General features: G+C 38.2%; 1 protein-coding gene and 1 long non-coding RNA gene across 17 annotated transcripts; both read right to left on the bottom strand.

The window, feature by feature from the left end:
- Positions 1 to 17,260: 17,260 nt before the first annotated feature.
- PUM2 (pumilio RNA binding family member 2) lies at positions 17,261 to 108,975 on the bottom strand. Of its 16 annotated transcripts, XM_089923407.1 has the most exons (23): positions 87,976 to 97,444; positions 86,932 to 87,056; positions 80,512 to 80,591; positions 79,982 to 80,090; positions 76,557 to 76,744; positions 75,824 to 75,993; positions 72,676 to 72,946; positions 72,337 to 72,430; positions 65,516 to 65,641; positions 62,645 to 62,787; positions 60,828 to 60,957; positions 50,636 to 50,779; positions 50,229 to 50,519; positions 45,855 to 46,091; positions 30,653 to 30,920; positions 29,331 to 29,460; positions 28,611 to 28,751; positions 27,600 to 27,734; positions 24,100 to 24,237; positions 23,015 to 23,140; positions 22,667 to 22,788; positions 21,910 to 22,102; positions 17,261 to 20,247 (listed from the first exon to the last, which is right to left on the bottom strand). In XM_089923407.1, exons 5-23 carry the CDS (start codon positions 76,734 to 76,736, stop codon positions 20,116 to 20,118), a joined length of 3,171 nt encoding a protein of 1,056 aa, XP_089779533.1. In that variant the 5' UTR covers positions 76,737 to 76,744; positions 79,982 to 80,090; positions 80,512 to 80,591; positions 86,932 to 87,056; positions 87,976 to 97,444; the 3' UTR covers positions 17,261 to 20,115. The 16 variants fall into 16 exon arrangements, with proteins under 16 accessions (XP_089779533.1, XP_089779529.1, XP_089779534.1 ...); XM_089923403.1 differs by lacking the exons at positions 80,512 to 80,591; positions 86,932 to 87,056 and adding an exon at positions 108,844 to 108,975 and having other exon boundaries at positions 87,976 to 88,044; XM_089923408.1 differs by lacking the exon at positions 86,932 to 87,056 and having other exon boundaries at positions 87,976 to 87,992.
- Positions 108,976 to 111,734: 2,759 nt separating this feature from the next.
- On the bottom strand, positions 111,735 to 136,812 carry LOC149747803 (uncharacterized). Its single transcript, XR_016395513.1, has 3 exons — positions 134,831 to 136,812; positions 124,824 to 124,934; positions 111,735 to 124,299 (listed from the first exon to the last, which is right to left on the bottom strand). It is a non-coding gene; the product is annotated as an uncharacterized LOC149747803 (long non-coding RNA).
- Positions 136,813 to 137,171: the final 359 nt, after the last annotated feature.

Raw genomic sequence — 137,171 nt, 5'->3', positions numbered from 1 at the left:
TGGCACCAGGCAGGGCTCCTCCAAGGAGCTCAGGGGGTCCGGGGTAAAATGCCCTTTTGGTAGAAGACCATGAAAAAAAAAAAGAAGACCATGTGTGTGTCCACCAGGGAGTGGCTCATGGTCTGAAGTCAGCTCTCTGGCCCTTTCAATCCAATATGGAGGAAAAGTAGGTACGTTTGAAATCTTGCCTCTCTCTAATGCACAAAATAAAGAAAATTGAGGTCAGGGAGCATTTGATGGAGCCTTTTTATATTATAAAAATGACCAGTTCACTGTTTCTTTCAAACTGAGTAAATTTGCCCCAGATCAATGTATATTTCTCTGGGCAGATTAGGAAGAGGAGGGGACTCAAGGAGGACACTTAAACAGAGAAAGGAAGTAGAGGGTCAGGGCTTGCCTTGACCCAGCTGATTCCTGGCCTGCTTGCTTCTCCTCCCAACCCAAATTCTGCAAGAAAATCTTCCTCCCAGAAGCTCTCTCAGAGTCCCATAGTAGCCAGGACATGCGCCTCCTCAGATCCCCTATGACCCCTTGGAATGCCACAGGGACGTCAGCCCATATGCACTGCTGTGGCCACCCTGTCTGCACTCTTATCAGCTCCTTCCTTGGGATTCCCCCAGACCTTCATAGATCTAACAACTAAAGGGTTAATGTCTGGCTGAGCAGAGGGCCTGTAGCCTCCCATCTGGAGGCACTAAGGCTAGGCCTCCTCCTGATTTGTGTTCCTAATAGGGGGTATTAAATATTTTTAATATCATCCCTGTTGAGTCACTAACTGCCTTCAGTGTTGCTTCCTTCTCCCATGAGAGAAAAGAAGTTCCTGGAAGGCAGGGCCAGTGTCCCCACCCCTCATTTCTGTCATTTTTCCCACGTACACACAGGGCTTCCTTCTGGGAGAAAGGCTTGCTGTTGCCACTGGGGTGGCAGCTGGAGGAGAGAGGGTAGGAAGAGGCCGGCAGCTGTGTGTGTGGGCGGGGGGAGGGTGAACCTTGGGCACGGGGGCTGCCCCTTTGTTGCATTAGGCACCTACATTGGCACAAGCATTCTCTGGGCAAGATGACATCTATCAAAACTTAAAATGCACTTATCCATTAACTCAGGAATTCTGCTTCAGTGAATTCACTCTTCGTAAGTATTTTCACCAGTGCCCAAAGAGGCATGTCTAAATGTTCACTGATAAAGGAACAGTGAAATAAATGTGGGTATTCCCACACCATGGAATACTATACAACACTTTTTTAAATTAAGAAAATGGTATGGAACATTTTTCAAAACCTATTTTTAGGTTAAAAAAGCAATGTAAAGAATGATCTATATGTAGTATAGCCAACATTTTCTTAAAACAAAAACGTGTGTAAACATAGACTGCATATGTATATAGTAAAAAAGGTCTAGGGAAGGAAAATGGGATGGGGAAAGTGAAGGAGAACTTTAAAATTTTCTCAGTATTATTAAGTGTTTATAATTAGAATATATATATATATTACTTATCTAATTTTTTAAATTAGAAGTTATTTACTCAATCAGTGAAGATGCTTTCAACCTCAACTAATAGCTTCCACTCAAGTCGCTTGAATAATAGGACATGTATTGCATGTACCTATACCTGTATTACCCACTCAACAGCCAAAAACTCCACAACACTGGAACTTAAGCCCCTCCTACCCTTCGGCTCTGCCTTCTCCTCTGTGGCTCCACCTTCAAGATGGTGACAGAATGGCAGCGTTACAGCCATGCCCAGGACCAAGGCCACCTTCTCCTAGTGTCTTTCTTAGGAGTAAGGAAATAGTTCCTGAAGTTCACTCCCCACCACACACACACTTCTTTTCCCATCTCACTGACCTGAAGTGTGTCCCGTGCCTTCATGAAGGCAGCACTAGCAAGGGGAGCTTGAATACCAGTGTGGGTGTAGCTTAACCTTCTAGGGGCTTTGATTTGGGGGAGCCAATGCCACATCCACTAAATATTTCGAGTTCTTAAAGAGTATTAGACGCATGTAAGGGCATTCTTCCAGACGATGCGTTTTCAGAGTAACTTCTTGCCATTATGAAGCATTTTAAATACCGTTAATCGTTTTACTGTGAACCATTTCAAACAGATAATAAAAAATAAGGTTCCCTTATATGTGGAATCTAAAAAAATGGTACAAATGAACTTATTTACAAAACAGAAATAGAGTCACAGATGCAGAAAACAAACTTATGGTTACCAAAGGGGGAGAGGGGTGAGGAGGGATAAACTGGGAGATTGCGATTGACATATACACACTACTATATATGGAATAGATAACTAATAAGGACCTACTGTATAACACAGGGAACTCTACTCAGTACTCTGTAATGACCTATATGGGAAAAGAATCTAAAAAAGAGTGGATACGTGTATATGTACAACTGATTCACTTTGCTGTACAGCAGAAACTAACACACCATTGTAAATCAACTCTACTGCAATAAAAATTTAAAAAAAAGAAAAATAGTAATGTTCCTCAGAAAATTAAAAATAGAATTACCATATGATCTAGAAATTCCACTTCCGGATATATACCCAAAAGAATTAAAAGCAGGGACTAGAACAGATATTTGTACACCCACGTTCATGGCAGCATTATTCCCAATAGCCAAAAGGTGGAAGCAACCCAAGTGCCCACTGGCAGATGTATGGATAAATAAAAGGTGGTATATAAGTACAATGGAATATTATTCAGCCCTAAAAGGGAAGGAAAATCTGGTACATGCCATCACTGATGAACCTGGAAGATTTTCTGCTCAGTTAAATAAACCAGTCACAAAAGGACAAATTCTGTATGATGCCACTTACATGAGGTTCCTAGGGTTAGTCAGACTCATAGAGACAGAGGAGAGAGCAGTGGCTGCCAGGGGTTGGAGAGAGGGGAGAATGAGGCATTATTGTTGTTGTGTTTGGGTTTTTTTTCTTGGCCGTACCGTGCGCCATGTAGGATGTTAGTTCCCTGAACAGGGATCAAACCCATGCCCCCTGCGGTGGAAGCACGGAGTCTTAACCACTGCACCGCCGGGGAAGTCCCCGTTTTACCCATTTTAAGTGTACAGTTCGGTGGCATTAAGCACACTCACATTGTTGTGCAACCATCGCCATCTATCTACAGCACAGACCTTCTTTCATCTTCCCAAAATGAAACTCCATATCTATTAAACAATAATGCCTTGGACTTCCCTGGCGGTCCAGTGGTTAAGACTCTGAGCTTCCCTGGGACGAAGTGAGAGAGTGGCGTGGACATATATACACTACCAAATGTAAAACAGATAGCTAGTGGGAAGCAGCCGCATAGCACAGGGAGATCAGCTCGGTGCTTTGTGACCGCCTGGAGGGGTGGGATAGGGAGGGTGGGAGGGAGATGCAAGAGGGAGGGGGTATGGGGATATACGTATATGTATAGCTGATTCAGTTTGTTATAAAGCAGAAACTAACACACCATTGTAAAGCAATTATACTAACACACCATTGTAAAGCAATTATACTCCATGGACATGCAGGCAGACAGACACTTATTCAGGACCTCGGCCCAATAGGAGCCAGGCAGTGAGGCCAGGTGAGTTCAGAGGAGGCCCGTGAGATGGTGGGAGCTTCTAATGGCAAGTAGGCCTTGTCTCTGCAGAGCAGAAAGGGAAGGGCCCTCCAGGCAGAGGACACAGAGTGAGCAAAGTGGGAGGGGCTGGAAAGTGCCTTGTTTTACCGGAAACCAGATCACCGGGCTTATGCTGGGAAGGTGCAGTGGGCTGGGGTCGTGGAGGGCTGTGAACGCCAACGCTGGGTGGTGGTCCTGCACCCGCAGATGGTGGAGAGCCCTCTGATGAGCAGGCAATTTTCCCACATTTCTCCTGGCCTGAGGGGGAGGGTCTGGGCCACCCTCCAGTCCTCTAGACGAGCCCTCTTTGGGGAGGAGACAGGCTAGGAGTGAGAGCTTCAACTTCCTGCCAAAGGGTCTCTTAATTTACCCATCTTGTTGATCCATTCAATCGTTCAGTTATTCATTCATCAAACCCTTCCTTAGAAAATGGGCTTTATTGTTATTTTAAAGTTTGCTGGTCATAATAAATTCAAACAGTGTCAAAGCAAACAACAAAACTTGAAAAGTTCCTTTAGCCCACTCCTCGAGGTAACCACTGTTAAAAGTTTGTTATGGATCCTTCCAGTTTTTTTCCTATGTATACACAGTTGCATGTGTGTGTTAATATTTAGGTTAACTATATATATTGGGCCTATTTCCAAGTCAACATATATAGATCCATCCCATTTTTTAAAAATACAAGTAACCCAAGTATATATTCAGGTTACCAAAAATTCAAACAAATTCAAACGCTACGAGAAGGGTGGGGTTTATTCAGACCTTTTCCTCTGCATTTACACACATAAATGGTACTTATACAGACATCTGCAACTCGCCTTTTTGACTTAACATGTCTTAGAAATGTCGGTATCTATAACCAGACTCAGTCTTGCGGCGATTCCCTGGTTTGGCTCTATGTTGGTCTTTAACCATCTCCCTTCTGACGGGTGTTGTTAAGACTTTGCTATCAAAAAATGCTGCCGAATATCCTCACATGGGCTTCTTCATGCAGGGAGTCAGCCTTCCTAGGATGGCAGTGGATGGCCTGCATGGAAGGAGATTCTGAGAACTCTGCTGAATTGGTCCCCCTGCAGGCTGGGCTTCCACATCCCTTCCCAGGGCTGTTAAAATGGCATCGAACACCTGTCCTGACCCAGGTCCTGGCACAGCTCTTGGCAGGGATACAGTCTTAGGGTCCTATGATGGGGTGATTCAGGGGCCATGGGGGCCCAGAACTGAACAGGGAAGGCTTCCCAAGAGTAGAGTTTTGCCAGGCAGAGCAGCAAGCGGGAAGGTCTGTTCCAGGTGGACGAGGGCTTGCCTGCCAGGCCTGGAAGGGCCAGGGCCATCCGTGCCCTGTTGAGTATCGCTGTCCCCTTAGTGTTCAGGACCACGGAGGAGGGGAGGGGCAGAGGTGGAGCCAATCTGGGGAGTGTGAAGGTCACCGAGGAAGGTCACAGAGGGGCAGAGACGCTTCATCCCCCTTTCTCCCCCACTCACGCCTTTCACGCCCAAGCACGTGGTCAAGCCCAACCCAGGAGAGTGGGAAGGGAAAGAGGCAGGAAACTCCTCTCTGCTAAGAGCCCACAGTGAAGCAGGCCCTGTGTGAAGAGGGGTTTTCTTTTGTCCCCCCTCCCTCCTTCCTTCTTTCCTGCCCTCCTTCTTCTCTTTTGTCTAATTAATAGACTTTTTAAGAGCAGTTTTAGGTTTACAGAAAAATTGAGGAGAGAGTACAGAGAGTTCCCATATACAAGCCCCCCATAGTTTCCCCATTACTAACACCCTGCATTACTGGGCGGGCGGGGGGGGTTACATCTGTTACAATTGATGAACCAATATTGATATATTATTATTAACTAAAGTTCACAGTTTACATTAGGATTCATTCTTGGTGGTGTACATTCTATGAGTTCTGACAAATATATACGGTCATGTACCCACCATTATCATATCACACAGGGTAGCTTCACTGCCCTAAAAGTCCCCTCTGCCCCACCTATTCATCCCTCCCCACCACACAACCCCTAGTAAACCCTGAGCTTCTTACTGTCTCCATAGATTGAGCTTTTCTAGAATGTCATATTGTTGGAATCACACAGCACGTAGCCTTTTTTTTTTTTTTCATAGCAGCATTATTTACAATAGCCAAGACATGGAAGCAACCTAAATGTCCATCGACAGATGAATGGACAAAGAAGATGTGGTACATCTATACAATGGAATATTACTCAAGCCACTGAAAAGCATGAAATAACGCCATTTGCAGCAACATGGATGGACCTAGAGATTATCATACTAAGTGAAGTCATGATAACGCTCATACGTGGAATCTTAAAAAATGATACAAATGAACTTATTTACAAAACAGAAACAGACTCACAGACATAGAAAACAAACTTATGGTTACCAAAGGGGAACAAGGGATAGAGGGATAAATTAGGAATTTGGGATTAACAGACATACATTACTGTATATAAAATGGATAAACAACAAAGGCCTAATGTATAGCACAGGGAGCTATATTTAATAACTTGTAATAATCTATAATGGAAAAGAATATGAAAAAGAATAACTGAGTCAGTCTTCGCTGTACACCTGAAACGTTCGTTGTAAAGCAACTGTACCTCAATTTTTTTAAAATTAAAAATAAAATAAAATAAAATTTAAAAAATTTGTGGTAGAACCACAAGGGATTTCTTTGTGAAATAAGGTGATCAGACACTTTATCTGATCTTCCCACTTATTCTATAATAAATGTCATAAATGAACAAAGGGATGGATGAATGAATGATGTCCATCGTGATGGATTTGGCCAATGCTTGGAGAAATGTGCACATCGAGATTGTTCTTTGGCGGGTAGCTCCAGGCCTAGCCCCTTTAGCCACTCACCCACACCCAGATGAAGGCAAATATTCTCTTCCTTGTTGGAAAAGACCAGAATCCACCCCCAAGCCCACCCTAGGACAACTTGTGCACTTACCAGCATCAAATATTCTCATCCTGGCTCCACACATGACCCTGGGTTTCCACATTTTCTACCAAAGGCAGGATTCTCCCCGCACCACCCTGCCCTGCTGCTCTGGCTTGAGAATCTTTGCAGAAGAGAACCAGAATTGCCCACGAACGGCTTTGTCTTTTCTTCCCAAATCCCAGAATTGTTAGAGATTTGCCCTGGGCTACACTTGTTCGTGAAAGATTAACGAATAAGAGAAATCTCCAAAATTAACACCAAGTCACCCCATTCCACTTTTCTCATTAGACAGCACACTTTTTTTAGAAAATAAAGTGAACATAAAGATGAGGGTGGAAAAATTCCTTCTCTGTTTTCTATCCCAACCCAACTGGGTCTCATCTGAAAACTCACGCGTCTCCTGGAGATACCATTGGCCTCCTTTGTAAGTGAACTGATGCTCATACACCTGCAGAGACCTGTGTCTTTGCATTTGCTAAGGGTCTCCTATAGGCCTTGCTCTGTTCTTGCAGTTTTACTGCCTTAATTTGTTTAACCCACAATCATCTTGCAAAAAAGGGACAGTTACCGTCTGTGTTTTACCAATGAGGGCACTGAGCTCACAGCACTTTGGGACTAACTTGCGCACAGTGCTGGGAGGGGCGAGGCCAGGGCTCATGACAGGTAACTGGGCCGAATGTCGCAAACAAGGGAATGCACGAGTGCACGCGTGAAGGCCTGGATGCACACACGGCAGCCACCGGCTGAGTGCCCGCGCACACCAGGTGCTGAGAATCCACGAAAGGCGCCACGGGCCTTGCATCCCACCTCAAGTCCTGGATGTCACAGCTGCTGCTTCTCCTGGAGCCGCTGGGATGTTGTGAGGTCTGCTGAACTGTGCCTCCACAAGAACCCAGCGCTCACAGGGACATCCTGATGCCATCCAGGTGTCTGAACGCCCTGATCCCCTGGAGCAGCCAGTGCCCGTCGAGCGCATCCACTCTCCAACGTTCCGGAAAGAGAAGCCAAATTCGGTTGTGAATGATGTGGGCTTTGTCGTGTGGACCTTCGTGGTTTTCTAGCTTACTTTCCACTCAATGAAGGAGCCGGGTCACCGGTGCGTTGCCCCTTGCTCACGGCCGTCTCCACAGACCCATGGTAGACGTTTAGTGCAAAGCTTTTTCTCCCCTTTCTGCTTCGTCCGGTGTCACTGGCTCACACAGTGCCGCACGCAGAGGATGTAGCCTTTTCATATTGGCTTCTTTCACCAAGTAATATGCATTTCAGGTTCCTCCCTGTCTTTTCATAACTTGATGGCTCATTTCTCTTTATCTCAATAATATTCCATTGTCTGGATGCCTTCATTTGTGTATCCATTCACCCACTGAAGGATATCTTTGTTGCTTCCAAGTTTTGGCAATTCTGAGTACAAGCTGCTATCAACATCTGTGTGCAGTTTTTTGCATGGACATAAATTTTCAGCTCATTTGGGTAAATACTTAGGAGCACCATTGCTGGGTCATGTGGTAAGACTTTATTTTCATAATAACAAATACAGTCACATAATAAAAAAATCATTAAAAAATCGAACAGTACTATATATAACATGAAGGTTGCACCTTGGCCCCGGCCCCAATCCTGTGCTTACCTTATTTTACAAATGAGGAAAGTGTGCCCCTGGGATGTAAGTGACTTGTTCTGGAGTCCACACCAGTAAGCTGGGGAACAAACACTTGCCCTGCAGGCCGTTGGAAGAGAGTCAAGGGTGCTGGCCTGACTGCAGTTGTGAGGCTGATGGAGGTGGGGGGCTTTGCTTACCCCCTTCCACTCCCCTTCAGAACCCAGTCATCACAAAGTGAGAAAATCAGGCTATGGGAAGAGGCCTCCGTGTGTGGCTGACAGCTGGCAGCTGGCGTCAAGTGCCAGACATGTGAGAGAATTCGCTGTCTTATGATTCTAGCCCCCAGCCTTCAGCCTGCCCCAGCTGACACCCGATGCAGCAGACATGCTGCCCTGCTGATTCTGGTCCACACTGCTAATCTATGAGTGTTTTGTTTTGTTTTGTTTTGTTTTGGCCGCACCACTCAGCTTGTGGGAACTTAGTTCCCTGACCAGGGATTGAACTGGGTCTTGGCTGTGAAAGCGTGGAGTCCTAACCACTGGACCACCAGGGAATTCCCCAACTAATCTATGAATTAAAAAAAAGAAGAAGAAGAAGAAGGAGAATTGCTGTCGTTTTAAGCTGCTGGATTTGGGGGTGGTTTATTTCACAGCAAAAATAGAGCAAAATGTATTAGAATATGACAGAATATTGCAGGCTCATCTTGGACATTTCCTACCCTAGACCTGTAATTAGCCAATGAGAAACGGCACTTGAAGAGCATAGTCTGAACTCTTTGGGTGAATTGAATTTATAGATTAATTTGAGGGAAAATAACAATTTGCAACATCAAATCTTCTTATCCAGGAATATGCTGTCGCTATTTTCATCCATTCTTCTTTACCATCTTTCAATGAAAATTATTTTCTTCACATTGAAAATTTCTTATTTGCTTTTTTCATGGTTACTTCAGAGCTTTAGGTACTATCATGAATTTTTAAAAAATTTAGCTCTTTTTGGTGGATAGAAAAGCTATAGCTGTTACTAGTTGTTGTATATTAATCTTGTATCTGGCCAACTGCTTGAACTCTTAATAGTTCTAAAACTTTTTCAGTTGACTCTCTTGGATTTTTTAGGTAAACCATTCTATCATTTTTTTCCTTTCTAAAACTTATACCTCTTACACTTTTCTTTCTTTCTTTTTTATTTTAAATATTTATTTATTTGGCTGTGCCGGGTCTTAGTTGCGGCATGCAGGATCTTTAGTTGCGGCATGTGGAATCTAGTTCCCTGACCAGGGATCAAACCCAGGCCCCCTGCATTGGGAGCACAGAGTCTTAACCACTGGACCACCAGGGAAGTCCCTCTAATGCTTTTCTTAATGCATTGTCTAGGGCCCCCTGCTTTATGTTGAATAGCAGTGGAGATTGTGGACATCCTTATTTGCTTCTGTCTTTAATGGGATTACTTCTAATGTTTCAGCTTGCTGTTTGCTTTATTTATAATACAAACACCAAGCCGTTTTATTTTATTTTTTTAATTAATTAATTAATTATTTTTTGGCTGCATTGGGTCTTCACTGCTGCATGCGGGCTTTCTCTAGTCGCAGCGAGCAGGGGCTACTCTTCATTGCAGTGCACAGGCTTCTCATTGCGGTGGCGTCTCTTGTTGCGGAGCACAGGCGCTAGGCACACGGGCTTCAGCAGTTGTGGCACACGGGCTCAGTAGTTGTGGCGCACAGGCTTAGCTCCTCTAGGTATTTGGGATCTTCCTGGACCAGGGCTCGAACCTGTATCCCCTGCATTGGCAGACGGATTCTTAACCACTGTGTCACCAGGGAAGTCCCGCTATTTGCTTTAAATTTTTGATAGATACTACTTTTTAGGTTAAGGAAGTTTCTCAACATTGTTAGCTTGTTACGAGTTTTTATCAGCAATGGGTATTGAGCTAGACACCTGAAACTAACACAACATTGTAAATCAACTATACTTCAATAAAAACTTAAAAAAAAGAAATCGGTATTGAAATTTATCAGTTGCTTTTCTTACTGTTTGATATGATTTGTTTTCCCTTATGTATTAATGTACTAAATTACATTAATACAATTTCTAATGTTCAACTATCCTGAATTCCTGTGATAAAATTCTGCGTGGTCATGAAATATGACTGCTGGATGCGATTGGTTTACATATTACCTAAGAGTTTTGTATCTATACACGTAAATGAAAATAGCCCACGGTTATTGTTTGTGTGCGTACTATCATTCTGTGTTGTTTTCCAGGTTATCATAGTTTTGTAGAATAAGCTGGGAAACTTTCATTATTCTCCATGGTCTGTAAAGTTTATATAAACTAGGAATTACATGCTCCTTGAAGATTTACAGTAGGCTCACCGCCCAGACAGTCTGGGCTTGTGCCTTTATTCTAAGGGTATATCTTTGATACCTTCTTTTTTCTTTCTTTCCTTCCTTCTTAAACATTTTTAAGTGTACAGCTCAGTAGTGTTAAGTATACTCACATTGTTGTGCAACAGATTTCTAGAACTTTTTCATCTTGCAAAACTAAAATTCTATATTCATTTAACAGCGACTTTCCATTTCCCCCTCACCCCCCCAGTTCCTGGCAACCACTATTCTGTTTCTATGAATTTAACTATTTAAAACTCCTCATTTAAGTGGAATCATACAGCATGTCTTTTTGTGACTAGCTATTTCACTTAGCATAATGTCCTCAAGGTTTATTCATGTTGTAGCTTGTGTCAAAATTTCCTTCTTTATTAAGGCTGAATAATATTCCATTGTATGTATATACCACATTTTTTTATCCATTCATCCATCAATGGACACTTGGATTGTTTCTGCCTTTTGGCTATTGTGAATAATGCTGCTATAAACATGGGTGTGCAAATATCTCTTTGAGATCCTACTTTCTTTTGGATATATACCCAGAAGTGGGATTGCTGGATCATATGATAATTCTATTTTTAATTTTTTGAGGAACCGCCATACTGTTTTCCATAGCAGCTGCACCATTTTACAGTCCCACCAGCAGTGCACAGGGCTCCAGTTTTTGTACATCCTCACTAACACTTGCTATTTTCTGTTTGATAATAGCCATTCTTATGGGCAAGGGGTAATATCTCATTGTGGTTTTGATTTGCAGTTACCTAATGGTTAGTGATGTTGAGCATTTTTTCATATGCTTGTTGGCCATTTGTATATCATCTTTGGAGAAATGTTTCTTCATGTCCTTTACCCATTTTTTAATAGCGTTGTGTTTTTTTCTTCTTGAGTTGTAGTTCTATATATATATATATATATATATATATATATATATATTTTAAGATTTTTTTTGATGTGCACCATTTTTAAAGTCTTAATTGAATTTGTTACAACATTGCTTCTGTTTTATGTTTTGGTTTTTTTGGCCAAGAGGCAGGTGGGATCTTAGCTCCCCGACCAGGGATGGAACCCGCAACCCCTGCATTGGAAGGCAAAGTCTTAACCACTGGACCGCCAGGGAAGTCCCATGTATCTTGGATATTAACCCCTTATCAGATACATGGCTTGCAAATATTTTCTCCCATCCTGTAGGTTGCTTTTTCACTCTGCTGATTGTTCCCTTTGATGCAGGCATTTTAAAGTTTGATACAGTCCCATTTAACTACTTTTGCTTTTGTTGCATGTACTTTTGGCATTACATGCAAGGAATCATTGCCAAATCCAATGTCATGAAGCTTTTCCCATGTTTTATTCTAGGAGTTTTATAGTTTTAGGTCTTGCATTTAGGTCTTTAATCCATGTTGAGTTAATTTTTGTACATGCTGTAAGTTAAGGTCCAACTTCATTATTTAGCATGAGGATATCCTGTTTTCCCAGCACCATTTGTTGAAAAGACTGTTCTTTCCTCTATTGAATGTTCTTGGCGCTCGTGTTGAAGATAATTTGACCATATACGTGAGGGTTTATTTCTGCACTCTCTCTTCTATTCTGTTGGTTTATATGTTTGTCTTTATGCTAGTCCCACACTGTTTGTTTTGTCTTGTTTTGATTTTTTAAGATATAATTGACATATTAGTTTCAGGTGTACAACATAATGATATGGTATTTGTATGTATTGCAAAATGATCACCACAATAATTCTAGTTAACATCCAAACTGTTTTTTGATTGCTGTAGCTTTATAAAAAGTTTTGAAATCAGGACATGTGAGACCTTCCTTCAGCTTTGTTCTTTTGACTACCTTCTTAATTTCTTTTATGATTATTGGTCTGTTCAAGTTTTCTACTCTTCTTGAATCAATTCTTTTTTTTATTGAAGTATAGTTGATTTACAATATTGTGTTAGCAAAGTGATTCAGATATATATATGTATATATATACACACACATATACACATATACATATATATATATTTCAGATTCTTTCCCATTATAGGTTATTACAAGATACTGTTTCCTGTGCTATACAGTAAATCCTTATTGCTTATCTATTTTATGCATAGTACTTTGTATCTGTTAATCCCATATTCCTAATTTATCCCTCCCCTGCTCCCTTTCCCCTTTGGTAACCATAAGTTTGTTTCCTATGTCTGTTTTTTATCTCAATTCATTTGCATTATTTTTTAGATTCTACATATAAGTGGTATCATATAATATTTGTCTTTCTCTTGAATCAATTCTTGAACTTTATATTGCCCTAGAGAATTATCCACTTCATTTGATTTTTAATTTACAGGTAGACTTTTAATATAAATGGTCTCCTATAATTAAAAAAAATTTTATATCTGATTACTGTTTGCATCTTCCATCTTTTTTCATAACTCAAATTTGCCAAAAGCATGTCTAATTCATTCTTGTTTTTAACCGACTCTGTTCTTTTATGTGGGGTTTATTATTAATTCCTTCTATTTATTTTTTTGGTAATTATTTTATTTTACTAAATTATTAAATTATCTTCAGATTTTTTTGCTAAGCATTTTCTCTGAATAGGCTTTGGCTCGAGTCCCCCAGGTTTTGTATAGCACTCTCACTGTAATTCATTTTGAAGTTAGCCCAAATAGTTTATTCCAGGTTAGATTAGGTCTTTTACCTAGGAGTTATTAAAAATGAACAGTGTTTCAAAGATTCCTAAGATATATTTCTAGCAATAGATATATTTCTAAGATATACTTTCAGCCTCCTTTTTAAATTCTATTCAGTGAATCCTACTGCATTCCATTCAATGAATGTGCCCTGTATGATTTCAGAACTGAGCTTCAAAGAAGTAGGGGCAGGGAGGGCTCCCAAACATCCCTCCTCTCCTCTGGGTGATCCACATGCTTTCCTCCTAACCTTTGGTGTAAGATGGGCCCACCAGATGTTGAGACCCCTTGACTTTTCAAGGCTCCTTCTCATGAAAGGCCTGGGTGAGACTGAGGCGAGAGATGGGAGTTGGCAGTTGTAATGGGAATTCTTTAGCTCTGTAACTCACAGAGCTAACTTCACCCTCCCTCCAGTTTCTCCCTACTTCTGATGCTTTGCCCATCATGTAGGTGGATCCTTTCCAGCACTGCACTTGTCACTCCCTGCTCAAGAATTTATGACGATTTCCTATTGCTAACCACAGCATTGCTTCAAGGACCTCATTCTTTGAGGTGCTCATCAAATACAACTGTAAGAAAACATGGTAGCTGATGCCACAGCCTCAACCCCAACCTCCCAGGTCCTCCTACTCATCCTAGTGTAAGTCTATTCACCTCTCCTTCCCCTTACCAGCCCAAGGCACTGCATCCAGTGCCGTGCTTTTCACCAGTATTTATCTTTGAAATCTTGATTTCCGTCTAGATTTAAAGCTACTGAGATAGAAACTAATTTTTTCTCAGGCTTACTCTCTTTCCAAACAATAAATGGGACATGTTTTCTCAGCATGATCTTACTTGATCACGGAATAGATCCATGGTGGCGTATTCTTCTCCACCGTTTACCATTCTTTCCATAAGCCCTGTCTGGCCGTGACCTAGGTTCTGGATACACAGTAAAGACCTGGTCCTGAACTTGAAGGGAATCTCCTACTCAACTGCACGGGCACCAGCACTGCTCCTAAAATGTCTGCTGAGGTGGGAAAATCACAGTCTTCTCAAGCAGCCCTTGTCTTGCCTAGGAAGTCAGACGGCCATGTCCATGGGGAGTTATCGGGCAGACTCAGGCTGAATTCTGTGAGTGGTATCAGGTGTTGGGTGAGACCCTCTGGGTTTCTGATTTCTAAATACCTACTTTGAGGAGACTTCAGCTTGTCCTAACATTGTTGTGCAGGCAGATGCCAGAGGGATTGATTTAGAAGGCCAGCAGGCATTATCTGTCTCAATTAACTGCTTCCCTTGCTATAATAAGCCAAGTTGGCAGAAATTACTGAGGAGTGTTACTGTGGCTTCAAGTCACATCAGTCGGGTGGACCCATACAGAACGCTTTTCCTCACTTGGCTATCACTAGAGCTCACCTCTCAAAGCAAGCAGATACCCATAAAATATCCAAGGCGACTCTTTTATCTTACACTCAGCAAAACATCAATATAGGGCTTCCCTGGTGGCGCAGTGGTTGTGAATCTGCCTGCCAATGCAGGGGACACGGGTTTGAGCCCTGGTCCAGGAAGATCCCACAAGCCGCGGAGCAACTAAGCCCGTGCACCACAACTACTGAGCCTGCGCTCTAGAGCCCGTGAGCCACAACTACTGAGCCTGCGCTCTAGAGCCTTCAAGCCACAGCTACTGAAGCCTGCGCACCTAGAGCCCGTGCTCCGCAACAAGAAAAGCCACCGCAGTGAGAGGCCTGCGCACGGCAATGAAGAGTAGTCCCCGCTCGCTGCAACTAGAGAAAGCCCGCATGCAGCAACGAAGACACAACACAGCCAAAAATTAATAAGTAAAATAAATAAATTTTAAAAAGAAATCAATATATTGGCAGACCACTCTTTTTACTGAAGCATAATCCCAGAACCAAGGGCTCCCAAACTACTCAGTGAAAATGATGCAAGGGATGGCTGTGAGGAATGGCAGAGACCAAAAACCTCAGTGGCTTCTGAGCCTCTAATATGCTTTCCTAGGTGTGTGTTTGTGAGAGATTTTCCCACCACATTGCCTTCAATTTCCTCGCGTTGCCTCCATCCTGGCAGCCATATACATCAGGGCAAAGCTACTGTTACCTATATTAGTACCAAGAAAAAAAGACTAACTGTACAAAGAAAAAGAATTAAAATGCTGTAAAGTTCCTTACTCATATCTTCAGTAGTTTTCCTACTTAGTGATTTACCTGCAGCTTGAATCGAGAGCTCATTTGCAGAAACATGAGCTCCAAGCCAAATGTTTTGAGGCTGTATGTAGGCAAATTAAAAACAAAAAACCCCTTTTCAAAAGTTAACTGTAACAGGAGGCACTGAGTACTCACTGCCCCTGCATGTCACACATATTTTCATTTAATCCTCACAATTTTAGGAGGTGGGTATTTCTTCCCTTGCCTACACATGAGGAAATTAAAGCTTAAAAGATGAAAGTGCTTGCCTAACAATGTAAAACTAAAGGAACCTGGGCAGTCTAGTTCCAGAATCCAAACTGAACCATTACATGCTAATGCCCAGGAAAATTTGAATCTTAAGGTAGCCAATTTCTTTCTTAAACTATCAAATAGAGTACAGAGCTATTTCATTTAAGTTCCTGGTAAATATTTAGAAAAGAAAGTTGTATGACTGGAACATAAACAAGAAATTATCTACAGGATGTGGAGGTAATAAAGTTCAACAAATATTCAACCTAATTTTGAGCTTCCCACAGGATCCATCCTGTAGTTGTAAGGTTCTTAGCATCAAAAGTACTCTCAGATCTGAGGTTCTGTGGGAAGTCAGGATATTATTCCTACTGTGCAGATAGATAACTTAAAGGCCTAAAGGGTTACCACACAGACCACACGCCTCAGGGCCCAACCTAGGCCTGACCCACTCCTTTTCCCTCAGCAGTGCCTTCCAGAGGCCCACTGCAGCCTCTTCCAAGTGGGCACTATATTCCTTCTCACCTCTGTCTAGAGATCAATTTACTAAATGTCTGTAGCATCCAAATCCCATCAGATATGTTAATCCAGTCCTTTCAAGTTAGATGGGTAAGGCAGACACCGAATGCTGCTCCTCAGGGCTTCCTCTGCCTTCCCCTACTCGCCCACCCCCTTCTGAGAAACCACTGTCATTAGGGCAAATATTATAGAACACTACCCAGGTCACTTTAGGAAACTACTTTTTTGAAGTTGATAAGCTAGGGTGGGAGGACATGACATTTATTTCCTAGGTCACTTTAGGAAACTACTTTTTTGAAGTTGATAAGCTAGGGTGGGAGGACATGACATTTATTTCCTTTTTAGGATCCTTAATTTCATCACTGCAAGTGGCACAAGTAAACAACTCCAGAGGGGCTTTCAGTTTGGAATAGAACGAAACCAGGATAAAATTAAAATGGAGGACAAACAATGTGTATGATGAAAACTCCTTTTCCCATTTAGTTTTATAAGATCACCATTTTGGATTCTACTGAATTATCTGTATAGATTAAAAAAAATTAGTTATAGAAGGGACAGGAAAATGGAAACAGTATTAGCAGCAGTTGAGAATTAGGTTCTAGGTATCTTTTTATATATATTCTCAATTCTTAAAACCATGGATTTAAAAATAGTTCCATCTCATAGTAAAGATGAAGGCTCTGAGGCTAAAACACCCAAGTTCACAAGGTTTGTAAACAGTGAGGTTAACTTTAAATCCGTGCCTGAACCCAAACTGTACTTAGTCTCCTGAAGTGCATGTGGAAAGGAAACAAACACGTGTGGGTAAAGATATGTGATTTAATTTGATCCTCAAAAACCATCATTTTATCAGTATCATTTTATCAGTAAGGAAACAGGCTTAAAGTTTCATCATATGAGGTGTGTAATCACGCTATGTAATTAGATTATGAATATTAAAAGACAGAATTAATACCATCAGTGTAATCACCAGTGGCCCTAGACTAGCATCCATGTGATAAAGGTATTTTTGTTTTCCTTCAATCAGAGTAAATCTGAATGGTCAATGGAACTGTAATTGAGGTACAGAGGGGTATTTTATCTAGAGAAAAACACAAGACCAGATTTATTTCATACAATGTTATTCACACATTTTTCATTTTCTAATTTATACATAATATACAAAGAAGTGAAGATAACATTATTTCATATGAACCAATAAGAGCCAGGACTTAAGACAAACTGGTCCAGAAACAATCCATATCAAGACACCCAAGAGCAAAGCCTAAGTGGTTCTGCCTAATTAAGTTTATTCTGAAATGTCATTTTCAGATTATACCAAAACTCCACGCCAATTTATTAAAAGATGGAATTAGAGAGGTGGGCACCAAAAATATCAGACCGCAAAATTTCTAGAAAATACAATAAACCCTAAAATACTGGGAAGATTGGTTGTCAACACTGGGATACATGGGAACATCAGGAACCCAAGACAACTGTTCAGTTTCCCAATGTGCCATTCTCTAGGACTTTCTAAATTTGCAGAAATAATTTGCCTGTGTGAACAGAAGATAAGGATAAAGGAAAACCGGGAATTCAACTGTGCAAATCCAGGAAAGTCACCATCAATCTGCAACAAGGACAACTCTGATCCTGAAACCATGAGCTGATACTGGGAACAAAAGTTCAACACAGGTCCAAGACATTCTGAGGCTGGCAAAACAAAGTGGGCAAGAGTGGCAGAGAGCAGTTCTGTATGGAGGGAAAAAAGCTCTGTTTCTGTGCCTGGGACATGCTGATGAACTAGTGTGACTATGAGAAGGGACCGTGACACTGACAAGTGGTTAAATTTTATGGCCTCAACACGAAATGTTGGGTTATTAGAAAACTAGAATAACTCAACATCAAACATGAAGAAGTATGCCTGGCACCCCAAACTTTATGCCGTTATTCTTAGGTTCATGATATGAACAGCTATGTGAAAAAACCTTTATATTCAATATTGTGCTCAGAAGATTGCTTTTCTTCTGCAGACTTCTAATAAAAAAATCCCTTACATGTTCAATTGAAAGAGACAGCATGGTTCATTAGTTTTTAGCATTAAACATAAGTGGGTCAACATAAAAGTTTTATACAAAATACTGACTTCAACAAAATACAAAGCACTTTCTTTATCTTTCAGAAACTGAATATACAAAGCAAGTTTTTTTTTTCCAAAATATTTTCATAGGCAAAGGATTAAAAACGATTTTAATTATACACATATGGTCACAATTTTGCCTTAAAAAGATTGTTGGGAAATGTACATAAGGCCGCTTGTAAATGTACATCATGTTACTGTTATGTCTTATGTCCAGAGAAAAAATGTTATCATACAGATTTGCTATTACTTGGGAGTAGGCTATTCAAAAATACAGTACTCTTCTGTACAAAGAAAAAAGTCACATCACATTTAATAAGATGGAAAAAGCATTGGCCTCCATGGTAACCAAATATCTCAGTCCAATACTTTCTATTATGCACAATACCCTGACTTCTTGAAAGTGATCCAAATCCTAGCACGTCCATATTAACAGAGTCAACAACTATGTTATAAAACAAAATGTTTTTCACAATAATAAAAAGAAAGCTGGTTCATACTTCTGAAACCATATAAAGATAAAAAATTTTAAAAAATCACTCTTGATTTGGAGAAATAAATTTACATTATACAACACTATATGCCAGGTCAGAGGGCAGGGACATAAATGTACACTAAAATGCAAATGTTTCCCAAAGAGATAAAACAAATTCCATTTACAGCATTAAGGTTTACAAATGTACACCTGTACAACCAAAGAAAACATCATTACTAAATTAGCAAGGCTTTTTATAACAAACATTGAAACAAGATTTGCTTTCAAAGTGTAAACTTACATCTATTACTACACACACACAATGCATATATTTATAGGAAGCAAAAAAAGCTATCTGAATATGTAATCATGCTTAAATGTTGAGCTATCAAATTCACTTTTCAGTGGCCCCTTTTCACCTCTATCTTGTTCCTACTTTCTGAATCTACTATGAAAAAGCAAAATAAATCTCAACACTTTTTCAACATGTCCTTGTAATTCTATAAGCAAAACAATATACAAATCTCCACTCTTTCTCATCGCAAACCAAACTGAAAAGTTAAAATGGAACTTAACTTTTCGTTTAGCGTACTTAACTGGATGGAAGTGTCACCATGATTTTGTTTTTTCTACCTCTTACAACAATTACATATGTAAGTATATACAATACTTCTGTACATTGCCAGAGACATTTTGGGGCAGTATTTGTATTAAAACCACATCTACTGTAAATAATATAAGTTCATTTCAAATCATTTAATTCTTGTCTTACTTGCCGAGTTTTTATTTGCATGATAGTTTGTGAATTACCAAAATACAACTTAACTTTCTTTTAAAAATATTAATAATATTTATGCAGTTGATTGTTAATCTGTTATAAAAGGCTTCACACAAAGGACAAAAAAAAAACCCATAAGGACTATATTTCTATATACATTTCTATAAACCTGTTGTGCTATGGGGTCCGTAGACCTACCAGACTGCAAGCCAGTTTATTAAAAGAATACTGTACTTTTTCCTTTAAAAACTATTTTTGTGACTTTACAAGGTAAAAATTTACAAAATATGTGACAGCATTTTTTGATACAGTTACATCATATACAGGCATTCTGTGCTTTGCCAGCAATCCAATCTGATAGGTCTCCACTCAGGGCTGAATATAATTTATAATTCACCACCCCCCACCCCCAAATATACACAAGAACCTTAAAAAATTTACAAATGGATGAATAAAGTCAATAAATAGTTTCACTTTAAAAAAAATTTGAAGATTCATAGTTGAGTTGTGTTTTGATAATTCACAAAAGAAACGTTCCTCTCACATGGTTACATCATCTTCTCTTTTTCCTTTACAGCATTCCATTTGGTGGTCCTCCAATAGGCCCTAGATCTGGGCTATTTTTCAAATAATATTTTTCCAACTTGGCCAGTATATGCTTCCCATACGTGTATTTGCGCAAAGTAGTAATGTGAGGTCGAATCTGAAAAATAAGTGATCTGCTTAGGAAATCTAAGTTATTTTAGTTTCTGATTCCTTAAAAAAGTGCCCCCAAATTTGGGTGATTTGGAAGAATAATTGAAATTTTAAAATTCAAATCCAAAGAAAGTTGTTTGCAAAAGCAGTTCTGTTCCACTCAATCTCTCCCAACTTCTACTCTCAAAATTGTTCAATGAATAAACAAACCACTATTCCTATAAACTACTACACATGCAAACAGTAGAGGGGCTCCAAACATAGCAGAGAAGTATCACTAATGAGCTATTATATTCTAAGGTTTACGAGGGCAAAATTCTATAACTCTAAGCAACTGGACAAAAATTCAATACAAAATGGAGCAAAAGACATGAACAAGCAATCAGACGTGTGATAGCTAATACATTTAACACGTTCAATATCTCCTTAATTGTTTTAAAAATGCAAATGAGAAGAATCATATCATTATCTTTCCATCCAGACTGGCAAAGATTTTATAAATAATAACTGGTATTGATGAGATAACAGTAAAACAGGCACTCTTCTCAAATACTAGATAGATCTGCAAACTTGTACAAGATTTCTGGAGAGCTACTTGGCAGAAATCTACTAAAATGTAACATGTTCACATACTCTGTGCCAGCAATTCCACATCTAGGGATTTACCTTACAAAAACACTTAATTATGCAAAGTTGTTTATATAAACACTGCTAAGAAGTTATTAAATAATCAAAATGCCCTAAATATGATACTGATTAAATAATGTAGTTGTTAAAAATAAGACTGAAAAAAATGTTATAGTTATATATTCTTAAGCAGAAATACTAAATTTTTAAAAACACAGAAAATCAAGAGGGCAAAAATACTACCAGTGTTCTTTTTAACAGTAAGTTTTCCTGTGGAAATTAATGATTTCTTAAAGAATCATTTGATTCTAGCAGGACAGAGAGAGAAAACAGCTTAATTGATTAAAAAAAAACCAAACTGATATAAATTTTCTCTTTAAGAAAATTTACTAGGTGAGAAAATCTAATCAGATTTTAAAATCAATGTTCAGCCAATGTATTATGGCAAATCAAATATACCTAAATAAGACGGTGAAGGGAAAAACAATGCTAACTAACGGTAGGTAAATAGATGAGAAATGAATGTGATTTTACTGAGTTGATTACCTTAAGAATTTAATAAAGGGGTATTCCATACCTACATCTGCCAACGGTTTCCCACTGATTTTAAATGTTTTTCTGGACTTGAGGATATGGGGAGGGGGAAGGGTGAGCTGTGACAAAGCGAGAGAGAGGCATGGACATATATACACTACCAACCGTAAAACAGATAGCTAGTGGGAAGCAGCCGCATAGCACAGGGAGATCAGCTAGGTGCTTTGTGACCACCTAGAGGGGTGGGATAGGGAGGGTGGGAGGGAGGGAGACGCAAGAGGGAAGAGATATGGGATCATATGTATATGTATAACTGATTCAGTTTGTTATAAAGCAGAAACTAACACACCATTGTAAAGCAATTATACCCCAATAAAGATGTAAAAAAAAAATTTTTTTTTCTGCAGTTGTAACAATTCTGAGGAAATTAAAGCCTAGGGAAGTTAAATGAGTAGCCTGAAGTCACACAAATTGAATCATCTATTTTAAGTGCTACAAACTGTATTACCTTGTGCATGATTATCTTTCTCTGAGCAGGTTCAGCCATATCAATCATCTTCTGAACTACATAGTTGGCATACTGGTCCTTCATCATGGTGTATAAGGCACTGTGAGGACCATCATTCTGGCAGCAAACTTCATCAATCAGTAATGCTCTCTCAGCACGGGAGGCATGAGTAACACACTTTTCTACTACATTGCTAAAAATTTAAAGTACATACACAAAAAGTTATTTTGTTATATTTAATAGAAAAATTTCCTTGGTTTTTGAAAGTACCTGCTCAACGCACTGGAAGACAGAAGAGTCAAAATAGGATTCTCTTGTAATTCTCTTACAGTTACTTTCAAAACAGAAATTAATATCATAGAAGAACCCATATTGGATATCTGTAAGTTTAATTACAGGCCTCAAAATTATAATTAAATAATAAATAAAACTGTAATTCAAGGGGGGGGGAAGTAGGTCATTAATAAGGTCTGAGGCTTTCATGAACATGCACTAAATAAATTAGATTTGCATTTATTTACACATCTTGGGGAGAAATAATTTTCCAAATACAGATTTCAAAAATGGAATATACGAGGGCAAACCAATTTGTCGTGTAAATTCTATAAGAACAAAAGCAACATTCTATTATGTACCTTTTGCCTCTACTAAAAAAGACTATATTCCAACGCTATATTCTATATGCATTTCTGTGCTTACTAATAAAAGCCAGAGAGTTGAAAGACTTGACCCCTGGAATTAGAAAATAACGCAATACCTGGCAAATTTGTGTTGACTCAGGGCTAAGACCTTTCCTCTGATTTCAGAAACAATTTTGCTCTTGTCTTCAGGTCGACCATGTTCCAGTACATGCTGAATAACATAATTGCCATACTGATCCTAAGTGCAGATATTAAAAAATTACTTCCCTTAAGAATAATGGTAATTCTTTAAAAAGATATTCATCAATTTTCTAAAAATCCAATAGTACAATCAGGAGAATACCACAGGTTTTGTCTCACTGAGTGTTTCTATAATGTGTTAACAATAAATTATATTTCCTTTTTAAAATATCAGAATATTTTCAAAAATATATAAACATTTCAAAATATTACGGAGTTTATACCTGTACCAACTGCTCTGTATGTTGGTGAAGTTCTTCTAAGATAGGTAAGGTCTGTTCTGCAGTGCAGTGCTCTAGGATGCGCTGGATTACTCTGCAGCCGTAAGGATGAGTTGAAAGTACAAACACCTTAAAACAATTAGAAGAAATAAATTTCCATTTTGTGACATATTTGGAAGGACAGGTTTTTGATAACATGCTGAACTAATTTAAAATAGAATGGGGAATTCACATTTATTGATAATATGCCAACTGTCATGTGACAAAGGCTGGGAAGCAGGGTACTGAATTTAGGAGCTAATGGACATCCTTTTTGTTTGTTTTTATACTGATTTTTAAAAAACTTTTTGTTTTATATCGGAGTATAGCTGATTAACAATGTTGTAATAGCTTCAGGTACACAGCAAAGCGATTCAGCCATACATATACATGTATCCATTCTCCCCCAAACTCCCCTCCTATCCACGCTGCCACATAACATTGAGCAGAGTTCCCTGTGTTATACAGTAGGTCATCGTTGGTTATCCATTTGATATACAGCAGTGTGTACTGACTGTCAATCCCACGCTCCCTAACTACCCCTTCACCCACCGCCGGTAACCATAAGTTCACTAACGGATATTTTGATCAAAAGGAACCTAATCAGAAGATGGAAGGCATGTAATAATGACAAGGAATGGATTGTGCAGTAGGGGTAGTGCATGTTGTAATTAGAAGCTATTAATTATTATGTTTTTAATTACTAACTGATATTTATTTTGCCTTTTATTATACAGTCCTAAGTCTTCTTCCCTCCTCTCCCTCTCCCAGAAAATTTGGAAAACACTTTTGGGTTTACAATTCTAACAGTAGTTGTCTTTCTTTACTTCTTAGAGTAATATAAATTAAACTCATATTTCTACATTTTTCAGCTGAAAAAAATGAAGCTATCTATTGACTCACTCTATAAAAGAGGCAGAAATTAATGCACATTCAGTATTTATCTCCTATTTTTGTATGAAAGTACTGGGTATTATCTTTTGATTTATAAAAAACATGTCAGTTAACACTCAAATTCTAACTAATTAGAAGCCAAAAATCAACCTTACTTGTCCTTTGAAAGCATCAATGATGAACTGTAGTGACTGTGGTTGAACACATTCAATACATTTTTGTACAACATGGTTTCCATTTTGATCTTTCACACATTTCAGTACATGACCATCTAGCTCCTTTACCATTTCACTCTGCAAAAGAGAAGACATTTAAATTACCTCACCAAACAGCATAGAAGGATTTTACATAAAAGTACTGAGATAGGAACAAAAGTATACTCAAAAATTTGTTTGCAATTTTTTATACCTCAAAGTTTAAAATTCCCACCCCATCCCCCAAAGTGTAATAAGCAGAAGCCACTGAAGGTGAGAATTACTAAAACATTTTACAGGATTATAATGTAAATGATACCTGCTGAAATATAACTTAGTGGTACTCAATTTGCTATATACTACTATCTTCACTGTGTACATCTTCCACTTATCTTTCTCAGCTGACAACTAAGATAATGATTTTAGAATTCTACGTTTTTTTATCCACTTAGCATACCCCTTCCCCCAAATAATAATTATTATTATCATTTTTTGGTTGTGCCGCACAGCATGCGGGATCTTTGTTCCCCGACCAGGGATTGAACCTGTGCCCCCTGCAGTGGAAGCGAGGAGTCCTAACCACTGGACTGCCAGGGAATTCCCCCAAGTAATTATTTTTGATGGCTCCTTGAGTTTATCAAGTGACCGGAAAAGGGTAAGGAGCTGAGTGAGCACTGACGGGCTATGTGATTTTCACGTAATATCTCAATTATGAGAAGAAATTATTGTTGAGCACTTTTACTCTTCTTTTTAATAATCTTACAACAAAGAACTTGATTCAGGGAATTCCTTGGCAGTCGAGGCGTTAGGACTCTGAGCTTCCATTGCTGGGGCCTGTGTTTGATCCCTGGTCGGGGAAATAAGATCCCACAAGCCGCTTGGTGCGGCCAAGAAACAAAATAAGAACCTGACTCAATATAACTTTCCTTTATCATTTGATACCTTCTTCAGGGACAGATTCTCAGGAGATTTTAGATTTTTGCTCATTTAATGGGCAAAAATGACACCTTTCAATTTTATATTTGATTACTAATAAGGTTAAACTTATTTACAGTAAGGTTTATTTACTAAGTGCATTTTCTTTTAACTAACAATCTTAATATTTTTCTCTTAAGTTTGTAAGACTTCATTAAATAAACATCTTAATCCTTAGGGGAAAATATAGGTAGCCACACAATAACCTGCGTGCCTTTTTAGTGCAATAGGAAATAGTATTGTGAAGAAATGGAGTACACCTAGTGTAAACATATTCACATTTTTTTTTTTGGCTGCGCCCTGCAGCATGCAGGGTTTTAGTTCCCTGACCAGGGATCGAACCCATGTCCTCCGCAGTGGAAGTGCAGAGCCCTAACCACTGGACCACCAGGGAATTCCCGGTATTCACATTTAAAATTTCTCTCACCCAGGGACTTCCCTGGTGGCGCAGAGGTTAAGAATCCACCTGCCGATGCAGGAGACACGGGTTTGATCCCTGGTCCGGGAAGATCCCACATGCCACGGAGCAACTAAGCCTGTGCGCCACAGCTACGGAGCCTGCGCTCTAGAGCCCACCAGACACAAATACGGAGCCCGCACGCCACGACTACTGAAGCCCACACGCTCCAGGACCCGCATGCTGCAACTACCGAAGCCCGCACGCCTAAAGCCCGTGCTCGGCAACAAAGGAAGCCACTGCAATGAGAAGCCGCGCACCACAACAAAGAGTAGCACCTGCTTGCTGCAACTAAAGAAAGCCCGCGCGCAGGAACGAAGACCCAACACAGCCAAAAAAATCCCCAAAACTCTCTCACCCCAAAAACTCTCAGCTGTATTCTGACATAACTAGAGGAATCCCTGAAGTCAAGATATCACACAAATGTTAGTTATAAACTAAAAATATGGACTAAATTACAAAATCAAATGTACTTAAGAATCCAAACAGGAGGGAATTCCCTGGTGGTCCAGAGGTTAGGACTCTGCACTCTCACTGCCGAGGGCCTGGGTTCGATCCCTCGTCAAGGAATCCAAAGAGGAAATGTAATACCATTAATCATCTGAAGCTTACTCCCAATGTTTTATATTTTCAAATATTAAAGACACGTAAAATATCGGGGTTTTTTTAAAAGAAAGAATTGGAAAATTTTACTCAAGCCAAACTTGAGGATTATAACCTGGGAAGGGCATCTCAGAAAGCTCTGAGAACTGTTCCCAAAATATCTTTAAAGTATCTATACCAGTCTGAGAGTTAAGAGCAGAGAAGTTCTAAGTACCAATATAGTCAAACTGTTAATCTAATCTCTCTCCATTATGACACATCTTCAATGACTCTAAAACTCAGGATTTCCTCAAGAGGAACAATGCTATTTTCTCACAGATGTTCACTGCTGTGATTAATGTATATACATAACACATACATATCCATCCATGTATATTATTGCCTTTAATTCTGGAATTTATCATATGAATGTAGGTTGAAAGTCAGAGCCAATCTCTTTCCAAACTTACTAATTACCAATACCTTTTAAGAAATATTTTCTTTACTCTTATTACATTTCATTGTAATACATAAACCACTTATATACAGTATCTATGGGAGGTTATGAATTTCACTTTAAAAGTCTGTTTACCTCATGCGCAAACCATTAATTAGTGATGCTACAGTTTCTTTAAAAAATCTAGTGGATAAGCAATTTTCCTCATCCCCTACTCTCCTTAATATCCTTGTCTATTTAAAATAATTTAAAATTTTATTTTGATCATTTACAAGAAAATTCCTAGAAGTACATAATTGGAATTGTACTAATCCCTTTTTTACTTAAAATACTTAGACCTTTCCACCCAAGAACATGGTATACTTCCCAATTAATTTATATGTGCTCTCTTTTCTCTTAAAGAACTGTAAATCTTGTTAAGAGGATGCTTGAGGCTACTTTTCCTGTTGAATGAAATTTTTAAAACTTTGTATATACTTTTTTTTTTTTTTGGCCATGTCGTGAGGCTTGTGGGACCTTAGTTCCCCGACCAGGAACTGAACCACTCCCTCAGCAGTGAAAGCGCGGAGTCCTAACCACTGGACCACCAGAGAATTCCCTGTATATACATTTTTAACTGGCATATAGGGATACAATTGGTTTTAAAATATTTATTCTTATGATACAAGTTTAATCCAAATAAACACTGGGAATAGTAAAATGTATTCCTGATACTACAGAAAATCAAGTGAGTAGTGGTAGCAGAAACACCTACCATCTAGCACTCTGCCTGACATAGAGTAGGTACTCACTTTCACTTAGAAATGAAAAGATGAAGAAAGGACAGAGCAAAGATGTGTTGTGTAACTTTCAATTAATTACATACTGTTTGAGATACATTTTAAAAAATATTTTAGTCTGTGGAAATATTTAACGTTTCACTCCAAGATTATTGTAAGATAAAAATTTAAAAATTGGATAAAATAATACAAAAATTTTGTCTTAACTTACAATTACCTGCTGGTCAGATGAAATAGACTCTAATGCTTTCTGAATAACACGGCAGCCATACATCTGCAATGCTAAGGGTAGAACATGACCACGAATACGAGTAGCCAGGGCTAATTTTTGATCCAAACTCCCAAACTGACAGAAAAAAAAAATTAATAAAAATGACTATAATATTACTTTGTTAAACTTGAATAACCCACTGTTTGCAGTCTATTTAATCTATTTATAAAATATCACATTTGGCAAGTATGTAGGGAGAAGGCATTTAGGTAAAAGCGAATTAAGATAGACCCAGAGATGCTTGAAATAATATCACTTTTTAGAGGGTAAGTCATTCTATCTACTATTTCCTTTTTACTAACATATTAACCACCTGTTATTCTTTTAAAGTAAACATCTTCACTCTTCATTTCAAATAAACACCCCCACTGTCTTCTAATAAAATGAATTTCTGAGGCATACATTCAGACCAGATAATTCTCAACTATATTCTGACTGTGGAGGAAATCTGTTAAGTCAAGCTACAACATAGATGTTTAGTTATAAACTAAAAAATTTTCTGAATTACAAAATAAATGACACCTAACAAATCCACATAAAGACTGTACTACTATTCATTAATTGCTTCACATAAGACTTACTCCTAATGCTTTATATTTTCAAATATATTTCAAATATTAATCAGGATTGGTATTAAACTTCTCATTTAATATAAGACCATACACTTAAAAAATATATACCATAAAATATGACATTTAAACCATTTTTAATTCAGTGGCATTGACTATATTCTCACCATGTGCAATCACCACCACAATCTGATTCCAAATCTCTTCCATTGCCCCAAACAGAAACACTGTACTCTTTAAGCAATAACCCCCTATTCCCCCTCTTACCCCAACCGGTCTGCTAGTAAGACTAGGAAACCCTAGTCGATTTTATGTCTCTATGAATTTGCTTATTCTAGGTATTTCACATAAATGGAGCCCTGTAATGTTTGTTCTTTTGTACCTGGCTTATTTCACTTAGTTCCATCCATGTGTAAGCATGTATCAAAGCTTCATTCCTTCTTATGGCTGAACAATATTCTACTGCATGTATATACCACATTCTGTTTATACATTCATCTGCTGGACTGTTTCCACCTTTGGGCTATTATAAACAATGCTGAAATGAACATTGGTGTTTAAGTCCTTGTTTTCAATCCTTTTGGGTATACACCTAGGATGGAATTGCTGGGTTATATGGTAATTTTATGTTTAGTTTTTTGAGGAACTGCCAAACTTTTCCACAGTGGCTGCACCATTTTACATTCCCATCAACAACGTACAAGGGTTCTCATTTCTCCACGTCTTCATCAACATTCGTTATTTTCTGTGTTTTAAATTACAGCCATCCCACTAGATGTAAAATAGACTCTCCTTGTGGTTTTGATTTGCATTTCCCTAATGACTAAGGGTGCTGAGCTTCTTTTCATGTGCTTACTGCACATTTGAATATCTCGTATGGAGAAATGTCTATTCAAGCCCTTTGTCCATTTTTTAACTGAGGTGTCTTTCCGTTGTTGAGTTTCAGGAATTCTTCATATATTCTGGATATAAAATCTTTATCAGACATATGATCTGTAAATATTTTCTCCCAAGCTCACATATTTTTATATGAAAATAAACTCACCCAACTCTCAGAGCTTTCCTAAGCATTAAGCATATACCAACATGTATGTGTGCTTACCTCAAAAAATTTCTGTATAACATAGTTGCCAAAAACATCTGTCATTAATTGATAGGCTGCTTGTAGAATTTCATTAAATACCATCTGTCGCTCAGCTGGAGTAGCTCTCTCTAGCTTTTGCTGTATGAATCTATGTGGGAAAAATTTTAATGCCATGACAGTATATTGATAATAAGCTCCGGCAATATCCAAATCTGACTCGAGTATTATACACCCTGATATATATTGGATATGTGTGTGTGTGTGTGTATATATACATATCCACATAAATAAAATCATTTCCAGAAATAGTACTAATACATTTTATTCAATTTAAAATAAAAAGAACAGAAGTTATGGAGCATTTCTTTGTTAACACCTTAATTTAAAATAACTTCTAGTTAGACTGGCAAAAAATCTGGACATGCAGGTGTTTAATGCCTCAAGTTAGTTCTGGCTCTATTATAATCAATGAAAAACTACAAAGATATTACTGGTATTCATTTATTTTTAATAATCATATTACTAAGTATTTTTAGAACATAATAAAAGAAACCTTTAGAAATAAAATTCATGAGACACAACTTAATTCCTAACTAAGCTAGCCACTGTGGACTTCCTTGGTGGTCCAGTGGTTAAGACTCCGTGCTCCCAATGTAGGGGGCATGGGTTCGATCCCTGGTTGGGGAAGATCCCGCATGCCACGGCCAAAAAAAAAAGCTAGCCATTGTGAGTGACACAAGGTCGATTTGCTACTCTTAAGGAACTTTAAGAACTTTCAACCATAGGAAGATAAAATTTGTATGCAACTATATAATCAAAAATTACTTTAAAAAATTTTAGATTTACTTTAAAAAGACTCCTCAAATTTAATAAATGTGTTAGAATTCTACTACTATTTTCCTTTCTGTGTATTATCTTGAGAACACTAATTTGCACGTACCTCAAGCATTACAGTACACGTGGTCTGTTTAATGTAAACTTTGTTTTAAACATTTTTTTAGACAAAGTATATATCAGGGACACAAGTCCATAAATAATTTGGAGCATTATTTTCAAAAGGAAATTTGAAGAAATCAAATGTATTCTGTCAGTGTAACAAAGATAATCCAATAAAAGGACATTGTTGTATTTTTATTATAGAAAACTGAAGAACCATAGAAAATAAATTAAAAACCTGTATTTTTATAGTTCATCCTAACAGGAAAGAAAAATCCATATTGGATATTTATTTTTTAAACAATTCTAACTTTTATAAAGGTTAAATCATTCTAGTCAAGAAAAACTTTGGCTCTTTCAAAGCAAAAATGCAATAGAAAGTATCATAAATAATAATCACCTACCTAGAACCATGCTGGTCTTGAGAAAACTCAACTATGTGTCCAATCAAGTCTCTAAGTTGAAGGTTTGGGAAGCGGTTGTTTCTGAAATCTTCCAACAATCTACTTCGGCCAGAAGGCATAATATCAGACCTATTATACCGAAGCCGAGAAGGAGGAAAGAGCTGGCTGCTGGAGCTAAACAGACTGGAAGTGCCTGAAGCACTTCGATATTTTGCTTCTGCTCCAGGTGCTGCAGAGATATATCGACCACTACCATTTGTCAGTCCTCCTACAACAAAGCAGCTGTGGTCAGCAAATATTTTTGACAAAGTCATTCCTCAAATAAAAGTCATTTAAACCAAGAAGTCAGTCAATATAGAAATATTCACCCCACTAATTCCTATATGGTATAACAGAAAATTAAAGTTGAAGGAGAAATCTCACACATTTACTTAATGTGTCTGGCTATAATATGGGGGGAAAAAAGAGACTAGAAAACATGAGAAAAATAAACCTGTATTTGTTCTTGGCAGTTTAGTTTAAAAACGTCTAACGTCATACACAAAACCTGTATTGGTTCTTGGAAGCTTAGTTTAAAACATAATTATAACAACTAATGTCATACATACTAGTATCAATACCAGAATAATACTGAAACCAACAAAATTTTCAGTTACATTAACAAGCAAGTTACAAACAGCTAGCAAACTCAGATTTTAAGCCACTAAAAGTTTAACTGAAATTTACTCACAGTGTTAACAGAACACCAACTAAATCTGTACTTTTTTGGAATATATAAAAATTCATTAAGTCATATATACTTGTATGTAAAGAAAAATGATTTCTTAGTTAACCCGATTAAGTTTCAAACTTAAAAAACCCACAATATCAGATAATAAAGCCAAATTACACACTATTTAAATTTTTTATTTAAAAATTACTCTCCATAAAATACTACTGTTTTACAGACAAGAAATAGTAGCAGTAAACATATTTATTATTCCTAGAGCTTTAATGTTGACCATTTAAAACAAATGAATAAAAAGCCTTTTTAACTTATATCCCATTCCAAAGAATACTACTAAAGGACAGTTGATAAAAACAAAAATAAATAGAAGCAGGTAATTGTTCTTATTACAAATAACCATTTAAAAGTACTTGACAGTGTCCTTTTAAAAAAGAAAAATGTATAGAAAATTATAAAATGCAGATTTAGTAGTTCAGATAAACAAAACCCACCGCCAGCTTTCACTATTGTATATCACTTCTATTTAGAATAGTGCTGTATGTACAATCCAGGCCACAAAGTACAGATGGTGCCAAGGACACACTGTCAGTGCAAAGTTACAGAGAGGCATTAAAGGCCAAAAAGAGTTACAGGGACAAGGAGCAGTAAAAGAGTTATAATCCTGGAGAGTGAAGCAGGTTAGAATATCCCTCTTTTACTTTCAGTCCCCACTGCCCTAGCTTTATTTTTCTTCATTAAATTTCCCATCATCCAGTATATTATACATATTTATTATTTATTTGAATCCTCAGCCCCATTTCCAATGTAAGTGCCATAGAATCACATTCGCCTACGTGCTAGATACGTGGTACCTAAAACGATGCCCCATACATAGTGAGTACACAAATACTTATACATATTTAATGTAATATCAACTGCCTAAGGTCTAGTTCTGTAGTATCTTTCTTAAAAGTGTGTAACTTTAACAAGCCGTTTTATACACCAAAGTCATTGACATCAAATTCTCATGTTCATTCCAGTTCTACATAAACTCGTGCTCATGTATGAAAAGTCTAAAAAGTAAAAGAATTCAGTTTTTTAATACTGTCTTGATCTCTTCACTATTAATCCTTCTAGTCCCCTATTTTTATTTCTGTTTATAGTACCATCAACCGTTCACAACAATAACTGATCATTAGCCCATTCCAGTCTCGATAACAATTCTTTAAACTTTTTGTAGGGTAGGGGTGCTCTGCTTATCATTCCAATCTGTTTTCATAAACAACAATTATATCTTCCCATTCAAAGGCCACTTTGATGATGTCATTTTATACTAAAAACCTACAGCATCCTGCTAGAGTACCTTCTCTATATTCTTCAGCTTACTTTTCAAGTCATTACTCCAAACCTACTTTTCACATGAATTTCCTAATAGTACCCTAATTGTTCACTTCTCTCCTTCTTATTCATTACTATCTCTGTACCACTGCTTATCACTACTTGAAACAAGGCCTAATCCTACCTCTTTATTCTTAATGCACTAAAGGTTTCAACACCAAATTCAAAATACATATTTACCCCAGAAAAGACAATTTTATTTGGTACCTTCCAAGTAGTCCTATCAATATCCAACAGGAATTCCTCCTGTGTCTAGATATTTCTTGATTATATTCTATCAGCTCCTAATATACCAAACTCCTGATGCACTTTGACAACTTAAAATGTCTAATGATGCCAAACTGCCTTGAGTTTTAAAAAATCTTGGAATTTCAGTTCTAGAAGACTAATTAGCACTTTCATTTATAAAGTTGAAAAATTAATTTCACAAAGGGCCAGGATACCTTCGTTTCTTTACAAATTAATTAAATAAGCATTTCAACTCAATTTAAAATATACATTAAACATTTAAAATTTGGTTTTTTAGGGAATTGCCTGGTGGTCCAGTGGTTAGGACTCCTCACTTTCACTGCTGAGGGCCTGGGTTCAATCCCGGGTCAGGAAATTAAGATCCCTACAAGCCACGTGGGGAAAAAAAAAACAAAACTGGTTGTTTTTAAACACTGAAAGCATGTCATCCAAAACTATTTTGGGATTGAGGAATATTTTACAAAATTGGCCTATACGTTTCAAAACTGTTGAGGTCATAAAAGACTGAGAAATAGTTCAAGATTAATAAGAGTCATGACAAATAAATGTCATGTGTGAGCCCTCAAATCCATCAATCGCCCTCTCCACCCCAATGCCCCCCCCCGCCTTTCTTATAAAGGATTTCAATGAGACAACTGGCAAAGTGAATAAAGTCGGCTGATTTGATAGTAGTATTGTTAAGTTCCTGACTTTGTCAAAAGAATGTCCTTACTTTCAGGACACACACACACACTGATATGTTCATGAGTAAGCGACACTGTGTCTGCAACTTCCTTTCAAAAGTTATCAGGGAAAAAAAATGGGTGTGAAGGGACAGGCAAATGCAGAGAGGGGAAGCGAGGAGAGGGAAACAATAAAGCAAATTCAGTTAAATAACATTTGGAGAAACTGGCTAGGTTTTTTTTTAAATTGTTAATGATTTCCTCTTAAGTCTGAGATTATTTCAAAATTAGTTAAAAACAAACATACAAATTGGTCATCTATATTCATACCATTGCTACTGGTCATCTAAAAGATGTTTTCTGCACCAAATGTGTTAAACGGTAACAGTCCCTTCAATTTATCACTGACCTCACCCCTATCATTTATCACTTCTTAATCACTAGCTTAATAAGAGTGTATGGGACATGGAGATCTGTACTATAATTTCACAGATGAAGTCACTATAATCCAAAAGTGATGTGACATGCAGCTAGGCAACCAGGAGTCTTAGGCCAGAGCTCATCACACAGTAGTGTGCTTCCCCTTATACACTATTTACATAGGCATCTATCAAGTTCATTCATGACAACTGAATGAAGGCAAACACCTCACAACTATCCTAGTAGAAATAATATGATTTTATAAGTTTTCATTAATTTCCTTGAGAAGTCCATTGTTTTAGAATCCTTCCCTATTTAATACCAGAAATCAAAAAGATCTTAATACTGTGAAAAACACAGGGGAGAAAAATATAAAACAACTGAAACCACCACAAAATAAATCTCAAAAGTTTTTTCTTTTCATTATTTTCCACCTCCCTGGGATCTGGAATAACAACTCCTGAGCCTATTCTTTTATTTATTTACCTTTTCTATTTTTTTTTTTTTGCGGTATGTGGGCCTCTCACCGCTGCGGCCTCTCCCGCTGCGGAGCACAGGCTCCAGACGCACAGGCCCAGCGGCCACAGCTCATGGGCCCAGCCACTCCGCAGCACATCGGATCCCCCCGGACCGGGGCACGAACCCGCATCCCCCGCATCAGCAGGCGGACCCCCAACCACCGCGCCACCAGGGAAGCCCCTACTTTTTCTATTTTTTAAAAAATAAAGATTCTCAAATCTTTCCCAGTGGATAGTTTTTATTTAAAAACAAATCTACCTGAAGATTATTCTGATAGAGGTTTGGAGGCTAATAAATTAGAATCAAGATAAATTAAGGTTTCATTTTAGAGCAAGTTTTCAACTACTAATTTCAAATAAAAATGGTAATCCAAGTAGATTCAGGGTCCCGAAAAGGGTACAACTACATATAGGCTACTAGGCAGAGTCCCTTTCAGAAGGCGAGGCTCTGGAAAGCTCAAGAATGATAAGATGATAATGAAAGATGACTAGTTAGTTGGAGTGGGCAAAGAATAAATGATAAAGAATGCATAGTTGGAAAAAGTCTAAAATGAGGATGACCTATTCCACTTTAAGCTATTACCTTCAGTTAGTTCTAACCCAGAGCCCATACACTTAGTACTTTCAGTTCGCTATTTTTTTCCTCTGATTACTTTTCAAAAGAAATATATGGAACATTCAGAGTAGACTGTAACAGCCATGTAACTCCTTTCCTCCTTCCAATTTCTGCCTTTTGCAAATGGGACTGTCTAACCTATGCCTGTCCCATGACTGTATTTTGGAGGCAGATAACTTGTTTCCTAGGTTTCATAGACCCAAAGATGGAGAGGAATTTTGCCGCAGGGTAGACCACATTCAGAATCTCACCTGATTTAGAAAATAAGATTTGGGATTTTTGGAATGGTTCAAGACTCTTGGGGATGCTGGAATGGGGTGAATGTATTTTGCATGTGGGCGGAACGTGAATTTGGGGGGACCAGAGTTTACATGGTACTGGGCTGAACTGGGCTTCCCCAAAAGATATGTTCAAGTCTTAACTCCTGGTACTTGTGGATTTGACTTTATTTGGAAATAGGATCTTTGCAAATGTAATCAAGTTAAAATGAGGTGTCATGCTGGAGTAGGTTGGGCTCTTATCCAATGACTGGTGTCCTTATAAGAGAAGGAAAATTAGGACAGACACACAAGGAGAATGCCAGGTAATGATGGAGGCGGAGACTGGCATGCTGTGTCTACAAGCCAAAGAACGTTAAGTGTTATCAGCAACCATCAGAAGCCAGAAAGAGGCAAGGAAGGATTGTGCTTACAGCCTTCAAGGGGAGTATGGCCCTGTTGACACCTTAATTTGACTTCTAACCTTCAGAACTGTGAGACAATAAATCTGTTTTAAGCCACTTAGTTGTAATTTGTAACAGCAGCCTTAGAACACTAATATATAATGCTATCTTAACAACACTCTGAGACAAGGATATTATCTCCAGTTTACTTGTGACACAATAGGCTTAGAGAAGCTAAATCCTTAATAAATCCTTATTCAAGGATGCATAGCTAATAACTAGACTAAGTTTTTTTTTTTAACTATTATATCTGAATAATTCCCTTTCGGTTATACTCTGCTACACCTCATGAAGAACATTTAATGCCATATACCATACTTAAATCTGGGATATTCTTGAGGTTACATGGGAGAGTAAACCACGTAAATTTTTTAACTATAAAATTTTTACTATATACTTGCCATATAAAGACACAAAATTTTTACTCGGGAAAAACCAAGGCTTCAATGAATTAAAAAACCTACATAATTCTAGTTAAAAGTATAATCTTCCACATCATCTTAAAAGACTAATATAAAAAGCAAAAAGCATAAATATGTCAAGTGTGCTATCTTAAATTTGTACATTTTATGACCATATGTAAGCAAACAATATCAGGTGCAAACTACAAACCAAAATAAAAATCTGTTGTTTCCATTTCTATTGCTTGTAATTCTTTTCTAAAAGCAACTAAGTAATTAATCTACCTTTTAGCATCTAGTGCTTCAACTTTTTAAAAATATAAAGGTAAGAGAGAGGCCATCTTCACAGAAGATACTTAATATTAATAATCTTCCCTCATTCATCAAAGAGCATTTAAACAGACTGAGTTTTTAGCATATGAACTATGTAGTTCAGACTAGTATTATATCTCACTTCTACCTCTACTCACCTTGCCAATTTCCATCAAAAAAGGCTTGTATGATTTCAAGAACTGTCTGAATCTTACATCTTTATTGAAAACTAAACTACTTCTGTGATTACTGAACATGAGGACACTCTAAAAACCTACCCCTACCCCAAACCAAAGAACAACACACACAGGCAAAAATAAAAACTCACAACCGTCATAAAACTTCTCAAAGTGCAGTACTCTACAGAGTATGATCTTAACACACTGATCAGAGAACACACTACCAGTTAAACAATGCTTTAATGTAGAAATCTATATAGGATGTGAAATAATTTTTTTAAACAAGTAGCCAGTGTCCAAAAATAAATTCATCGATAAAACAGAAAGAAACAAAGCCACTCAAATTACTCCAACCATTTTGTTGAGATCTGAATACAGTTGACCCTTGAACAACACGGAGGTTAGGAGCATCGACTCCCACCCCACCAAAGTATATGTATAAGTTGTGACTCCCCCAAACTTAACTAGTAGTAGTCAGCCTACTGTTGACCAGAAGCCTTACCAGTAACATACAGTCTATTAACACGTTATATGCTATATATATAATTATAATTTTATGCATTCATGAAATACCTAACTTTTAATTTTTTTTTGATATTTCTATGCAGTCTGCGATTTTTTTCAAGTTGTTGCAAATCTCCAAAAAAATTTCCCAGTTTTCCCCCTTTTTTGGGGGGAAAACAATCCATGTATAAGTGGACCTGGGCCATTCAAACCTGTGTTGTTCAAGGGTCAACTGTACTGTTAAAGCTGTGGAGAATGGTTTCAGCTTTCTTGTTTCTAATCTAGTAGGGAGAAAAAACCCAGAAACAACTCTAATATAATCTAGCCTGTGGTTAATTTGGTACAAAAAGACCAGAAAGGAAAGATAATAATTCTAATGGAGAGAATCACTGTGTTAAATAAAGTGCAATAAGGCAATGCATTACAATCATTATACTGTAATTACTGGTTTACTCATCTGTATTCACCACAAAAAAATCAAACTTGATGATGGTGGGTAGAATGTTTTCTTCAAGTGTCTCTCAAGTCAAGCACAGTCTGGCATATAGGGATCTGACATTGGTTGAATAAATTAAGTGAATTAATTAAGCAAAATAAATTAATTAAATAAAAATTTTCATGAGACCCCAGAATTCTTAAACGGGGGCCAATAAAACTACACATAAAAGATAAACATAAAATAGGGATTAGTTTCAGTATAAATTAAGCTTATTACTATCCTGTTTAGAATATCATGTAAAGATGCTTATCTGATCAGTTTTAATTTAAAAATTAGCAACAAAATATTATGAGATCCTTGAAGTAAAAAGTATTTAATTTAGATTAAAAGTCAATTGCAGGGGGACTTCCCTGGTGGTGCAGTGATTAAGAATCAATGCAGGGGACACCGGTTCAAGCCCTGGGTCAGGAAGATCCCACATGCCACGGAGCAGCTAAGCCCGTGTGCCACAACTACTGGGCCTGCACTCTAGAGCGTGCGAGCCACAACTGCTGAGCCTGTGTGCTACAACTACTGAAGCCCGTGCGCCTAGAGCCCGTGCTCCACAAGTGAAGCCACCACAGTGAGAAGCCCGCGCACCACAAGGAAGAGAAGCCCCCGCTCGCCACAACCAGAGAAAGCCCACGCGAAACAATGAAGACCCAAAGGAGCCAAAAAAACAAACAAAAAAAAAGTCAATTGCAGGCAAGTGAAAAATGCCAATATACTGACATTCAAACTCACTTTCCCCACCAACTCACAATAGGTTAAATTATATTTTACCACAATTTTATAAAAAGTTCACAAAAATTCTAAACTTAGGGAATAGGAAAAGATCCTTTATTTATTTAGAGCGATAGTAGACAGAAATAAAAGCATTCTTTGAGAAGCAGTGTGACACCTTGGAATGAACCAGGTAGACCTGGACTCAAAATTTTTGTTCCTTACTATAACTTCATGACTACAAGCAAGTTCCTTGATTGCTTTGAGAATGAAGTTGTGTGTGTGTGTGTGGTGTGAAAGAGGAGTCAAAGTTAATTTCTCCCCATTTGGATATTCAATTGCTCCAGTTCAACTTACTGAAAAGACCATCCTTCCTAAATACACCAGAGTGGCACCAGTGGCCACAAATCAGGTAACTAAACGAGCAGGTCTATTTCTGGATCCTCTATTCCACCAATCTATTTCTCTAACCCTTGTGCCAATACCACAAGTTTAGTAAAACTACCACTGCAGTTTTAATAAGTTCGATATCTGGCCAAGTTATTAAATTCTAAATTTGTTCTTCAAGACTGTCTTGACTACTCTTGGCTCTGTTTTTCCATTCATATTAAATAAATCAGCTTATCAATTTCTTTAAAAAAGCCTGAAAAATTCTTATTGAGATTGTGCTAAATCTATACATCAATTAGAAGACAGTTGGTATCTTTATAATACTGAGTCTTTCAAGCCACAAACATGACATGTCCTTTCATTTATTTGCCTTCTTTAACTTCAGTCAGTGCTTTTACGGTTTACAGTGTAAAGATTTTGCCCTTCCTCCAATGGACTTATTCCTGGTTAAGGAAACAGTCTCATGTAAAAATATTCTAAACATAAGTCAATTTTCAGTATTACCCCATGAGACCCATGCTGCATTCATTTTTAAAGGTTATTTGGCTAAAGCTGCAGGTCTCTTATGAAGCACATCTGCCTATATTTTAAGAGTTAGTTTTTTGATCCTATGTTTACTTAATGCACATTATTTAGTGTATAAACAGTGCAATGATGTAAGTTCTTGGTGAATTCTTGATTGTTTTTAAGGCACATGAAGACTTATTTGATATCAGTAAGAAGGAAAGGTAGAGAAACAATTGAGGGAGGAGCTGAAATGCAAATATGAAGGAAAGGTAGAGCCAGTGAATAAAATGTAAAACAACAAAATGACAGTAAATAATGATAAACAGAATTATAGTCAACATTAAATAAATGGCTCCAATTTGCAAAATACATATCAAGGAAAAAAATATTTTAAAACATATTCAGTAAGAGACCAGACTTTTCTGTTTTCTCTCATCCCATAAGCTTTTTTTCAAAAATTTAAAATATGCAATGGCACAAGCAGACTTCAGGTCAATAGAAGGAAACAAGGCAGGAAGAAAGAAATCCATTAGGGAGATGATGGGGGACAAGATCAAAGGCTCATATAACACACTAGAGATCCAGGAATTATGAGTTACAAAGAAGTGTGAACTGGAGTAATGCCTTCTATAAACTATGAATTGTCCCAAGGTGTCTCTCTTCACCTGAGTGCTACTGGAAATTTCAGTGGGATAATCCTTTTTAAATGAAAAGTTTAGCATCTGGCTGCTGGGTATTTAATGTCCACAGAATCCCCACAATCATGATGACAAGCAAAAACTGTTGCCACACATTTCCAAATCGTTCACCTCCTCATTCTAGGTATTTTAAACAAGCACTACAAGTGATTCTGGTATGGTAAACCACTGAATCGAATCATCAAGTATTTTTTAGTCTCAAATCTGAGATTACCTTAACTGAATTAGCTGGTGAAAACATTCTCAGTCATTAGAAGCACAAAGTCATAGATAACATTATTAGAGGATAATGGATAAAACATAAGGGCAAAAATTAATCATTGTGACCCCAAACCAGAACTAAGACTAATGAATTTGTACACAGAAATGAAACATAAAATAAATTCTTCCACACAAGTAATAATTTTAGAGCTTTTCCACAACATATTTCATACTTTTCAACAAATAAATGACTTTTCGATGCACCAATGGGTTGAAGCAGTGATTTCATTTACACCACGAGAACCTGTAAATAATATTCTGTTGAGAGCTGAGCATGTTGTCCTATCTATTCAGTCCTGTTGTCCAACATATATTCAGTCCCTGACTGGCCTGCCTTATGAGTAACACATATTCTTATTTCATACAGTAGATAAGAGCTTTTCTATAAATCTCAAGAATAACTGAGAAAGGGATCTAGAAGTCTAGTAATCTTATATACACATTTTAAAAACACATAACCTACACCATTGTGAGGTTGAATCTGAGAGGCTGAGTAGAATATTGTTATTGATATACTTTGTAAAATTGTTCAATTCATTATAGAATAGCAGAACAGAAAAAGAAAAGACAGTATCAGGAGTCAGAACAGTGTTCTAGCTTCAGTTCTGCCATTTACTGGTTTGGGCAAGTCTCTTGGGCTCATATGACCTATAAGTGTCTCATCTTTAATGGGCAGATCACTCAGCCAGTTTATGTTAACAATTAGGATGAAATGAAATAATGAATATGAAAGTGCTTTACAAAACTATCAAATGCTATTCAGTTACAGGGAACTTGCTACTTAAAGGATAATAATACTTTCAATGAAAACTTCAAAATAATTTATATTGTTTTCTGCTTTAAGAACCATATATGAAACTCAGAAAAACCGCACATAGCCTTACAACCAATTTGGCCATACTTGTTTTAATTCTCAAACATTCTAAGAGAAGCGGATGACCAAATCTGCCAAAGGTCAGCAATTTCAACAGATTAACTACTACTGAACAGGGAAAATGACTCTAACAGTTAATAGTACCATGTCTATGTTTCATATAAAATTTTCTGTGATTAGGAGAGAAGATAGGTTATAAAGTTTTTTAGTCTACTGCAAGTTAAAGCACTATGTGACTACTGAATACATGACATTAAGGAATCTTCAAAACTGACAGCCACCTTTGAATTAACTAACTTCACTGAATTCAAAGCTGGAATTAGACTTTTTATCACCCTTTTCTTAAGAAAAAACAAGCCAGTTCAAAAATGAAGAGGTACAAGGGAAGAAGCCATTAGTTTGTCAAACCCTAAGTCAAATAAAAACACAAAATGCTACTTTATACCCAAGAAGTTCCATATCAATCTATTATGAGCATAAAGATTAGAGTAAATAAGAAATCACTAACATATTTTAAACGTTTACTCAAAGAAGAAAAAGAAAGGAAACAAGGAAGGAAAGAACTAGTTAGCTAGCTCCAGGTAGATGAATTAAATAATACTTGAAATATTTAATCTTCTTTTACTGGGAGTAACATATCTCAAAATAAGAGACTGACTTCTATCATAAAGAGTTAAAAAAAACAACTACGGGTAGAAGATTTTTTCCCCCAACTCTATACATCAGTATAACATGAGAAAATAATTCACTTAATATTCAAGGCTGAACTTGAAGCCCAGAATTTGACATAGTTCTTTGCATTTCAAGATAAAAACCACTAATCTTAAAGTTGTTCTCCTTCCTTGTTCTTTTCCACTTGTTTCTCTGATCAGTATTTTAAGCGCTGCTTTTAACAAGTTGTAGTCAACGTGGGATCCAATCTGAAGGGACTCCAAATGGCCAAAGATAGTAATATTTTAGCATCAAGAAAAGGTATAAAAAGTGTTATCTCCCAGTCTGCAATGGACTGAAACATAACAACTATCCTAAAATCCATCAATTTACACTATAGGGAACAATGATGATTTAAACACAAAAACAAAAAACTCTGCAAGTCACCTTTAGAAGTTGCTAGGGCATCAACTCATTCTCATTCTCAATTCTCATTTCCCAAGGTCAGAAAATAAAGGAAAAGAAATCAAGCATTATCCTGACTCCTATATGAACTATATATTTTAGGGTAACCTCACAACTGATGAAAGTTCTTTTCCACAGAAAAATTCCAGCTAACAAATGTAAAAGGAATGACAGAGCATCATCATTTTGCAACCTCTGAAGAAATACTTAGGTGATGATCAAAGGCTGCTAAGCCATTAGGTGGATCTGGCAGACAACCTCACACAGGAAATAACCAGACGTGTCTCCTGATACGGTGCAGCAGAAATACAGAACCAGATAGCAAAGCAAACAACCAACCAGATCAAACCCCTAAATTCCACTTTACAGGAAATTCAGAGAATAGAGGAACATGTTAAATACCACCATGGAGAAGAAACCATCCAGGTCCAGAATGTGGGATATTCAACAGGACAAAGTTTCTTCAACAAATAAATGTGAAGGAAAAAAAAAAGAGGATGGGGAAATGGTTCCATATTAAAAGACATCAAACAAATGACGGACCTTATTTGGACCCTGATGGAAACACAACAACTGTAAAAAGACATTTAAGTCAATTAGGGAAATTAGAGTAATGAGAATTTATAAATTTTAAAAGGTATGATAATGATTTTGTGGCTATAATTGTTTTTAAAAAAGGAATCTCTATCTCTTAGAAATTTCATACTAGAATATGGAAGATAAAATTACTTCTCATGTTTCTGACTTCAATATATTTAAAAAGCAACAAGGTTGCAAATCTTAACAAAAATATTTTAGGTTATAAAAAAATGAACAACCAAGATTCATCAGTCGAAATACTTGTTCTTCAATCACAAAGTGACTACTGGTCATCCTGCTAAAAATACTTATGTTGATCAAATGACAACTATTTTTTAAAAAATGAAACATCTTTGTTGGAAAGCCAGAAGCACACAATGTTGCTATTCACTTTTTCTGTGAATCAAGTAACTAGCATGAGCAAAGGCATAGGTGGTTTAAAAAAAAAAAAAAAGGTTACCTGTTTCATCCAATATTTTAAGAATATCGATATCCAGGCCTACCAATAACTACAATGGCTATATGTCTTAAAAAATCTCATAAGAAAATCAGCTGGAACTAATTAATTACAACCAATTCTAATGAAACTGAGAATTTATCCCTATTTTATGATATTATATTCTTAATATGTGAGCAGAGTAAGATTATTTTTTAAATGGCTATGCAAATTCATTTTCATAGGTATTTTATCAATCAGCAGCCTTGATAACTTGATTCATGAAGAAATCCACTTCGGGGATATACAATTTAAAATATATACTTTTTAGACCAGAGAGCATGTAAGTCTTGCATCGTGATTCAATGACATGAAAACGAAAGATAGATTATTTCCATGAACACTATACAAAGAGCAAATTTATGAAATCTACTTAATTATTTTCAACTTGGCAAGGTCTATTCCTTGTTAACAAACAGGTTGCTAGTCATAATATGACTAAAGCTAAAAGAAACTGGGGAATCACAAAAGAAAATAATCTACAGACAATTTCAATCAGAGGTGTGTTTAAATACTAGATTAAATAAATACTAGATTTAGAAATACTAGATTTCAAGGTGAAGCTAAACTAAGGAGTTTAGCTTAAACTATGGGTACAAAAGTATCAGGCTACAATGTAGAACTGCCGGCCCACACGATGATTACTTCTCATAATTGACTAGAATTCCTTCTAGAAGCATCTATATGCCTGGGTTCTTTATAGTCAAAAAAAAATCTAGATTGCTATTTAATTAGAGACATCTAAAAAGTCATTTATAAACCAATTTCTAAACAAGCTATGTAGAATAATTAATGCCATTTACACAGGCACTAAAGCACAACGTAAGCAAGTAACAGTTGACAGAAATCTGATCTGAAACTTATCTATGAAAAAAATGACAGGACGCGACAAATATAATCTTAACAAATAAAACACAAAACTATTACGAAAGGCTATTTTTAAGTTTGCTTTGTTCCAAATTTTGGTGTCAATTTCAAAGTCTCAAAGGCATGTTTTATATGGGAGTTGTAGGAATGGGTCTGAATAGAAATAATAAAAATCAGGAATTGAGTAGCTCCTATGACTAAGAAAAGATAAATGAAGGAAAGTGGTAGGCTAAAAACTGATAAGTTTACACAAACAGTGCTGCAAAGCAGATCTTAGGACCCCACTCAAATAAATTAATTGGTTGTATACAGTCAATATCCCCAAAAAGAGCAAAGGCCCAGAATTTGGGGTGGAGGACCAGTCTTTAAAAAAGAAATCTAGCCCACTTTGTAATAACATAAATCTAAATGATCATCACTGTAAAATATTCCTTTGTTACATGGACACTCACTATATTACTGAGCTTTAGGAAAAAATAACTATAGCCTTATGATGGGGATGGCGGGGTCAAACATAATCACTAATTTATAATATATCTGCTTACAAAAGCAACATGACTTTTTAAATCACAAGCTGATTTAAATTTTCCTAAGCACATAAGAATCAGCAATAGAATCTCTCAGTTTTAGCTGAAATGACTAGAATTACAAAAATCCAAAATCTAATTTTAATAAAATACTTTCTTTGAAGAGACAGGGAGGGATTCAAACACAGCCTCTGATATCCAAAAACCCTTCAAAATATACTGTTAACTACATGGCTAAATAATTCCTGGAGTGGGAAAAAGGTAACCACCAATTCAAATAATCTTGGGGTGGGGGCGATTTTAATATACAGATATAAACCAAAGTTCTAAATGTTCCGATTTCAAGGGTACAGCAAGCCTAGAACATTTTTTTTCTTAAACAATGTGTTCAAAAGTAAAAGAACTACATGGACCAAACCCATACATAATAAGATTCTCTAACTCACAAACATACTCAATTCATATACCCTGTGGTAAAATGGCCAGGCATTCAAAGGCCAAAGCAAAAACCATCATACTAAACTAAATTATTTAAATTCAATAACTTTGTGACTAATGATTGCTTTTGGTGTGCACAAACTTTTTTTTTGAATTTTATTTTACTTTTTTATACAGCAGGTTCTTATTACTTATCCATTTTATATGGTGTGCACAAACATTTGATCGTGAAATTTCTTTCACTATCACGTATAAATAATTGACTTTTCAGATGATCTAAAACACACACAAATCAAAAGCACAGACGAGAAAAAAAACACACCACTGTATTTCATAAAAGGAACATAAGATACAATAGGGGTCTTTACCTTACTGTACATTAGACCCTCACTTTGAATTTTCACAAAAGTAGAACTTTTTCAAAAGGCTAATATCTATAAGCAAAAGCAATTTGGCATGTTTTATCCAACATTAAATATTTTACACATATTATAAAACACACACACAAACACACTCACATGTATACATACAAATAAAAAGGGTTTTGGTTTTTTTTTTTTACCTAAATGCAAACTGGATGAGGATCCATGTGATGAAAGTGATGGCGGTGGCGTAAGTGAATGTCCTGGAGTTTGGCTTGGCAGAGGCATGCCTATTGGACTTGGAGAGGAGGAAAATCCCAGACTATTGTAAAATGGTTGCCCTATGGGTGCTAGGCTGCTACTAGATCTTTTGTACAAGTCAGAGCTAGTAGATAGAGACTCTCTCCTTGTGGCACTACTACTTGCAGAACTGCCAACTGAAGAAGAAATAAAAAAAACCCTAATTACATACAGTGTTAACTGAATAAAACCTATCCCCAACTCTTGCTGGGAAATAACAGAAGTGATCACAATAATTATTTTTAGAAACATTACAGAGAAGATAATTACTGTGATAACTATACATACTAACTTATTAATCATAAAAGGGTATAAATGCACCCCAAGAAAATAACCAAATATTTAAGAGCAGTCACTCATATGTTCATTATTTCACACATATTTACCATTGACACATATGATTACTGTGCTTTAATACCCTGGTATGATTTATAAACCCTGAAATTGTAAGTTGTCTGCTTTAGGATATGCTAGAGATTAAATTCCAATAAGGTTAAATTTTGGTAGTATCCTAATCTCTGGAACCAAGTTCTTAGACTTCAACCCAATGCCAAGAAAAGATTATACTGATAAACAGAATATTAATACATTTCCCTCACCATTCACATTTGATTTGGCTTCCAGCTTGTGTTCAAACCATAGTCCTTTAAAGTCCATATTGGCCCGAATATTAGTCAGCTGTGAAGTATAGATGGCAGCTAACTCCTCAGTACTTTTCACACTACACATTCTCCCTATCCTTCAGCAACTAAATTACAAAATACATATGGAAAAATCAAACTTTCTCTTAGAAAACTGATAGCTCTCATTACTGTTATCAACCAAAGACATGTGTTCACTTACCCCTCAGGATCTTCCATTCCTAAGATTCTATTTCTGGCCTCATGAGCCCCTTACTCAAGTAAAGACTGATCAGCCTTTCTTTTCTTATATGGTATACAATTATATCACATCCCTTATTGTACTACATACCAATTTTTTTTTGTTTTTCACTTAATCCCCAATTCAACTATTAACCTTCTAGTTTTTTTCTTTTGTACTTCATAAAATCATAAAAAAATGGTAGGTTCACATTACCATGTAGCTATGCATGCTCAGAAAAGCAACAAGATCTGGCTGTTAATCAACATACATTTGGATAATCAAATTCTTTACTAAGTGTTTAAAAGGGTTGTCCAAAACTCCCAATTTATAAGTCTCACTCAGAGCCCATATTTTCAAGTATGCTTTTTACTGTTTCTAAGCCTTTTTAAACTGAAGCCTTTTACATCCAAAATAATTTCATAATACATTTCTTAACCTATCAAGTTTTTTAAGGACAAGCTCTATATTCGGACCAATATGGTAATTCTTTTCGAGAGAATTTTAAAGTTTCTATTAGGTTGTGGTTTTCTAATAGCAAGTCAATTATAAATAGATCATAAGGGTACAGATTAAAGAGAAAAATTAAGCAGAGCACATGATGGTAGACCAAGTTAAGCTTATTAATACAGATAGGAAACTTAATTACATTGGTTTTACCAAATTTAAAATTCTATAAAGGAAAAATACCAGGCTCACACTACTGTATTAAGCAAAATATTATATGAACAGTATTCAATCTTTTAAACCAGTGAGTGCGCTTTCTGGAAGACTGATCATGTTTTATTGAAATTCTCACTTTTTAAGATATATTACAGGGAAATACTAGTAACTATATGCATTTTTAATAGCAAAAAATAAACACTGTTGTAAGAATGGTTTTGGCAAAATTGTCAATGGCTATATTAACTATGCTAATTTAAAAGGACACTGTCAAAGTGATTTTTCTAAAACATGGCTACATTTAAAATTCCTATTTATTTCAGAAAACAATTTATATGACAAGGAAAAAGACAACGGCTCTCTAATGAGAGCAGCAGCACTATCATTCCCCTGGCAAATAATCAAAGAAACCATAGTTTTGACACATGCGATATTATTTTCCTCTAAAAAGGAAAAGCCAAGCCGAACATTTAAAAGTAATTCAGAAATAGCTTTACTTTAAACCTAACAAGCTGGCTCCTTAAATTTTACTATATGCCTAAATTATCTGCAACAGTATGACTACAAAATATAAAACAAAGTATACCTAAAATATCTAAGCGGCTAGACAGTGGAGTCACTAATCATTTATCAACTGTGGATAAAATGTTAAATTACAAACTTTCAGTTGTAAAAGAACATTCTAATGGGTCATAGAAATGGTGATTTAATTACTTTATTACAATGGCTAAGCTTCCTGGTGAGCTGAGTTATAAACTGGGGTATTTAACACTACTAAGCATTAATAATTTCATCATGTGGGTAAAAGAGTGTGTATATGTTACTGTGTGTGTACATGAGCACATAAACACATTACATTTTAGATTTCATATAGGTATGGAATTGCCATAATGTAAAAAGGCAATGGGTAGACTTCAAAGAGTACCTAAGTGCAGCACTTGAATGAACGCTCATGAAATGTCCAAGAGGAGGGAGATGACAGGTTATTTATTGGTATTTAGGGGTGGCAACTGTTAATGTCCTCTGAAGCAAGGTAAAACAGAGGTGCCCCAAACTGGAAATCAGAATGGAGTAAGCAATGCTCATAAATAAGGGAGGAATGAAGATTATTAGTTTTGGGAAAGAGGCATCTGCAGGGGACATGTGTAGAGAACAAAATGTTGATGGCTCACCAGTTCCTGAATGCAGGGGGAAGGCTCTTAACAACTAAGAGACAAATGGGAATTTGGAGTTCCTACAGATCTATACCAGACCATCAGTGACATTTTATTAGAAAAGGGAACATGAGATTTATCAAGTCTTTTCTCTATTTTTCCTGGATTATTTAGGGTCTACAATCTATAGAAACTAGTTATCTCCGCAGAAAAATTTTTTTTTATAAAGTTATATGTTCTTTTGATTTTCTCCAGCAATCTAGGATTATCTGGGGAAAATGCTTGTCAATTGTGTTAGAAACAAAAAAATGAGTCTATGGGGGCACTTGGGCGAGAGATAAAAAGACTAAGCTCCAAAAGGAATGAAAAAAAATCAAACAGGAAAATTACGACTAAACAGTCTTTATGTTCACTAGACTTTTCCTCAGAAGTTCCCATGCCCATTTCTTTAGGTAATTTTGTATTAGGCAAATATATTTCCCTTTTGTATTTCATTGTAACAAAAAAGCATTCTGCACCTAAAAGTTTAGTTGTTCTAGACCATCATATTTATAAATATGAATGTTCAAGAAGTTCAGAAGATACTGTCTTAGAAAATTGGCAAGCACAGTTAGTAATGACTGGCATGTGTTAGTTTTGCCATTTTTCACACCAGAAAAGAATATAATTTAATGTGGTGGGAAAACAGATGAGAACCAGATTTTAAGACTCAAGGACACGAGAGGAATAAAAAACCTCTTGAGGTGTGAATAAATGGCCCTGCCCCTCATAAAGAAAAGGCTGTCAATTGTACCAAGAGAATGAGAATAAGCTGTTTTTTCTCTGTTTCCTGAATACTCTGGAAACACCAGAGACTGATAATACAATGTGTGTCAACAGGGTGTCAGTGTGGGCCTCTTCTGATTTCAGCTCTTCCTCAGTTACAAAATCAGTCTGTGTGGGTAAATTATTTATTTTGTGAAGCTATTTAAAATTTGGATTTCTTAAGGATTATATATAAAACTAGGATATGGGGAAAAGAAGTCCTTTTAAATGAACTTTTAGTGATAAAGGCTAAGTTGTTTAATATAAAGATAGGCATATTTATCTTAGGGGTTTCTGTTTAGAACATTACATCATATTTTATTTTTATATATTATACCAAATAGAGGCCATTAACAACCATTAGCATTTAATAAGAATAAATCATCTGATGAGCACACAAAAATTATTTTAAAACACCAGAAACTTAAGATGGCAAAAATATTTACTTCCTCGAACATTAATATTATAGAGCAAAGGGAAGAGCTAGTAATTAGCATAATACATATTATCCCAAACAAACCTTACTAAAACAAAAATTACAGTAATATAGTTCTTAAAGCCAGGGGAAAATGTTATTATATTTGAGTAAAGCATGGGCTGCTTGAAATGAGTTAAGCATTCCTAAATGTTACAGGAGGTGGTTTTTCAGCTACAAAACTAAACCAATAAACCAGTATCTTATTCCTGTCCTTTCTATACCACAAGCTATTACTGTTTATATTAATATTAAAAACAAACACATATACCTCATGTCCACTTAGCAGAGTACACTCATCTTAAAAAGAAACTTACCTGATGAGCCAAATCCACTGAGGGCTGAGCCTATAGCAGCACCCAAAGAGCTACTGCTTCCAAAGCCAAGAGATGTACTTCCAGGTTGGCCAGGTCCGTGAGAAAATAAAGAACTGCTCTGGGAGCTATTAGTCAAAGAAGTGCTCCCGTAAAATGAACTCGACTGCAGATTAGTGCTTGGCTGCTGCGGCTGCTGCTGCTGCGGTGGTGGCTGAGTGCCAAGCGGCCGGAAGAGACCATTTGTGCTGCCTGTGAGACTATTTGCAGTTCCTCCAGCTGCTGCTGCTGCTGCTGTAAATTAAATTTCAGACACTTCTTAAAACTACCCAGAAAACCATTTTCTATTTTTGAAACATCTCAAACAACACCAGAAAAATATTATCCCTGAAAATGTCAGTTACACTTACCAGCTTGTGCTGCTGCTGAACTAATTAAAACAGGCGTTGGAGCCATTAATCGAACTGGAGCTCCAAGGCCAGTTCTTGCTCCAGGGCCAACCACTAAGGCACCAGTCTGATCATAATAGGCAGTTGGAGTTAGTACTTGATAGCCTAGATAATATTAAAATAAATGTTTACCAATGAAAACATTATAGAAAACATGTATTTATTTTCCCCCGCATTTGTGTTTTTATCAACACAGCTATTTATACTGTTAATATAAAAACGTTAGTCACCATATAAAAGCAAACACAGCTGAGAAGGTATTACTAAATATATGAAAATGTACTAAAGCACAAGTAAATTTTTTTCCTAAATTTTAACAGAGATGCCTCTCGCTTATGGACAACAAAATGATGAGATAAATTCCTTGATACTGAAACCACAGGTAATCAAGGGCTGATGCTTGAAGGTTATTACCATTTAGTCAGTTGTCCCGAGAGGAGAATGGATAGAAAGACTACGGGAAGTGAGGGAGAACGCTGTACGATTTATTATGCAATTTTAGTAAATTTCTAAACCAAGTGCCTCATTACCAGCATTCCCTTAGATTTTCATTTGTAAGCAGCCCTTTAAAAATTAAATCATGATATAAACAGATAACTCAAAATCATAAGGTTTAACAGTCAATTTGTAAAGGTTCTCAAGCTGCAACCTGAATAAAAATCACATAGGCATTAGCTTTATTACAGCCTTGACCACAAGGCAGGTGACAATTTGCATTATTCAGAACGACAGGTGAGTGAAGTTTATCTCTTTATAGACCTTCTCAGTAGGGACTCCTCATCTGAACCACAGAACAGAAAATGACTATTTCCAACAGAAAACTGACTATTTTGCCAATTCTCTCAAGGATGGTGCATAGTAAGTACCACTCAAGATGCATGGGAGAGAAGTTAACTACATATATATACCGTGGATACTTCAAGGCAATAGGGCTTATTCTCTCCCAGAACGCAGGTTGAGAAAGGCTGTCTTATACAGTAACAGAGACTCAGGCTCAAAAGTCTGAGGACCACTTGCAAAACTGCACTGGCAACCTTGGATACTTTTAAATTTAAACACTACTTTTCCCACTAAGACCAAAACTTTCACATGCAAAGGCTGTTTTAATTAAATACAGTAATTCTGTTTCGCAATTACCATTTTACTAATACAATGGATATGAATTAGGAGGTCCAGCCAAATGAAGAGAAGCATCGGGCAAAACCTAGGAGGGAATATAAAGCTTTCAAGCCCTCTCCTCATGGAGTGAACATGATGAATTTGAGAAGATTATTAGATATCCAACTGTAACTGTCACATAGGATATGCAAGTCTAGAGTTCAGGAGAGCGGTTCAGGCTGGAATTATAAATATGGGAGTGGTCAACATAAGGATGGTATAAGCTAAAAAGGACAAAATCACCAAGAAAATAAAAGGGCAGGGCCTGAGGTTACTTTACATTAAGAGGTTGGAGAGAGCAGGAACAAGGGAAGAGACTGAGAGGAAATAGCCAGTAAAGAAGAAAGAAAATTCAAACAATTTGGTCTCTTGGAGGCCAAAGAAAAAAGAATTTGAACAAAGACTGAGTGATCAACAATGTCAAATGCTACTAAAAGCCATTAAGAGTTGAGAACCTGACCAATGAATTTAGCAACATGGAAGTCATTCTGGTGAGGGTAAAAGCCAAACTGTAGTGAATTCAGTAAAGAATGGAAGAACCATAAACAAGTACAGAAATGCTTTTGAGGAGTTTTGCTGTAAAAAAAGGACCAGAGGCGAGCTACACAAAGGGGGCTGAGAGTAATTTTTTTCTTAACCAGAAAATGTACTTGATTAGCAGAGCATGATACTTAGGTGTTTAAATTTTTTTATTGTTATTGTGAAATAAAACATAAAAAGTACAAAAAACAGTACATCATAATGACTACAACACAAAAAAGTATAACTACCATCCAAGCCAAGAAACAGAAAATTGCCCAGCATCCCACCTCTTGAAAGTCCCTGCTCTACCAGTCTTCTCTTTCCCTTAGAGTTACACATTCTACTTCCCATAAACACTTCTCTCTAAACAATCATTTGGTTTGAATTATTTAAAAAATTTTAGGTACGATTCATCCATGTGGTTATACAGAGGCCTTCTAGTTTCCATCTTCATTATTGCATAGCACCTCATTGGACAAACACCACAATGAATTTATCCATTCTACACTTACACGGTTGCCAGTTTGGGGTCACTGCCGACAGGGCTGCCATAAACATTTTTGTATATGTATGCTGGTGTGTTATGTGTACATATTTCTCTAATCTAAGGTATATATCTAGTAGTTGACACCCTGGGCCAAAGGGCATGTGTATTTTCAAACTTTGGCAAATAATGCCAAGCTGCCTTCAAAGTGGTTGTGCAAATTTACATGCTTACCACCTTGGTATTAGAGTTCCCATTGCTCCATGACTTCAGTAATACTTGATAATGTCAGACTTTTAAAAACTGGCCAATCTGAAAGACAGGCAGAAGCGTTCTGTTGTGGTTTTGATTTTCTCTCCCCATAAGGAGGCTGAGCATCTTTTCATATGCTAATTAGGCACTGTGATTTCCTCTGGGGGAAACAGCTGTTCAACTCTCTTTCACCCATTTTCCTATTGGTCTGCCTTTTCTTATTGATTTATAATTCTTTATGTATGCTGAATTCAGGAGTTTCACCGTTTTAATGTATTGCAAATATCTTCTTCCATTCTTAGCCTGACCTGTGATTCTCTTTATGGTGACTTTTGAAGTAATGGGTTCACATTTATTATTTCCTTTATTTTCATAAAAAAATTTCCCTATATTATCTTCTAATAGCTTTAAAATTCCACTTTTCCACACTTAGGTCTAAAATCCAAATGGAGCTGAGTACTGAACACAGGATAAGGCAGCGGTTCAATTTGTTGCCCAAATCATCAATTTTCTTTATTTCATCTTATTTATAAAACGAGTCATTCATTCCTCCCTACTGCTTTTTGCTGCTTTCTTTGCTATTAATTAGGTGGCCATTTCTTTTGGGAATCTCACTTTTGGGGTCTCTACTTTGTTCCACTGGTCTGTTTGTCCATGCAGTAATTCAACTGCAGCTTTAGAGTAAATCTTACTCTGTAAGTTAGAACAGAGCAAGTCCTTCTACTTACTTTTGTTCTTTAAGAATGTTTTGGCTAATCTTGACTCTGCATTTTCATTAAATTTTAGTATCAGCTGTCAAAAAGAACCACCAAAAGAACCCATTGGGATTTTTGATTGGAAATGCACTGAAACTACAGGTTAATATGGGGAGAACTGGCATGTTTAAAATATTGAGTTGCCCAATGGTTTGTTTATTTAGGTCTCCTTTAATGTCTAAACAAAGCTGCTTCCCATAGAAACTGGGCACATTTTTTGTTAGACTTATTCCTAGGTACTTCTGACTACTGTAAATAATAACCTTCAAATTTTTCATTTCAAAAACATTATGGTGTTGGGAGTTCCCTTGCAGTCCAGTGGTTAGGACTCAGCGCTTTTACTGCCGTGAGCCTGGGTTCAATCCCTGGTTGGAGAGCTAAGACCCCGCAAGCAGCGCAGCATGTCAGGAAAAAAAAAAAAAAAAAGAAAAAGAAAAGGCTGTTGGTTAACAGAAAGATTTTTATATCCAAAAACCTTAACAGAAACACATTAATTCTAATACTTTATCTGCAGATTCAGTTAATACAATCATATTTTCTGCAAATGACAGTTGTGTTTTTCTATTTACAGAACTTTTTCATTTTACTAGAATTTCTCTCATGTTATATACTGGCTAGGCTCTTTAATATAATGTTGAAGAGAAGTATCGTTAGCAGAAATCCTTGTCTTATTCCCAGTCTTAGATGGAACACTTTCAAGTATTTCCTATAAATAGCAAAGTCTATCATCCTTGGGAAGTGGGGTAGGGTGTTTAATTCCCTCCTGACTCCCCAGCATATTAAAGACGTTATCTTCTGGTTCATAATTGTTAAAGAGGTTTTTTTTTGTTAAAGCCAATATATAAATTTATTATGCTTTTCCTGCATCTTTTGAGAAGTTCTTATGATTATTATCTTTTAATGTGGCGAATCACACTGTGATTTGCTAATGCTCATCTTGCATTCTTGGGATAAAACCAACTTGTTCATGATATATTATCCTGCTTTATATTGCTACATCTGGGTTGCTAATATTTGAGGATTTCTAAATCCATGTTCATAAGTCTGATGAGCCTACAATTTTCCTTTTCTGCACTGTTTGACGGGTTTTAATATCAAGATAATGCTAGTACCATAAAATGGCATGGGAAGAACACCCTCTTTTTCTGTTCTCTGGAATTTTAAAAATTGGAATTGTTGGAATTATTTCTTCCTTGAATGCCTGATATCATTCACCACTGAAGTTGTGCTGGTCTGGAATTTTCTTGGAATATTTTTGATTACTCAATTGATTTAATGGTAATGAACTTTAGATTTTCTATGTATCCTTGAGTGTGTTTGGTTACATTGTTCTAGTTATTTGTCCATTTTGTCTACAATTTCCAATTTCTTAACATGAGATTGGTTCCTAATACCCTCTTATGATTATTTTATTTTTCTGATATTGGTTATTATGTCTTCTCTCTTTACCTTTTTTTTGGATGAACCTCTCAGAGGTTTATCAATTTTATTAGTCTTTTCAAAGACGTAAATTTTGGGATAACCTGACTCTTTTAACTATATGTTTGTCATCTATTTCATCCACATCAGTTTCTATCTTTATTATTTGGCTTCCTTCTACAATTCTTTGGGTTTATTCTCTTCCTTTTATGGTTCCCAGATAGAAACTTATTTTCTAATGTATGCATTGAAGCCTATATACTCCTGCCATTTGCAGCAACATGGATGGACCTAGAGATTATCATACTAAGTGAAGGAAGCCACACAGAGAAAGACAACTATCATATGATATTGCTTATATGTGGAATCTAAAAAAAAACAAACAAACACGATACAAATGGACTTATGCACAAAACAGAAATAGACCCACGGACATAGAAAACAAACTTATGGTTACTAAAGAGGGGGCAGAAATTAGAGAAGTTTCGGATTAACATATACACACTACTATATATAAAATAGATAACCAACAAGGACCTACTGTATAGCACAGGGAACTATACTCAATATTTTATAATAACCTATAAGGAAAAAGAACCTGAAAAATAATATATATATATATAAATATAACTGAATCACTGTTGTACACATGAAACTAACAACACTGTAAATCAACTATACTTCAATAAAAAAAAAGCCTATATACCCCTCTTCTATGTTTTGTTTTTAAGTGTAGTCCACAAGTCTAAATATGTAGCATTTTCATAATCATTCAGTTCAAAAGTTTCTAATTTCTATTGTATTATCTTTTTGTTACTTATCTAAAAGACACAAGAGATTAAAAAAGACATGGTCCCCACACTCAAGAATTATACAATCTGTAGCGAAAATAATGTACTATAGTCTTAATTCTAAGATGCCACTTATTTTCAGACATGACATTGACCAAATAACTTTCCTTAGGGAGAAATACATAACTCTTCCACTTTAATTTTAACACACTTTACACCTCCAAACATGGTAAAATAATTAAATTAAGAAAACAAACCACAAATAGCTAAATGAAACACAAGGAAGACAAAAGTAGTAAAGAAAGGAGCAAGTTATGTGCCACAAGAACGGCAAAAAGAATGATTATTATTATTTTTCTTTTTTTTGGCTGCGCCACGCGGCCTGTGGGATCTTAGTTCCCTGACCAGGGATCGAACCCACACCCCCTGCACTGGGAGCGCTGTGTCTTAACCACTAGACTGCCAGGGAAGTCCCAGGAGGAATAAGTATTAATGAACAAGCACTGGGAAAGATTTGGGAAGGCTTCGTGGAAAGGATCATATTAAACGATGAGAAGGAAAGTTAATCACAAAGTATAAAGCAAGGCTTTAAAAAGGAAAATGTAAAAGTATATATCCCAATTTTGCTTAAAATTTATAAAAGTGTATTCTAAACTAAAAGTATTAGCTAGGGCTAAAGGCATAAAAAGATATTTGTCAACAGTATGTGGTCTAGTGTGTTAAAGCATAGGACCAGGACAGTACTGATTAGGTTAAAAGGTATCAATAGTTTGGAGCTATATTAATGAAAATGTTAAGAAGCAGAATGGTATGAACTAACCTGTATTTTTGAAAGGTAACTGAGGGGAGAATAAAAAGATGAAATAAACAGAAGAGACTGGAGGCAGACAGAGTTAGTGGGAGGATATAGGAGAAGCTGAACAAGAATAGCAGAGATGCAAAGAAGTGAACATGAGAGAATAAACAACAATTGGCAAGTCACTGAATGTGGAGCACAAAAGAAAACCAAGAGTTAAAGATGACTCTGAGAATGAAGCCAAAAATTTCTAGCTCAAGGGGATAGCGGGGTTAATAGTGAAATAGGGTAAACAATAAGATAAGCAAATTTGGCAGAGGTGAGTTCATTTTTGGACATTTTCAGTTTAAGGAGTGGCAGGAACATATACACAGTAATATCTTGTACAAATGTAGAAATGTGTTAAGTGTTTAGAAAAGAATCCAAGATGCAGACGTAAACTCACTGGTTTACTGGTATAGGAAAGACAGGTGAAAAGATGAAAGTAGTTAAGACTCTTCCACAGAAAAAATATAAAGTATCTCTGTTTTTCCAATATTGAAACTAAGGTTCAAAGAGGAAAGTAACATGGTCAAGGTCACACAATTAATTGGCAGAGCAATATGGCAGATCTGACTCCAAAGCATCTAGTCACTGAAGCCAGAAAGTCTTTTACATTTAAGTGATATACAGAGGAAAGGGAGACTGACAAAAAGCAATGAGAAAGATGGGAGAGCCAGGAGAGTAAAATATCACACAAATGTAGTGGAGAGGAGTTGCAGAAAGTTGGACATACAACAAAGTTGTGTAATACAACAAAGAATTGAGAAAAGTAAGGATGGAGGAGAGGAAGTCATACTTTGGCACTGCGTTACATTAGAGCTACGTATGAAAAGGAATCGTGGAGGCGGGGCTTAAAAGAAGTGTGGGGTAGAATGTAAATTCTGAAAGGTAGTATAAGAGGGGAGCACAAGAGATAAAGCTTTTTAGGATGAAGAGGCAGACTAGCATCGTGGTTATGGAAAAGGAGGTGGCAGAGAGAGAAAGACTGAAAATACAAGACTAAAAAACAATGATGGCATATATAATCAAGCAGAAGGATTGAAAGTCTATAATCAATACAGTACAAGGAACAGGGATTTGATGGATGAGAAGTGAAGGACAGAAGGTGGAAAAGCTAAGGACTGCATGAGGTTTGAAGAAATAAACAATTTTCTAAGCAAGCTTTTGTATTAGCTTTATATCTTTAGAACATATAAAGATATAACACATAAAACTTTATATCTATGTAACTATTTAAATAAGGGAGAATTATTTCATCATAGTCCTGGGCAGAATAAAGTATAGAAGGTATTAGAGAAAAGTTTTACAGTGAGGGAATCATATGAACAGTCAACAAGTCACTTAGGCACACAAATATTATTTCTAGTAAAGCCCTTTTTGTGAAAATGATTTTTATATTTTACAGTTGTAAAGGGACTAAATGTTGTGGCTTAGAAGGCTAGGTAAAATAATTTGGTTTTTTTCCCTAAAAGTTTTACCTGCTTTTAATTTTCTCATCACTCTGCAGACAGTCAATGGTTTTTAGATAAATATCGTGTAAAAAGTAGTTTTCTTTTAGGAGTACCAAGATAGAGTTCACTGATGAACAAAACAAAACAAAAAAAGCAATAAAGAGCTTTCTTACAGAATGGAAAGAAGTGAACATAAAAATAAATTTTGAGAAGACCAAAGCTGATAAAATTAATAGCAAAATACCTTGATGTTTTTAGTAAATAAGAACATGAGGTGAATATGAGGAAGAGGAGCAAAGGCATTTATAAGAAATGGGTAATAGGCCCAGCACCAAAAGTCTAAAACAATAAGCAATAAGTTAAAGGGAGAAGCAAATAAACACAGGTCAGAAGCATTCTCTTAAATCAAAATCCTACTTAGACTCTAGTAAGACAGGACTGTTGTACTCCATGACTCTTCTCCCTTTTCTATTTATAGCTAAAACCCAAGAGGAACCCAGAATGGTCTTAGCAGTGGCTTTCATAAACTCCCAGCTCAGCTCTTTTAGCCCTGTTCCATGTCTCTCCACATGCCTACAACTTCTGCTTCACAGTCCATTTCACTAAGGGCTGCTTTTGCCAGGGTCTCTAATCTACAGCAGCTCTGGGAGAGCAGCTTCCATGAAGCAAGTATACAGCTGGGGTAAAAAAGGAAAATAATGGGAATGCCCCCATTCTACTATCATTTGTACTCCAGGGACAGCAATATTAACATCCTTTTTTTCATTCAGTAGGCTAAACAAGATGATAAACTCAGACCTTAGAATTTCAGAGAGAACAGAATGAATGTAATTGATACAGAACTCCTCAAAATAATATACAGAAATATTTAGCAGCATGTAAAAAAAACCCCTCAATCATGTAAGTCAGGATCATTTCCAATGCATTAAACACATCTCCTAAATGATCTGAATAGAAAATTTATCTACAGTACAATTAATGAAAACTGGAACATGTATTTCATTAATCAGTATAGTTGACTCTTTTTTTTTTTTTTTTTTTATTTAATATAGTTGACTCTTAAACAATGCAGGTGTTGGGGCACCAACCCTCTGTGCAACTGAAAATCTGCAAATAACTTTACAGTTAACCCTCCATATCCACTATTTTGCACCCGCAGGATTGAAACAACCACAGATTGTGTAGTACTATAGTACATATTTATTGAAAAAGATCCACATATAAGTGGATCCACGCAGTTCAAACCCATGGTTAGCTGTAATCTACAGCTGAAGGAGTAACTACTCATATACTGAAAGTGAAAAGATGGCGTGCTTGAAAGTGAGTCTTCAGGAATGAAGAGAAATGAAGGAATAGAATGGGAAGTGATGCATTATCTATGGACATTCAAATGTAGCCTTTAAAAACATAACAAGTGCTAACAGATAACTAATAAGAACCTGCTGTATAAAAATAAATAAAATAAAATTCAAAAGAACCAAACATAACAAGTGCTGCTTCATTAGCTTAAGAAAAATATCTTCCTTCCATCTTCCACTGTTTAATATTAAAGTACTAATTTTGTATTTAGTTTCACAAATTTACTTCACAAAAAATGTACTTTGTTGGCCTTTTCTAAAAGTTGTACTGTGGCAACGGGCAGAAAACTTTAGTAAATGCTGATGCCATTAGGTTATAAAAACCAACAGGTTAAAATACTATATAAATGTGCTAAACAAGACTGAGCAATGTTCTAAGTGGAAAATGTTAGCTGTACACTTTTCAACATTAATTAATTAAATGACTAACTATCCTTGTAAGGCAGAAATGGCAAACAGGTTTTGTTTGACATACCACCTAATGGTTTTATTTCTTAAAGCACTGCATTAAGAATTCTGGCCTGAGGGCTTCCCTCGTGGCGCAGTGGTTGAGAATCTGCCTGCTAATGGAGGGGACAAGGGTTCGAGCCCTGGTCTGGGAGGATCCCACATGCCGCGGAGCAACTAGGCCCGTGAGCCACAACTACTGAGCCTGTGTGTCTGGAGCCTGTGCTCCGCAACAAGAGAGGCTGCGATAGTGAGAGGCCGGCGCACTGCGATGAAGAGTGGCCCCCGTTTGCCACAACTAGAGAAAGCCCTCGCACAGAAACGAAGACCCAACACAGCAAAAATAAATAAATTTATAAATAAACTCCTACCCCCAACATCTTAAAAAAAAAAAAAAAAAGAATTCTGGGCTACACTCCACTGGAAAGACGCTTTTATTTACACCATAAACAGACTTAAGAAAAAAAGGTTTTTGAGAATTCTAACACATATTTGCCATCCCTGTCATTGTCTCGCAAACAATACTGATTTCAACTATTGGCACCTGAGTTGTAAATAATGCATTGCAGGGTAGGCAAGATTTAAAGACATTTCTTGATTTTTCTCACTCCTCAGTGTGAGAATCTACATTTAACATTTTAAGTCTATTCAAATTTCCACAATTAACCAACTATATACCTGGCATGCCGGTAGCAAGACCCTGACCAAAAGCCAAAGTTGGATTTGCTGCTGCAAGTGATTCAGCTTGCTGCCCTTGCTGGCCCTGATTGGGAGTAAGAGGGCGCTGACCTGCTCCAGCACGAAGAACCTACAAAGGACAAACAATTTCCTTAAAAACGAAATTATAAAATAACAAATTTATCTCAGACAACTCTGTATATATCACAGATAGCCTTTGGATATTCTTTGAACATATTTACATTCAATGAAATGTCAGTTTACCATAAAAAATACAAATAACGTAACACCAAAAACATAATCTATTAAGCAACATGGTAGAGGGTCTTCAGGAACAACTATTTCTAGTATTTGTGCTCTTTAACCTACCAAAGTAGTATTAAAATGAGAGACAGATATTTGGGCGGTGAGAAGGGAATGGCAAAATCTTACATGAAGACAAAAGTTTAAATTTTATTATTTTCTAAGACTGAAAACTCTAAATTAAGTATAATTATTCAATTAGTCTGGTACGAGATTGTGGTGCAGAGTGAAAACTTCAAATTGAACCAAGTTTTCAGAATTCAGAAGCTTTAATTAAAGTGAGTAAAAAGCTGCTATTTACTGTAAAACCTTAGAGTTAAAAAAGGAACAAAAGATTTCATCAAAAAATGTGAAAACTCTTAAGGCTGGTCAAACTGCTTCATAATACATAGTTGTTGTAGTGAATATATACACAAGCATGATACACATTAATTTCACAAAGGTAAATACTTAAACAATTTAGGACAAGGGGGATTCATCTTAAGTCCATCCGTGTAAGTAAGCATCACGCACAGGTATATGTGATGTTTAGGCAATGTGATATTTTTATCTGCCCAAAGAAGACACAGATTTAAAAAGAATTTATTAAATGGTGCTGTGGTATAATCTACAAGGACCGAGCTAAAGGACAGCTTTAACAGAATATCAATATAGTTTAAAAGAAAATTCAACTGCCAAGTAACACTATACTTGTCCTTAAGTTGCTTCTTTGGTATAAATATGATAAATTTGGGGCTTCCCTGGTGGCACAGTGGTTGAGAGTCCACCTGCCGATGCAGGGGACACGGGTTTGTGCCCCGGTCCAGGAAGATCCCACATGCCGCGGAGCGGCTAGGCCTGTGAGCCATGGCCGCTGAGCCTGCGCGTCCGGAGCCTGTGCTCCGCAACGGGAGAGGCCACAACAGTGAGAGGACCGTGTACCGAAAAAAAAAAAAAAAAGATAAATTTGACAAACAGAATTCTGGAATTTTTATCAGAATTTTTCTTTTACATTTATTTATAAAAATAGTTCCAGAAAAGTGGCTGAAATTTTAAAAAAACCTTAAAAATAAACATTTTCTGTTTTAAGAAATTAAATCTAACCTTTAGTGAAAATATTTCATCTTTCCTCTCTTAAAAACAAAGTACCCAGTAATCTCCTTTTTCTGGTCAGAAATATATTAATATTTAAAATAGCAATTTAAATACCCAGAAGAAAATGAAATGACAATTACTTTGACAGAAACATTATGAGCACACTTTAAGAAGTGATGAAAAGAAAATTTTAAATTGCTAGAGATTTCAAGACAGTTTCAATAATAGAAATGTTGAAGTGGAATACAACCAGTGGAATACAACCAGTCATATATATGACTACTGGAGAAAAAAAACCACATAATCAATATTTGTATGCCAACTATATGATAAGTACTGTGCTACATATTGGGGAAAAAAAAAACACAGATCTTGAATGCAGGGAGCTCATGAAATTTCCAAGACTCTTCAGGTAGTATTTAATGAAGGCAGGCCTATACCTGTTGCTGTCCAGGCTGAGCTTGTGATGCTGCTTGCTGATTTGCTGTGTTGTTTGCCGCAGCTGCAGCCTGCTGCTGAAATAAATTGGCTGGATACACCCCCCACGGAACACCATAATACTGAGGTGGAACCACTGCCGGACCTAAACCCCACATCCCACCCCCCCAAAAAAAATAAAAAAAGTCACTACATTTTATAGATAAATAAGGTTACCATTAGATCATAAAAAAGGGACAGTGCATAAGACTTAGAGCAGATGTCCTTACAATCCTCTACCCACATACAACTGTCTTCCCTTTTCTCTTTTTCCCAGTTTTACTAGAAAGTCTCACTGAGGTATGGATTATTAAAAAAGAAAGTATTCAGAGGTGACAGCAGTCGTCTTAATGAAAAGATGTGAACTAAACTCAAGAAGACCAATGAACTGACAGAACACTGAACCATCTATTCAACACCTATTATTGAATGCTAGTTTATGCATTTGATACTGGCAAATAGGAACATTAAACACCATAGAACTGTAAGATTTCCTATACTCAACTCAGCATTTTCTTTAAAAAGGAATTTTAAAAATTGAAAACAAAATATTTTTGGCTTTTAATTTGTAATCTATAACATAAAACTAGGGAAAATGTTGGTACTAAGCTTGCTGCAACTGTATTTTAATTGTAAACTGTGAATTTTAAAATATTCTTCATATCTGAAACAGAATTAGTTACAATTCTCACAAAACAATTGAAAATCACGTAAAAACAAATGAAACATCAGCGTCTTTATGGTTAGGAAGATGGAACTAGTAAGTTAAGACAAGAAATAACTATGAAATATAATCATGGACATAGACATAAAAAAGCAAACCAGGAAAAACCGAATGAATTCTTGCTCTATTCTACTTTATTCAAGATAAAATTTCATTTCTGGACAGTAAATAGTATCACACAATAAGCCCTGCCATTAAACTAATGATTACGATGTCATGTTTCCTGACTGATACATGTCCCTAAATTCCACTGATATGATTTTAGTATATCTAATGTGTATACTTTAGAAAGTCAAACTCTTGGTTTCACTTTGTTTTGGAAGAAAATAAAGCCCAGTGTAACTGACTCAATCACTAAAATGAAAAGCTTTGAACAGTTTAAAGGTAAAATATATTTCTAAAGATGGTTTAAGCACAATCTACAATGAAGACTCTTAAAATATAGAAAAGGATTTATGAAGAAAGGATACACTGTCAAAACAAAACAAAAGAATCAAAAAAAAAAAAGAATCAGACATCCATCTAGAACCTCTCTGTCCAAAAGTAGCCGGAAGTCATCTGTGGCTAAACAATTAAAAGCTGGAGAGCCTGAATTAAGATGTGCTGTAAGTATGTAATACACACAGGATTTTGAAGACTTAGCATTAAAAATAAATAAAATAAAGTATCTATTAATAATTTTAAAAATATTGATTACATGATATACTGGGCTAAATCAAACATACTGAAATTAATTTCATCTGTGGTTTACTTTTATAATGTGGTTACTAGAAAAATCTAAGTACATTATCTGGCTCACGTTCTATTCCTACTGAACAGTGCTGATCTTAGAAAGCCTAAGTAAGTTCAGAACGCCAGGAATCCTTATCTCAAAACTAATGACCTCTTAAAGTTGCTTCCTTCAGTTCCACAGATTAATGATTTTATGTATGTATGATATACTAGCACTTTACATACTAACATCCAGTTAAATAGTACCAGGAAAGCTCACATCTTTATGGAATCACATGCAGATCTATACCAAATCTACTGAATGTGACAGGTTAGTTTCAGTCTGCTAAGATATCAAACAAGAATTTGAAATTAACATTTTTTTCAGGTCTTAAAGTCCTGAGTATAAAAAAAACGCCTATGAAAAGACTAACTGTTCTGCAGTCACAATAATAAATAACTACCAGAAGTGGATTTAAAATTAATTGATCAGTGATAATTCAGTGAACTTATCAGTGACAGCTTAAAGTTATGAAAAGTTAGCCAATGAACAGACTCAACCCAAGGAACACACTTCTATGGTTGACATCTCTCTCTTCCTGCCTTGGTAACCAACATAAATCATGCTTAAGACAAATTCATTCCTGTCTCTGTAACTAACTCAACATAAAACAACCTTCCCCCAAAATCCTATAGAAGATCAGCAAATCACTCTGCTCAGTAAGTCTGTGCCTAACCGGTACACAACTCCCCCTTACTTAAATAAGACATAAATACAGTTTGGTTTAAAAAAATTTTTTTCCCAGCTTTACTGCCATTCAACTGACATGTGACATTGTGTACTTTTGGTTTTTACTTCAGATTTTGAGTGGTGGTTATCAGGCTTTGACACTTAATAAGTTCTTTCCACCTCAATCCCACCTTTTTGTCCCTCAGCTTGCCTGCACATTTTAACATTGCTAATTTAAATTTACTTTTTAGATACTCATTCTCTTAAGATCACTGAACCTCTTTACCTTGTACTATCCCTGACCTGGGTATTTATAGCAGCTACCCCCGGTTTATTTTCTGAGAAGTAACTTTATTTGCACTGTCTCTGTGGGTAATGGGATCAGTCACAAGAATAAAGATTTGTGGCTGCTAATGTAAGATTTCTGAGACTATAAAACTAAAATGTAAAACAACTATGTACAGGAGGAAACGAGTTATCTGACTTAGGTTTTCTCCTGTAGCATTACAGTCGAAAAATAAACTAACTCCCTGGAAACTTCAGTTCATTCTGGATAAATGTTTCAGTTTTTTCCTAGAAACTTCAAATTGCCCAAATAGACAAAAATAAAGCTTATCCCCAAATTAAAACTAAATCCATAACAAGCAACAAGTATGAACAGTAAGTTACCTGCTAATGTTGCTGCTGCAGCCAATCCTGCTGCAGTATACGGATCAGTCCCTGGAGGAGCAGCACTAATAATATATGGATTTGGCACAAATGCAGCTGGAGCAAGGCCTGCTGAGAATACACCAGCTGTATTTTAAAGGGGGAGAAATAATAAATAAAAAAATATGTATGATTTTCTTCATCAGGTTAAAAAAAAAACATTTCTTCTGAAATTAGGGTTGGTGGGGGAGGAGAGGGTGTATAATGATTCTAATTCTTATTAACTAAATGACCTTGGGCATGTAATACAACCTGACTCTGGGGTTCTTTGTTTATGAAACTGGTTTATCACCAGTGATTTTTGTTAGAATTAAATATACATGACTGTATAGTACTAGCATATACACACAATAAATGTTTAGAGCTAGAATTGCTATTGTTCAATAGTGGTTTTTCATTCAATCCTTATTAAGCCATACTGTGAGCTAGGGATTCAACACTGAGAGAGACAGATATGATCTACACCCACAAATCACTCCATCTAGTGAGAAAAACAAACAAGTAAGTTGGCAATTAGAATATAGTGTAAGTGCTATATGAGCACAGAAAGTAGGGGTATCCAAGAAGCTTTTGGTAGGATGGAGTGGGGCTGTAGTGTATAAGATAAAACTGGAGTTATAATCAGAATGAAGACTCATGAAGAGTTTCCTGGGTCATGCTAAGTAGTTTGGACTTTATACTGAAAATAAAACAATGAAGAGTTTTAAGCAGGAGCGTAAACCCACTTCTGAGTCTAATATATGCCAATATAGATTCGGTTAAGGCTAAGCAAGATTTTAAAATATTCATTTGCGGGACTTATTAAAGAAAGAAGAAAACCGCTGGTATGGAGCAGGAATCGGTATGTAGACCTTTTATCATAAGGTACTAAAAAATTACTTTGAAAATGTACTGCGAGAGTTTCCTCTTCTGGAAACTAACTGTGACAAGTACAAGGTAGGGAAATAATTAAAGAGAATGTGTTTAAAGTTAAAGGAGCTCAAAAAGGTTCAAGTTAAAAGATGATGGTGGGGAGATATGGGCATAAAGCAGGTGGACATAAAACAATTTTTTAAGGAGTATTCAAAAGGTACATTTATCTTAAAATCTAGGTCTTAAAATCAAGATTCAGAAACCTAATTCTAACTACATTATAGTGGCTTTCACATTTTGTGACTGTAACCCACAATGTAAAATACATTTCCCTAGTGTCCATATACACACACATGCCACAAACAAAAATCTCAAAAAGATATTTATCCTTATGAGGTTCCAATGCACTCTATTTTCTATTTAATTTTTCTCTTCATTGATTTCTAAATTACTTAATTTTAAGAAATATTGGCCACAAGCTACAATACTGATTTCAAGCCCAGGCATAGCATGGCCATTTGAAAAATCTGCTTTTAGTAAAAAAAATAAGAATTAAACAGAGGGTTCAACAAAATCCTTGCACTATTTAAAAAAGCATTTGCTCCAAGTTGCATTTTTAGCTATGTCCTAGGTCGAAGGTTTCAAGATTTACTTCTGGGTCCTCTACTGTGATTATCTTTATGACAAGAATAAAGATGTATTGATATCCATGTTCTACTCCTATAACTACAAATCGAAAAGTCAGGGCCTAATTTTATATTCTATATTTTTATGATTAAAAAAGATTGCTTTTAAAAAATGAGATACTATTTAAGTATATAACGTGGAAAGCCAAAGTCCTCATGTAACCTTTACTGGCAGGTGGTTTATAGCCTTCTAAAACTTTTTTTTCAATTTTAGACATGAGTTTAACATAGCTCTCTCCATATTTATATTACAAAGCAGATAAGAAGCAGGAAGGTTTCAAATATTTGAAAAACAAGGAATTAGTGTGACCTAACGGATATATATTGAACCTTCTGCCAAAAAAAATGAAGAAAACTTAGTTTAAGCTCACATGATTCACTTAGAAATATTTGCAACACATTAGACATCAAACCATATGCTTGTTTGTGTACATATAAATATGTATATGTTTGCATGTATATATACATGTTTTTGAATCTGTGTTTACATATGCACATATGTATAAATGTATACCCTTCTAAATTTTTATATTTATATACATAAACACACACTCATAAATTTTATATTACAGGGTATAACGGTACTTTAATATGCTTTTTTCACTTGCCAATTAACCACAGATCCCTTTCTATGTCAACAGATACCTATCTAATTCATTTTGGGGGGGGTGGGGGTGAGGCGGGGGTGCTGCGTGGCTTGTCGATCTTAGTTCCCCAACCAGGGATGGAACCCTAGCCCTTGGCAGTGAAAGCAGAGTCCTAACCACTAGACTGCCAGGGAATTCCCTAGTTCATTTTTTTTTATAGCTTCATAGTTTTGTATCCCACTACATAGAAGAAACATGATTTAACCAGTCTACTACAGATATATATTTAGATGAGTCACAATTTTTGCTATAAATAGTGCTGCTATTATTCTTTAAGTATAATACAGCATCATCATATCCTCATGAAAATTCACGTAAATGGACAAATATATATAATTTCTTGATCCATATTTCCAGATTACCCTCCAGGAAAGTTGTACCGATTTACATTACTACCATAAGTATATGAGAATACCACTTACACTCCCACTGAAATAGGATATTATCAAACTTTTTAAAAGTTGTCAACATCAGAAGTAAAATAAAGCGTTCAAATTTTTTGGTTTTAATCTATAGTTCTTTGGCTATCAAAGAGAAAAAACATATCAAATCTTTTATACCTTTATTTTGTCTCATTAAAATTTTTAATCCATCAGGAATATGACCCAATTATCTCCAACTTATTCTCCAAATATTCTTTTATAATTAGTTTGCAATGTCAAGGTTAAAATTACCCCACCACTGCACCCCAAATACACACACACCCATTTCAGAGTGTTCTTGTTTACTGATCGACTTGTATATTTCTAGGCCAGTGCCACACCGTTTTAATCACTGTGGATAATAATTGTTTTGAAATATGGTTGAGTACGTCCACCTCTCATTTTAGTGTTCTATTAATTTTCCGGTTTCACTTTTCTGAGATAAACATCAAAAGCAAACTTTCAAATTCAAAACAAAATAAAAATCATGTTGGGATTCCAATCAATATATTAAATTCACAACTTAATTTAAGGAGAATTGACCTCTTTACAGTAATGAGTTTCCCCCAAAGGGCATGTGTCCCCATTTATTTAAGCCTTCAGAAAAAGTTTACAGTTTCCTTTACATACACCTTGAACTGATTTAGTTACTCCCTACTCCACCCCACATCCTGATTACTATGTGCTATATTTCAGTGTTCCTAAGTTTTATCTTCTGGTTCATTTCCTCCTAGGTGATAGCTAGTTAATTATGAAAGCCAACTATGTCTTTTTTTTTTTTTTTTAAACAAGGTTCTGAAATGGTCTGTTTTCACATCATTTTGTTGTTTCAAGACCTCCGATCTTTGATGACTTAAGTCCTTGATCTCTTAATATTCTAAATAAACATTTTAAAGTTCTTTTCAGAACTTTAAACTTCTCTTATTTCTACATCTTGGGTGTAAATTCTACTATATGTTATATGACTGCCTTCTGACTGCTCTTTCTTGTTTGCACTGTAATTTCTGTTTTAGATACTATCTTATATGAGATTCTCTTACACTTACTCATCCCAATTGCTAACTACACACCGTAAGGTGAAGTCTCCAAACCAAGTCTTTATTAGTGACTTGGGGGTCTAACCCTCCAACCCCAATCCTGGCACTGTGCAGGCCTTCTGCTTATTTATCCCTCTTGCAGCCCGCTACAGGCCTCATAGATTTATTTCCAGTTTACTCCTATGGATCACCTCTCAATTTCCTATCCTACAGAAATTCCCCAGCCATCAAAACAACCCCACGTTTTTCTTTTCTTTCTCTCTCTCTCTCTCTCCCTTTTGAGTGTGGCTCTATTTTAAAACATAAAATGTATTGTATCTATACCTCTTTCTGGTCCAGTCCATGGGCCAAGTTCTAGCCTGCTACCTATTTTTCCATGAATTAGCTAAGAATAAACATTCTAAAATGGTTGAAAATAATAATTTGTAACAAATGAAAATTATACAAAATTCATATAACAGTGCCCATAGTAAAGTTTTGTAGAACACAGTTGTACTCATTTATGTATTGTCTACGACTGCTTTGTGCTATAACAGCAGGGTTGAGTAGCTGTGACTGAAACCATATGGCTTGCAAAATTTAAATATTTACTATCTGGGACTTTATAGAAAAAGTTTGTCAACCCCATTCTAGAATATGCACTGTCTGTTATGGTAGTTATTACCATATATAGCTACTGAGCATTTAAAATGTGACTAGTCTAAACTGAGATCTGCTCAAAGTGGGAAAATGCATACCTGATTTCAAAGACTTTATATGAAGAAGAGAATTTAACATTTCTTATTAGTGTTATATTGATTATACTTGAAATATTTTGGATATAATGGATTAAATAAAATATTATTAAACTAATTTCACTTACTTCTTTTTACTTTTTAAAATGTAGCTACTAAATAATTTTAAATTCTGTGTGGCACATATTATATTTCTCTTGGGACAGTGCTGTTCTAAATGAACTATCAGCCAGCTAAGAGATGACTGAGCAAACCTGGATAAAAGGACTATGATCAACTCTCTGTCTCTCTTCCTATTTAACTATGGAACAAAGATGAAAAGATGGGATCAATTTTGCTAAGTTATGCTTTCTTAGAAATTTCCATTTTATTCAGGTTTTCAAATTTATTTGCATAGTTTCCCAGATGGCTTCACAAAGTTGTTCTAAGTTGTGCCAAATCTTTAAAGATCACGTAAGAAAGAATGTAAATGAAAATACTCCAAGGCATTAAAAAAAGGAACATTTCTAAATTATTTTTATGAAGCAAGTATATTGATATCAAAACTAACAAAAAATGCAAAAATGCACACAAACTTAAAGACTAACTTCATTATATGTTGAGTTAAAAAAAAATCCTAAATAACACATCAGCAAATTAAAAGAGCTCATTAAAATAATTATATACAATTCTTCCAAATCCTAAAAACACAGGAATGCTTCAATTATTAGAAAATATCATTCATAAAATTAATAAGTACTAATTAAGAGCTTTCATAGATACCAATTTAAAGATATAATGAAAGACAGGAAGGCATTTACAATGATAGCAAAAGATAAAATACCAAAGAACAAACTTATTGAGAAATATGCAAACTTACATGAGAAAAACTTTAAAGCAATCATAAACAACACAGAAGCAGACTTGAACAAAATTAAAGATACACTATGTCCTGGGTAAGAATACTTAATGTCATAAAGATGTTGATCTTCCTAAGTTAAGATTTTAACCTGATCTGGAAGTAAATAAAAGGATTCTAAAGTTCATATGAAAAAGCAAATAAGAACCAAAAATTTAAAACTCTCAAAAGGAAGAGCAATAATGGGTATCCTAGCCTGCCACATATAAATCATACCACAAAGCGTCAAGAAATAAAAAGTGTTGTACTGGCCCACGAGTAGACAGGAGTCAGTATGTTTCTAACAACGAGTAAGAAGTACTGAAGGACAGGGATACAGAAGGCTGAAAAGAACTGGAAAAAACAGGTCCAGAGTGCATGCTGCTATTAGAAGTCATCTAGAAATGTGTGGTCATCTTTGATTAAAACCAAAAATAAAATTTTGGACCTGGAAAGACTTCTTGGATTGACATAGAACAATACACAATTAAGGGAACAGAACCAACTTAGTATATCCCACCCACTGCCCCCAAACATACTGATGTTGAGAGTGTTCACAACTTTTCCAACCAGGAAATAAATCAAGGTCAGCCAAAATCAGGTGTAAAAACGGTTCCACGAACATGATAAAATAACATAAATCTATACACACACATTTACCAATGTCATATACCTGGTTTTGGTATTGTACTATAATTATGTAAGATGTAGTCATTTAGGGAAAACTGGGTGGGGAATCTCTCTGTACTCTCCTTGCAACCTCATGTGAATCAGTAATTATTTTAAAGTAACAACAACAACAAAAAAAACCCAAGACACAAAAACACATACTAATGCCTGAACTCTACCAGTAACACATATGTAATTGTAATAATTCACATCATAGTAAAGACTATAAAGGTCAAAGACTAAATAGCTTAATGAATTAAGGAAGAAAATATTCAAAGAAATTTTCTTGGGATTCCTATTTCCAACCCATTTTAAAAATAAACATTCTGACTTGATATGAACACCCATAACTACACTTGAATTTCCAAGTGTTTAATGCTCTCGACTTCACACTGAGAAAAACCTTATGTGCTCGGACTTCCCAGGCAGTCCAGTGGTTAGGACTCTGCCTTCCAGTGCCGGGGGTGTGGGTTCAATCCCTGGTCGGGGAGCTAAGATCCCACATGCTTCATGGCCAAAAAAACCCCCAAAACATAAAACAGAAGCAATATTGTAACTAATTCAAGAAATACTTTAAAAATGGTCCACATTAAAAAAAAAAATCTTTAAAAACAAACTTATGTGCTGACAGTTTTTATCAAGTTATACATTTTTATTTCACCAAGGACACAAATAAAAGCCAAACTGTTCTTCCCTAATCTTTACTCTTGCCATGTAATCTACTACTGTTTTATCTCAATGAGATGTTTCAAAAGTAATGAAATAACATCGTTCAATAAATACGAAAGGAACATTCTAAACACTTTAACACAAGATTTTCTAACAGTGTGATCAAAATGGTAACTTACAAAGACTCACCTATATGTGGCTGCTGAGCTGTGGCTAATGCATATTGCTGCTGTTGAGCTGCAGTTAACTGCTGAACTGTCAGTGCATTAGTCCTCTGAAAGAGCTATTAAGAAAAAAATATTTAATACAAAGATTAGTCTCAGAGCATTTCATTTTTGTTTAGAAAACTAAGAATAGAATATTATAAATACATATTTGAATCACTTTTTCAACTACAAGGACATTTTATTCAATAAAACACTAAACATTCAAGAATACCCCTATTATTTATGTCAATGTCTCATAGCACTTCAGGCTATACTAGTACATAGTCGAGAGGAACTTCTTTAAAGGAGTGGCATGCTTTACCTGCTGCTGGGAGTTGTAGTCGAAAAGGCCTACAGTAGCTCCTGAAGAGTCCATTGGTACCTGATTACCAGGATAGTCAAACTGTAAGGAATCCAGACCAACTTGTTCCATGGCATCTAGATTCTGAGTTTCAGGATTTGAAAATTCTTCAACAAGTGGTTTATTAGCTGTAGGATTAGGAAGAGGCCCCAATCCTTCTGGGGGATTAGTATTGGGGCCCAGGCGCTCAACTACTTCAGTTGGAGAGGCTTGACGACTTCCAGGAGTACGACTAAGTAAACAAAACAGAAATGAGTAAAAGTAACAAGTATGTCAAAAAGTGAAATGGGAAAGTAGGAAAATCATGAAAAAACAAATGGTTGTAAAACACAGAGGGCAAATTAGGCACCCTAGGTCACTAACCATTCCACTTTATCACATTTTTTTCTGTTTAATCTAGCTTCCTCTTAAGAGCTGACATGGTTTCATTATTTAAATATCATTAGTGACCATTGTCCCCGATTTGAATAGCATAAAGATATAACTCAATTTTACAGATAAGGAAATTTGCTAATACCAAAATTTAAGCTTAGACTACCCAAAACTTTTGTCTCAAATCAGACAAAGTGAATCGTAGGTATGAACAGCAGACTATCAAGTGACTAATATGGGAAGGCTCAAAACCAAAACCCACCTACCATACTCCCATCCTGTCCACCAGCACATAATTTCCCTAACATCGTGCTTAATATTTCAGGAAAAAAAACTGGCCATAAAGAATCATATGGCCTCCATGACTTAAGGGTGTAAAATATACAATACGACAGAAAAGGGCAGTGAACCAAGACAGAAAGCTGACTCCTGATTCTATCTTTAAGTATTATTTTGAGCAAATCATTTCATCTTCCAGGCCTCAGTTTCCTTGCTGAGACTGAAGAGGTGACCTTGTGGTTCCAAATAACAAGAACAAAAAGACTATTTGTGAAAACCTTCTATGAGCGCTCCAAAAACCATCTTTATCATACCAAATTGTTTCAGCTTAAATCATGAGAATAGAAATGTATAACATATTAATCAAAAATTAAGTATGCACACCAATGAAAAATATAATCCTACACACACAAAAAGCAACTTTCCCCACTGACTAGCCTTCTTAATTTTCTGAAGAAATTTATTAACATTGGACTAAATTTTAAGCACTGACTCTTCTCTTTTTATCAACGTCCTTCACAGTCTAAACTTTATTTTCACTTTATTTCTTGACATAATTCTCATTTACAGTATCTTTCCTTCTACAGAAATATTTTATATAAGATCCTTTCCCTCACAAGAAACAAGTCTGTTCTGGAACCATCGGTTCATAGTATATTCAAATATAAGTACATTAAATAAATGGCAATAACTATTTTACCTGGCTTTCAACGTCAGTTGTTACACCTGTGTAACTGACCCCAACCTTCAGGTGCTTCACGTTGGGATAAATTTGCTAACATGTACAGAACGTTTCACAAAGCAATTGCTTAATTACAAGAATTGTTTTCCAGATATTTAGGCAGACTTACATTTTATTTCAAAATTAACCATTGTCCTTGCAACATCAGAAGAAATTTCAAACTCCTTTCCCCTTTATCCGCACCTAATTTTTCATATGAATAATCCCAAGGCTTGTTTTTCATTCAGAATATAGGGGAAGAAAAAAATAAAACTGAAAGGGTCCTCTTTAAAATCAGCCAATTAAAAAAAAGAAAGAAAGCCTGCTATAGTTCATTCCTTTCAGTTCTACTCCAATAATATATATATATGTTGATGATGTATCAGTTAATGTACCTAATAATGTGTTGCCATAATGACCATATGACCACAGCTATTAGTTTGAAATGGTTTTATATTGTTGAAGACAATATTGTATCTGAAACATTTTATAAGCAATTTTAAATACATACCCCAAACTTAAACAGAATAAAATTAGAATGCTATTGAATGTAAAGTTCATATCAATATGAAGAAGTATAGCCTCTCATACAAAACAACTCTAATAGCAAAAAGTAGAGGATACAATAGAAAAAAGTCATTATGCTATGAGTGGTGCTATTTTCTTGCTATAGTTAATGGTGTATTAACACTTCAATTATAAATGTATACTCTGCAGGTTTATAGTCAACTCAATTTTAAATGCGTATCCTTGACTAAAACATAGATTAAGTAATAGCAGAAGCGCAAAATCAGAATTAGGTCCTAAAACAAACTGAATAGCATTAATTTCCTGTCAAAAGAGGTTTACTGGTTTTGGATGCTTTTTTGCATTTAGAACAGATAGAAACGGCACTATTTTTAAGAAGCACTGTTAGTCTGCTTTTGATAATTAAAGGCAATAAATGTAAACATGTACCTACAACTAACTGATATTCCATGGTTCACAAGATCGCAAAGAAACAGCTTATTTTCAGGTATAGGCCCCAAAGCATCTGACTACTGAAGTATAAAGTATAGGAAATCAGTATGAAGAAACAACTCCCTGTATGAAGAAACAACACCCTAATATTTAGATAAATGTGCACTGTCTAATCCAAGTCCAAAGCTTAGAAGAAACAATTATTTGTCATAAAGAGACAATAAAAAATCTGCAACTGAACTTAAATTCTGAACTTAAAACTAACTTTGGAAGTCTCTAATATGTTCCCCCCCTTCCTAATTTCAGCAAGATTAAGTATTAGCACAAACTCAGAGTAAAAGGGGGTATAGGAAATACAATACAGGGATAGAAGGAAGAGGAAACTCTACAGAAAGGTGCTCAAGAGCAAACCTAAGAAGAGTTTGCCAAGAAAATTCACAGATTAAACCTAAAATTCACTAAATTTTAGCAGGGAGAAAACAGTTAAAATTTAGACTACCATATTAGCAGAAAGGTAACGGCAGCTTCTAACATTATTCCTTCAATGGAATGCATTTGTTTTAGAGACTTTTAAAGAATTGATTTCTTAAAAAATGGCACATAATCATTAACTAATATTCCTTACAAAAAATTTTAAATCTTCCTCCAGATTAGTACAAGGTACAAAGGGAAATAAAAAAAACCAAAATTGGAAAAATGTCTACATCAGTCACATCACCTAGTAGCAATAATCCCTAAAGAGATATGCTTTTCTTCTCGAGAAAGTTAAAATCTTACTTAAAATCTTTGCAATCGGCATCCATTCCATTTGGCAAACCTCTGCCATTTATTTTAGAATCATCATCATCTCCTTGTTTAAGATCTCTGTTTTGGTCCTCCTCAAATGGAGAAGCCTTGCCTTTTTGATCTCCTTTCTCAGGTCCATCTGTTTCAGCATCTCTAGTGCCCTGAGGAAAAAGAATCTGTTTGATTCTGAATATTTAATAGAACACAAAAAAAGGCACCATGAGGTGACCTAAAACTATACTATAGTGCATGTAAACAATAAAAACATTGAATCTTATTTTAATTTCATAGTCAACTAATTTACAAAAGGCCAAAAAAACTGAGTACAAACCAGTGATTTATAACAGAAGGGCTAAGGCAACCTTAACTATAGCGGTGCTGGAAAAGCAGTAACACCACAAATGAGATAAAAATTCTACTTAATGCATAGATGATTTTGTTTTTTTATTTTCATATCAAGTACTACCATGAATATGCAATTTTAATCTTACAAATTTTGTTTTTTAATTAATATGGGTTTTTTTGGTAACATGGTTAAGATTAGAAATATTCCCAGTGGTTCTACCACTTCATGTATTTCAAGTGGCCAAGACAAGAAAACAAGAGCACCAATAGCTATGAAGTTTCCTTTAGTTCTAGGAAGGGCCAGAAAAAGAAACTGGCTTAAAGACAACCAAATAACCATCAAGCAATTTAAAAACCTTTCTTTACTCAAAATACTTACAAAAGTTCCCTTCCTAAATCGAGAATCCAATTTATCAGCAGGAGAAGAACTTAATACATATTCTACCATGCTCACACCAAGGCCTCCACTTTCTGATCGCGGAGACAATATTGCATTTACTTCACTGTTTCCATGAAAACCCTGTCCAGATCTTCTCTGTACCATAATAGGCTGGGACATTGAATGGTCTGTTTGGAAGAAAGAACACAATTACAAATTTGTACTTTTAAGCTAACAAAATGTATTTACATGAATTTATATACTAAAGTAAGAAAAATCAGCATATTGTTTTATTTTGAATATTACTGTAATCTTTATAAAAAGATCTTCAGTCTGTTGAGACTCACTGGCCTGGGCACATTTCTTGAGAATACAGGTTAAGAAAGCCATTTGCTAAAAAGCAGGTAAAAGCCTATGTGAAGAACAGTCAAACCCAAAGGTCAATGGAGACAGAAACTAATTTGACATCTCCACTGCCTGTAAGCATCTTATTAAAAAGTTCTAAACAATTCAAAACAAAAAACTTTAGAGATAAAACCTGAAATAAAAGTAACTTCTAAACTGGCAGAGGCACTCCTCAAGCTCACAGTTACGTACTGGACAGATTCAGAACACACGGCTGTACTGCTATAAGCACAAATGACTAAGTTTAGAAAAACCAGTAATATCACAAAATTTTCTATTCTTTTTTTTTTTTTTTTTCAGTACGCGGGCTTCTCACTGCTGTGGCCTCTCCCGTTGCGGAGCACAGGCTCCGGACACGCAGGCCCAACAGCCATGGCTCCCGGGCCCAGCCGCAGAGGATCCTCCCGGACCGGGGCATGAACCCATGTCCCCTGCATTGGCAGGCGGACTCCCAAGCACTGCGCCACCAGGGAAGCCCAGAATTTTCTATTCTTGGTGTAAAAAATTAAGTATCACTTAAGATTTTTTAAAAAACACCTTCTAGTCTAAAAGTTTTCCATTTATTTTTTTTAAAAAAATTCATCCATATGGTACGAATACATTTTCTACATATTTTTGTGACAAAAAGAAAAAGCAATACTTAAGATCTGAAAGCAAAGAAGATACAAACATAATAAAACATTTGAGGAAGAGTCACACAGATTTGCAGAAAAAATTTTTAAAAAGGAACCAATAAGCCACTATTTATATCTGGCTCATATGTGAACACGTACCATACTAAATATTAGGCATCATCCTTAAAGGGCTGAACTATCATAGAGGTATACTCACTCATCATTTTATTAACTGCAGTAATTTAAAAATGACTAGTACTTTTGTTAAACCATATTAAAACACTTCCATGTCAGTACCTTTATCCATGAGAGATTAGTCATTATATTTTTCATTCAGTCATGCACAGTTTAAATGTTGATTTACTGTCTCTCCTATGCTGGGCACTGTGCTATGTATGGGGAATCCAAGAACAAACAGTCCCTGACTTCAAAAGAGATTATAGTTGTAACAAGAGGCAATCATAAGAGAGTAAAAGCACTTCAATAAAAATAATCCAGGATACTACAGGGAACAGAAAGAAAGGGCATCTATCAATTCTTCCCAGTCTTAGAGTGAATCCCAAAGGAAGTGATATGAAGAGTAGAGAACAAAAAACAGGTGAAAATGGGGGGTGGAAAGAGCATCTCGGTTTGAACATCCTGGTTTCTCTAAGGCCTAAAAGTGCAGGAGAACACAACGAAATTAACAATTACAAGTAACTCAGTTCAGCTGAGAAGGAAATATGTGTATGATAAAATCTCCTGTAGTCATGGAAAGAATCGTAGAATGAAAATTCTTTTAGGACAAGGAATGTGTTATTCGTATTTGTACATGCTTGGCATTCAATAAATGTTTGTTCAGTAAACAAAATAATCCATTCATTTCCATTTTTCTCATTTCTCCTGGTAAAGACTAATACTTATCTTCAAAATTTTATCCGTACAAGTAAAAAAGTTAAGTTGGAAGAGGGAATGGTACAAGGAATTAACTAAAATTATAAACTTGACGCTAAAAAGATACATCAGGAATATATAAACAGTTGCTTAAATGTTTTATTGCTGGTACTAGTTGTCCTCCAAATATAACATACCAAAGATATTTCCCTATCATCCATCTTGAAAATCTCTCTCATTACCATGTTGTGTTCAAGATGTTTTGCTTTGGAATGCTTTAAAAATTTTTGGTTCTGGTAAATAGAGCAATTAACCATTCAGCTTTCAAAATAAAGCAAACATGCCTATCAACCAAGTTTTCAAGCACATTATTTTAGCAAAGAAAGTGCCTTTTGTGGCAAAAATGTATCCTAGTCCTTATGAGTGCAATCTATATAGGTTAATACAAATCCAGAAAAAAAAATTCCTTGAGGGTGGGGATCATACATCTCATTTATCTTTGTATTCTCCAAACCTGGCATATTATATTACATATTGTTTGAAACCAAAGAAAATTCCTAGTATTTTAGTCTAATTTAGTAGTTAGCAAAGTTTTCAATCTTTTTCAGTTTTGACTACAAAACAGTATTAATCACTAAAATTTTCCAGCTTTTCCTAACTTAAAAAAAATTATTTTACCCTTAAAAACAAAATTTAAGACTATATAGGACTTAAAAATCTTTTTAATAATTTGGAGAATAAAAAAGTACCTGGTAATTTACACCCAAAATATAAGGTTAAGTTGATAATTATCATCCAGAAATTTGTTTTTATATTACTTTGATCATTTTCTATAGCTTTAGTAAGCTGCATTAAACTTAGTTACAAAGAGAAAACTTATTTGTAAAATACATGTTCAAAGTTCCATGTGTATATCTCAAATTTTACTAGTCAGAAACATTTAAAAATATAATCAGTACTATTTTAAGAATATAACTATGCTCTTTAATTTACCAATAAATACTGTCACCCCTTGTGAGTTATACTCCTTACACCCCAGTTCCTTTTCCCTTAAGAGTTTCTTGGACCTATGTCTCTCTTCACTACTTACGGATATCAAAAACATTCAAAGTCTGCTCCCTTTCTGGGAATTCTACCTTACTAAGGGGGTTTACTTCCTTTGTGGGTGTGGCTGATGTTTAATAAAGCTTGACTGAGCTGCAATTAAATAAATCAGTCACTGTCCATTAATACAATTCAAGCTTAAAAATTCCTATGATTAATGTGTCCTCTATTTTAACTGAAATTCAGAATTTTATAATCAGTTTAACCTCAAATAAAACTTAATAAAATCTTATTGTGACAAACATTCCTAATCAATAAGTGGACTGTTAGATATGAATTACTTTACATAAGAAAATGTGCATTATAAGGATATATGAAATCCTCACAGATATTGCAAAGTTTCTCCAAATACTGTCTGGGGGGCAGGGTTAAAAGAAAATTCAAGTATGCAATAAATTCAAAACTCTCACACATACACCAATAACTTACGAGAAGTTCCCCATGCAGTCTCTCTCCATTCATCATCTCCAAGAAATATGCCTTTTTGTCCATCTTTTGTTGAATCATCAGGTTCCCAAAATTTTTTGGTAGGCAAAAGCTATTTGGAATGGAAAAAAATATTGTATTTAAATTTTATTCTAATTACAAAGAGCTAAAACATAGAGGAAAGTAAACTTACCACCAATAGGCACAAGTTAGTTTTCAATGCTAATGAAAATTCAGATGACCTATTTCTTAATTTGTCCAGTTAACAATCACTCCCCACTTGTGCTTAGATACTGGCTCTAATAATTCTAGATCTGAAAAGTCGACTTCAGACTTTTCTACATTTTTCAAATCGTTTTACTGTCATGTGATATTTTTTATAATTTTTTTCAAAAGACTCACTAAATTTCTTAATACAGTAATACAATAAAAATATCTAAACAAATGATTAAAATTTTTCCTTTACTTCCAAGTATTGCCCTTGGATCACCTCCTATCCTACAGCTTCAATGATAGAAAATTTTCATTCTTACTTCACAATGCAATGGAGGTGAACTTCACAATTCTTCCTAGGTCCTCAATACTAACAATCTATTGATCCCAAATCAGGAAGCTATGGGATGGCAGAAGAGACACATAGAAAAGACCCTTAAATACTTTTTGAGGTAACAATGTCAAAGCCCTGTGCCCTATCCTATACTGTTAACATACACAAGCATATAAAAATTGTGTTGATATAAGCATTCAATGATAATTCAAAATGTACATTTGGCCAATTCCTAATGAGACTTTAACGTTCATCCAAGTCTCCCCTCTCTACCTTTCCTGACACTCAGAGAAGGCAAACTGAGGATATGTTTGTTTGAAAAGTACAGACTGGTTTCTAAAACATGCATTTGACATTTAAATAAGCATTTGTAAGACACCCATCCCTCTCAGCCCATAATTAGGTCCTCATAATCAAACCTGTATATACTTCTATTACTACACTTATCACACTAAATTACCTGTGTTTGCCTCCTTAAGGGCCTGGTGACCTTATCTTTAGAGAGCTCACAAATATAAACTAACCATAATAAAATGAACTTAGGTGAAACCTGAATTGGGTCTGAGAGATAAGACTGTATGTGTGTTGGGGGTTTAAAGTGTGAATGTAAGGTGGGGAGGACACAAGAAATTATGAACAGAGGCACAACTTGAGAAAATGCAGTTTGTAGAATAGGGTGTGAGATGGAGGAACAGATGTGGAAGCTGATGTTGTTAAAGCTATCTAGGCAGACTATGAGGAACCTCAAAGACACGCTAAAGAAATATCAACAGTATATTACAGTGAAGCAACAGGGCTCAAGAGAGGATGGCAGAAGAGTGACACTGTGTTTCAGAAAACAATTCAAGTTGTAAGTTCTAAGAATAATGGATATTCTAGACTAGAGGCAAAGAAATCGTTAAGGAGAATTACAACAAAGCCAAGACGACAAGAACTGAAACAACTGGCAGAAAGAACTGAGAAAATAAAATGGATTTCAGAAACATTCAGGAGAGTCAACAGAATATGAATAAAAATAAGGGGAGGTCTGGGACTCCCCTGGTGGTCCAGCAGCTACAGCTCCAAGATCCCAATGCAAGGGGCCTAGGTTCGATCCCTGGTCAGGGAACTAGATCCCACATGCCGCAACTAAGAGTGTGCATGCTGCAACTAAAAAGTCCCGCACACAGCAACGAAGATCCTGCATGCTGCAACTAAGACCCGACACAGCCAAATAAACAAACAAATAAATAAATATTTTTTTAAAATAAGGGGAGGTTGATAAAAAGAATAAAAGTTTAAAATGTGGGTAATGAGGTAAATGATACTACTGACCAAAACAGAAAAAAAAAAAACAGGATAAGCAGCTTTAGAGGGAGGAGGGAAAATTCAATTTGGGCATATATCCCGAGGATCTTTTGCTAAACTAAATACTGTTAATTTTACTGCTATTTTAAGAAAGAAAACTTTTTGCATGTTAGGATCTTCCTGAGCTGCAAATGATTTGTATTATAGACATTTTATTTACTTATTTTTATTATTTTCAAAGATTTTATTCACTTATTTTGGCCACGCTGCATGGCTTGAGGGATCCTAGTTCCATGACCAGGGATCTAACTTGTGCCCCTGCAGTGGAAGGGTGGAGCCTTAACCACTGGACCACCAGGTAATTCCCTAAAGTATAGACATTTAAAACAATAATCTGCTCTAATAAAGATCTCGGTAAAATACAACCTCTGTTGCTGCGATTTTTAAAAATCTCACTATAAAAGTTTCATGAAAATATTCAAACAAAATGTAAATCTGATAATACAGTACTAAAACACTGCACTTGATATATTTAAATAATTGAACATTTATTCATAGTAAAACCCAAGTTAATCCCTTTGAAGTACTGTATAAATAAGCCATTTCAGGCAGAAGGAAATGGCTTCTAAGCAAATAATGCTTTTATCCCATACTTCATAAAGAAAAATGTTTTAATAGCAAAATAAGGATAACAAATAAGAAATCAGAAATGAAGTTATAACAACTTAGTAGAAGCATTTATTACAGACACAGAAGCGGCTGAAACAAACTAATCTTCTGAGGTAAAAGAAATAATAGAATCTTCTTGAGGGGCCTATTCCAGTCTTTTGGGATAAGATTCCATGCAGTACAGTAGTAGTTCATAGATCACTGCTTTGACACCCAAACTGTAAAGCTGGGGGCGGGGGGGAGTCTATGTCAAGCACTTACCCAGTGTGCTTACTTTCTGCCAGGCACTGGGCTATGAATGTCTCTTCATTTTGCAAACATTTATAAGTTATCACGGACCGGCAAACAATTTAGTAGTTAATAAAATTAACACTTTTCCTAACAAAGGCCCTTATCACCATTCTAGAAACAGCTGTGACAGTATAGACACTGATTTCAAATATTTTTAGAGAAACTACTGGCTTGTGACCAAGAATTAAGTTAAAATGGACTAAATATAGGGGGAGGCAACAATTCAGGATATCCAGGATAGAACAGTTAAAAAAAAAAAGAAAAGATTAAGTGGTACAAAGGTTGGAATAGCAATAAAAGTGTTTTGCCCCTGGAGACTCTTTTACTATAGTAGAAATGGGAGAGCACAAAAACAAGGGCTAAGAGATCTTGAAGATCTGTAAAACATATTATCCAATACTGTTTCAAATTAGTTCCCTAATTCACAAAAGCTCTAAACCAAGGTCAAGCAATTCAGTATTTCTTGTCAACCTACTCCTCCATCATTCCAACTCAGAAATGATTGGGTGGACATACAAATTCATCCCTCCACTATCCACCAGTTTATTAGTTCTTCCTTCAAGAAGCACTTATGGCTTGCCCTTTTCCATCTCCAAAGAAATCAGTCAACACGATAGTATACTACCGCAAAATAAATAATTATTAAAATTCCTGCTAGAATTTATACTATGAGGTGCATTTACACTTCAGATTTTTCTAATACAAATTGTTATGTAAGGGCTTCCCTGGTAGTGCAGTGGTTGAGAGTCCGCCTGCCAATGCAGGGGACACGGGTTCGTGCCCCGGTCTGGGAAGATCCCACATGCCGCGGAGCGGCTAGGCCCGTGAGCCGTGGCCGCTGGGCCTGTGCGTCCGGAGCCTGTGCTCCGCAACGGGAGAGGCCACAGCAGTGAGAGGCCCACGTACCACAAAAAAAAAAAAAAAAATTGTTATGTAAAATCACCAAGTCAACCAAATTAATATAATCCTAAGAATTAAAAGAACTTGAAGGCTCTATGTCTACATTATAGTGTTCATATAACATCCAAACTGGGACACTCCTGAGAAAGGGAGTGCTATTAACAATTATGCCACGAAAACACGTATCTGGACAGTCTGGGCAAATTAGGATGTAAGGTGACTCTATTTACAATGGAAGTTCATAAAAGATAGGCAGGCATAGATGCTAATAACCAAGTGTGTAGAACAACAGCCACAAGAGAACTCCAGAATGGTGCTTTTCCAGACTTTAATCTTTTCCGTTGATGAAAGATATCAATACTTAATGTTTTCAAATCATACTACTTCCCCAAATCTTCTACATTCCCAATATCCCTTAATATCAGCAGCAAATATTATTAGATGTCATCACTTCCAATGGGAAGCAGTACTGTAAACAGTCAAGGCACTCAAGAGTTCAAACTGCTGTTCAAGCACTGTTACTTGGTATTGGGCCAGTTAAATAACTGTTCTGAGCCTCAGTTTCTTCATCTGTAAAATAAGGATAATAATAAAGCTACTGTTATAGAGTTTTCTATGAGGCAATAATGAAATAATGTAAGTAAACTACTTAGAACAGCATCTAGCACGTGGCAAACATACATATTACATATCTTCACTACGAAAAGTATGAATCCTTTAAGATTCTAAAACATGAGTAACATGCTGGCCAGCAACATTTAATTGGTTGATTATTTTAAATGATTATAAGAGTATTCATTACAAAAATCTTGTCTATAGCTGTTTGCCTTCTTTTTAAATCTGAGTATCCTGGGGGATCATGAAACTACACTACTTACATCAATAAAAAAGTTGCCTAATAAAGTCACATTTTGCGTAAGGAAACAGAATCAGAAGTTAAATAAACTATCCAAGATTACATGTAAGATTACATATATAGCTAGTAAGTGGCAGCATTAGGAGCTGAAACCATAACTGTTTAATTCTAAAGCCCATTTTCTTTACACTTAACTACCACAGAAGATGGTTCTTTCCAATCATAGTCTAACTCATCAATATTTCTAAAAATATTCAGTTATTAGGCCACGACTAGCCATAATGAAAAAAATAAAACAGTTCAAGATGTTATCAGGATATTCAGACTATATAATGTGGGAATTCATTAGAGTGGATAAAGTTTATGATAGAATGTCTAAGATAGGGATTTATAGACATTGGCGATAATCAGCTATTTAAAACAGCTGATTTCCATTCCAGTTATTCCTAACAGCTCAGATCAGAGCTAGAGCATTTGGGAGGTATATGTGATTCATACAAAAGGCTATTCTTATTACTACCTTCAAAGAAGTCAGTCTTTCTCACTAGTGATATAGCACTAGTGATAGATCACTAGTGCTGTATCACTAGTGATAGATCTGAGAGAAATACATAGCACTAATGATAGATCTGAGAGAAAACAGAAGTCTCCTTACTCTTCTCTCCAGTACATTTTCCACTTCACCATACTACCTGGGATCTTAGTACATAAATTTTCTCTAATGTTTTCTTTAAATATTACTGTGTCAGAAAAGAAAGGAGGGAGCTTTATCATACTAAGCTATGAAAATACTCCCCCAAAACACATTAACTCAGTGATTTAAAGTTAAATTCTGGGTTCCCTAAAGAATTTCAGGCAGGAGCCTCTTTTTCCATACACACACACACACACACACAAAGTTCCTGTTTAATTTTTATATATAAAAATAAAGGTATGTGTCTCTGCAGTATAGTTTTAAAACACCATACTAATGAAGCTGAGTTCAACCGCCTATGGGTTAGCTTTGTTCTTTTTAAGCCATGTGACATAACACAAACTGTTAGGCCTTTTGACAAAAATGTGCTATGGAAAAAATTGGAAAGGATGAGTTTATGAATGGATGAATACAAATCTGTTCCTACTCTGGATGAACAACTAGAAGAAACCGCCCTTCTGATGATGAGTCAGTGAAAGCTACCATGATCTACATAACCCAGTACATTTGAAAATAACCCTGTATGTAATGCAGTGCTTTGTACATTATAGATTTACAGCAACTTAAGACATAATAAGTAAAGCTTTATTTTTAAAGAAAAAGTCAAGATAGGGCAATATATTAGAAAAGGATGTCGCATTAAAAAAAATAAACGAGCAATTTTAGAAAACTCAAGAGCCAGAAACTCAAGGCTGCTTTTAGGTTATTAAAATGAATGAATTCTGGGATAAAACAAAAAACCTCACCTGTCAGGAAAGGAGGAGAAGACTGGTGAGAGAGAGACAGGCAAAGAAGGAAATCCCAGAAGGTTCCCTGCTGCCTGCGAGATGAGGAAAGATAGAAAGGCTTGTGGGAGAGAGAACCCAGAGACAGAAACCTCAATAGGTTTCTTAGCTATCTCTTAGAGGTAACAGAATTAGTTGGTAAACTGTTAAGAAAAAAATTTAATTAGTGAATAACAGCTTATTTAAAAATACATTTTTAATAGATGAAGGTCACAGAAGCACTGACCTGCTGCTACCTGCCAAAAAACCAGACAGCCTAACCCTAGCCATTTTTACTCTGCATATCTGACATTCCCATTAAGAAAAGCCTAGATTTAAGCTTAGATCATTTAACATGCTATTAAAACCAGCCTCTCTTCTCCAAAAACCTCAAATACCCCTCCCTCCACCCCCCAAATACCTAAACTCTCTCAACTACTGTTTCTGGTCATGACATTTTTTTTTTAAACTGCCAACATGTCTTTGGGTTTATCAAATACTACTTAAAAAGGGAGGAAAAAAAAGAGCCAATCTGTAAATACATACACAGTGTAGATCTGCAAAGTAAAGTGTCGTGGGGTCTAAACAGAATCAAGGTAAGGGTGTGACTTTATCTGGTCTTTAAGAAAATCAAGTTCAAGTTTGTCACAGACTAGGCTGAAGCACTGTTCAAACCTGCTTTTAAGATATGTTATTCTGCTTTCTAAAGACCAAAGAAAATAAGTAACAGGGAAAAAAAACAAAAGCCCTTTTCAACTGCTTCTTTTTATTCACCCATAGTGTAAATAATGCCTAAGCCGCCACTGCACCGCAGTGAAGCTACAAGGTTTTTTAACTAAAAAATTATTCCCTCTCTCAAATTTTCTTAGGGCCCAGAGTTTTACCTTAAGCGCTGGACTAACAAGTTTACTTTGGCAATACTCATGCTTAAGCACCTTAACTCACCCTTAAATCAGTCCTCTGAAAATGACAAACTCTTTGGAAAACGCTGTTCTGAAGAAGGGGAGGGTTAGCTAGCTGCAGGGTGCCCTCTTGTGGCCCAGAAGAGTGACTGGACTCTTTTTCTGCATCTGAAGAGCACAGCATTGGATGGAGTGAGTCTCATGAAGGTCTACCAAAGTAAAATAATCTCCAGGAGCAAGCGGTTAATTACACATCTTAGGTCTGTTCACGGTTATTTTCTATTATCAAAGTCCACACTATGTTAGTACTACAGAACATGACAAAACAAAATGTGACCGCAAGGTTTTCATAATCAATTAAAGTTTTCTAAATATTCATTAGGTATATGGAAAACTAAGTAGTTTTGATGTCTTAAATTATGTAATGGTGAGGTTAAATGGGATGCCCCAATGAAAATCATAGATTAACAGGACTGATAAAAGCCAAAATCTTAGAGTGCCCACTGTGCCCTAGTCATTCAAAGCTAACAATCTACAGAGGAGACTAATATAAAACAAATAAACTGTAACCAGTAATATAATAAAAGTATGTACAAAGATCCATGAGAAGTCAGATGAAGAAGTAATTAATTTTACTGCAGATATCAATGGGACAATAAAGAGTCTTTTTCAGTAGAGTCCTGCAGAGGATTAGAAGTTTATTAAGCAAACAATGAACAAGGAGAAATTTTTGTAAGAAAGAACAGTGAACAATTAAGTGTGGCTAAAGCAAACATAGCATACATATATAAAACAGCAGGACAAAGATCAAGGAAGGCTCTTTTCTGATCAAAGTAATTATGGTCCATTACCAAAATAGAAGACATTATTAGGTCAATCAAATCAACTAGACACAAATAACCTCACTAAAATTCCTGCTAGAAGTTAAAAAAAAAAGCTGAAAATCCCACAACCACAGATTTTAAAAGCCCACATCATTTGGAAGATACAACCACTATTTTCAAGGAGACTTACGGTTAAAAAACAAGTCTCAATGGCTCAAATAATCAAAGTGAGGTATACATTCTTAGTATTCGTAAATATTTACCTCTCCCATTCCCCGAGATTCTAATGCAAGAGCTTGAAAATCATGATTCATTTCATCCACAGATCAAACCTGTTAAATAACAAAAAGAAACATTAGTAGAAAGAAAAATTTGAAAAACAGACTGCATCAACTATTTTTATATTACACTGCTGCTATTACTGATGTTACAGCATGAGCTAAGATGGACAAGAATCCATTTCTCTATAAAGACAGGTTTTCCTAAATAGAGCACCACAGCAATCTACACTAAAATTTGTGGGAAACCTGGGGTCAACGGTTCCTGGATTATTCTGTGTGCCAAAAGAAACCCCTACTAGTTTCCTGCGCAAAAGAAAAGAAGTGAGCTCACGTGCTAAAATACAGTTACCTTTTTTTTTTTGGCCATGCTGCGCCGCATGCGGAATCTTAGTTCCCGGACTAGGGATTGGATGCCTGCCCCCTGCCGTGGAAGCGTGGAGTCTTAACCACTGGACCTCCAGGGAACTCCCCAATTATCTTCTTTTAAAAAAAAATGTTGTAATTCCTATTACAAAATTATTACTTTGCACTACGTCTTTAAGATTTCTCAAAATTTCTCAGAATTTCATTATTTGTGGATCTTATAACAATGATAAAAAAATTTTTTTAAGTGGTGATCCAGTTCTACCTCAAAGCAACATATAATCTGCTGTGAGAGTAATTATAATATCCAGAGGTTTCCTTAAGAATAATTCCTTTCCCTACAATAATCAAAACAGCATGGAAATGGCACAAACACATACATCAATGGAACAGAAGAGAGCCCAGAAATAAACCCATGCACTTACGGTCAATTAATCTATATAACAAAGGAGGCAAGAGTATACATGGAAAGAAGACAGTCTCTTCAGCAAGTGGTGCTGGGAAAACTGGACAGCTACATGTATTATAAAACAATGAGATTAGAACATTATCTCATACCATATTAAAAAAAAAGCTCAAAATGGATTAAAGACCTAAATGTAAGACTTGAAATCATAAAACTCTTGGAAGAGAACTTCTGACATAAATCGCAGCAATATTTTTTGGATCTGTCTCCTAAGACAAAGTAAAAGCAAAAATAAACAAATGGGACCTAATTAAACTTAAAAGCTTTTGCATAGCAAAAGAAATCATCAATAAACTGAAAAGACAACCAACAGAATGGGAGAAAATAATTGCAAATGATATGACTAACAAGGGGTTAATATCCAAAATAAACAGCCAATACAACTCAATTAAAAAAAAAAACCCCACCCCCAGCCAAAAAAAACACACACCCCAATCAAAAAATGGGCAGAAGACCAGAATAGACATTTTTCCAGAGAAGAAATACAGATGTCTAACAGGCACATGAAAAGATGCTCAACATCACTAATTATTAGAAAAATGCAAATCAAAACAACAGAGATATCACCTCACAACTATCAGAATGGCTGTCATCAAAAAAATCTACAAATAACACAGGACTTCCATGGTGGTGCAGTGGTTGGGAATCTGCCTGCCAATGCAGGAGACAAGGGTTAGATCCCTGGTCTGGGAAGATCCCAAATGCCGCGGAGCAACTAAGCCCGTGCGCCACAGCTCCTTAGCCTGCGCTCTAGAGTCTGCGAGCCATAACTACCGAAGCCCGCGTGCCTAGAGCCTGTGCTCCGCAACAAGAGAAGCCACCGCAATGAGAAGGCTGCCAACACAACAAAGAGTAGCCCCCGCTTGCTGCAACTAGAGAAAGCCAGCGCGAAGCAACGAAGACCCAACATCGCAATCAAATAAAAACAAGGGCCAGAAATTCCCCTAAACTTGATGAAAGCAAAATTTACGGATTCAAGATGCTCAGTGAGGGGCTTCCCTGGTGGCGCAGTGGTTGAGAGTCCGCCTGCCGATGCAGGGAACACGGGTTCGTGACCCGGTCCGGGAAGATCCCACATGCCGCGGAGCGGCTAGGCCCGTGAGCCATGGCCGCTGAGCCTGCGCGTCCGGAGCCTGTGCTCTGCAACGGGAGAGGCCGGAACAGTGAGAGGCCCGCGTGCCGCAAAAAAAAAGATGCTCAGCGAACCCCAGGCAAGATAAACAGGAAAAACAAAAACGAGACCCCACATCCACGCACATCATAATAAAAGTGCTGAAAATCAAAGAGAAAATCCTGAAAGCAGCGAGAGGAAAAACATTACAAAAAGGGGAAAAATGATGACTGACTTCGCACTAAAACAATGGGGACCAGAATAAAAAGGACAGACTTTAGAGGGCTGAAAGAAAAACGCTAACCTAGAATTTTTATCTGATGGAAATCTCCTTCAAGAATAAAGACTAAAAGACATTTTTAAATAAAAGGAAAATAAAATTTGTTAAACAGACTTCCACCTCAGAAAATCCCTTTAAAAAATTCTTAGGCTAAAGGAAAAGGGTACCAGATGGAAACTCAAATCAGGAAGGAATTAAGAGCACCAGAAATGCTAAGTATGTGCATAAGTACAAAGGACTAGTTTTTCCTCTCAATTTCTTCAAAACACATAAGCCCATGTAAAGCAAAAATTTTATTATGGGTTTGATAACATATGTAGATGAACCAATTTACATGTACAACCAATACCTACTATAAAAAATATCTCTAGCCATACCATCATGACACCTAGTGATTTAAAACAAAACTCAGTTTGAGATCAAAATACTCGTATATCACACAACATTATACAGTTGGCCCTCTATATCCATGAGTTCCACATCTGCAGGTTTCACCAATCAGGGATCAAAAGTATTTAAAAAAAAAAAATTCCAGAAAGTTCCAAAAAGCAGGGAATTAAATTCCCTGAGGGCTAGTAATTATTTATCAATACATAGCACTGACATTGTATTTACAACTATTTACAAAGCATTTACATTGTATTAGGTATTATAAGTAATCTAGAAATGATTTAAAGTATACCCTAGTATGCACACAGGTTATATGCAAATGCTACACCATTTTATACAATGAACGTGAACATCCTCAGATTTTGGTATTGGGCTGGGGAGGCACCTGGAACCAATACCCTGCAGATACTGAGGAACAACTGTACATCCTTAAATACATATATAGTTTGGAGGGCCCCCCAATTATCTGATTAAGTAAAGGAATCTTAGTCCAAATGTGTCCTACACTTCTCAGTCATGCAATCAAAGTTCTACATCTCACATGACACAATTCATTCTAATGTCTAGCATGGTCTGCTCAAACCATCTTTGATTTCCCTTGTTTCTTTAAAATTTCCTAAATTTGGGCAGCGTCCATTTTATTTTTCTATTTAAATAATTCCTAGGGTCTCCATATTGCCCTAGACTCGATGTCCTTTATATTCTTTTTCTTAAGATGATTTACATTTGTGATTTCACTTTCTTTAAACCTTACATTTTATAGACCTTGTATTTTCTAGATTTCCCATCCCATTACAGCCTCAACTTCTTCCAAGCATCAACTGCTTCCCAAACCTAATGGCCAATCCTTTGAAAGCTTTGAGATACTGCTGACATGTTATCAGGAATCATGTATTGATATTTTCAATCACCTAAAGAGGTGTTCTAATTTCTTAAGAATGCTTCAAATTTAAATCCTACCAACTTGACAATGCAGCCATATAATTTTGAGTTCATAATTCAATTTATGAACACACACTAAATGACATTAAGCCCTGAAATCTGGGCTCAACATACAAAGATCACACCAATTACAGTCATTAAAAAAAAAAAAATCTCCCATGTGACATCTTATTTACCTGTATCCTCTGAGGACAGGCTGTCCTTATTAAGAATTATTCCACTAGGGCCAAAAACATAAGATTCTTATTATTTAGGATGGAAATAGTTCTAAAATGGATTCATTATTCTGCAATCCTGAAGAAAGAATAATGGACAAATTTTATATTTAAGATAATGTGGTAGAGTACAAATAGTATGTGATTTTAATTCAGAATATGAGTTCGAGTTTTAACTTTTGCCCGTTGTCTAACCTCTAAATCTTACTTATCTGTTGTGAAGATCAAACTAGATAATGTATCCAAAAGCGTTTTGTGAACAATTAATAAAAAGTGCTAAACAAATAACTAGTTACTATTAAGATCATTACATACTACTCGAGAAAGAACTGATACTTCCTGAGACTCTTGGGGTGCTCAACGTTTTGTGTTTCTTGTATGCTTCTGTTAGTATTTCACCCTCCTGCCTTGTTGTCAGGTTAAATATCACTTGACCTGAACATACAGTATCCCTTCTGACCTTTCTAATTAGGTTGCTTTTAATTTGTAGTAATCTGTAGCCTCAGATGAGTGTGGTAGACTTGTAAGAGTAAACAAGCTCTAAGAAGGAAACTACCTCCAACAAACACAAAAACACATTCTAAAGTTACAATCCTTTCTTAGGAAAGCAATTTGGCATCATATATACAGGTTCGTACATCTTGAGCCCATCTCCCTAACTTTGAAAATCAATCCTAAAAAGAAAACCTAAATACAAAAAAGTTTTATGTACAAAGATGTTTGTAGCAGTGTTGCTTGCAGATCCTGAAATTATAAGCTGCATAACTGCCTCACAATAGTTAAGTGATATAACACATCTATAAAGTATAGTGTAGCTATTAAAAATATTAAAAATATCGTAATTTTTAGTTTATTACAATAAATCTGTATAATCTATGAATGAAAGAAAGGAGATTTTTATTAGGAAAAAAGGAGTAGACTTAAGAAATCTTCTCAGGAGTAGACTTAAGAAATCTTCTCAGGCAGTGTCTTATTTAGTAAAACATGCACTTACCATGTGATCAAGCTATGCGCATCCAAGGCATTTACCTAAGAGAAATGAAGACTATGCCCACATAAAGTCCTGTACCTATTTAGAGCATCTTTATAATGGAAATGACAGAAACGCCTCTACACAGATGACTGGATAAACACACTGTTATGCCATACGATGGTGTACTGCTCATTGATAAAAAGGAGCGAACAGTGCCACAACAGGGATGAATCTTCAAATGTGGAATAAAAACCTTCACACAAAAGAATGCATATTGTGTGATTCCAAAATGAATCAGTAGCATCAAAAAGCAAATCAGTGGTTGCTTGGGGTTGGAAAGCAGAGAGGATTACCTGAAAAGAAGTACTTCTGTATATTAATTCTGGGGTTGTTACATTAGTGTATAGATTGATTGGTATTGGTGAACCATATACTTTTTAGTGTATGTAAATTAGATCTTGATAAAGTTGATGTTTTAAAAGATGACTGTATAACATGAACTGAAATTATGATAAAACTAAAGAGATCAAAACAATATGGTACTGGGACAAAGAGAGACAAAGAGAGGGACAGAACAATAAATTCGAGAAACTGAAAAAAAAAAAAAAAAAGAAATCTTCTCAGGAATAAAAGCATCAGAGCTTTACCAAAGCCCCTTCTTTGCTTACTTCTACATTTTCATCCGTGGTCCAAATAGATAAGGTAATAAGGTAAAGAAACTCTGGATAAATGCGAGAGGTATCTTAGCTATATGGATCCACATACTTTTGTGGTGAATCATGCCCTAGTGCAGGGGTCAACAAACTTATTCTGTAAAGAGCCAGACACTATACATTTTAGGCTTTACAGGCCATATGGTCCCTCAACTTCTCAACTGTGCATCTATAGCACAAAAGCAGCCATAGACAATAAGAAAATGAGTGAGCACGAATGTGTCCTAATAAAACTTTATTTATGAACAGTGAAGTCTGAATTCCATATTTTTTCATGTGTCACAAAATATTATTTTTCTTTTGATTTTTTTCCCCAACCATTAAAAATTCTAAAAGTCAATTCTAGAGAGCAGTTCAAACAAAAACAGTTGGTGGGCCAGATCTGGCCTGTAGGCCAAAGTTTGCTGACCTCTGCTCTAGCGCATTTACTCTCGACTGTTACACAAAAAATCAAATGCAGATAATTCACCCTCAAACTCGAGCAGACCCAAAGTTAAGCATCAGGGCTTTGCTTTCAACCTTTTCATTTATACTCTCACCATGTACATTTTTTATTTTAATAATGAACGGGAATTTCAGATTACGTTTAATGAAGGTTATTTTATTATTTTCTTTCAATGACCAGGGTGGGTTATGGGGAAAAGACTTTAAAAACAAGATAGGAGCTTCCCTCGTGGCGCAGTGGTTGAGAGTCCGCCTGCCGATGCAGGGGAGGCGGGTTCGTGCCCCGGTCCGGGAAGATCCCACATCCCACGGAGCGGCTAGGCCCATGAGCCATGGCCGCTGAGCCTGCGCATCTGGAGCCTGTGCTCCGCAACAGGAGAGGCCGCAACAGTGAGAGGCCCGCGTGTTATTTATTTCAACTATGAGAACGCAAATGGAGGAGAAAGTAGGCAAAACAATGAGATACAAAGAAAATAAACACTTTCGATTCTTCTGCAATGACCTTCATATTAACCATAATGAAACTGCAGGGGTGGGGGTCACACATATGCCACTAAGGACGCTTAAAATTTCTGCGCTGGTGTCACCTGATGGCAAGGGAAAAGAATCTGGACATAATTTAACAACTCTCCCCTGCGTGGTTAGACCTAAGGAAGAAAGAGAACAATCTCTTCTTTCAACAAGCAATGGAGTATCTAGCTATCAGTTATATAATACTGACCTGACTAGTTCCCTTGAAGAAAATGTATCCCAGAATTATAGTACACACTATACTGCTTGGGGGTGTAAAGTCTGTCTTCATTGTTTTTTTTTTTGGTCTGCATTATTAAGCCATGAAGTTTTCCAATATTATTTCCTTAAACAATTAGAATTTGCTAATATAGAAAATACATAATAGAAACTTTTCTATGGACAAGACCATGTGTAATCTTGAGGTAAATTTAAATTAAAAAGTTAATAGTTTTTGGGGCTTCCCTGGTGGCGCAGTGGTTGAAGAGTCCGCCTGCTGATGCAGGGGACATGGGTTCGTGCACCAGTCCGGGAAGATCCCACACGCCGCGGAGCGGCTGGGCCCGTGAGCCATGGCCACTGAGCCTGCGCATCTGCAACAGGAGAGGCCACAACAGTGAGAGGCCTGCGTACCGCAAATAAACAAACAAACAAACGTTAATCGTTTTTGAGGTTATGATGTTTCCTAGCAAAAGAAGAGTGTCTTATTAAGTTCTAAAATTTAACAGTATTAGTAAATTTTTCTGTAGACAACATTACTAATTATGTGAGAAAAACAGATCAAGTACTTCAAATAACAACTTGGTTAAGTTTTGTGGGTTTTCATATTTACTAATGCGTAAGCCAAAAGGTTTACAAATAGTTGGTGTAATGAACCAAGAATATGCATTATTTTCTTAGGTAACATCTGATCCAATTCCTTACCATATTCCTACCATAAAAAATAGGTTGGGGGGCAAAAACCATTTAAAGCTACAATAAATGGTATTAAAGCACCAGCATATAACACCAATTACATTTTTATAGTTTTATAATTAGTTCTATTTTAAAGCCATAGTAGTAATTAAACTCTGGAGTTAAAGGGGCTAGGAACTGTGTCTTAGCCACCAAAATGCTCAATATATACTGAATGAAAAAAATCATTCTATATTTTATGAAATGTAAATTCAGATCATGAAATCATCTAATATCTGGATAGTGACTGTTTATAAATGCCTTCATATATATGAATACACAATGCTCATTTTATAGAGACATAAACAAGACTTTTCCTCAGACTTTTTGTACAACTGAAAACATTTACCAAACATAAAATGAGTGCAACTTCCCATTGGCACTACTTCTCCAAACTGGTCCTCTAATACCTAGAGGCTGCTGCTACCTCATGCATCCATTACAAAAACAACAAAATTACATGAAAACTGGGACTTCCCTGGTGGTCCACTGGGTAAGGCTCCATGCTCCCAGTGCAGGGGGCCTGGGTTCAATCCCTGGTCCAGGAACTAGATCCCTCAAGCGTGCCACAACTGAAGAGTCTGCATGCTGCAACTAAGAAGCCTGCATGTCCCAGCTAAAAGATCCCACATTCAGCAACAAAGACCTGGCGCACCCTAATAAATAAATATTTTTTAAAAAATTACATGAAAACTTAATTGATTCACATAAGTCAATACACACAAAGAGTAACTTAAGCTGCTTATAAAATATTCTTAGTAGTCATACTCTTTGGACTGTTTTTAGTGAACATAATCATTGAGCATTAGTGGTATCCATTGAAAACAGGTACTAAAGTCCTTAAGAATACCTTAGTCTCTTCAGCATAGTAAATCACTTACGCAAATTTTCCAACAAAATTCATTTGTTTAGCAATGCCTTTTCTTATCCATATGACAAAGGTAAACGTAAATCCAGGTGTAAGTATTTCTGGTAGACCATTAGCCTTCACAGGCTTAATATTAGAAGTCTCTAGGAACCACCATCAATACCTAGTAATCTGTTATTTATCTGGGGGTACAAATTGAATCACACACGTTTCTAGTGGTGTTGGACAAGTCACTCAGGTGGTAACTAAGCCAGGAACCATAAATATTTTGTTGATATTTGCTACTCATTTGTCCATGTACTTCATGGGGGAATTACATACTTGTTTTACCAGCATTAAGAACAGTACTGTATAACTGACTTGACTATATTAAGGAAAAGTCAAAGTTTACATTTTGAATAAAACTTGGCCAAAAAAATGTGTTATCAATATACAGACTCCCAGAAACTAGAAATCTTCAAAGACCGTAGCTCAAATCTTCTAACTAAGATTAGAAATTAAGATTGTTTCAGCACCAGCATTAAGACATTAAATAAAAGTTAACCAAATATTTATGTGCAAGAATACTTTAGCTCTTTGAGGATCAATCTCAGATATCATATTTCTCAAGGAGATTAAATAGGGTAAATATATACTTACTTAATGCAAATATAAGACAAGGTATTTTTTTTTCCTTAGAATTCTCTCAAAGGCGAATCACCATATATTTGAGTCCTTACAAAGTCTCTTGTATTACAAGGCATTCTCTCAATTGGTTTAGTTTAAGAAATAAAATACTGCTTATGGAAATTCTTTTTTTTCTTTGAAAAACAAAATACTGTTTAGAGAAGATCTACACACTAAAACAACCTCAATCAATGCTAGTTTTTCATGCTTTTACATATCACCTGAGAGAAGTAGGTCAAATAACTTAGATGGAAATGAAGATAATATTAGATAACGCAAAGTGGCTCTAATGAGTCCAAGATACATGTGAAATGTCCAAGATATATCATGAAGTGAGTCCCCCAAAAGCAGTATTTCTAAATTAATGTTCTTATATGTAATTTAATATGCCATCACCCTAAAAGTGGAACAAGCAGACATTATATGCCTCATGACATAATGTAATACAAAACAGTACCACCAATGAAGAATTACTGCCTAAAAAACTCCCCCAGTAAACATCAATCTAATAATAAAGCTGCTAGATCTAAATACTGATTTATCAGAAATATGAGAGAGAGAGAGAGCAAAGTCAATAGATAACACAAGGAAGCAATCGCCCAATCTAGAATACGGAAAAAAGAAAAAATTCACCTCATTTCACTATCAATGAAATTTTTAAAAGAGGAGGAGAGGGAGGACTATTATATACACTAAAAGACTTAAAAGTCAAATACATTGTATAAACCTTGCTTGAATCCTGATTCTAACAAACCAACTATAAAAAAACTTTTTAGAAAATCAGGGAATTCTAGATATAGAATGGGTATTAGATGATATTAAGGAATTTTGTTAGCTGTGATAATAGCAAGAAGATTGCATTTTTTAATAAGTTCTCATCAGTAAGAGAATTTATGCTTAAACTGGCTACTGTCTGGGATTTGCTTTGAAATATTCAAAAAAGTAAAATATGGGTATAAAGATTTCACACACTGTTGAATATGGATGATAGATCTCCAAGGGTGTACTGTACTATTCTACTTGTGCTTGAAAATTTCCATAATAAGTTTAACAAAATAACAATATGACAAGCAGCCATGTGAAGCAGGTGGTATTTAAGCTGGGCCCTGAAGGATAGGTACAATTTGGACACCCCTCCACCACACACACACACACACACACACACACACACAATTTAAACAAAACATTTATAAACTGCAGCTTGTAAAGGGGGTTACTCTCCAGAAAGTTAACTGACTTACAGTCCAAGCTGTTGTTTAAACCTAACATCACTTATTATTTCAACCATATTTTTGACAAGTAGTATATGAAATTTAAAAAAACAAAACTGATTTCCAAATGAGCATAAACCTCCTTGCACTAATTTCTATCAGACACCATCCCCCAAAGAGAACAAGAGAATGTACTGAGCACTTGATTTTATGCCAGAGATGATATTAGGAACATTATATTTAATTCTCATTACAATTCAGCAAAGTAGGTATTGTATTCCTACTTTACAAATAAGGAAATTGTCGTCAATTTCCCTACCGTAATAGACAAAGCTACTAAAATGGCAGAGGATTCAACACCATCAAGACTTCAAAAGCTCCATGCTCTTTTCTATACCAACCAAGCATAAACCATCACTCTGTTCCCCAACCTTCCTTTTGCTAAACTATTCCAGTCTCCTGGACAGCTCTTTGCCATTTATCTCTTCACGTGCAGATCCTACAAATCCCTTAAAGTTTGGCTCAAATGCCACTTTCTCCATTAAAACCTCCCCCAAGTCATCTTTTTCTCAATTCTCATGGCATTTAATTTGTATTTTTCAATGTATTAATATCATCTTATCCATTAGACTTTAAAACTTCTCTCAATCAGAATTATGATAGAAAAAACATGAACCACAATTTTGCACTTTCTGGTTATGCCAGTGTTCTGTGAAATGTTAATAGTCATGAGGAAGGAGACCAAAAGAAGGATACTAAATACTGTAATAGGGAGAGAGGGAAAATGATAATATTATCAACTATACACCCATTAAAAAGCATGAAATGGATATATTTATGCATACATGGAAAAAATTCTAGGATACTAAGTGAAAAGGCAAGGTGAAAACAGTGTTTCTATCATTCCACTTTTGTAAAACAGAAAACAATCAGAAAGAGTGACACAACCATTAACAGTGGTCACATCAGGAAAAGGGTATACATGATTTTTATTTTACATTTTATAGTTCTATACTCTGAATATTTGCCATTTGTTACTTATATTTTTAAAATATTTAAAATATATACATGTTAAAAATCACTATAAACAAGTCAACTTGGAAATCAACAGTCTTATATGGTAGAACTCAAATATACATACACCTATACATAAGAGAGGTTATCATGACTTATCAACAAACATAACAGAAAAACATCTTTTCAATAAATTAAGCATCACTTAAAAATATTCTCTGGAAAAAAAAAAAATATTCTCTGGAATTCCCTGGCGGTCCAGTGGTTAGGACTGAGTGCTCTCACTGCCATGGGCCCAGGTTCAATCCCACCCCTTATCTGTAAACTTTTAAGGGTTTTTAAGATGATACAAAGGAATTTACACGTATACCCAATACCTACTATAGTAACTATCTCTAGCCACACCTTCATGAGACTTTGAGTTAAAAAAAAATCAAAATCCAATTTGTAGATCTAAATATTCTATCATCACCTGATTTAAAGGAATTACACTTGTGGTCAGCACTTAGTTTTTTAAATCTAAGTTAGCTCTACCTTACTCTTTGATATATTTCTGCAAAGTGTTTAAAAAAAACAATGGAGCCAACCAAATCATACATTTAAACACAATATATTTGACAGTATGCTATAACAAACATGATTTACGTATTTCTAGCTTTCAAAGTATTTCATAGTATTGTTCTTTGTAAGTATTCTTTGACAAAAAGTTAGGAAAGAAGAGGTGAACTGGTTTAAAAACAATTTACCATTACTCCCTACCACTCAAGACTATCACTGACCCGAATTCAGAAAATCCCAATGGAAGCCAAAATACTCCAGTTTCACACAGCATGTGAATACATAAAATTAATCACTACAGGAAGCTAACTCCAAGTCTGGTGCCCTGAAGGTTAATTATCCGGGGTAAAATACACCACATTAAAATCTGAGATGGATCAAAGATGTGCCTTTCTCAGTACACATAGTGAGGATCTGTAAATTGATCCTCAGGAAACTAAACGTGCTAACATTTTGGAAACACTTCATGTACTCCTCAGGGATATTAGCACCTCAATTTTAAGGTCACTGGTTCTCAAATCCTCACAGTACATCAGAATCTAGACAGAAGGTTTGAAAACTACTAACACTTAGATCCCACCTATCTAAGACTTATTTGAATTAGTCTGGGCAGGGAGAAAGGCACAGATTTTTATTAGTATTTTTAAGCTCTCCAGGCAATGCTTCCCTGTGCAGATAGGATTGAAAGCCTTACATACACCATACCACCTACAGCTAAGGGATATATTCACAAGCACCCTAATGGTTTTCCAATGAAAAAATTTTGTGTCATTCATCATGGTGTAACAGAAACAGAAACCAGAACCAAAAGATCTAGAATATGGTACCATGTTTGCCTCTAACTAGCTGAATGAACTCAGACCACTTGAACTCTCTGGTTCTGTTTCCCCATTTACAGATGAGAATAACAATGCTTCCTCATAAGGTTATTGTGAAGACTAAATTAGATAATATGTGAAATTGCAATATAAGTCCTTTCTAGAATATTAACTCACCATAATGAGTGAACATATTTTTTTCTGTTTAAGACTCAATATATAATCCTTTGACACAGTAATTTCTCTTCTGGTTATTTAACTTACATAAACAATAACATAAAAGGATGAACTGAATAATGGTATTTGCTGCAGCACTGCCTGCAGTGGTTCAAAAACAGAAAATGAACAACCTAAACTCGACAAAAATGCGTTAGCAAAATAAAAAGCCATACACTAAGTATTACAAGTTATTAAAGTTATATGTACTAATACAATAAAATATCCATGATATTAAATAAAAACACCAAGGTGCCTCAGGTGTGTAACCTGATCCCAGTTTTGTTTAACAAAAGAGGGGCAATGTATATGTTAGTGTGGAGTATGAAAAAAATAAACATCTAACTTTGGTAGGAGAGGGGGTACTGTTGGTTTTATCTTTTTATATTTCTGTGTTGTAAGGCTTGTTGACATTAGCAAATGAAAGTTTTTTTTAAAAAGGTCCTATATTAATACAGTTTAAACACATTATAATTTAGAAGCTTTATCACAGTCAATAGAGTACAAGCAATCTTGTGCTATTTTCAGTTCAGTTTAGTACTAGGCTGAATGCCCAACAACAGAAGACTTGTCTAGAATGGCTACCTAGTAATTTTCAATTGTTACACGGTATCAATAGAATCAGTATGGCACCAAGGAGAAATAACTGAAGAAATGTTAATTAGGTTGTAACAGAGGACTAAAGGAAATCATTTGAGTTCATGGTCTGAGAGAACTGGAAAAAATAAAAACCACTTTAAGCAGCAGACTTTAGTGCAGTTTTTAAAAGATTTTTTCTTCCGACAAAAATTTTTCAAAGTGTGTTCCTTAATCACCAATGCACAGTGTTCTTTAAAATAAGAGGTTCCTCGTCCAATACATTTAAGATATGCTGCTCCCCAGCACCCACTTGTTCTTTTGCAAGCTGAGTACATGGTCATTCTGGAATTCATTCTCTGTGATAACAGCATAGTAAAGGCTCTGAGAAGTCCCACAATTAAAACTGTTTAACTGAGAATTTCCTGGCAGTCCAGTGGTTATGACTCTGCGCTTACACTGCTGAAGGCCTGGGTTCCATCCCTGGTTGAGGAACTAAGATCCTACAAGCAGCACAGTGCGACATGCATGCATGCATAAATAAATAAATCTGCTTAACTTTAACCCAGTATTATTGTAACTTTCTGTAAGCATGTTAACAAAAAGCTGATTATTTTGAGAAGCAGCTATTTCTAGTCATTTCCAAGAAAAAAATGAACGAGTTATCTATTTCAACTTTCTTGAACTTTTGTCTAGGAAAAGTCATAACCTATGACGGTTAAAAGGTTTTAAAATGTTTAGTTCATGATAGGCATAATAAATAGTCTAAGAAAAATATTAGCTGTACAAACCTTTGAATTAAACAAATATGAGGAAATTTTTTAGGTGACGAATATGAACTGTGATTTTTTTAAAAGTTCCTCAAATATTCAAGAACAAGCCTTGAATTGGTGATCTGTTTCCCAATGACTTTAAAGTGATATGACCAAACCAATTTCCTAAAGACATAAAAGTTAAAAAAAAAAAAAAATTCTAAGTTGTTGCTTAGAAAACAACCAAAAACCAAACACCTAGACTGCAATGTCTGAAAAGAGAAACCAAATCTATGTCAGTTTCAAGGAGTACTAAGTTATATGCCATAAAAAGTGTCTGTGGTAGAAACAGTCTTGAGTATAATCTAAATGAAATTTACTCTATATTCATTTAAATAAAAATTTTTGGAAGAAGGCACACCAAGTAACTCATAGGAAATGTACACAATAAAACAAAAACTAATCTTAGGAAAATAACTAAGCAAATACTAAATAACAAAAACAGTAAGAACTTTAACTTCTGAAAGACACAAAGATGGGGGGGGTGACACAGCACATTACAAAGAATTTTCATTATCCAATTCCTTGGAGACATCCTTATTTCTAACACTAAGCTTTAAAAGAAATCTCTTATATGGGGTATTATAGAGAACACAGAGTTGTAATAGAAAATATGCTCAACAACTCTCTTCGCAGATGCAAGGTTTCAGAATCTCATTTTTTTAGTCAATCCCTGAAGGAAAGTCATGTGTCTAACTCCTCTAACACAATCCAGGGAAAGCGATTCACAGTAATCATGTTAAGGGTTGCTGGAAAATATAGTCTGAATCTTCCCAAGATGTAATCTTGGATCTCCAAAGTCTTCTTCAGAATTATTCAAATTTAAAAAGGCCCTGGATTTCCCTGGTGGCGCAGTGGTTAAGAATCCGCCTACCAATGCAGGGGACACGGGTTTGATCCCTGGTCTGGGAAGATCCCACATGCTGCGAAACAACTAAGCCGGTGCGCCAAAACTACTGAGCCCACGTGCCACAACTACTGAAGTCCTCGCGCCTAGAGCCCGTGCTCCTCAACAAGAGAAGCCACGACAGTGAGAAGCCCACGCACCGCAATGAAGAGTAGCCCCCGCTCACCACAACTAGAGAAAGCCGGTGCTCAGCAACGAAGACCCAACGCAACCAAATAAATAAATACATTAAAAATAAAAAAGGTCCTTTAATCTAGTGTGCTGCTACCTGTATCTCCAATCAAATCTTTTCAATTCTCCTCCTTACCTCCACTTTAAGCTCTGCCATTCTCCCCTATCTGGGTCACTACACATACTAAACCCTCTGGCTAAATGCTACTACTTCACCCATCTCTTGACTAAATTAACTTTTCTAAGTCTTTTTATAGTCAACTTTACCTCTTCTGGAAAGCTTTTCCTGACCCCCTGCAGTGTCTACCTGAGTCCAGAGCACTTTTGCAGCACCACCTCCAGTGGCACTTAGTGTACTGCACTGTGTAAACATGAGTTTAATCATCTTCCTCTCCACTGTAAACATAAGCTTATAGTTACAGTAAAACTGTAAGAACAGGAATCACTGTACCACTAACATCTAAGGACAATCTGGCACATGATAGGCCTGCAAACCTCAAAAAATGAATGCAAGTTTCTGGTAGTCTAGCTTGATGAAATGATACAACTTAGAATATCCAGAGTAACAAATGGACTGAAAGTCAGGTAATACTCCATGAGTATCTTCTCAACCAGACTTACCATAAAAATTAACAACAATTTATCTTTGGCAAGATCCTTGAATACTATTTTTGCCAGTGTAAGAGCCAAATAATTTAGAGATTAAATGACGGCACCTTTGGATGAAAAGCAATCAATTATATTTCAACTGCAAGGTGGTCTAAGAAAACATCTGTAGGCAAAACCTGGAGCTATCACCTTCTCTAAACTCCAAATCTTAATTCTGTTTATGTTAAATTGGTTTCAAATGACTCAGGTTTTGCCACATAAAGTACAACGTTTTGCATTAAATCATGCTAAAAGTGCTAATACTACACAGATGTTAAATAAATGACCTGGTCACCAAAATGGAAGACACAAGTAGCTCCTTCCTGTATACAATTCTTTGTTGGTATGTAACAAAGTCATACCATAGTCCATATTTTTCTCTACCAACAATGTGCCTCATTTGACTGCTTAGCAAAAGACCTGTACTTACAGTCAGCCTGCCTCTGCCGTTTATTTACCTTTTTTTAACATGAGAATGAATAAAACCATCTTATACATTAGTGAAGACTATCTCCTGCTGATCTCTTTCAGAAACAGTGCCTAAAATCAGAGATTACCACCTTGAGATCTAGAACTTGCTACTCTTGACATAAAATGTCCAGTAAAACTGAAACCACAAAGATTTCTCTAAAACTAGTCTCTCTACACACTTTTTTTCTGGGGGACTAAAGGAAAAAAAGAAAAAAGTTAACCCCCCCCATACTATTTTTTATGTACTCTGGCGGTTTTATTTTCCTAGGCAGGTATCCAATATGTGGTTTTGTAATGTCACTTTACAGTCAATTTCACCAAATCCCTTCCAGGAAGCAGATTTTTGGAGATTTTTATGGCCCAAATATACATATCACCCTAGGGAGGTGAAAATGGCTGCCTTCTTTTGCTGTACCATTTGCAGTCAAAGTATTCTGACACCCTAACTACCCCTTCTCCCTTCACACTTCTTCCTCCTTTTTGTATTTGGTAGCTACAGTGAAATTCTGGAATATATATATAAGGTGTACACAATCTAGATGTTTTCCAGTACTCTATAATCTTTTCTCGCTCCATAAGAGAATAGTAAGAGAATAAGAAGTGAAAATCTGTGATATGTAAACTGAAAATGGATGGGATTACAGAAGCTATATTTGCAGAGGTGGTATACACTAAAGAAACTAGCTTTTTGCCAACCTGCTTGAATAACCATCCCTTTTAACTTCTTTTCTTTGAATTTTATTTATTTATTTATACAGCAGGTTCTTATCCCTTTTTAATTCTTTAATGCACTTTAGAAAAATGAGTTAGGCAAGGGCCAAATACAACTTTTCATTTTAAGAAAAATCAATGAGGGACTTCCCGGGTGGTGCAGTGGTTAAGAATCCGCCTGCCAATGCAGGGGACATGGGTTCAATCCCTGGTCTGGGAAGATCCCACATGCCGTGGAGCAACTAAGGCCCTGCGCCACAATTACTGAGCCTGCGCTCTAAAGCCTGTGTGCCACAACTACATGCCTAGAGCCCGTGCTCCGCAACAAGAGATGCCACTGCAATGAGAAGCATGCGCACCACAACGAAGAGTAGCCCCCCCTCGCTGCAACTAGAGAAAGCCTGTGCACAGCAACGAAGACCCAATGCAGCCAAAAATAAATAAATAAATACGATAAAATAAAATAAATTTTAAAAGTCAATGAAACAAAACCTTCTGCAATTTCAATAAGAATTAAAATGAACCTCTGTGGGAATTCCCTGGCGGTCCAGTGGTTAGGACTGAGCGCTTTCACTGCTGTGGGCCGAGATTCAATCCCTGGTTGGGGAACTAAGACCCCGCAAGCCTCGCGGCATGGCCAAAAAAAAAAGACACTTTGGAAGCTGACACTTGTGTTCAATTAGGCAAGCTTTAATTTCTCATTTATAAATAAGCTGGATCTTCTGAGTTACTGAAAGGAAAAGTCACTAGGGAAAAAATATTACTAAGCTTATGTCTCTAAGCATACTGCTACATGAAAATCTGAGAAGAAAAAGCATATGCCATGCACCTACCTATACAATAATTCTATACAATGTATCACTGGAAAAGCATGAAAATAATATTTCTCTGTAAATTCACTTTTCCACTGCAAAAGCAACTTAAAAAAATGTCTTCTATCTATATTGCTAAATATGAAAATCACTATTTAAACGTTAGCTTCTAAATGATAGGGTTTGAAGAAACCTTTTTCCCACCACATCAGAATTCAGGAGTGAGAGACATTAGGAGTTAGGCTGATGGTAATCCAAATAGCTCCTTTATTACTGAAAAGCTACACTGGAAAGCATAATCTAAACCTAGAGGAACAGGGCTTCCTAACACCACACCCCACAATTATCCTAACGCAGTCACAGGTAGCACCGGACAACCATGGTCCTCCTCCAGAAAGGGACAGAGTCTATCCCTGGTGGCCTTCAGAAAAAGCAAAGTGCTTTCTGCAGGGGCCAGGCTCCCAAAGAGAAAGAGGAAAGGGGCTGAGCATACTTGATCAGTTCCTTCTTACAAACTCATCAAAGGGAAGAGTGAGAAGGTGGGACAATAGGAGCAAGTCAGACTATTTTTATGCTTTCTTAAGAACAGCAAAAAAATCTAATATGTCACAAACCAATTTACACTATTATAAGTACAATTATTACCTTAATCACACCTGTCAGTAAAAATGGCCTTAAACTGTGAATGCAAGCTAGACGAAGCCATATGTGGTACATTCAGATGTCTAAAATATGTATCCACAAGTCTTAAAAACATGAGAAAATACGGAATATTTTCCTATCTTAGAAACGCAACGAATTCAAAGGTTGTTAAATTAGAAACTACAAAGAACTTGAGTCCAGGTGACAGAAACAACCTCCACTTAAAATTATGAAGATCCTATCAGTATCTATACAAAGGGGACCGTCTGGTCACTGAGAAGATTGGTTTTGGATGTCACACCTGGCCCAAATCTCTAATTACTTCTGTAAATAGGATAAGTACCTGCACAAGAAAATAAATTATCTTTCAACACCAGAAATGTTTATAGACAAGTATGGAAGGTTTAAGAAACAAAATCCTCATATTCGTATCTGTGTTAAGACTGCATTATTTGGTTTATATACTTGTAATGCCTAAGAAAAACTGGCCTATTTAAAGTGACAACCTTGTAACACCAACTTTAATACAGCAGTAATTAACTTACTTTTTAAAAAGCTGAAATCTTACTAATATCAAAACATCAGAGAACTTTAGACTCAAATTAAGAAAACCATGTGTTAAAATTAAAGTTTAAACTGTTTGAAGATGTTTAAGCTTGTTAATCGCAAATCTAACTCGAAGATAAGAGACCTGTGCAAATAACAAAAATGAACTTTACAAAAACATGAACTTTAGAAGTGAGAGCGTGGCAAGGACATATATACACTACCAAATGTAAAATAGATAGCTAGTGGGAAGCAGCCGCATAGCACAGGGAGATCAGCTCCGTGCTTTGTGACCACCTAGAGGGGAGGGATAGGGAGGGTGGGAGGGAGACGCAAGAGGGAGGAGATATGGCGATATATGTATATGTATAGCTGATTCACTTTGTTATACAGCAGAAAGTAACACAACATTGTAAAGCAATTATACTCCAATAAAGATGTTAAAAAAAAAAGAACCAGGATTCTGAAATATAACTTTAATTTTTTAAAAAATACAGCTTACTTCATACAAAAACCGCCCTCAAGGACACCGAAAGACAATTCTAAAATAACTGAATTTCACCAAAAATTGGACTTTTAAAGACATTCTTGAAATAAGGGAAATGCCAGCAACTATTTAGGACTGTGCAGATAAAGCAAATCATTTTTTAAAAGGAGGATATTAAAAAACTAAGAACAGAAACGTATCCAATTAAAACTATTTATCTTTGTGTTTTTAACCGTATTCCTAGCCAGAAATCCTTAAATCATCCTCCAATGCTCCAGGTCACATGGTGAAGAGTCACCTATTAAACATGAATCCAAGCAGTAAACAAGCTTTTAAAATCCTTAGGTAACACCCTTTATTAAAATTTTCTTGGTATACAATACCTTTACAAGTATTACATTTCTCTCAAGCATTTAAAAGCCTTTATCTAATAAAGCTTTCCTCAAAAAACTTCACCCCAAAAAATCTGTCACCAGTTTTCTTAAGTTAAAATCTCACAAAGTACTAAAGTCCAGATTTTAACATGATTGTCTTATTACACCTAATACGTCCGCAATTCCCATCCTACCCAAATGCTTAAATATGTGTTACAATGAAAAGCTAAGAAAAATCGGTTTTCCCCTAGCTATGTTTTCAGAAGTAACAGTAACTTTTACACGCGTGTTTGGGCATACAACTTTTAACAATTTATCTTCCCCAAATTTGGCCCAGTTCAGATACAAAACGACTGCTAAAATGTTTAAAGTCCCTAATCTCTTCTTTGGTTTTAATGTACACATTTCCCTAAGTATCGAAATCTGTTCCGATAACAAAAACACAACATTCCTAACACACCGAACCCAAGTCGCCTTTTCTTTCAAACCCACACCTGTCTACCGGAAGCTTTTCCTGCACACACTCGGGCCCTCGAGAATTCCCACACTTGTTTTCATAAGCCCACGCCTTCCTCTTCGCCCACTTCCAACTCGCACGCTTCTCGGGATCCACCCGGCCTCTCCCCCCCATTCCCGGCCCAAGGGCTGGGCGAGCGGGCGGACAGCTCGGTCTCTAACCCCGAGCGCGCCGAAACCAAAGGAAGAGCCGGGTGGGCCACCCAGCGCCGCGAGACTGAGGCGTGGGGAGGAAAGGAAGCGGGAAAGCCGAGAGCACCCCCCGCCGGGCCCACACCCCCTTCCGGCACCCCTCCCCCGGCATTGTGCGAGCGGGCCCAAGGCCGCAGCCGTCCCGGGCAGCCCGGAGGCCCCATCCACCCTCCCTCCCGCAGGCGGCCCCCGACAAGGCCGCCACACAAAGCCCGGGGAGCCAACCCCACGGCGCCAGAGCACGGGGAGAGGGTGCAAGCGCGACTGACTTACGGGGCTGCTGCGGCCGCGCTGCCTCAGCCGGGGACACCGACCGTTGGGCACACGGCGGCGTCGCTCTTGGCCGTCCTCCTCTCCTCCGCCTTCGGTGGTGGCAATATCTTCTTTCTCCACCTACCTCCCTCCCCCCCACCCCACCTCCTCCTTCTCCTCCCCCTCCTCCTCCGAACCACCGAAGTACCGAGGGTGAGACACAGAGACTCACAACAACATGGCTGCCACCGCCGCCTCCCCTCCCCTCCCCCCAGGCCACCGGGCGCGCGCAAGGCACCCCGGGAAATAAGGGAGGGAACACTCACCGAGGTGCCGCTCCTCTCAGTGGCTTCCGACGCTTCTCCCGCGCTCCGGGCGCCGGCCGGCGGGAGTTCTGCGCGTGCGCACGCTTTCTGCGCTGGCGCGTTTCGGCCTTCCCTCCCGCGTGTGCTCCCCCGCCCTCACCTTTCGGGCTAGCTGCCGGTTCTGGGCTCGGCTGGGGCGCCAGGCGGGAGTTCGCGCCGGGCTCGGGAGTGCGCTCCGGGGTCTGGAGGCGCAGGCGTGGTGTTTCCGAAGTCGGCTTACGTCTCTCTTCCCGCGTGGGGCCTAGTCTTCAGAACTCGCTTACCCTCGGCTTCCTGCCCCGTAGCTCATTGTTCTCCCCCAGCTGCCTGTGCGGGTATCAGCGCCCCCGACCTCGGTGTACTCCTCGCACTTCGCTTTCGTGGTGCTGGCACCCACAAGAGCCGGACAGTAATCCAGGCCTTTAAGGTTTCACCCTTACCCTCTCCCCGAAGCAAGACGGTGGAGACACAACTTGGGTGGAAGAGTGAACCCTTTAAGTGGACTGTCATTCTCCTAGTCTTTACTGCATGGGCAGGTGGAGCCGGCTCAGCAGATTGCTGCCCCCCTTCCCCCCCCCCGTGCTTGGCCCGGTAAACACAAAGGAAACTCAGGTGGTTCTCCTACGCCCAAGTGTGTTCTGTTCAATGCTAATAGATGTCCCTGTAAAAAATGTCCTATAATCAAGTAAGCATAGGAGACACTGGGAGGTAAATATTTTGCCTGCTTTCTCCTTTCCCGCCGTTGAGCTGGTAACAGCAAAAGAGTTTATGTACAGTTGCTTAGTCTGGGTAAAAAGAGGTGAACCCATCAGAGGCCCTCCCTGAGAATTCGGAACTGGGACTAAGAGACCCTAATCTCTCCCTAAGAAGTCTCTTAAACCTGGGATCTCTGGGCTGATTGGTCCTACCGTGTGGATAGGAAACCCATGGAGACGAGTGGAGTTGAGAGAGAAGAGGAGAGTTCTGACATTTTTCTTTCCCTTTGTTCCTGGACCTTGTTGGCGGCCTCTTGGGTTCTGAAACAAATGCCTCGATTCAGATAATAAAATCTGCTTTTTTGTTTCAGCTAGATAAAGAGAGTTTCTGTCACAACCAAGAGTTCTGACTAAAAGCCATGCGTATACCATAGTTATTATTTATTTAGTGCTTATAGTATGCAAGCACTATAGCTTTTTCCTTGTCCCATTTAATATACTCATAAGCAGGGTGCTTCACTAGCATGTGACCTGTGCAGTCCCACAAAGCCTCAAGCTTTAGAAAGAAGCGTTCCTCAATTGGTTTAATGCTTCGTTGTTGCCATCTAGAAAGTCTTAGTTTTTGGAAAAGAGAGGGCCCTCGTTTTCATTTTGTACTGGGCTCCACAAATTATATATAGCCCGTCCTGTCTATGAAGTATTATCGCTGTTTAACAAAAGGCTTCTTTACTACCAGACTGCTTAGCACCCTTAAAATCAAAATGTGCTTTGCAAATATCCAAGTGAGGGACATGGTATGCAACATTTCCCAGACAAATTTGACTGTATAAGACTTTTTTCCATGGTAAATCTGTTAGAGGTTTTGTGCTCTGCAGAACACAGATCAAAGCCCAGCCCTTTAGTGATTTGACTGCCTATCTCCAGCTCCTGACTCCCTGTGCATGGTGAGCAGTTTCTTGCTTCTGTGCCTTCAGTATGCTTTGCAATCTGGCCTTGCTCATTGAGCACCTTATGATTATAATTGGCTTCTCTTGTAGATTTACCTGCAAGGAAAGAACAAGTGCCTCAGCTACTATAAATATCAGGTGTGCTTGATATTTAAGGTGGACATTGTAAATGTCATTGACATTGAGGCCTGACAGCCACTTTAATCACCTGGGAGCTCATTAGAAATGCAGAATCTCGGCCCCACTCGAGACTTAATGAATCAAAATCTGCACCTTAACAAGATTCCCAGGCAGTTTCTCTACACAATAATGTTTAAGAAGCATTGGTGATCCAATCACAATAATTCCATCTCACTTAATAGGAACTGTTTCTGGAATGGGTGGGTTATCCATTTTGAGCCAGTGAGACACAAAGATGCCAACTCAGAGCATCTGGGAGGGGGGGAGCAGGATCCAGTCTCTCTCTCCTTCTGGATGTGAAAAAGACAGCAAGAAAGCATGTTGCCTCAGTTCCTGCTGTCAGGCATCTTATGACTACAAGGGAACCTAGACTGTGGCCAAGTAGCCTACCCGGATTATTCATTCTCCACTTCTTGAGTAACAAACAGGTCCAGTGGATATTCCCATGGGACAGAGGAGGCATAGGATGGAATGAGTGCCCTAGACCTTCCAGCAACACAAATTGCATCTTAGGAATGTGTCTATACAGCCTGTTGAGACAAGTGGTTCTCAACCAGAGTTGCATATCAGGATCACCCGGGCAACATTTTAAAGATATCAATTTCCAGGCGCCATCCCAGAGATTTTTATTTAATGGGTGTGGGCGGAAGTCTGGACACTGATGTTTTTAAAAAGCTCCTCAGGGCTTCCCTGGTGGCGCAGTGGTTGAGAGTCCACCTGCCGATGCAGGGGACACGGGTTCGTGCCCCGGTCCGGGAAGATCCCACATGCCGCAGAGCGGCTAGGCCCGTGAGCCGTGGCCACTGGGCCTGTGCGTCCGGAGCCTGTGCTCCGCAACGGGAGAGGCCACAGCAGTGAGAGGCCCGCGTACCGCAAAAAAAAAAAAAAAAAAAAAAAAAAAAGCTCCTCAGTGGTTATACTGTGTAGCCGTTGAGAACCACCAGCTTAGATCACATCTTACAGCATAATGCCATTTCAGTATTCCCTTTGCAAATGCCCCCTTTCCACTGGGACAGCTCAAGGAACTTCTTGTAAACTCCTTTTATAACTTTGTCATTTTTTTTTTTTTTTTTTTGCGTTACTCGGGCCTCTCACTGTTGTGGCCTCTCCCGTTGCGGAGCACAGGCTCCGGACGCGCAGGCTCAGCAGCCATGGCTCACAGGCCCAGCCGCTCGGCGGCATGTGGGCTCTTCCTGGACCGGGGCACGAACCCGTGTCCCCTGCATCGGCAGGTGGACTCTCAACCACTGCACCACCAGGGAAGCCCTAACTTTGTCATTTTTATGAAAATTATTTAAACCTTTATAAAAGCTTCAAGAAATAAAAGCTCATATCATCCCAATTTTAATATCACAGAAATACCACAAATATCCACAGTTGGTGAACACCATTATTAAATAGATAAATACAGATAGAAGGATGGATAGGGAGCTACATAGATAGAGTGTAACAGGAATAGGCTCAATTCGCACAGGCTGTTTTTAAAGTACAGCGTTGAATTTAGTCTTACTTGAATTTAACAAAAGAAGTAAGTGAAGGAAATACTCAGATGCATGTTTCTTCACTGCAAGAGAAATTGACTTGTAAAGGGTTTCTCAAAGGTTAAACACAATTATAAAAATCACTAATGGGACAGAATAACTTTTTCAAACTAAATGCTTCGATATTGGTCAGTACTGAGTTCCCTGCTATGAAAGATAGATCTGCACACTTTCACTTCCTTCTACCTCCTTCCTGTACTTCCTAATTTTTTGCTCATATTATTTTTCACTTTGTCAGGGCTTATAACATTTACATTCTATTTTAATCCATCATTTCCATATTGATTTGTCTTAATTTCAGTATTTAAATGTATTTTTATTTTTTTTAATTGAAGTATAGTTAATTTACAGTATTGTGTTATTTCTGGTGTACAGCAGATTCAGTTATATATATATATATATACACATTCTTTTCAGATTCTTTTCCATTATAGTATATTTAAAGATACTGAATATAGTTCCCTGTGCTATACAGTAGAATCTTGTTGTTTATCTATTTTATATATAGTAGCACATATCTGCTAATCCCAAACTCCTAATTTATCCCTCCCCACATATTTGTTTCCCCTTTGGTAACCCGTAAGTTTGTTTTCTATATCTGTGAGTCTATTTCTGTTTTGTAAATAAGTTCATTTGTATCTTTTTTTAGATTCCACATATAAGTGATATCGTATGATATTTGTCTTTGACTTCACTTAGTATGATAATCTCTAGGTCTATCCATGTTGCTGCAAATGGCATTATTTTATTCTTTTTTATGTTGAGTAATATTCCATTATATATATGTACCACATCTTCTTTATCCATTCCTCTGTTGATGGACATTTAGGTTGCTTCCATGTCCTGGCTATTGTAAATAGTGCTGCTATGAACATTGCAGTGCATATATCTTTTCGAATTAGAGTTTTCTCCAGATATATGCCCAGGAGTGGGATTGCTGGATCATATGGTAACTCTATTTTTAGTTTTTTGAGGAACCTCCATACTCTTCTCCATAGTGGCTGCCCCAGTTTACATTCCCAGCAACAGTGTAGGTGGGTTCCCTTTTCTCCACACCCTCTCCAGTTAAATGTATTTATTGTTCATTGCTTCTTCATTTCTGTCTTCATTTTGATGTGGTTATATGCATTTCGTCATGTATCAGCCTCTACTTGGGTTGCAAACCACCCCCAACTGTCGTTTCCTAGATCCCAATTCTGTGGGTTAGTCAGCTGGGCTGCATTCAGCTGGGGGTTTCAGCTGGTCTCTCCTGGGTTCACCTATGCAACTGCAGTCAGCTGGTGGCTTGGTAGGGAGCCTTGGCTCCGGTCAGGTGGTCAGCCAAGGCCCTTTGTAGCCCCTGCAGCAAGTTTGCTCAGGCCTGTTCACATGGTGGCAGAGTGGGAGACTGGAAGATGCAATGTCCCCTCAGGCCTAGGTTCGGACCTCATACAGTGTCCCATCCATTACAAGTCACTGGCCAAAGCAAATCATAAGGCCAGCATGGAGTTTACAGAGGAAGACACAGACTTTATCTTTTCTTTTTTTTTTTTTTTTGCGGTACGCGGGCCTCTCACTGCCGTGGTCTCTCCCGTTGCGGAGCACAGGCTCCGGACGCGCAGGCTCAGCAGCCATGGCTCACGGGCCCAGCCGCTCTGCGGCATGTGGGATCTTCCCGGACCGGAGCACGAACCCGCGTCCCCCGCATCGGCAGGCAGACTCTCAACCACTGCGCCACCAGGGAAGCCCCCAGACTTTATCTTTTGATGACAGAAACTTCAAAGTATTTGTGTCCATTTGCAATCTTTCATGATAGCTTCATATTCCCTAAGTTATTTCATGCTTGAAAATGCCTTTCTGTTTTAATTAAACTCAAGCAACAACTATTCTTGGGTCTTGCTGTTTTTCCTCTCAGGACTTTGTGAACATTGCTTTTAGGGAAAAGACTTATGGAAAACCCGAGGCTGATTTGACTTTAACCTATTTTAAGAATTTTTTCTCTACTTTTGAACTTCAATGTCTTAACCACAATATGTCTCACTGTCAGTCTCTAACAGATTTGCCTGGTATTAAAATATAACCTTGATATTTGGAAATTAAGTGGGTTTTTTTTTATCATTTCAGGGAAATTTTTCTGTTCGTACATTTATATATTCATTTCTTGTTGCAAATCCAAAATAAGTTATAATTCATGATTCCTGTACTAGCTCTGAATATTTTTTCTCTGACATTTGATAGATTCTTTACTTCAGGGACAATGATTATTCTTATTTGAAACATTTTGTGCAACTACCATTGTAAAGCTAATGTAAAGATACTATTAAAAAGAATTATTTTTGGCTGTGCTGCGCAGCTTGTGGGATCTTAGTTCCCTGACCAGGGATCGAACCCGCACCCCCTGCAGCAGAAGCCGGGAATCTTAACTACTGGACCGCCAGAGAAGTCCCTGGAACTAATTTTTTTGAAGTCATGTTATTAAAGTTTATTATAGCATAAATATTTGCAGAAAATGTGGCTGTTTCTTTTCTTTCTTTTTACATTCTTTTTCCATGCCTTCATTGTGAATTTTTTCTGCATCTTATTTTTTGTTTAAATGAGTCTCTTTTTAGACAACTTTTTTTTTTTTTTTTTTAGTATGCGGGCCTCTCACTGTTGTGGCCTCTCCCGTTGTGGAGCACAGGCTCCAGACACGCAGGCTCAGCGGCCATGGCTCACGGGCCCCACCGCTCCGCAGCATGTGGGATCTTCCCGGACCGGGGCACGAACCCGTGTCCCCTGCATCGGCAGGCGGACTCTCAACCACTGCACCACCAGGGAAGCCCTCTTTTTAGACAACTTTGCTGGCTTTTATTTTTAAAACAGATTTACAGGCCATGCAGTTTGCCTGTTTAACGTGTACAATTCAGTGTGTTTTAGCGTATCCACAGATATGTGCAACCATCAGACAGTCAATTTTAGAATATTTTCATCACTTTAAAAAGAAGACATACCGTAGGCTATCACTCTACTGTCCCTGATACCTCCTAATTCTAAGCAACAACTAATTCACTTTTTTTCTGTGTAGATAATTTGCCTATTCTGGACATTTTATATAAATGGAATCATACTAGATGTGGGTTTTTGGTGACTGTCTTCTTTCACTTAGCATAATGTTTCAAGGTTCATCTATGGGGTAGCATGTATCAATACTTCATTCCTTTTTATGGCCAAATAATATTCCATTGTACAGATATGCCACATTTTGTTTATCCATTCAACTGATAGACATTTGGGTTGTTTCTACCTTGTGGCTTTTATGAATACACTGCTGTGAACATTTGTGCACAAGTTTTTGTGAGGAGTGTTTTGGTTCTTTGATTATGGTTTCTCTCATAGTGGGTTTGCTGTCTTTTGTGTGATGTATTCCTTCTCCTCCCACCCCACCCCCTCCCCCCTTGTAGTACATTTGCCTAATGGAAAGGCCCCTTTTATTTTCTTGCTACTCAAGGTCATCCTGGGCAGACCTGGCATGCTTTCTTTTTGCTTTGAGCAACTGCCAGTGAAATCTCTGATAGCGTTCTCACTCATCTGGGACCAATGTGTCTTCCCTTCAAAGCATTAGTTTGAGTACTGGGTATAGTTTGAAGCCACTTTTCTGTAGGCTGAGGAAACCGTGGTGGGAGAAGGAAAGAGCTCAGTCAGCACTAAGTTGATTTCTTGCTGGATGACCTAGATTCTGGTCACTCGGTAGAGATTCTCTTAAACGTTCTTTGCCAAGGTCCATGACACCAGGTCAAATTCCCCTGGGCTTCAGCTTGTTGTGTCAACTAAGAGTGTCCTGCAGGTGGCAAACTATGGTGACATCCACTTTGCCTCCTGGCTTGCCCTATCGTAGCAGCTTGGTCTGGTAGCATCCTATCTCACTGCTAAAGTGAAGCAAGAGTCCTGACCAGCCCGTGCATAGCTGCCATACGCCTCCTTCCCCTTCCAGGACAGAGTCCAATTATTTAAGGAATTGTATATTTGTAGAGGCTTGGTTTATAACAATTTTCCATTTTCAAAATTATGAGGAGAAATTTTTCTTAGATGTTCTTAGTCTGGTGAGTTTCTGTAACATGGAATAATCCCTTGCTCTCAAAGTGAAACATCCAGTCTCAAGTATAGCATTTCTCCAAAGCTTTTATTTCCAATCTCAAAGTGGTTTCTACAGTTTCCTTCTGTGATTTTGGTGGCATTCTAAGAAACACAAGGCTTGAATTCCACTCACTTGCCCTAAAGCCTGAACAAAATAAAGAACCCCGCTGTTAGCTAAACCTTGACTATCATTGCCCTTCCAAGACAGGCAATTAAACAATGGGATCTGGATTGTGGTATGTTTTGGGTTTGGGGAACAGGTCTTGGGTAAGCTGTGGTGGCTGTGGGTTTACTTGCTTGTGTTATCTAAATGTTTGTGCATAAAGCCAGGGCTGCTGTGATCTTATATATTCCATTGCCCCTGAAGGAGAGGCCAAATGAATATTAGAGGGAGAGCCAGAGGGGTTTCCCTGAACATAAACATGCCTGGATAGGGTGGGTTTTCCCAGCTTTTTATGGTTTCTCAGAGGGAAAATCCTGGCCATTTGGGCGTAGTGGAGAGTAACAGCTTCCTTGGTTTGAAATAAGGAAGGTCGGTCCTAGAAACCGGGAGATCTATGACTTTGCCCAATGTCTCTGACCAAGGCAAGGGCCAAACTGGAACAAGAGACTTTATGCTATCTCAGACACACCGCACTTCCATAATTCCCAGAGTCTGACTTGCATGCCATTGGGGTGCTTTCTGAGGCTGTGAGGTGAGTCAAGGAGTCAAACTATGTTCATAAATTAAAAAATAAATCACCATCAGTCCATAATGTCTAGGAAAATCTACTAGTATCTTCTGCTTTATAGACTGCCAGGGATGGAGATTTTGAAAGTAGATTATATTTTCTCATTTTGTCATTAAACTAGAGATGCATTCCCATGAGAAAAAATATATATATAAAAAATATTATTGGAAACTTCCTAGTAGTGCAGCAGGCTCACTGTGAAATTGTGATTTATACTAAGAAATATACATTTGGTCGTAGGCCCCATTCCTGGCACAGAGCTCCTAAAACCCTTGGAATCTTCTATGTGAAAAGAGAAACAAAAGTGTCTTTTGCTATTCATAACAAGTCTCTTTCAACCACACATGAGTTTACATTAAGAAGGTGACTTTTGGAAAACCTCTAAAGATGGGGACCGGTTGCCAGGGGAACCAATTGGGTAATTAAAAGATTGGAACTTTCAGCCCCACCCCTTGACCTCCAGCAGAGCAAGGAGGGGCTGGAGATTGAGTTCCATCACCAAGTCCAATGATTTAAACAATCATGTCTACAAATGAAACCTCCAAAAACCCTAAACAACTGGAGTTTGGAGAGCTTCCGGGTTGCTGAACATGTGGGGGTGATGGGAGGATGGCACACGTGGAGACGGCATGGAAACCCTGTGCCCCTTTCCTCGTGCCTTGTCCTATGCGTCTCTGCCATCTGGCTGTTCTGAGTGGTATTCCATTATAATAAACTGGTAATCTAGTAAGTAAACTACTCTCCTGACTTCTGTGAGCCTCTCTAGCAAATTATCAAAACCAAGGAGGTCATTGTGGGAACCTGGGAACCTCTGATTTATAGCCAGTAGGTCAGAAGCACAGGGGACAACCCGGACTTGTGATTGGCATCTGCAGTAGGGGAGGGTGGGCAGGTCTTCCGGGACTGGGGTCTGCTCCAGCCCTGGGTAGATAGCGTCAGAATTGAATTGAATTACAGGACACACAGTTAATGTCCACAGAGAACTGGAGAATTGCTTGGTGTGGGAACCCGCCCTCCCCCACCCATGACATATTTGGTGACAAGAGGTGAAGTATGGAGAGTAGCAGAGGGAGAAAAGAGTTTTTCTATTAGTTGGTACATGGAGGAATCAAAGAGTTTTTCCTATTCCCTCGCCCTCTGTGTTCATGGTCCCCTGTATGCTGCATGTGTCCAAGGGGCTTTAAGATATCCCTCCCATCGCTGACGCTCACAGAGAGGGCTGATCCCAGAGAGAAAACAGCGTGGCAGGGAAAACAGAACTGCCCTGTTGCACAGTCTTCTCGGGTTAACAAGTACAGCCAACATTCAGCATTTTATAATGCATGTTAGAGAGGAGCAAATCCTCCTTTGAAATACAGACATAAGTGAAAACTGAGAATCCTTGGCCATAAATAGCAACAAATGGGTTGAAGGAAGAGGTAAACCTCCTAGAGCAAACTACACCCTGTGGGACAATCTTGTCATGGACCCCACAAAGCTGGACATGGAGGAAACCTGAGGGGAAGAAACTATTCTCTTGGCCACGCCAGTTACAGACTTTCACCAGTTTCTAAGTGAGAAGAAACTGGAGCCAAGATCAGAACCTTCTGCCCAGCATTTATAATTCATTGTCTTTGAGAATTTAGAGTAAACCGATTGTGGTTCTCATTCCAGGGCATGTGCTCTTTGTTCTCAACTAATCCTTTTGGTGTCTACACATAGTCCCACATAAAACCTCAAGATTTTGCTATAGATGATATCAGAGCTGGGAGAATCTTATTGCACTATTCAAGTCAAAAGTCTAGGGCATACATTGGTCAAAACAAGAAGAGTAACTGCTCTTTCAGTGCTGCTTTAACGAGATTCTGTCTGAGAGTACCGTATGGTACATGCATCTCGTGATGCACACCTGTAGCGTCACCCTCCACGTGTGCCGTGTGCTAACCTGCATCTGCACCCACATGCCCCCCGTCGGTGTCCTGTCTTCACTGTGCCCCTTGTGCACCTACATGCCCATCAACACCTTTGCAGGGTCACCATCGTCAGTGGGCTAAGATTACTAAGTCCAGGTCCTTGGCATGTCCTGATTTTCGTTTCCTTTTCAGAGAAATACGAGATCCCAGGGTGGAAAGCATTTACTCGTGGTAGCTTCATTCTTCCTCTTTGCTCAGATCAACAGTCTGAGTCATCACCGGAGGCATCTTTGACTTTTATCTTTCTCTAATACCACACATGCAATCTACCTGAAAATCCTGTTGGCTCTGCCTTTGAAATATACTCAGATTCCACCCATTTCTTACTACTTCCACCATAACCGCCAACCACTGTGGTCTAGGCTACCATCATCCCCCAGGTGGATTATTGCAAAGCCTTGTCTCCCTACCCCCACGCTTGCCCAGCTCTAGTCTATTCTGCACCCAGCAGCAAGTGTGTCCCTTTTATAACTCAAGTCAGATCATGTCTCTCCTCTGCTCAGAACCCTTTAATACCTGCCCGTGTCACTTGGAATAAATCCAGAATCTTTACCATGACATTCGTGATCTGGCTCCCAGCTATCTCTCAGATCTACTCCTCTTACCCTTACTTAAGCCACACTGGATGCTGGGCTGTTCCTAAAACACATCAGACACTCTTGCTTCAGGGTCTTTTTGTGTGTGTGTTTTTTAAAATAAATAAATTGTATTTATTTATTTTGGCCGCGTTGGGTCTTCGTTGCTGCGCGCAGGCTTTCTCTAGTCGCTCATGTTCTTTGCAGCCATTTTGTATCCCCTTACTCTGATTGAGTTTTCTTCTTGGCACGTAGCACTGTCTCAAGAATTATTTGTTTATTTACGATCTGTCTTCCCATACCAGGATGTAAGCTCCATGAGGGCGGGGACTTTGTTGTGTTCAGTGCCGGACCCCAGCTCCTAGGACAGTGCTTGACACGGAGAAGGCATGTGAGAAATATGTGTGGAGTGAATGAATGAACTCCTTGTGGGAGGTGTCTACTCACACTTGCATGTCTGGGGAAAAAGCTTTAATAGGGATTTCCTCCAGACCCTCTGAAGAGAAGCAGTCAAGGAGGCCGCTGTCTGGCTCTGCTTTCGTCCTCACCACAGCTGGCACCTGTCCCGGGAAAGTGAGGCTGAGGTGTGGGAGAGCTGGAAAAGTGAGATGCTTATGCCACTTTTTAGGAGTTCAGGCCCCGTGAAATGGAGCCATCTAAACCTGTCTGACAGGAGTGAGGGCGGGATTCTGTCCAGACTTGTCAAAATTCTGCCCAAACTAGAGAATCTCGGGGCCTTCCCAAGGCCTGATGCTGTCCGTGCCAAGTGAGACTTGCAGAGAGGGCACTGTGACAGTCCCAGAGTTCTTGCTAAGGGCCAGGGACCAGGGACTGAGACAGTGAAGGAATGGGGCATCATCCCTATACACAAAGGAGGTAGAAGCTGCAACCTGTTTTGCCATGAAACCAGCAGCTACAGGTAAGCAGAGTCTTACTTTTAGAGTCATCCATTCATTGGGTGAATATTTCCTGCGTATGTGCTATGTGCTAAGCACAATTTTAGGCCTTATAGGACTGCTCTAGGAGCTGAAGATTCTGGGATGTGGACCACGGGGCCACAGGGAGGGACTGAAGTTGGCTCAGGAGAGTGCCCAGATCCCCTTCAAGTCCCAGACCCCCTCCCATCTCCCCTTGTCTCTGTAGGAGAGGCAGCTGAGGTATCCAGGGCTGCCTTTCCACCTCCAGCAGGGATCAACACTGCCTGGGTCGCCGAGGCTGCTGGTGACCCACGGAGGCATTGGGCAGCCTCTGAAGCTTCCTACCCCTTCTCCTCACCATGAGGGCCCCTCGGCCCCTCCTCCTAACTCCCTAAGGGATGGAGGGTCATCTCCATCACCTGCTGCCCTGTGCTCTGGACCCAGAGCTCCACCTGCTGACGGACGATCCCCTTCAGGAGAGACAGGAGAGGGCCAACTTATAAACCAGGCAGTCATGTTGGGAGTTTAGAATGGAGCCCAGGCACTGACGCCCAGAAGCCAGTCTTGACTCAGGCAGAAGTTTCCCCCCTCTGGGTGCCTCAAGGCCTGGAGGGCAATGGGAGATCCAGACTCTCCAGCAGGGCATGACAACGCTGAGGTCTCACAGGCTGGCCTCACCCATTCACCCTCAGGCACAGGGGCCTGGGCGCCAGCTCAGATTCTATAGGACTTTGGGAGTGGCAGGACTTCTGTGATAACTGTCTTTCTCCCTGGCAGCTGGAGGGGGTGTAAACACTTGGGTGGACGTCTGAAACAGCAGGTGAGGCTAAGAACTCACAACGGCTGATGTGATCTGGTTTCCAAAATCTGGCACTCCCTGCCTGGCCCGTGAAACCCATCCTGAGTTCCTGGGATGACCAGCCCAGTGGGGCCGGGGCTGTCCTCACAAGTAGAACAATCACCTCTGGGGATGCTTTCAGCACTGCTCTTCTCTGACTCAAGAGAAGAGAGCTGTGTCTACTGAGCTGTCATTTATTTATTTATTTATATTTATTTATTTATTTATTGTTTTTAATTTTTTTTTGGTCGAGCTGCGAGATCTTAGTTCCCCGACCAGGGATCGAACCTGTGCCCCCTGCAGTGGAAGTGTGGAGTCTTAACCACTGGACGGCCAGGGAAGTCCCTCTACCGGGCTTTTAGACTTTTCGGTTTCTCTGTAAGAACACTCTGAGCTCTGAGCACAGCACTTTGTATTTTTCAGGGCATATTTATACTTGGTTCTTCGAGAGAATCCAGACCCACTTGTGGCCGGCCTGGCCAGAGGTTGGCGTTTGCAGAGTCTGGGCACTGGGGTTGTGCTTGAACCTCAGTTTTCCAGGCGAGGGAAGCTAGTGAGTGACAGGAAGGGTAAACCACAGACAGCAAAGCATTCCCGAGGGCCCTCAAAATACCTGAAGGGAGGTGCTACCAAATGGGCTTCCACCTCAGAAAGAGGGAGGGAGGTGGGAGGTTGAGGAGGATCTCATGATTGTCAAAAATTAGTTTGATTTTTTTTTAATGACCTTATGTGGCGGCCAGAGGTTGCTGAGATATGATCCTTTGGGTGAAATAAGCAGGGTTGCTCCAGGGCTGGGGAGGTAAAATATTTCACAAAATCTGGGACATTTCTGCCTGGAGCCCAGCACCTCTGGCACCTCAGGCAGCAGCTCTGGACACAAAGGAGAGAGACCATTCTTGGGAACCATGGCATTTGCATAAGGGGCACTGGTGCTGAGACAGAGAGTGCCCTCCCTGCAGGATCCTGGGAGGGGACTTGGAGGGGCCGGCAGGAGGGAGAACGGGGGGGGGGGAAGGTGGTCCACGCTGCCTGTAACTGCCCGACTGGTCTGTGAGCACACATGAGGCGCCGCCTGAGAGCTCCTCAAAATGCTTAAGAAGTTTTCAGGGCCCTGGAGCCCAGAGTGGGCAAGTGGGAAGGAGAGTAGGAATCTGACTTATTGAATTTGCTCTAGGCGTGTGGGCTTCAGTAGTTGTGGCTCGCAGGTTCTAGAGCGCAGGCTCAGTAGTTGTGGTGCACGGGCTTAGTTGCTCCGCAGCATGTGGGATCTTCCCGGACCTGGGCTCGAATCCGTGTCCCCCGCATTGGCAGGCGGATTCTTAACCACTGCGCCACCAGGGAAGTCCCCCCAAATTGCTGGCTTCTTGCCTCAGACACTAGTTTCCCTTTCCTGCTGACAGCATTCTACCCCTCATTTCCCGTCTATTTTCTTCTTTCCCAGTCTTTGTTACCCTTTCTCTATTACTTCCCCTGCATAAGACCCCACGGGTGCTGGTGGGAAGAGAACCACGCCACCTCTTCTTTTGGCATCTGTCTGATAGGCTTTGTAGAGAAGGTGTAGGTGGGAATGGGATCCCTGGGGAATTCTACTCCACTGAGACGTCTCCGTGGCACATTACCTATTCACAAAGCTTCTTAATTACACGAGATAGCAACTGGTCATCATCGCGCTCCAGTGATGCCCGTTGGGGAGCACTTTCTCATATGCTTCCCCCGCTCTGGACACCACCGCCTGGACCACAATTAGCAGCTGAATCCACTTACCATGCCTACATGCGACTCCAGAGCCCTGCAGACTTGACTAACACGAATTAAGAAGGGTTCTTTAACTAAGACTTTTACTTATACAAGAAATACTTTTTTGATTATCTGAGACAATTGAAAACAACCAAAATAACTCACACAGTACACAGGCAGTCAATTATACAATGATCACAAATTCTGTAGAGCTGCGCTGTCTGCTGTGGTCACCACTAGCTACATGGGCCTATTGAAATATTTTAAGTAATGAAAATTAAGTAAAATTAAAAATGCAGACCCTCAGTTGCACTAGTCACATTTCACGTGCTCAATAGCCACATGTAGCTAGTGCTGCTGTATTAGTGCAGACAGAGAACATTTCTACCATGGCAGAGAAAATATATTACAACGCTGTTCCACAGTCACCCAATCTCTGAAACTGCTGAAAACCTTATCCAGCTGTGACTAATGAAAACAGTCCTGTCCAGTCCTGTCCCTATGTTCCTCATCATTAATTCTGAAGCTTTCTTACCTGTGACCCTCATCCCATGTTGTCTGACCCACAAGGAGAAACTCTTGATATCTTTGCTGATCTGCTCATTACGAAGAATTCTGTCTATCCATCTGCGATTGCTTGGAGTTTACATTTTAAGTGCAGGATCCTCTTCTAAAGCAGGATCCTCTTCTAAAGCAAGAACGGCTTTAGAGAGTGAATCCTAGGAGCTTGCGTGAAAACCTCTCCTTTCTGGAACTTGGCTGAGTCGTCCTGGGAACATGTGTCCTGCATTTACACAAGTCTGAGTCAGTAAGGTGCCGCCTGCTTGTCCTTTGGTTCAGACGCCCTGGGGCTGCTGTAATCGTTAACTCTTGCAGGAGGCTCAGAGCATCTGCTTCGCATCAACTAGAGGCAGCTGCTGTTGAAGTCCTGAGTTGGGGAGAAGAAATGGGTGAGAGGGTGGCAGTCAAGAGCTTGGGGGTGGGACACTGGGGAGGGAGGGACATTGACCTGCAATGCAGTGTCCCTGATCAGCTCTGGCACCTTTGTGTCTCCACAGTTGTGTTGGTCCCCAGGGACAGCCCTGGGGCCAGCTGCATGGTCTGAGCAGCCTGCGGTCTCCTGGTCGTGCTGGGCACTGTGTGCTATACTGCGCTGGGCACCCTGGTTCCTGAGTCCAGGGGCGGAGGTGTTCTACATTTACATCTCCCCTACCCATGGCTCCTTGTCTGCCTTTCTTATCACCTACACATTGGCCCTGATAACCTGCCAAAGCTCTCTGAGCTTTGCTGAGTACGCACGGCCCCAGGCCCTGGTCAGGCCACAACATGTCATGCTGGACCGCCTCCCATCCTGTGCCATTATCATGCTGCTTGGGCTCAACACCCTGTGCTGAGCTGTCCAACCATGCGGAAGCCCTCCTTACCCACTTAGGCTCCAGCCCGGACACTTACCTCACTCCACTCAGGCTGTGACATCCTTTGCAAGCCAGCTGTTCCCCACGTGGCACCCTCCTTAGGCTCCAACCTCACAGGACGGGTCACTCTTTGTCTTAGTTCAGGCTGCTATAACAAAGTGCCTTAGACTAAGCGGCGTATAAACAACAGACATGTATTTCTCACAGTTCCGGAGACTGGACATCTGAGATCAGGGTACCTGCAGGGTTGGTTCTGGTGAGGACCCTCTTCCAGCTTGCAGACTGCTGACTTTTAACTGTGTCCTCACATGTGGAAGGAGAGTGAGGGAGCTCTCCGGGGACCCTTTTGTTTACAAGGGCACTAATCCCATTCATGAAGGCTTCACCCTTATGACCTAATCACCTCCCAAAGGCCCCACCTCCTAATACCATCACATTGGGGGTTGGGATTTCAACATATCAATTTTGGGGGACACGTTCAGTCCACTGCACTCTTTTACCCAGATGTCCTCCTTACTCTGCTGAGGCTACAACATCACTGCTTTCCTCCCCTCCTTCCATGCATGCCTGTATTGCTTGGTGCCACCAAATGTCTTTGGGACTTAATTGACTAGAAGGGAAAGGGAAAAGAAAGAGGAAAAGAGGAAGGGGGATTGTGTCTTTATTTTTAACATCTAATATGTTTTGGCACATACTGACCACTTTGTGTTCACTTCCCCCGGTGCACAGTCTGTCAAGTTGCCTTTTATTTCAGGAACATTCTTGCATGATTTGTCCAGTTCCATGGCATTGTTTTCCTTCTTTGGGGACTCCAGTTCTGTGCTTGCTGCAGCTCCACTGTCTGTCTTCTCTGTGTATCAATGTCTTTAGGATTTATTTAAAAATGGTTTCTTTTCTATGCTTATTTCATTTCTATCCTCAAAAGATTTTACTGTATTTTCCACTGTATTTGTAGCCCCTCCCCTGTGCTCCTCTGCTTTTGTTTTGATTTCTGTGACGTTTCTTTTTTTCTTGTACCTCTTTTCTGAGTTCTGCAAATGTGTAAGATCACGTTTTCTCTTGTCTTCTCACCATTTCTTCTCTGGGACTACATATTTTTTTAATTCATTCTTCCTTATTGAGGCTATTTCTTTATTAAGTCTTTGAAAGTAATGGCCAAATGTTTGGTCAAAATTTTCACCTATTTCATGGCAACTTGATTGGTGATCCTTTGTAGCTGGTAAGTTTTCCAGCAATTCCCTGCCTGTTTTTATTTTCCCCTCTTTGAATTAAAGCTGGCTGCCTTTGAATTTCTCTAGTTGACCTATTTGTTGGGGTTTGCTTCAGGGGACAAAGTTTTGCTAATGTTTTTCTCATATTGGTTGTTGCTAGGTTGTTTCACTTCCCCCCAAAGAGGTCTCTATCCTGTGCTCCTATCACAGCTCTTATACTGTATGCAAGGGGTACTGATTTATTACTTCAAGTTGAGCCTTTTACCAAAAGCAAGTTTTCATGCGGGGGTTTCTGGGATCTGTTCCTTCTGGGCTGTTTTGCATTTCATTTCCCTTCTCTACTCCAAGGGGCTTTCACAACATATTACCTTCATAAAGATTATGAAGTGAATTTAGCAGCTTTCGGTAGCATTTATGAGCTGTGGGTTGTATGTTTCCTAGCTTGGCAGAAAAAGAAGTTTCTATTTATCTCCCTTATTTATGCTAAAGAAAACTCCTGTTTCCTTTGCTACTGCTCATACTACTTCTGACACCAGATGTGAGGGATTTTCCACACCAAGCGGTTCTCCAATTTTCAGTAGAGACACCAACTGGGTTTCCTACAGTTTAATTCTGACACTAACTGCCTGCAGTTAGCACAGACCCCACAGGTTAAGGGCTCAGTTCAAGATTGCCCCTCATTTCAGACGCCAATTGCAAGTACCCAGGTGGTCTGTCAGCTTCCAATCAGGTGACAGAAACCACACAGCAATTTTATTAGCAGTAGGAAGTTAATATAGAGAGAATGGTCAACTCCGTAAAACCACTGAAAGGGCAAAAGGAGAATGGTATATGTGAAATACTAAGAAATACGTATACTGGTCTCTGTCCCCAGCTTCTGCTAGTATTTTGTCTTTGACCCCAGTTCCACAAACTTTCTAAACCCCTTGTAATTCCCAGGGTGGTAAAGGTGCGTGGAGCACCTTCTGTGCTAATATTTGTTCTCTGACCCTATTCCTGACACAGAGCTCCTAAAATCCTTGCAATTTCCTGAGTAACGAGGGGGTGATAAGAGTTAGCAGAGCTCCTAAATCCCTTGGAATTTCCTGGGTGATAGGAGCATTTTTGTTCTAATACAGTGACTCTGGGTGGGCTCCTGGGTGGGAGCTGGTCACCAGAAAAACTAAACATGATTAGAAGCTTGTAACTCTCAGCCCCAAACCCTGTTCTCCAGGGAGGGAATAGGAGCTAGAGATTGAGTGAATTATCCATCATGCCTATATGATGAAGCCTCCATAAAAATCCCTAAGGTATGGACTTCAGGTAGCTCCTGGGTTGGTACAGGGTGGTGCACCCCAGCTCCACAGAGACAGAAACTCCTGCACTGGGGACCCTTCCAGACCTTGCCTTATGTACCTCTTCATCTGGCTGTTCATCTGTATCCCTTATTATGTTCTTTATTATAAACTGGCAAGCATAAGTGTTTCCCTGCATTCTGTGAGCTATTCTAGCAAACTATCAAACTCAAGGAGGGGGTTGTGAGAAACCCCAGTTTATAATATTAAACTCTAGCAAATATGTTTCCTGCAGCTGTTGAGATAATATTTTTTCTCCCTTAATGTTTTAATATGTAAGTAAGTTATATTAATAGGTTTTCTGAAATTTAGACATCTTTGTGTTGGTGAGATAAAGCAATTTTATCATGAGAAACTAAAAAAAATTTGTTGGATTCTATTTTCTAATATTATGTTCAGAAATTCTGCATCTATATTCATAAATGGGTTACCTTTTAGTTTTTCATTTTTTCTTTCTTTCTTTGGCCATGGCGTGTGGCATGCAGGATCTTAGTTCCCTGACCAGGGATTGAACCCGCAACCCCTGTAGTGGAAGTGTGGAGCCCTAACCACTGGACAGTCAGGGAATTCTCAACATTTAATTTTTCTTTCTTGATCTGTTCTTGTCTGGTGGTGGTTAAGACTATTCTAACCTCATCAAATGATTTGGGCAATGTTTCCACTTTCTTCTTTTCTCTGATAATTTGCATAATATTAGAATGATCTGTTCTTTGAAATTTGACAGATTGTTTCCTTTTTTTTTTTTTTTCTGTTGTTTTTCTTCTAAACTTTTTAACCTTTTTTTTTTTTTTTTTGGCGGTACGCGGGCCTCTCACCGCTGCGGTCCATCCAGCTGCGGAGCACAGGCTCCGGACGCGCAGGCCCAGCGGTCACCAGCCGCTCCGCAGCACGCGGGTTCCTCCCGGACCGGGGCACAAACCCGTGTCCTCTGCATCGGCAGGCGGACTCTCAACCGCTGCGCCACCAGGGAAGCCCACTTTTTAACTTCTGATTTAATTTATTTAATGGTTTAGCATACAAGTTATCTATTTTTTCCTAACTTTCAGATTTGTTGAAAAAATAGTACGTAATGTTCTCTTACTCTCTTTCCTTGAGTTAACTTTATTTGTATTTAATTGTTTAAAAAGTCAAAATATTACAGATCTCGGTTCCATTCCTTCCCACTCCTCTTGCTTCTATCCCAGAGAGAATCACTTTCGACTCTCATAGCTATGTCATCTTTCTTCTAGAATTCAGACTTTCTTTTTCCATATGAGTATATTTCTGTCTTTTAATTCTTCCATATTTTCTTTACATTCTGTTATAACTTTTTTGCATGATCTATTTAATCCATTTAGATTTTTTAAAATGACATTAATAAGGGAACTAGCTTTTTTTCTCATTGTGTCTAGTGAATTGTACCAGTATAATGTATTGAAAAGTCCTTTCTTCCTCTGAAATCCATTTTCTGTGGGTCCACGGAGCCTGTGCTTCTCATAGCTACTCCCAGCTGATTACTGAGTAAGCTGGGAGTACTATGGCAGGCCCTTTCCTGGGAGACAGGGGGCTCCTGGAAGGGTGACTGTGGCCTGAGAAGTCCTTGCTCAGCTTTCCTTCTAACTGCACTGAAAACTTCCTCCCAACTTTCCATCCTTCCTTGCCTTTCTCCTCCACTCCAGGTCAGGCATATATCATGGGCTGACACCTCTTCCAGCCTTTGCTGACTTCCTCCCCATTTTCCTTCACTGAGGATTCCCCTGATAAATTTCCTGTACCTTTAATCTTGTCTTGGTATCTGTTCCTTGGAGGATCTGTGGTAACACATATGTGCACGTATTGGGACAAGAGTCATGTAGAGATAAGAGAACCTCCATATATGTTTGGGGATCTGAGGGTGGAGGAACCTTTGCTTACTTCCACGGGGAAGACCCAGGAAAGCACGTCAGGTCATAGAATTCCCCCATTGTACAAGACAACATGATGCAGCATAGAAATGTAGAAATGTTGGCATGACACATTTAGGCAAAATGCCTCAAGATAGCCTCTCTGGTCTTCTGTGGCTCCAGAGAGGCGCTAGAATATCAAAACATTCCCCATGCTCCTTACACCTGCAGCAATAGCAGGTCAGCTGTTAAGGTAGAGCAGACCCCAACAATGGCCGTGGAGGACCTGAACAAAGTGAATCCTCCCTGTCTATAGAGCCTTTAGCAACCTAGTGGCTCATTTGAAACTTAATAAGTAGCTGTACCTTATAACTCCTGTTTAGTAAGGTATGGTATAAACTCTGGATTGGTGACTAATTGTATCTGGCAGCATTCTTAGTTGTAAACAACAGACACTGACTGATTTATGCATAAAAAGGAGTTTATTACTGTGATATTAAGTAATAAAGCAATACTAACATTTATTAAGTGCTTACATTTTGCCAACCATCATGTGAAATTCTTTGCATGTATGAAACTCATTGTAATCCTTACCACAACCTTTATAACAATAATAGTACCTCTGACACTGATACTATGGTTAACCCCACATTTTGGATGGGAACATAGCATAGAGAAGTTAAGGAACTTTCTCAAGGTCACACAGCCAATTGGTAATAAAGCCAGGGTTTAAACCCAGGCAGTTGGATTCCAGAGCTTCTCCATTGCCCATGACACTCTGTAGAACTTGTGATAGGAGTATTGTGTGTGTTAGGCTGGAAGGATATGAAGGCAGGGACAATAGTCTAGATCATAACATACAAATTATGTGGTGAAACCCTGAGGCTTGCCTTGCCCACACAATGATGCTGCCACTGGACACTGTCCCTAGAACTGTCACCACTCACAAACCAAATGGGTTTTCTGCCTCTTCACATCACAATTCTCTGATTCAAAAGGTAAATGCATCTGAGTGGCAGAACCAAGGCCATGTGCCCACACCCAAGCTGGAAGGAAGTCTGAGGAATACTTTTTAGCTTCTATAGTGGGATGTATACAGGTTCTGCTTCATAAGGTGAGGGACTCCTTATATGTAAAAAAAAAAAGTTCAAATGCTGGGCACTCAAAAATAATGATAAATGTCATTATACTAGATATTTTGCCTTTCTTTTTCTGTTTTCTGAAAGGGACTTTGTTATCTTGTTTTTCTCCAGTGTTGTTTACCAGGTGTTTTGGAGATAATTGAATTCCGCACTTAATATGTGGGTTGCTCAATCATATCTTAAACTTACAGAGAAGAACAGAGATAATTAAGAGATCCTGGACAGCAGACTGTAACAACTGGATATAATCCTTGGTTGTTTCCCTTTGGGAATAGGATAAGTGTATCAGTTAGCTTTTGCTGTGTAACAAATTACCTTAGCATACAGTGGCTTAATATAGTCATCATTTATTAATCAATGATTCTGCAGGTCAGCGATTTGGGCTGGGTCCAGTGGATAGTTCCGTGGGTCTCGGCTGGGCCCATGCAAGCTTCTGTGGCCTTCCTTCAGTTTTGGAGGCCTTCGGTCAATAACCCCCTCAATTTCTGGCTGTTGGCTTGAAGAACAGGACAACTGGTTTTGTGTCTCTCACCACTCAGCTCATTCACCTACCTCATGCACATGATTGATGTCAGGGTTCCAAGTGGAATAAGAGAGGGTAAGCTTGAACGTGCAAGCACTTTTTAAGTCTCTGCTTGCTTCAAGTTTGCTATTGTCACCTGAGGTGACATGAGACCAAACCCTGGGCTAGTATGGGAGGGGACAGAATGATGAGACCTTGAGAGCTGATTGTTAAATTTGCACGAATTTTGCAAGCTAGTGGTGAAACTGCTTGTAGCTCGAAATTGGCCATGGTGCGAATATTTATACCATAGAAATTGGCAAATGCTACAAACCAGGGCTTTTTTTTTTTCTTCTTCTTCTTCTCTTTTCAGAGAACCAATTTAACAGTATGTCACTAGATCTATATGAGGGCATGGGCACATGGAGAGAAATTATAGCAGCTGTTCTGGAAACAATCTAATGAATATGGTTTTTTTATATTTGAGACTCACAGTTTCTAAGCATGACCATTATTAGAATTGCATATATAAAAGATAGGATTGCATGTGTGTCAAGCAGCCTAGGGTTCACATTATAGTGGTCATTTACTTCTTTTAAAGCATCCTTTCATCTTTTCCAGTAACAGACCCTGCTTGAACCAAGCTAAGCCACTCTCATGACATAGTGATTTATCCAAAGGACAAGCACATGAACCAAACTAATTCAGTCAGAATTATTCCCCAGGGTTTTTTCAAACTGAAGTTGGGGGAGGAAAGTCCCTCTCCTTTCTCTTACAAATTATGAAGATATGAGCTAAGAGCTGCCACCAGTCGAAATGACATTTTTGTAGGGGACAGCTGGCCTAAGAGAAAAAAAGCTAACAGAGAGAGATTTGCATGACAGAGAGACAGAAAAACAGAGAGTGAAAGAAGGAGAGTTGAGGGAGAGAGAGGAAAAGATGGATCCATCCCAACCCTTCTTGCTGTTTGGTTGTGTCTAACACAATATATGTATATTTTTACCTATAGTAGATTGAATTAACAGTTTCTGTCACTTGCAACCAAACAGTCCTGACTAATACATGAACACAGATATCTTGTTGAAGAGGCAGAGAAACTAGGACAAGGAAGGGACCAGTACTGCAGTGCAAAGACAGGATCTGGGTCAGGGTGTCTTGTTCATTCTTGGGAGGTAAATTATACAAAGGAGAACATTGGTAATATCATATGAAGAGCTCCTCTGAGATTTGTAACTCTCCTCTCTACCCACTGTGTCAGTTCAGGGTATGGTTGCACATAATGAAAATGACTCCAGACAACTGAAGTAGAAAGAGATTTAACACAGGGAGTTAGATGATTACAAAATTACTGGAAGGGCAGGAGGGCCAAACTGGACACTGAGCTTCCAGGACTGGCTCCCCTATAACAATGCCACAGAACTGGCCTGCCAAGGAAATCATTGCCCCAGCTGCTGACTTAGGGATATACCACCTCCACTGCAATTCACATAAAAAAATTGGACGCCCTATACTCTATCTCTTTGCAACTACAAAGTTAGACCAGCCAAGGAGGTTTCTGTTTTTGCAACCACAGAAGAAACAAATACCTCCTTGACCATACTTGCCAGCAGAAACACCAGCAGCCACAGAAGCATGTACTCACTTCCCAATCTCACTCCTTACAGGCAACAACAGTTAACCTTTTCTGAAATTTTCCAAACATACACAAACATATGTGTGTGTGTGAACGTGTGCGTAAAACAAATGGGATCACGCTGAATATTGGTCTGGTTGCTAATTGATTTAAAGGACCTTTATTTTGATGCCTTTTCTAGGTGAAGAATGAAAGAATATAACTGGGTTTCTTAAGCAGATCACTCTGAGCCCTAATTTTAACATGGAAACAGAATCCTTGGGAACAAAGATAAAATATTTAGGAACAACATTAAGAATTAAATTAAATAAATAATGGAAGAGGCACACAATTTCCTTGAAAGTCACATCAAAATGAAGTATTCTTTTGAAAGTAAAGTTTGGATTTGTATATACACACCTTTTTCATTTAAAAATGAAAAGCTTTTATAATTTATGAAGGTAAAAATGTACATTATTAATTTTTAAAAAGCAGAATTTTATATTTTATCTAAATGTCATTTCAAAACTTACAGAGCAAAGAGCAAATACATTGCTCTTTCAAAAACACAATATAAAGGACAAAAGTTAAAACGATTTTTATATACCTGCCAAAGTTAGAAACTAAAGAAAACCTTCAAAATTATAGAAAGAAATAAAAATTCCTGAATCTAAGAGTAAATGGCATGTATAGGCTTGATTTCACATAAGAGATAATAAGATCAGTATATCACCTAGTCAGTGCCACAGATATCTGACTCTATATAGTTCAGTGCTATAAGACAAAAAAAAAAAGTCTAGATGATGAGAAGAGAAAAAAGAAAGATAGCCACTTGTCGGAGAAGAGCACCAGCCCCATCCTCACTTCTCACTGGGCGCACGCATGTCCCGGGCCCTCCCACACGCCTGGGGACTGTGTGAGGGACACACTGTGTGAGGCTGGGGGAACCTGAGTTACTGCCTTTGTGCACTGACCCTGCTCCAGGAGCCCATCTCTCTCTGCGATTCATTGATCCTGGCGCCGCTCACGACTGTTAATCATCGCAGCCCAGAGGGAGCCCTCTTGAGAGGGAGACTCAGACAGGGAGAGATTCCACCCCGTCTCTATGGGCAACCAGTCAGTTGTAAAGTCTGCATCACCCAGCTTCCCGCTCCAGCATGGGAGCGTGCCCCTGCCTAGCCTGCTCTGGGAGTGTGGTGGGGTCATGCTGAGTACGTATGGGGTCAAGAGAGGGAGAGGCTGTGAGGGCAGTTTGGCTCAGACAATGGGGGCCCCTGAGTGAGGCATCCGGGCTTGAGTTAAACTGCAGCTTTGGGGAGGAGAGTGGTGCTTTGGAAGATGAATCTGGCTCCTTGTGCTGTAAGGAATTGAGGGTGAGATCATCTGTGGAGGGGACCTGGGGTGGTAGCAGTGGGTGCGAGGGTCGTGGAGGGACCTGGGACATACGGCAAGGAGGACTGGCCTGGTCTTCTTGCTTGTGGGTGAGGAGGGGGGAGACGGAAGCCAGGACTCGGGGTTTGCCCCTGGGTGACTTGGTGAGTGTGTGATGGTTTACGGAAACAGGGAAGGGGGAGGAGGGGCAGGTCTGAAGGAAAAGGAGGTGTTTTACTTTGTTCAGTTTGAAGTGCTGCAGGCGGTTCCTGTGAAGATAGGGGGTTTGTGTATCTGGAGCTCAAAAGCCAAGTCAAGGTTGGAGATGCATATTTAGAAATAAAGGTGGAAATGGAAGCCATGGGAGTGAATAAGCCACGGGAGTGTTGAAGACAGAACTTTTCAATGCCACGGACAAGCTGTTTTAAGGGAACGACCAACCTCATAGGAATCTACCAGGCCTGTTCTAAAAGTACCGCCCCCACCACTGTTCATCACAGATACACACGTGCACGTTTCCTGCATTCGGGTCACAGCACTCACGCCCCTTTCTGAAGTGCATCTCAGAGAGGAGCTCATAAAGACCTATCCCCTTAATATGGGGGAGGGGCTCAGGGCTCTGTCCATGCGGGCAACGGGGCGCTCAGCGGATAGCCAGCTCCCTTGTTGTCTGCGGGCAGTCACGGCGCCCTGTCCTTAGAGCGGTCCCCTCCCGTAACCTGCCGCACTCGGAGCCCTGGCCCCGGGTCTGGCCTCGGGGATGTCTGAACAAACCACCAGCGCTGGGAAGGCGGAGTGGCTTCCTTGGCACCATAGCTTCCCTGACCCAGTCCCTGCCTCTGGCCCCCACTTCCCAGGGTCTGGGGTTTGCTTCTGACCCGCTCCGGCGCTGTCTCCTGTCCCCAGCTGCCCCTTGCTGGTATCGAGTGCTATGTAAGAGGGCCACCCTCACCTTGACCTTGCTGTTGTCCCCGGGGAGTCTTTCTGACGCTCCCTCCCCACTGCTTTACCTGGGTGCTCTCTGCACAGCCTCTCGGCTCCTGCTTTTTGTCAGTTGCTCCGCCGCGGAGGCGGAAGAGGCCTGGAGGCTTCCCCTGCTGCTTTCCGGCCCGTGGGCTCGTGCAGGGGAGAAGCTGGCAGGACAGTGACCAAACAAGAAGGAGCGAGTGCCTTCCCTCCTTCTGCCTGCCAGTCTGCTTCTGGTGCCACCTACTGGCAGAACATACCAGGGACCCCTGACAAGGGAGGCCTGGAATTTGCAGGGCTCCAGCCCCAGCGGCACGAAGCAGAGGATCTACGTGGGTCTGGAAGCGGAGACACCACAGCTTGAGGACTAACCAGCACGGTGCCCTGCTCACTGCATTTCTTCACAAACTCTTGCCCGTCCTCTGGGTCTCAGCTCAGGTGTGGCTTCCTCCTGGCAGCTTCCTCAGGACCCAGTGCCCTCTGTGGTTTCCCAGAGAACCTTGCATCCACTTCTGAAGAGCACAAGCCAACTTGCAGGAAAGCCCTCTCTTTATATGTCTGCCCCCTTACTTGGCTGTGAACTTCTGAAGGAGAGAGACTTTGTCTATCATCTTGTAAAATTCTCAGGGATACCACACAGCTCAGGAAGTCCTTAGTGAGCTGCAGTTCCTGAAGTTGTAAGCATTCTTTGGAAGAAAGCTGGGAAGTAAGTGAGCAGCGATGTTCCTGGTTAAGCCACTTTTTTTTTCTGACAATAGTAACGAGTAGCGTTTATCGAACACCTGGGAGATACCATCCACTTCTCTTCACATTCTGCATGTATCAACTCATTTAATCTTCACAAACTTATGAATGAAGGTACAGAGAGTTTTAGCAACTTGCCTAATGTCGCACAGGTAGAAGGTGGTAGAACCAAAATTGGAATCCAGGCAGTCTGAATTCCAGAGCCTGTGCCTTTAGCCACTCTTGCCCAAGGATAAGGGGAATTAGAAAAATGTGGCCAGGTTATGTGGCTGATGCCAACGATAATAATAATACCACTGATAAAACATGACCTTAATAGTAGATACCTTTGCATTATTGTCCCCCTTTCTGAGGAATTCCCCCTTTCTCTTTTCGTTTGGGGAACCAAGGCTCCCAGATCTCCAAATATATGGTTCTAGAAGAGGGTGCTAAACCTAGTACCCTGCATCCACGGGTGGACACGTGACCCAGGTGGGACCGATGAGAGCCCTCCTTGGCATTTTTCATGTTGGCGCAAATAGATGAGGGAAGCACCTCGTGGCAGGTGAAGCTGGGAGGTGCTCCAGGCTCGTGGGAGAAGCCAGTCTGCCAGAGAAAGAAGCTGATGTGCAGAGAGAAGCAGGGATGAGAGAAGAGGAGAACGCCACCTTTCCCTGTCCTGCTGTTGATACTCTGAACCAGTAAACTCCCCTTTTGCCTCATCTGGTTTATGTCTGGTTTTCTCACACTTGCGACTAAGAGAGCCCTAACTCACAGCATTTTATAGTTTATGAAATCCTTTCACAAGTAGTTGGTTCTTACACTAGCCTGAGGAGGCAGGCGGGGTAGTATCATCTCCCCATTTTACACAAGGGAAACTGAGGTTTGGCGCAGCTAAGTGACTTGCCAAGCACCAAGTGAGGGGCGGAGCTGGCTAAGTGGCCAGTGGTTTGCCACTGGGGCCAGGCTGTGCTCCCAGGGGGCCTGGTGCAGGGGGTGTCTCGGCCCCGCACCTCCCTCAGCACTAGTGGCCTTTGCCCTTGACCTGGCCTTTGCAGCCCCTCATTCCTCTAGTTTCTTGACATGGGGCCTACGGGGGGTGGGGCCACAGGGTGGGTGATGGCTGACTCCAGGACCCTGTGGTGCCCATGACCTTGGAGCTCACAGGGCCACGTAGGACTGAGAGGTGCCGACACACAGTACAGCATCTGTGAGACCTCCAGCAAACGGAGCACCTGGGGCTGGGGCGCCACTCACCCTGCACCGCGCCCGTCCTCTACTCCTGGACACCTTGACAGCCTGGGAGAAGCTCTTCCTCTCGCCAAACCGGGTTTGGAGTTCTCTCTCTGGTCTGGGCCCTGGCACAGGGAGGGGACTGGGTGGGTGTGAGGGTCTCTTCTGGCTGGGAGCTGGAAAACTGGAGGCACCTCTGGGTTGGGGGCTTGGCCATCCCGCTTGGGGGTGCTGAACGCCAGCACTAGTGACTATTCTGAATCCTGGTTTAGAATCATCTTAACCCTGGCAAGAAGAGCAGTGAGCCTGTGGGTGGAGGGAACTTCCTGTTTACTGCTGGTGTCAGGGCTGGTCTGAGAGTGACATCCTTCTGTGGTTGGCGTGAGCTGTGATGTCCCCCAGCCTCCTCTCAAGCTGACTCACCCCCCG

This window comes from Delphinapterus leucas, chromosome 13 (assembly GCF_059928025.1).
Source record: "Delphinapterus leucas isolate spDelLeu-1000000601 "Yukka" chromosome 13, BTC_Dleu_Yukka2, whole genome shotgun sequence".
In the NCBI taxonomy this organism is placed as follows: Eukaryota; Metazoa; Chordata; class Mammalia; order Artiodactyla; family Monodontidae; genus Delphinapterus; species Delphinapterus leucas.
Note: the sequence above shows the minus strand (reverse complement) of the source record. Positions and strands in the feature narration are given on the sequence as shown.

Excerpts from the sequence above, each read along its gene's own strand:
- PUM2 (XM_089923400.1), bottom strand. The coding sequence starts at position 87,072 with ATGCTGTGCTCTTCAGATGCAGAAAAAGAGTCCAGTCACTCTTCTGGG. Across the intron at positions 50,520-50,635 it reads TTCAGCAGCAGCACAAGCTG|CAGCAGCAGCAGCAGCTGGA; the intron begins GTAAGTGTAACT and ends TTTAATTTACAG. Across the intron at positions 29,461-30,652 it reads CAAGACCAGCATGGTTCTAG|ATTCATACAGCAAAAGCTAG; the intron begins GTAGGTGATTAT and ends TTTCCCACATAG.